The sequence below is a fragment of the Struthio camelus genome, chromosome 13 (genome assembly GCF_040807025.1).
Source record: "Struthio camelus isolate bStrCam1 chromosome 13, bStrCam1.hap1, whole genome shotgun sequence".
Classification (NCBI taxonomy): domain Eukaryota; kingdom Metazoa; phylum Chordata; class Aves; order Struthioniformes; family Struthionidae; genus Struthio; species Struthio camelus.
In genome coordinates, this window is record NC_090954.1 from 22,279,967 (window position 1) to 22,415,652 (window position 135,686).

A 135,686-nucleotide genomic window follows, 5' to 3' on the forward strand; every position below is an offset into this window, starting at 1 on the left:
GGGAGAAGTAGCCGCAGTTCTTGCAGGAAAGACATCTTGCTCTTTCCTATTTGAGGAGTCAGTTGCTAGCCTTTCGGGCATGGCCTACGTCACACTGTTACAGGGACATGCCAGTGGAATCACGAGGAATTTGGGAGCATTCCACCCAAGCAGCGCTGAGCCACTGCACGCCAGCTGATGCCTGCGCTCGCAGCAGCCCAGAGGCAGCCCCAAAACGCGTGACTTAAGCACGGTGACGTGCAAAGGACTCCAAGGTCTCTTCCACCAAGGGATTTAACCGCTTCACCGAGCTCTGCACTTTTCCTTTCATCCGTATGTCTGCACACACACATACACACACACACACACACACACAGCCCCTCTGTATATACAGAAACCAGCAGTACTTAATTAAACCGAAGTAGGACTAGAACGATAAGAAAACCAACAGACTCGTACAGACAAAGATTTCGTAACTCGAGAGGACCTCGAAGCAATATTACGCTCTGAGAGTGGTGGTTTTTTGGGTTGTTTTCTGTCTCTCTCCGGTCTGATTCCCCGACTCGGGACAAACACTAAGAGAGACATTAGTGCGATGGAGCGATGAAGAAGATTCCTCGTGCACAGGATGGAACTTATGCTCCGTCTGGAAAGGAGACTCGTCAAAGCCGTTTTGCGCTTCTATTTCAGGTAAGCCACATCATTGTTGGTAAAGCCCCGTGCTTGCTTAGTTGCAAGGAAAAGAGAGAAGCGGTAGGAAATCTCGCAAGACCAAACTACTCCTCTTTCTCATCTGCAGGGTCAGTTCTGTCACCTGACGGCAGGCCTGCGAATGCTTTCCACCTTTGCTCAGTTTCCCCTCTTTGCTCGCGCATGTGTCAGGGGCTTGTTCTGCAGTTTGTTTACCCAGGCAAAAGAGCAAATAACAGTTGATGGAGAATTCTGCCTCCTGAAGGTAACACGCAGGAGTGCCTGCTAACCTTACTGAACTGCTTACTCAACTTGCCCCTTGTCTGTATCTCTGCCTGGCTGGCAGAGGAAAGGGAAGTACCAAACAGAGTGGGTTCCTCGCCCACAGGCACGCCCTGGCGCTGACTCCTGCTCTGTCCACAAAGCCCTTGGGGTGGGCTTGGCTGAAATCTCTGCAGCTCGAGGTCTGCCCTAACAACGCTCTCACACTGTTCTGCTTGAGCACACGGCCTGTGTGCCTGTGGGAGCTTCCAAGCAAAAGTCCTGTTATCTAGCCAGCCCATCTAGCCAGTCCTGCCTGCACCTGTGGCCTTCCTCCTGCCCTTTGGGAAGGCCTGGTTCCAGCCCGGCGCTGGAATGCAGGATGGCACACCAAGAGGCGGGCCGAGTGTCCTCTAGTCCTCTAAGGTAAGGACAGCCCAGAAGTAGCTGCTCTTTGCCAGAAGCACTCTGCACCGCAGCGTCCGTCCTCTCTTAGCCCATAGCCAGCTGGAGAGAGGGCTGTCAGAGGTGCCAGTGGGCTTGCAGCTGCTCCCAGTGAGGCAAGTATTTCACTGATGTCATGCACAGCTGCTCTGCCACAACCCTGCCTCAGAAATTCACTCCCCGGGCACCTGGGAGTCAGTGAGGCCCCGAGTTGCGTGCTAGGCCCTTAATTCTCACTGTGGTCTCTCGGCAAGGCGGGAGGCTCATTTTCAGAGTGCGGGCCTCTGAACCTCGGAGTTACGAGACATTAGGAGAGATTCTGGTGTAGCTTCTCTGCTTCTTCTTCCTCTGCCGTGAAACCCTGTCTTCAGGTGGCTCTGAGCTTGTCTAGGGAGTCAAGTGTTTGCGGCAAAACAACCCTGACAGGTTCAGAAGCAAAAGCCCACTCCATAAACCTCACCTAGGAAGCCTTCTCGCAAAGAAAGCTTGAAGCTCAGGGCTAGCCAAAACTTTCCTACAACAACAACAACAACAACAACAGCCACGAAGCAATAAAGGAGTTGAAACAGACAGAAATGATGGAGGCCACAGGTTACGACTCTAGACTATGCCACTTGCAGTAGGCACATAATGAAGGTATTGAATAAGTAATAAATATTAAAGGAGGCGCCTCGCAAAGCTCCCAGCACAGACCATAGCCACAGTTCCCAATGTGATTCGGACAGTAACAAACAAGAGTGCATAGCATGACAACTGTGCGCCAAACATGCCAACTTAGACAAACGGGCCTTTGACACTGCAGCAAACTCTTTCACCGGCCCTGCGCCTACACAAACTGAGTTCTTCCATTTGCCTAAAACACATCTGCCAACAAGAAATGAAAGCGCTGAAGCAGCAACAGGGCCGTTTTGGAGCCCGGACTAACCAAAGTAACCGGACTGACCAGACGTACTACCCTGTTACTACCCAGAATATCCCCAAACCCCAAAGACATACGTTCATCTCCATTTTTAATCGGGCAGCATTAAAACGCTCAAAATGAACGAAGCGCATCTCATGTGTTCCCCCCCCCTCCCCTCCCCAATAGCCCCTCACACGAGCCCCAGCCCCCCCCCCCACCCCGAGTCTCATCTCAAACCTTTCACAGCTGCCGTGGTTGCCTTTGGTTGCCTCATACTTTGTAAATAAATGTCACTCGAGCACCAGCTGGGCATGCATCAGGATCACAGCACCGACCTGTGCAGACATTCCTCTGCCCAACTTGCTAGTAGGAAGAAGCGTGAAGGTTCTAAAGCAGGTAACCGACGGTAAAGCTAAGGTAAAAAGCTGGGTCATCCACGTCTCTGCTTAAAGACAGCCTCATCCTTCTAAAGCACAGGCCCTTAAGAAGCCGGAAGAGCTACTACTAACGGAAGTTTCCATCTCTTCCCCAAAACCAACATTCACAGGAACAGCTGAATTATACCTTCACCTAATTAGCCCCTACTTACAGCTACAGGAACAAATAACGTTGACTGAGACAACCGGGCACTCAAGGCAACACGCAAGATACTATACTAACATTACTGAACGGATACCGCGTGATAGCACAACTGTTTGCTTGATGTAGTAAGCAAGAGAGAAGGGCAATGCAGCAAGCCACACACCCTGCGTCCTTCAGCAGATGCTCTCGTCTCTAAACCTTCACAGCGTGTTCGATCCTCCTTTACGGACGCGTGCCATTTCCCAGACACGCGGCCCTTCTCCTAGCCTAAGCTTGGCAACTCTTCCCCCAGCAAAAAATAGTCGTGAACGCAGAGGCACGCTCACGTTCCCACATTCCACAACCACTCGCAAAACACCGCAGAACAAACCAACCAACCCGAAACAAACCAGAAACAAAATGCGCATGTGCTTCCCCTCGGCAAGACGCACTGAACAGCAACGTGCCGGTACCCTGAGCTACGCCTCCACTTGCAAAGCCACCGCCCGCCCTCCTCCCCGTACAGGCAGGAAAGGCCAGGGCTAGAGAAGCCTAGAGCAGGCAGGCAGTGAAGCTTTTCGTAGAGAGCGAAAGTCTCGTCAGAGGCACTCACCGGGAGGGCGTCTCCGCTGTCGCTGTCGCTGCCGCTGCCGGCGCCGGCGCCGGCGGGCTCTTCGGGCAGCAGCGGCGCGCGTTTGTCGGGCGGCGGCGGGGCCGGCAGGGTGTTGGAGCCGCTGGCGCCCGGGCAGCGGCGCTGGCTCTTGCGCGAGTCGGCGGTGAGCGAGAGCTCGTGCGAGTAGGAGTGGAGGAAGGCGCGGACGCCGTCGATGCCCACGAAGGGCGAGGCCGGGGCGGCGCGCGAGGCCCCGCTGCCCGCGGCCAGCAGCCGCGAGCGGCGCCAGCGGCACAGGCGCAGCGCCAGCAGCGCCAGCAGGAAGGCGAGGAAGAGGCACGCCACGGCCGCCACGGCCAGCACCAGCCAGCGCGTCAGGCTGCCGGCCGGCTCGCCCGGCGCCGCCGCGCCGCTCAGCTCCGACAGCAGCTCCGCCACGCTCTCGGCCAGCACCACGTGCAGCGTGGCCGTGGCCGACAGCGCCGGCTGCCCGTGGTCCTTCACCACCACCACCAGCCGCTGCCGCGGCGCGTCGCGCGCCACCGGCAGCCGCGCCGTGCGCACCTCGCCGCTGTGCAGCCCCACGCGGAAGAGCCCCGGCTCCGTCGCCTTGGCCAGCTCGTACGACAGCCACGCGTTCTGCCCCGAGTCCGCGTCCACCGCCACCACCTTGGCCACCAGCGTCCCGGGCTCCGCCGACCGCGGCGCCAGCTCCACGCCCGACCAGCCCGCGCCCGCGCCCGCGCCCGCCGCCGCCGCCGCCGCCGGGTACAGCACCTGCGGCGCGTTGTCGTTCTCGTCCACGATGAAGAGCCGCACCGACACGTTGCTGCTCAGCGCCGGCGCGCCCCCGTCCTCCGCCCGCACCCACAGCCCCACCTCGCGCACCTCCTCGTAGTCGAAGGAGCGCAGCGCGTACAGCGCGCCCGTCTCCGCGTGCACCGACACGTAGGACGAGAGCGGCGCGCCCCGCACCTGCCCCTCGCACAGCCGGTACCGCACGCGCCCGTTCTGCCCCCAGTCCGCGTCCGCCGCCCGCACCCTCAGCACCAGCGCGCCCTTGCCGTTGTTCTCGGGCAGCCAGGCGCTGTAGCGCGCCTCGCCGAACACCGGCGCGTTGTCGTTCACGTCCAGCACCCGCAGCGGCAGCACCGCGCTGCTCCACAGCGCCGGCGACCCGCCGTCCGTCGCCCGCACCGTCACGTTGTACTCCGACACCTCCTCCCGGTCCAGCTCCCGCGCCGTCACCACGCTGTAGTAGCTGCCCAGCGAGCTCCGCAGCCGGAACGGCAGCCCCGCGCCCAGCGACAGCCTCACCTCCCCGTTCGCCCCCGAGTCCCGGTCCTGCACGTGCAGCAGGGCCACCACCGTCCCCACCGCAGAGTCCTCGGACACCGCGCTCCGCGACGACGTGACTGTCAGTTCGGGCGCGTTGTCGTTCACGTCCGTCACCGCGATCACGACCTTCGCCCTATCGGAAAGGCCCCCGCCGTCCCGCGCTTGCACCCCCAGCTCATGTGAGGAACTTTCCTCGTAGTCCAATTCATGGCTGAGAGATATTTCTCCGGCCTCAGGGTCCAGCTGGAACATCTGCGCTGCCACGTCGGAAATCTTCTGAAAAATATATTTCACCTCTCCGTTCAGGCCGTCGTCGGCATCGGTGGCTCTGACGGTGACCAGGGCGGAGCCCACGGGCACGTCCTCCCGCACGCGCACCGTGTACACCGCCTGGCTGAACACCGGCGCGTTGTCGTTCGCGTCCAGCACCACCACGCGGATCCGCGCCGTGCCCGTCCGCGCCGGCTCCCCGCCGTCCATCGCCCTCAGCACCAGCTCGTGAAACGCGCCTTCCTCCCGGTCCAGCGCCTTCGCCAGCACCAGCTCGGGCTGTTTCCCCCCATCCAGTCCCGTCTGCACGGCCAGACCGAAGTGCTCGTCGCCGCTCAGCTCGTAGCGCTGCAGGGCATTCCTCCCGCTGTCCGGGTCCTGAGCCTCAGCCAGGGGAAACCGCGACCCCGGGGCTGTGGTCTCGCTCACTTTCAGCTCCGTTTCTGCCTCTCGGAAGCTGGGCGCGTTGTCGTTAACGTCTCTGATTTCCACCTCGATCGCATAAACCTTCATTTCGCCCGCCGCGATCACCTCACAGCGCAGCACGCACTCATCCGCGGCTTCGCAGACCTGCTCTCTGTCTATCCTTTCCGCCGTCACCAAATGGCCGGTCCTGTCATGCAGAGCGAAATACTGCCGCCTACCTTTGTCGACGATGCGGGCGCCGCGGGCGCGCAGCGCCGCCGGCTCCAGCCCCAGGTCCTTGGCCACGTCGCCCACGAAAGAGCCCTTCTGCATCTCCTCGGGCACCGAGTAGCGGAGCTGCCCCCACGCCAGCTCCCACGCCGCCACCAAGGCGCACCACAGCAGCGCTCGCCCTCGCCCTCGCCCTCGCCCTCGCTCTCGCCGGCCCCAGCGCCTCTCTCCAGCCGACATCTCAAAGCTCGTGAAGACTGGCCCGCCGGCCCGGTGCCGGACGAAAGACGGGCCCGCGGGCCACCGCTCTCGCCGTACTCCTCCTGGCTGAACCTTCTCTCCCAGCAGCAGAACCGGCCGCCTTCCCCGCCGGCCTCTTTCCTGCGCTGTCCTTGCAGTGCGGCGGCGGCTCCTCTCGCTCAGGCTCGCTTCTGTTCTCGCGGTCCCTGGCTGCCGACCGACTCATCGTGAGCAAACAGCGACACTTGCAGCCTCCGACAATCACTGCAGCGCTCCAGCGCTGCCACGGGGAAACCCTGCCCACCTTTCCGCTCCCCCTGATCTGCACACGCCAGTCGCGGCTGTCAGTATGCCCAATAGCATTGCGTAGGGACACAAGACCACAGCTTCGCGATTCAGGGATGTGTGCGCCCCATCGTATGCCGCAGGCTAATATTAGATTCCCGCCAACTGCTAGGAACCTTCCAAGACTCGAGCAACGGTGGAGAAAGGGCATGGTAGGCTGTGATGTGAAAGGTTTGTAGGAGCAACAGGAACGTGGGCAAGACGAGCTGGAATAACGGTGCAGTGTGGCCGCTTCGGGGCCGGGGCCGGGGCGGGGGAGAGGGGGGCGGGAAACACAAGCCTTGCTTTCTGCAGCCGTCGTCTATGCTGCAGTACGCGGTGCCCTGTTGCAACGGGCGAATCACGTTACGAAAGGCCAGAAGAAAACCCTTTCCAGAAGGGTGGAGGCAGAAAACAGATGGGGTGTGGCGACGCACCTCGGCTTATGGAGCTGAGCCTTGGCCTTTTGCTGCCATTCTCACTCATTCCTCCGGACAGTTCTGCCTGCCACGTCGCTTACGTTAGGGCACACGAACACAGCAAAAGGCTGCCGGACTTGAGCAGGTGGCAGCCGCAGTAAAACCTGTACGCCTTTAACGTCGGACACCTTTCTAAATAGCACACGTATGCACCGCTGCACGTAACGTCCTACAGCGGCCATCCTAGTCCCAGCTCTCCTCGGAGCCCGCAGCCTCACACGGCTCCGTCGCTCCAGCACGTCGCGAAGCAAAAGCGGGGCTCTGCAGCCGCACCTCACTGGCTTCCAGGCGCCTTGGCATGCCCAGAGCCCCTGCTGCTGTAGCGGCCAACAGCCCACCACCGTGACTGAACTGAGGCGTTTCGCAGACACTCTCCCCGGGCGTCAAGAAAAATGCTCGGCGCCACCTCGCCCGCTCCCCCGCCCCCGAAAGAACCCTCACACCTGTGAAAGCCTTGCGGTCCTCTACAGAGGCCGGAACGAAGGAAATATGTGCCCAAAGCTGCTTCCGCAACCCACCTTTAGTTCATCGCAGGAATGGCATTCGGGTGCTTTTATTATTTTTATTACTCGGTTTGGAAAAGAAAGGTTTACAGACCCCCCACTCGGTAACTGCGATTCCATGCAATGCCACGGTTTCAGGATATGTGCTGCCCGACAGCCTTCATTCAAATAATGCCTTCATAGATCGGCAGGGACTACAACTCTTAGTTCAAAGCATGGGTGGAACACTGTTAAGAGACAGTCAGCATACCGAAAGGGAATTCGGGGGCAGCGGGGCAGGGGCGGAAGCGAATGCAAACGCTCTAACGGGGACTACGGCAGTTCGAAGCGACTCGCGCAATTTCTTTGCATCCATCCGCTTAGATTTAATATGGCTGCACGATTTTAGTTTCTTTCCTTACAACGACTGGGGCAAGGACGTAACAGGACGTTCTTCAACTAACTCGGCTACACAAGAACGGAAATACGGTATCAACTGATCGACGAAGTCCAATCAACTTGTTTTCTTTTTTTTGTTGTGGTTCTTTTTTTCTTTTCTTTTTTTTAAGGTGGTGGCAGCCAACCGCGGTAGTGGCTCAGCATCCGAGGGAAATTGGTGAGGCTACCTGCGACGGCAAGTTTCCTCTGGGGGAATCATTGCCGCGTCTCTTACCCCGGATCCCTCCCTACCCAGGGGCAACCAAGTGAGGGTATCCCACGCCGCTTTAGGAGGGAAGCGTCAAGCCATTGATTATGCTCACTTAGCGCTAGTCAAAGGGAAGCCTGCTGAACTGTCCCGCAGGCAGCGTCCCGGCGCTCTGCGGCCGCGGTTCCTCGGCGGCGGTGAGGCCGCTGGGGAAATCCTCTTCCCCGGCAGCGCCCCGCTCCGTGCCGCAGCGCTGCGGCGGCAGGCTGGGGAGGACCGGCTTCAGGAACTTGAACTCGCTGTTGCCCGAGCCCGTTGTGAGGCTGATCTCGTAGCAGTAGGCGTGGGGCAGAGTCGCCGTCCCGGCGGCGTCGGCCAGGCTGCTCTGGAAGTTGCCGGGGCCGTAAAGCACGGTGCCCTCTTTCGGCGCCGTTCTCTTGCGCACCTTGCAAGCGACGAAGGCTGTGGCGGACGCGAGGAAGAGGAGCGAGACGAGGGCCAGGGAGACGATTAGATACACCGTCAGGGAGCCGCCCTCGTCCTCCGGGGCCAGGCCGCTGCGCGGCATGTGCGCGTCCGAGAAGCCGTCGAGCAGGAGCGCGCCCAGCGCCGCCGTGGCCGACAGCGGCGGCCGCCCGTTGTCGCGCACCAGGACGAGCAGCTTCTGCTTCACGGCGTCCCTCTCCGTCACCGGCCTCCTCAGCCGCACCTCCCCGGTTTGCGCCCCCACGGCGAACAGCCCGGGGTCCGTTGCCTTGAGCAGGTGGTAGGAGAGCCACGAATTCTGCCCCGAGTCGGCGTCGACGGCGACCACTTTGGTGACGAGGTAGCCCGCCTCGGCCGACGTGGGCACCAGCTCGCTGGACGGCGGCGAGCTGTCCTGCGCGGGGTGCAAGACCACGGGCGCGTTGTCGTTTTCGTCCACCACCAGGATGCGGACGGTGACGTTGGCGCTGAGGGGCGGCGAGCCCGAGTCGGCGGCGCTCACCACCACCTCCAGCTGCCTCACCTGCTCGTAGTCCAGCGGCCGCAGCACAAACACGTTCCCGTTCTCGGAGTTCACGGAGACGTAGGAGCGCGGGGCCCGCTCCGCGGGCTGGGCCGGCGCCAGGGAATAGGTCACCTTCGAGTTGGGCCCCACGTCCTCGTCCGCGGCGCGGACGGCCCCGACGAGCGCGGCCGGGTCGTTGTTCTCGCGCACGTACATGGTGTACGACGTCTGGTTGAACACGGGCGCGTTGTCATTGACGTCGGAGACGTCCACCGTGAAGGTCTGCGTGGTCGTGAGAGCCGGGGACCCCGCGTCGGCCGCCGTGACGGCGAGGATGTACTGCGCCGTCTGCTCCCGGTCCAGGGTGCTCGCTGTCACCAGCTCGTAGTAATTCTTATAGGCAGGCCTCAGGGAGAAAGGGGACACAGAGTCTTCCAGGGAACAGACCACCTTCCCGTTGTCCCCGGCGTCCCGGTCCTTAACGACAAAGAGGCCCACCACCGTCCCGGGCGACGCGCTCTCGGCGAGCGGGCTGCGGAAGGAACTCACCACCAGCTCCGGCGCGTTGTCGTTCACATCCACCACCTCCACCACCACCTTGCAGAGCGCCGAGAGACCCCCGCCGTCTGTGGCGCGCACGCTCAGCTCGTGTTTCTCCGCCGCTTCGAAATCCAGAGGCCGGGTGACACGAATGTCACCAGTCACGGCGTCGATCTTGAACGCCGGGCGCCTGTGCCCCACCGCCTGACTGAACGAGTACCGTATCTCCCCGTTAACTCCCACATCCGCGTCAGTCGCGACCACGCGCAGAACCACGGAGTCCTCCGGGGCGTCTTCCAAAACCTGGCCTCTGTACCGTTCCTGCGTGAAGACAGGGGCGTTGTCATTTACGTCCAGGACAACGATGCGGATCTGGGCCGTCCCGCTCCGCGGCGGAGAGCCCCCGTCCGTGGCAATGAGGCTGAAACCAATCTCCGCTTGCTCCTCTCTGTCCAGCGGCTTGGCCAAGACTAATTCGACGGAACTGTCGCCTTCACTCTGACTCCGGAAAGAGACGCTGAAATACTCGTTCTCGGGAGCGATGCTGTAAGCCTGCAGGCTGTTGCTGCCAACATCCAGGTCCCGAGCCCCCTCCAGCGGGAAGCGGGACCCCGGCTCGCTCGTCTCCGGGATCTTTAAAGTCACTTGTTCCTCCGGGAAAACTGGCGAATGGTCATTGATATCCTCTACGGCCACTTCGATCCGAAAGAACTGCAGGGGGTTTCCCAGCAGTAACTCAAAGGAGAGCGTGCACGTGATGGACTGGCCGCAGATCTCTTCCCGATCTATCCTCTCCCTGACGGCCAGGCGGCCGGTCCTGCGGTCTAATCGAAAATGCTGCCGGCCGTCCTCCGAAACAAGCCGGGCCTCGCGAGCCCAGAGCTGCGCCAGGTCCAGCCCCGCGTCCTTCGCGACATTAGCGACCAGGGAGCCGCTCTCCCTCTCCTCGGCGACCGAGTAGCGAAGCGGCTCGGAGCGAACATGCGGCACGGAGAGAACAACACAGAGACAAAGCACTTGCCTTGCAGACGCCATGTCGGGCCCGGCAGACACCCTGCGTCTCGCGGATCGCCTGCCCGGTCCTCCGGGGAGCTTCCCGCGCGGAACCGCCGCAGCCTTGCGGCCGGGCGCCCCTGCTCGCCGAGTCCGCTACGCGGCCCGGATGGCTGCCGAGCTGGCCCGCCAGCGCCTGGCACGGAGCACCGCTCGCCGCCCCGCTCGCCGCCGCCGCCGCCGCAGCGCCGCCGCCGCCCCGCTCGCCGCCGCCGCCCCGCTCGCCGCCGCCGCCGCAGCGCCGCCGCCGCCGCCGCCGCGCCGCCTTGGCCAACAGCACCACCCTGCGGCCCGCGGCGGGAACTGCTCCCGCCCGGCCGCGCCGCCGCGCTCGCCTCCGCCGCGCCGCCGGGCGAGCCCGGCCGCGGCCGGCACGAGCCGCTCGCCAGGGCCGCCGCTGCGAAGCCGGGGCAGAGCGGCCGCGTCGGCGGCCCGGCCGCGGCCGTCCCGAGCGGAAAGCCGAAGGGGACACACAGTGCCTTTGCAGAGTCCCTGTGCCTGCGCCCGCTACACGGCAAGGCCTTCCCCGCACGCAGGTCTCGAGCTCCTCCTCCGCCTCTCTTGTTCACTGGGCCTTATTCACGCCCGCAGCCCCCGCTGTAGTCGCCCACGCACGCCGGAACGCCAGCTCCCGAGTACTCTGCGGCTAGTCAGCGGTCCGCGCACGCCAACGCTGGCAACTGTCGTCTTCTCTCGATCGACAGCGAGAGGAAATAAGAGGAAACACAAAAGCAAAAGGCAAAGGCAAAGGCAAAGAAAAAGAAAAAGAAAAAGAAACAGAAAAAGAAATAGAAAAAGAAAGAGAAAAAGAAAAAGAGAAAGAAATAGAAAAAGGAAAAGGAAAAGGAAAAGAAAAAGGAAAAGGAAAAGGAAAAGGAAAAGAAAAAGAAAAAGAAAAAGAAAAAGAAATAAAAGGAAAAGGAAAAGGAAAAGGAAAAGGAAAATAAAAAGAAAAAGGAAAAGGAAAAGAAAAAGAAAAAGAAAAAGAAAAAGAAAAAGAAAAAGAAAAAGAAAAAGAAAAAGAAAAAGAAAAAGAAAAAGAAAAAGAAAAAGAAAAAGAAAAAGAAAGAAAAAGAAAAGTCCTGCGGCAAAGCACGGGAACTACGCTGCTCTTCCAACCTGTCCGAGAGAACCATTGCCCCGGGGACGAGAGTTACAAGCCCCTCCCCGGGACTGTAAGCAAAGCGCATGAACATACAGATTACCGTACAGTTAGCTGTTTATCCCAAATGCCCCCACCACGCCTGCTAACTCCACTACGTCTTTTGCCGCTCTGGACCGCAGAGAGATGACTCGGGATGTGCTGCTCTGTGCAAACGTGGCTGCCTGAGGCAGTCCCTCGCATTTCCACCCGAAACACTTGTCAAGGGCTCTTCCCCTGGTGGGACTAATCAGGCTTTCCCTCGGTCCCAGGAAGGCTTACTCGTAGACGCGCCTCCCATGGCGTCATGGTATTCCAAGAAGTATCCGGCGGGGAGCGGTGGGGGAGGGAGGAGAAAGGAAGGGGTGATGGGGCGAGGGGACGAGGAGGTGCGGGGAACTAAACATACGGAGGGGCTGTTCTCACCTGATTAAGTTCCCCTTCACAAGCCGGCTGGGAGTGGGACAGGAGTTCCTCGTCCCTGTGTTTGCCCGCCTCAGCGCAGCTCTGCGGAAGAGGCGGCCTCGGGAGGACGGCTCGCAGGAACGCGCTGCAACGCGCTCTTCCCCGAGCCGGTGCTCAAGCACACTTCATAGCCGTAAGCCGCCGACAGAGTGCCCGCGCCGGCCACGTCCGCAAAACTACTGCAGACATCGCCAGTGGCGTAACCGTGCGCAGAGGCAGGTGAACGCCTTCCTCGTAGTCGACCCTTGCAGAGCTTCGCCCCCGAAAAGGCGACGGCGGCGAAGAGGAAGAGAGAGGAGACGGAGCACAAGGAAGCGACGAGGTAGGGGGCTAGCAGGTTCTCCTCGTCGCCGTCGCCGTCGCCGTCGCCGTCGCCGTCGCCGTCGCCGTCGCCCTCCGGTTTGCCCGCAGGAGCGTGGGAAAGCTGCAGGAAGGCGTCGGAAAAGCCCTCCAGCAGGGCGAGGCTGAGGGTGACGGTGGAGGAGCGCGGCGGCTGGCCGCTGTCCCTCACGAGCACGACGAGTCCCTGCCTGGCCGCGTCCCGCTCCGCCACGGCCCGCGCCGTGCGCACCTCGCCGCTGTGCAGCCCCACGCGGAAGAGCCCCGGCTCCGTCGCCTTGGCCAGCTCGTACGACAGCCACGCGTTCTGCCCCGAGTCCGCTGTCGGCGCTTTCCTCCAGCGCCGGCGCCTCCTCGTTCACGTCCGACACCGCCAGCGCCAGCGCGGTGCGGCTGCAGAGCGCCGGGCTGCCCCCGTCGCGGGCCATCACCGTCACGCTGTGCTCGGACGCCCGCTCCCGGTCCAGCGCGCTCGCCGTCACCACCTTGTCGGAGCTGCCCGGCGACGCCACCATCGCGAACGGCGCCTCGCCCTCCAGCTCGCACCACACCTTCCCGTTCTCGCCGGAGTCCGCGTCGTGCACCTTCACGAGCGCGACGACCGTGCCGGGCGGGGAGTCGCAGAGCGCAGCCGCTCCGGCGCCGCCCGGCAGCCCAGCGGCAGCAGCCGAGCGCACAGCAGCACGGCCCTGGCTCCTGCCGAGCCGCTTTGTCCGTGCCGGCTTTCCACTCTCCCCAGCCCGCGCTGCGCTCCGTCCTCCTGCCCCTTCCCTTCCTTCCCTGCCCGTCCGGCACACGCCGGCACCCGCCGGCACCCCAGCTCGCGGCAGCGACCCCAGCGCGGCCGCTTCGGCCGCTGCTGCTCTCCGCCAATCTCCCCCGTGCTCTGCTTTCTCTCCGCAGAGAGCCGCGGACCCCGCCTGCGCTGGCTGCTCGCAAACTCTCCTCTAGCACGGTGAGAACCGCGGGGCAGACGAGAAGCGTCTTCCCGACCGCTCGCCGCCTCTCCCGGAGGCTCCGGCGGCTGCGGCTGCGGCTGCGGCTGCGGCAGCGGCTGCGGCGCTGCTCCGCCTCGGGCAAGAGCGGCACCCGCAGTGCCCGTGCCGCAGCAGGTCTGCGCTTGGATTTCTCCTAAGGCACACCAGATGCTGTAAAGCCTCGTGATTAGCTGCAAGGAAAAGGGAGAAGTAGCCGCAGTTCTTGCAGGAAAGACATCTTGCTCTTTCCTATTTGAGGAGTCAGTTGCTAGCCTTTCGGGCATGGCCTACGTCACACTGTTACAGGGACATGCCAGTGGAATCACGAGGAATTTGGGAGCATTCCACCCAAGCAGCGCTGAGCCACTGCACGCCAGCTGATGCCTGCGCTCGCAGCAGCCCAGAGGCAGCCCCAAAACGCGTGACTTAAGCACGGTGACGTGCAAAGGACTCCAAGGTCTCTTCCACCAAGGGATTTAACCGCTTCACCGAGCTCTGCACTTTTCCTTTCATCCGTATGTCTGCACACACACATACACACACACACACACACACACAGCCCCTCTGTATATACAGAAACCAGCAGTACTTAATTAAACCGAAGTAGGACTAGAACGATAAGAAAACCAACAGACTCGTACAGACAAAGATTTCGTAACTCGAGAGGACCTCGAAGCAATATTACGCTCTGAGAGTGGTGGTTTTTTGGGTTGTTTTCTGTCTCTCTCCGGTCTGATTCCCCGACTCGGGACAAACACTAAGAGAGACATTAGTGCGATGGAGCGATGAAGAAGATTCCTCGTGCACAGGATGGAACTTATGCTCCGTCTGGAAAGGAGACTCGTCAAAGCCGTTTTGCGCTTCTATTTCAGGTAAGCCACATCATTGTTGGTAAAGCCCCGTGCTTGCTTAGTTGCAAGGAAAAGAGAGAAGCGGTAGGAAATCTCGCAAGACCAAACTACTCCTCTTTCTCATCTGCAGGGTCAGTTCTGTCACCTGACGGCAGGCCTGCGAATGCTTTCCACCTTTGCTCAGTTTCCCCTCTTTGCTCGCGCATGTGTCAGGGGCTTGTTCTGCAGTTTGTTTACCCAGGCAAAAGAGCAAATAACAGTTGATGGAGAATTCTGCCTCCTGAAGGTAACACGCAGGAGTGCCTGCTAACCTTACTGAACTGCTTACTCAACTTGCCCCTTGTCTGTATCTCTGCCTGGCTGGCAGAGGAAAGGGAAGTACCAAACAGAGTGGGTTCCTCGCCCACAGGCACGCCCTGGCGCTGACTCCTGCTCTGTCCACAAAGCCCTTGGGGTGGGCTTGGCTGAAATCTCTGCAGCTCGAGGTCTACCCTAACAACGCTCTCACACTGTTCTGCTTGAGCACACGGCCTGTGTGCCTGTGGGAGCTTCCAAGCAAAAGTCCTGTTATCTAGCCAGCCCATCTAGCCAGTCCTGCCTGCACCTGTGGCCTTCCTCCTGCCCTTTGGGAAGGCCTGGTTCCAGCCCGGCGCTGGAATGCAGGATGGCACACCAAGAGGCGGGCCGAGTGTCCTCTAGTCCTCTAAGGTAAGGACAGCCCAGAAGTAGCTGCTCTTTGCCAGAAGCACTCTGCACCGCAGCGTCCGTCCTCTCTTAGCCCATAGCCAGCTGGAGAGAGGGCTGTCAGAGGTGCCAGTGGGCTTGCAGCTGCTCCCAGTGAGGCAAGTATTTCACTGATGTCATGCACAGCTGCTCTGCCACAACCCTGCCTCAGAAATTCACTCCCCGGGCACCTGGGAGTCAGTGAGGCCCCGAGTTGCGTGCTAGGCCCTTAATTCTCACTGTGGTCTCTCGGCAAGGCGGGAGGCTCATTTTCAGAGTGTGGGCCTCTGAACCTCGGAGTTACGAGACATTAGGAGAGATTCTGGTGTAGCTTCTCTGCTTCTTCTTCCTCTGCCGTGAAACCCCGTCTTCAGGTGCCTCTGAGCTTGTCTAGGGAGTCAAGTGTTTGCGGCAAAACAACCCTGACAGGTTCAGAAGCAAAAGCCCACTCCATAAACCTCACCTAGGAAGCCTTCTCGCAAAGAAAGCTTGAAGCTCAGGGCTAGCCAAAACTTTCCTACAACAACAACAACAACAACAACAGCCACGAAGCAATAAAGGAGTTGAAACAGACAGAAATGATGGAGGCCACAGGTTACGACTCTAGACTATGCCACTTGCAGTAGGCACATAATGAAGGTATTGAATAAGTAATAAATATTAAAGGAGGCGCCTCGCAAAGCTCCCAGCACAGACCATAGCCACAGTTCCCAATGTGATTCGGACAGTAACAAACAAGAGTGCATAGCATGACAACTGTGCGCCAAACATGCCAACTTAGACAAACGGGCCTTTGACACTGCAGCAAACTCTTTCACCGGCCCTGCGCCTACACAAACTGAGTTCTTCCATTTGCCTAAAACGCATCTGCCAACAAGAAATGAAAGCGCTGAAGCAGCAACAGGGCCGTTTTGGAGCCCGGACTAACCAAAGTAACCGGACTGACCAGACGTACTACCCTGTTACTACCCAGAATATCCCCAAACCCCAAAGACATACGTTCATCTCCATTTTTAATCGGGCAGCATTAAAACGCTCAAAATGAACGAAGCGCATCTCATGTGTTCTCCCCCCCTCCCCTCCCCAATAGCCCCTCACACGAGCCCCAGCCCCCCCCCCACCCCGAGTCTCATCTCAAACCTTTCACAACTGCCGTGGTTGCCTTTGGTTGCCTCATACTTTGTAAATAAATGTCACTCGAGCACCAGCTGGGCATGCATCAGGATCACAGCACCGACCTGTGCAGACATTCCTCTGCCCAACTTGCTAGTAGGAAGAAGCGTGAAGGTTCTAAAGCAGGTAACCGACGGTAAAGCTAAGGTAAAAAGCTGGGTCATCCACGTCTCTGCTTAAAGACAGCCTCATCCTTCTAAAGCACAGGCCCTTAAGAAGCCGGAAGAGCTACTACTAACGGAAGTTTCCATCTCTTCCCCAAAACCAACATTCACAGGAACAGCTGAATTATACCTTCACCTAATTAGCCCCTACTTACAGCTACAGGAACAAATAACGTTGACTGAGACAACCGGGCACTCAAGGCAACACGCAAGATACTATACTAACATTACCGAACGGATACCGCGTGATAGCACAACTGTTTGCTTGATGTAGTAAGCAAGAGAGAAGGGCAATGCAGCAAGCCACACACCCTGCGTCCTTCAGCAGATGCTCTCGTCTCTAAACCTTCACAGCGTGTTCGATCCTCCTTTACGGACGCGTGCCATTTCCCAGACACGCGGCCCTTCTCCTAGCCTAAGCTTGGCAACTCTTCCCCCAGCAAAAAATAGTCGTGAACGCAGAGGCACGCTCACGTTCCCACATTCCACAACCACTCGCAAAACACCGCAGAACAAACCAGCCAACCCGAAACAAACCAGAAACAAAATGCGCATGTGCTTCCCCTCGGCAAGACGCACTGAACAGCAACGTGCCGGTACCCTGAGCTACGCCTCCACTTGCAAAGCCACCGCCCGCCCTCCTCCCCGTACAGGCAGGAAAGGCCGGGGCTAGAGAAGCCTAGAGCAGGCAGGCAGTGAAGCTTTTCGTAGAGAGCGAAAGTCTCGTCAGAGGCACTCACCGGGAGGGCGTCTCCGCTGTCGCTGTCGCTGCCGCTGCCGCTGCCGCTGCCGCTGTCTCTGCCGGCGCCGGCGGGCTCTTCGGGCAGCAGCGGCGCGCGTTTGTCGGGCGGCGGCGGGGCCGGCAGGGTGTTGGAGCCGCTGGCGCCCGGGCAGCGGCGCTGGCTCTTGCGCGAGTCGGCGGTGAGCGAGAGCTCGTGCGAGTAGGAGTGGAGGAAGGCGCGGACGCCGTCGATGCCCACGAAGGGCGAGGCCGGGGCGGCGCGCGAGGCCCCGCTGCCCGCGGCCAGCAGCCGCGAGCGGCGCCAGCGGCGCAGGCGCAGCGCCAGCAGCGCCAGCAGGAAGGCGAGGAAGAGGCACGCCACGGCCGCCACGGCCAGCACCAGCCAGCGCGTCAGGCTGCCGGCCGGCTCGCCCGGCGCCGCCGCGCCGCTCAGCTCCGACAGCAGCTCCGCCACGCTCTCGGCCAGCACCACGTGCAGCGTGGCCGTGGCCGACAGCGCCGGCTGCCCGTGGTCCTTCACCACCACCACCAGCCGCTGCCGCGGCGCGTCGCGCGCCACCGGCAGCCGCGCCGTGCGCACCTCGCCGCTGTGCAGCCCCACGCGGAAGAGCCCCGGCTCCGTCGCCTTGGCCAGCTCGTACGACAGCCACGCGTTCTGCCCCGAGTCCGCGTCCACCGCCACCACCTTGGCCACCAGCGTCCCGGGCTCCGCCGACCGCGGCGCCAGCTCCACGCCCGACCAGCCCGCGCCCGCGCCCGCGCCCGCGCCCGCCGCCGCCGCCGGGTACAGCACCTGCGGCGCGTTGTCGTTCTCGTCCACGATGAAGAGCCGCACCGACACGTTGCTGCTCAGCGCCGGCGCGCCCCCGTCCTCCGCCCGCACCCACAGCCCCACCTCGCGCACCTCCTCGTAGTCGAAGGAGCGCAGCGCGTACAGCGCGCCCGTCTCCGCGTGCACCGACACGTAGGACGAGAGCGGCGCGCCCCGCACCTGCCCCTCGCACAGCCGGTACCGCACGCGCCCGTTCTGCCCCCAGTCCGCGTCCGCCGCCCGCACCCTCAGCACCAGCGCGCCCTTGCCGTTGTTCTCGGGCAGCCAGGCGCTGTAGCGCGCCTCGCCGAACACCGGCGCGTTGTCGTTCACGTCCAGCACCCGCAGCGGCAGCACCGCGCTGCTCCACAGCGCCGGCGACCCGCCGTCCGTCGCCCGCACCGTCACGTTGTACTCCGACACCTCCTCCCGGTCCAGCTCCCGCGCCGTCACCACGCTGTAGTAGTCCTCAAAGGACTTCTCCAGCCGGAACGGCAGCGTGCCTGGGAGCGACAGCCGCACCTCCCCATTGGCCTCTGAATCTTCGTCCTTCACATTTAGCAAAGCGATAACAGTTCCCGGGGGGCTGTCCTCGGGCACCGAGCTCACGACGGACGTCACCACGATTTCAGGCGTGTTGTCATTGACGTCGATGACGCTCACCAGGACTTTCGCCCTGGCCGAGAGGTCCCCGCCGTCCTTCGCCTGCACCTCCAGCTCGTACAAAGCCGCTTCCTCGTAGTCCAGCTGCCCCGCCACCGACACGTCCCCGGTGCGGGCGTCCACCTGGAAGACGCGCGACGCTCCGCCGGGCGTCCTGCGCAACGAGTAGCTCAGCTCTGCATTGCTGCCCTCGTCCGCATCCGTGGCGTTCACGGTGAGCAGCCGCGACCCCACGGGCACGTCCTCCCGCACGCGCACCGTGTACACCGCCTGGCTGAACACCGGCGCGTTGTCGTTCGCGTCCAGCACCACCACGCGGATCCGCGCCGTGCCCGTCCGCGCCGGCTGCCCGCCGTCCTCCGCCCTCAGCACCAGCTCGTGAAACGCGCCTTCCTCCCGGTCCAGCGCCTTCGCCAGCACCAGCTCGGGCTGTTTCTCCCCATCCGGTCCCGTCTGCACGGCCAGACCGAAGTGCTCGTCGCCGCTCAGCTCGTAGCGCTGCAGGGCATTCAGCCCTGCGTCCGCGTCTTGCGCTTCTTCCAGCGAGTACCGCGTTCCCACAGCCGTTAGCTCACTGATTCGGAACTGCAGTTTATCTTGCTGGAACTTGGGAGCATTGTCATTCAGGTCGGTGATTTCTATCTGTAGTTTGAAAACCCTCATAGAGAATTCTACCAAGATTTCTAAATTTATCAGGCACTTGTCCTCCAGCCGGCCGCAAACTTGCTCTCTGTCTATCCTTTCCGCCGTCACTAAATGGCCGGTCCTGTCATGCAGAGCGAAATACTGCCGCCTACCTTTGTCGACGATGCGGGCGCCGCGGGCGCGCAGCGCCGCCGGCTCCAGCCCCAGGTCCTTGGCCACGTCGCCCACGAAAGAGCCCTTCTGCATCTCCTCGGGCACCGAGTAGCGGAGCTGCCCCCACGCCAGCTCCCACGCCGCCACCAAGGCGCACCACAGCAGCGCTCGCCCTCGCCCTCGCTCTCGCCGGCCCCAGCGCCTCCCTGGATCCGCACGCATCGCCGCCGCCGCCCCGCCGGCACCGAAATCCCGCCGGCTCCTCCGCGCCGCTCTCGCTCCGGCACGGCCCGCCGGCCCGCTCTCGCCCACCCCTCCGCCTCGCCGCTGCACGCCTCCGCACCGCCGGGCCGCTCGCAGCCCGCCCGCACGCCCAGCCGGCCGGCCAGCCAGCCCGGCGCCGCAGCGGGCGGGGCTCGCTCCAGCGCTCCGCTCCCTCCTCTTCTCCTCTCCTCCTTGGTGAGCAGCGGCGCCCGCAGCCTCCGCCGAGAACTGCAGCCACAAGTCTCACCCCAGCCTCCCGCTCCTCCCGTTCCCCACGCCTATCCCGTACTGTCGGGGGCCGGCGGAAAAGTCAGGCTTCAGGATACACATTTGGCCTGTGGAGAATATTTGCTGCCTTCCTTGCTCTCAAGCTGTTGTCTTCTCTGGACCGCATGACATTAACCTTTCTTTTCCTGAAGGTCACCATGCAAGAAAGGAGGCTGACTTGTGGGTGTGGAACTCCTACCGCACGGCAAAAATCAATTGCTTCCGGCGATTTATGTAAAGCGCAACTACATGTATATGACATACCTCTATAACTGTATGCATATAACATGTGCTTTACGACCTTTAGATATTGAATACGCATTGCCACTAGTCCAAGAGCAGAATCTGCACGACGAATCGCAGGCCTATTTCTTACAGCGCTGCTTACGTTATTTCCCCTCAGTTTTCCAGCGACGAATGGTCACCTGACACCGAATCGACTGTGAAACGACAGCTTCGTTTCGTAACTCGGTAGTACTACTTTTTCGATGATGCCGCCAACGCTATATACCAAGGCATCTGTGCAGACCACCTCCACTCCTCCCACCTCCTCAGCAACCCCCAGCAGCCACCCCTCTCTGGAGCACAGCACACAGAGCAAAACGAATTACGCGATCTTTCATCAACCGACAGACCGTAATAGTCGGGTGCGTCAGTACCCATGTCCGTCCGCATGGGAACTAATATCGGTATTACACATTTCCACCACGCCTTTCAACTGAGCAGTCTACACTGATCAGTGGAACTCTAACGGTGTTCTTGGACACCAGAACCACGAACCTCTGAAAACATTTACAGCTGTTAACCTACGGGAAATATAACGCTACTGCGTCCCTCCAGTTCATTCAGAAAAGGGGCCATTCCTTTCAAAAGCAGCAGCAACAACAACAAAAAAGCAAAGCCGTACAACAGACAAAACGTTACAAGTGGTGTACTTAGACTTAGAGGAACACGCAGGCTTACAGACCTGCATTGCACGGGCGTCACACGAGTGCTCTCTCCCGGCAGAGGCTTCGATGGTCGAGACAAGCGTTTCAGGGGACATCTCCACCTACGCTAACCTTTTGTCGTTCATTGCCTTAGCCTTTGTAATTGATCGTTCCTTTCATGAGCAGTCTTTCTCCCTTATCTCCAAACACTCCACACACACCTCTCCGCCTTTCACTTCTGTTTTCAGCACACAGCAGAGGCTGCTGTGAATCACATTTCGGCTCTCCCCTGAAGCGCGCTCCAGTCAGCGCAGCCACCGCAATGAGCGAGAGCCGCTCGCGGGGAAACTACGCGGGGCCAGCGCCGCACGTCGCCTCACCGAAGGTACTGGGGGCGACGGGGGGTAGGGTACGGGCGAATCCATCGGGGTAGGACAGAAAACGGACAGATGCCGACTGAAAGCAAGTCAGTTCAAGAGGTTACGCTCAAACAGTAAACACACACACAGTGAACCAGCTGCTAGAGGGTCGCTTAGAAGGAATAACAAACAAATTGAACATGCACATAGAAGGAAGCTTCTGTGCGAAAAGTGGTTAATAATGTGTGCTGCTCACGAAACTAATCACGAGACAGTGAGAAACAGTCTTCCCGCAGTTAAAACGAGAAGGCAGGAAAAACCATTAAATTAGAGAAACTAACAGCACCTTTAATTGAAAATGACGTTAAAAGTGAGTGAGCGGCGGGGAGGGGAGGAGATAGCCGTGCGCCTTGCAAATTACGAGGCAAATAAAAACCTGCATGAAAGAAACAGATGTGTCCTAAGTGAGCTGAACGGAACGCTGGGTAAACTCCAAAGAAGGGGCTCCATTAGTGCAGGCTGGGCATACCTTTCCAGCAAGCAAATAATCCAGCAAGCTGGATTATTTGTTTCCAAAAGTCAGCCTTGCAATTCATGATTTAAGTGATCTGCTAAAGCCTTTTCTTCCCATAAAAAGGAAGAAGAAGCATACTTGAGGAAGTCTCGACCGAAACGGAACCTCTCCTCACGTAAAGCAGGAAGCTGATTTGAGTGTTCTGAAGAAGAGATGGAGCCAACGGATGACAAACACTGGTGGAGGGCTGCTGAGCAGTTTTCTAAGAAAAATGTAGGACGAGAAGAAGGAAATCGAAATGCTTCTGAGTGGACTCGTAGTATCATCAGAAACTGAGGGAGACGTTCCACTATGCCTAACTATGATAACTCTTAACGAGACAATGTCGGGGTTTCTGGTCTTCTGTGGCTAGGACAGAAGTAATGCACTCCACCTCTATCGCTGTTAATAAGTACACGTTGCTAAACGTTGCTTTTCCGAGTATGTAACGTTCTTGTATCATATCTGCATGTCGGAGAAGGAGAAGACACAACCCCTTTCCTAGCAGCAGACTTCCGTGTTTGAAGGTACCAGAGAGAGAAAAACAAGAAATCCAAAGCGATCCAACCCAAAGATGTCTCCGTCTCCAAACAACAGAAAATCTATTCCTCTTGGTAAAGATGGAAATACCATCTGCCCTAATAGGAAGCCACAATTAACAATTCACTCGCATACACGTGACGGCCTGCCGACTAGCCAGAATCCTGGCTTCTCACCCTTGATAGATATGTGTACACACACATCACACGGGCAGACACGTTTAAAGACACCTGCCTATTTCTCCTCTTTCTGTTCTTGCGTAGAACTTCCAAAAAACAATAAGACTCCAGGAGGGAGAATTTTCAGTACCCCTGCAAGCTACTCCAGTATTAGCCAGCCAAAACGCAATAGCACACATATTGCTCGCTTAGCCACTGCCTTTCAGCAAAAAAAAAAAAAAAAGAAAAAGAAAAAGAAAAAACGTTCTGGTCTCATAGATTAGACAGACTCAGACATGGTCAAAGTACCGTTACGTTTGCCACAACACCACACCATCCCTAGCAATTCAATTTATGACCTCGGCTCTACATCAACGCCCCCCTTCACCTTCGCCTGCATATTAAAGACACAGTGACGACCAGGAAAAGAGACGGAGCCCTAGCACCACCGATGGAAAAGGCCATAAAGAACGCAGAGAAATCATGGCCCTACAGAAGAACCGGCTCCCCTGACTCCAACCCTTCTGCAGCACCAACAACTGGGACGGTAGGCGGCGACGCCCGTGTCTTTCTTTAGGGGGGAAGTTAGGCCCTGGCCGCGCCCGGAGGCTCTCTTTTGTCGACCCATTCACAGGCACACGCTCACATTTCACCTGGAGATACAGCACCGAAACAACGTACAACATTTGTTTCGTGTTCAACACTATCAAGCAAGTCGTCTCCCTGGGGAAAAGGAGATCGAGGAAAACAAAAACCCTTCAACACAAAACCCTTCGATCACATTTCCCCCCTACCCAAGTGCAGAATCAGTACACTTCATTGTACACAACGAGGAGCCACATTCGCTGTTACTCACGTATGCGATTGTCTACGGAACAAACGTGACGGCCGGAACCTTTCAACTGAGCCTGAACGTGTAATTCCTGATGACCCCAGGGGCACCTTGGTTCACTTCCTGCTTTTAAGCGAAGTGGGGAAAATACTGTCTCCTCCTTTCATGACAAAGGGATCATCCTGTCCCACTACAACGCACACATGTGGAAAGCAAACCACAAAAATAATTGCGTCAAGTTAACAACGACCGAGACGTTGGCGACGGCTTACAGACCTACAGTGCATCGGGGTGCGACGGCGGGTCTCGCGCCGCTCTCCCACTAAAATCCTACCACGACTTGGAGAAGGGAAAAGCACTGTTGCGTGAAGGACGAGGGCCAACAAAGCTCATGAAATGCAAGACGGTCAGGACCGAGTATGCAAACACCACTGCCATTCAGTGTGAGAAGAGACATTCATGCTACTAACGCCTACGACAGCCTAGAAAAAAGAAGGCGTTACACTAGTGCTTCCTCCATTCTTTCATTCACTCCAGCGGGCGCCACTCCGTCCTATTTCATATTCAAATAAAACCCCAGGGAAGCACCGCAGGTGGCTAAGGATGAGCAAAACTGTAAAAGCACGAATATAGGTCGTAAGAAGACAAGGCAGGGGGCGAGAGGAGGACCGGGTGGTCGGCTTACAGACCTGCACGGCGTCGGCGTCCGACGGCGGCTCTGCCGGGCCTCGGCTGCTGCTCGGCGTCGGCGTCCCGGGCGCGTCCCCGCTGAGAAGATCCGCGGCGGCCAGGCCGGGCAGCGGGGCCGGCAGCCAAGCGCACTCGGCCACGGCGCGGCCCGGGGCCACGCACAGGTTGTACGAGTAGGGCAAGGTGCCCTCGCAGAAGTCGGCCGGGAAGGCCGGGCCGGCCCCGGAGAAGCGCTCGGCGCCCAGGCAGCGCAGGACGGCGGGCGGCCCGGCGCGGCGCACCCGCGCCACCACGGCCAGCGCCACGCTCAGCACCAGCAAGGCGCAGAGCAGCGCCAGCGCCAGCACCAGGGAGAACTGCAAATCCGCCGGCGACTCGCCGCCCGCCGCCCGCTCGCTCAGCGCCGGCAGCGCCTCCTGCAAGCTCTCGGCCAGCACCACGTGCAGCGTGGCCGTGGCCGACAGCGCCGGCTGCCCGTGGTCCTTCACCACCACCACCAGCCGCTGCCGCGGCGCGTCCCGCTCCGACACGGCCCGCGCCGTGCGCACCTCGCCGCTGTGCAGCCCCAGCCGGAACAGCGCCGGCTCCGTCGCCTGCACCAGCTCGTACGACAGCCACGCGTTGCGCCCCGAGTCCGCGTCCACCGCCACCACCTTGGCCGCCAGCCACCCGGCCTCGGCCGACCGCGGCACCACCTCGAACGGGCCCGCGCCGGCGCTCGCCGCCGCCGGCCACAGCACCTGCGGCGCGTTGTCGTTGCGGTCCAGCACGAAGACGCGCACCGTCGCCGTCGAGCTCCGCGCCGGCGCCCCGCCGTCCTGCGCCCTCACCTCCACGGCGAACTCGCGGCACTGCTCGTAGTCGAAGGAGCGCTGCGCGTACACCGCGCCGCTCCGCGCCTCCACCGACACGTACGCCGCCGCCGCCGCCGCCTCGCCCGCGCTGCCGCCCACCAGCCAGTAGCTCACGCGCCCGTTGGCGCCCGCGTCCGCGTCCCGCGCGCGCACGCGCAGCACCGCCGCGCCCGCCGCGTTGTTCTCCGGCACGTAGGCGCTGTAGGCGCCTTCCTCGAACACCGGCGCGTTGTCGTTCACGTCCGACACCGCCAGCGCCAGCGCGGTGCGGCTGCAGAGCGCCGGGCTGCCCCGGTCCTTGGCAGTGATTGTGATATTGTAGTCAGAATTTTTTTCTCTGTCCAGGCTATTATCAGTTACTAATTTGTAGGAATTTTTCGAAGCTGATTCCAGTCTGAAAGGCAAATCGTCGTCTATGTAACAGCTTACATCTCCGTTATCTCCGGAGTCCCTGTCGCGAACATTGATCACCGCTACAACTGTGCCTGGAGCCGAGTCTTCAGGTATCGGGTTCAAGATAGGCAGGAGGGAAAGTGTTGGAGCGTTGTCGTTCATGTCTAGAATGTCTATGTGGACCTTGGCGTGGCCACTCAGCCCGCCTCCGTCTTTGGCTTCAATGGTCGCCTCGTAGTATTTGGCCTCTTCGAAATCTAAGGGACCGGTAAGCTTGACCTCACCTGTTCTGGGATCCAGCCCGAAAAGTTGGCGAGCTCTGTTTCCGATGTCACTGAAAGAGTAGGTAATTTCCGCATTTGTACCTTCGTCACTGTCAGTGGCTTCCACCTGAAAAATTAAGGAGTCCTCAGGCAAGTTTTCCTCCAGTCGGACCTTGTACATTTCCTTGGTGAATACCGGGGTATTGTCGTTGGCGTCAGTCACATTAATCATAATGTGTACAGTCCCGGATCTGACTGGATGCCCACCATCCACCGCCATCAGTATCAAATGGTGATTTTCCTGTTTTTCTCGATCTAGCTGTTTCTCCAGTAGCAATTCCGCGTGTTTCTTGCCATCGGGATTCTCCTTCACTACTAGGGAAAATAGAGGATTGGGTGTAAGCTGGTAGTTTTGCAAAGAGTTAGCACCAACGTCAGGGTCTCTGCCACTTCCCAGCGGGAACCTCGCTCCTGGAGGCGTGGATTCCGTTATTTCTAGGTCAACAAATTCTCTGCCGAACTGTGGCGCGTTGTCGTTGATATCATGAATAGTAACGCTCACATGAAATATATTGAACGGGTTTTCCACCACCGCCTCGAAACTGAGGACACAGGGCGACACGTCCCCGCAGATATCCTCCCGGTCTATCCTCTCGTTCACACACAGGCTTCCATTATCGTCCGCGATAGCGAAGTATTGCTTTTCGTCATTCGAAACAATGCGCAGCTTGCGCGCCGGCAGGTCGGCCGGGCTCAGCCCCAGGTCCCGCGCCAGCGGCCCCACCAGGGAGCCGCTGCCCGTTTCCTCGGGAATCGCGTAGCGCAGCCGCTCCGGCGCCGCCCGGCAGCACAGCGGCAGCAGCACGGCCAACAGCGCGACGTGCCTGGCTGCTGCCCGCCGCTCCGCTGCCACTCTGACATCCATTCTTCGCTTTGCTGAGCGGTGTTCTGCAGACAATATGAAAATAGGCTCCTCGATCAGCTGAAATAATCCACAAGGGAAATAAATAAATGTAATGACAGTTACCGGGCAGCGGACGGGCTGGAGCAGGGCCGGGGCGTTCCTGTTTTTCTCTCTGTCTCCCGTTACGGGGCGGCGCTGCGGGGATACCCAGCGCCAGGGAGGCGCTGGTAAGAAGGACTGCTCCTCCGCGTTGGCCAACAGTGACACCCTGAGTCTAAGAACGGCAGCGTCCAAGGTAAAGTGAACGACTCGAAGCTCCAGTTAAACACATACTTAGGAAACACTCGAATCCGGATTGTATATTACGGATATGCAAGTATATGCATGTATATGCAGATATGCAGGAGCGCAAAATAGAAAAATTGTATCTGTGGAACGTGTGCAGCTAGGTAAACTTATGTCTGATTTCCCTCCACCTGGAAGACTTCTGCAGGACAAACCTTCTGTTACTGCTTGAAGAAAAGCAGGAACCCTAGTCTCTGTATGCACATTGCCCTGAGAGATCTCTCGGGAGAGTGTGCTGCAGTGTATCTGAACCCACCACCTCCTCTTCACTACCATGGGAAAAAAAAAAATAAGCGCGATGAGTCCAACCGCTGAAGCACTGCATGGAAAAACCGGTTTGAGTTTCGATAATTGGGAAATCCTGAGCTAACAAGTAGATTACAGATTTCTTTACCAGTTCGACAGAAGGCAAGTGGTCACTGATGCTCGAGTAGAGCTGGGAATATCAACGCCTGAGAAAAGTAGAGTGGTCACAAGAGAGCTGCCAAATCCCATCTCTTTTGACGTTTCTTGCATCAAAACTCAGCGTCATCCTATCAGTGCCATACAACCTAACAGTATCTCTCCTTTGATCTGTGTCTCTTTGACAAACTACACTGTCATCTCCTAACTTAGCCAGGTGCTACTGCAGCAGGAGCCATATCTTAAGAACCTTTCCAGGAAAAGGTCGCCGGCGGTGATTGTTGCATGAGGAAGCCACAGGAAAAAAATAGACCCTATCCTCAGGGAGAGTCGTTATATCTCGCCTTTGCATTAAAAATGCGTCTTTCCAGTGAAGAAGGAAAGGTCTGATGGAGGGCTGTATTGCCACAGCCCCTTCATGCAGAGGACATGAAGGGATAAGAAAAACCTTCCACAGCACCTAATTGGTGACCGAGCTCCCGCATATATACCAGCGTTGTGTCTTTGTAGATATTGATCAGGCCACCTCCCAACTCAATAGGGTGTCGCTAGAAATCAGGGGAAGATAATTCCTTTTCCCCCAAATGTGCACCTTGGCACAATTCAGGGTAACAAATGAACAGTTCGTCCCAAGGAGAACGTAGTGTGGATTTGAACTATTTCAGGAGGAGACAAGAGGGTAGCAGGCACGTAAGCATATGTATAGGTGGTCCAGGGAGCGTGGAGAAGGCATGGATATGTATGTAGGGATTGGAGGACTTTCTGCTGAAACATGCCGGGATGATTTCACAACCTCCTATGACAGACTATGGGCAGAGCTGCCAAACACAACCCGGTCACCAATTTGCAACAGGAAGTGATCCCTCCTAATTCATGGGTCCTCTCTTCCTCTTTGTACTGTCATCCACAATACAGTCATCTCCTAAAATCATGCAGGTGCGAACCAGCCTACATCAAAGATGGAAACATTTTCTTCCCACCCTCATGCCGCATATGATTTTATGTCTGAGAGGCAGCAGTGGGAAGGGATAAGGGATACTAAGGTTCATTCACCTGAAGCATAAGGTTATGTCAAAGCTCAAATGCCCACCACACGCAAAAGGACATATACAAACTCATGGTATTCTGGAAAGGACCTGGATCTGCATGAGAAATCTTTGTACACATTCACCTGAAATCCTACTATATGATTTTCTCTCAACAACCCCGTTTTGAACTCAAAAACAGTGGGATTTATGTCTCAATAGTTTATTTTGCTTAATTTTAAGTTGCAACAGTGTATTGCTGGGCTAAATGACAGGAAAACAAATAATAGAGCAACACAAACTTACTAAATAACTGTATTTTTGAAGTCCTAAGAAGCCTGTTCAATCTAGGCCAAAATATCAGTAAGACAGGAAATAAAGTAGGCCATTTTGAGGATAGCCTATGTCAAAGAGGTATCTTCAAATGCCAGACTGGCATGTTTTGCAGGTAAAAATAATATAATATTCTATGGAAATCAAGGGGTAAGATATCTGATTTTCTCTTGTTCCCCACACTCAAAAATCAGAGACATGATGAATAGACTGTGGTGAATCATACTCTATTTTAAAATATTTTGCCATTCATATTCAGGTCAATATACTCTGCAGATCAATGTCATACTTACACAAAGAAAAGACAAGTAGGATTATATCCAACCCAAAGGTCCAGTCACTAATGCAATGATTTCATAGCTTAAGAAGACTTTTCAAAGCAGTATTACACCTTGTCAGGTATTTTGAGGTCTTGTTTCCTGACTTGGGACACATACTTAGAAGGAAATGAGTGTTTAATAAGTTACCATATGCAGAGGAGTAAGGAAATCTGAGAAGGAGGTCAGTGAGTTTTTGTTTAAGGTGCAAGTATCATCTGTACCTAGACTATGGCTTCTCTGATACTCATAAGAAGAGGCAAATACAACATGATACTTTCTGTAAACTTATAAGCAGAAATAAGTAGTTTTGCACGTCCATTTCATGGTAATATCCATCAATTTTATGCTTGCTTAGTCGCAAGGAAAAGAGAAAAGTGATAGAAAATCTTGGAAGACCAAATTATTTCTCTTTTGAATTTTTGTACTATTATTTTGTGATGGGCTTGCAAATGTTTTCCACTGTGTCTGTGGTTTTTTTCATCTGTGTGTCCAAAGTTTATTCTGCCTTTCATTAAAAAAGAGTGCAAATAATACTGACTGAGAAAAAAATGGAATCTAAAGCAAACACACAGGACTCCACACTAATCTAACAGAACTGCTTATCAAACTTGCTGCTTCTCTGCCTCTGTACGTGGTTGGCAGAGAAAAAGGAAATACAAAACAAAGTGGGTTCTTCACTGTGACTCCAGTGAAGAAGTGTTCACTACTGTAATTTACAGCTGTTTTGCCACAGTTCTGCCTTAAAATTCAGGCGCAGAGCACCTGAAAGTCAGTGAGGTCTCAGGTTGCAAGCTAGGCCCTACATTCTTGCTTTGGCCCTTACAGAGGGGTATAGCTCTTCTCATTTTCAGTTGCCCAGCCAACTTCACTGCTGACTCACCTACCTTCCTTTTCCTAATCCAGCCTCTCACCCTCATTGCATTGCCTGTGCACGCTTTCACTGCCCCATAGCTGTCTGACTATTGGCCCTACATATGCCACAAGCAAGAGTTTAATCCACAGACATATTAAGCAAATATATATATTACAAAGCCATCCTTTCATAGCTTTAAACACTGCAGGTAGGTATGCAGACTGCTACTCCTCTAATGCATTTCTAACCTGTTATCAGGCACACTGAGGCCTAGCTTTAGGTCATACCAACAAATATGACTAGCATTTGAAACATTCAGCAATTAAGGAAGCCTACTATAATAATTTAGATTACAGCACTCACAGCAGGTTTTTATAACCCCATTTCTTTGGCGAAATTTATTTGGGCAGAAGGAACTGAGATTGCATGATACCACAGCTGCTTGCTTTATGTAATAAGAGAGAAGAGGAATGCAGCAAATCACAAACCTTGACTTCTTCAGCAGAGGCTGAGATAGAGATCCCTCAACTCTCGTCTCAAAACCTTCATAGCCTCTTTGGCTGTTTCTAACCCTCCACATTTTCAAATGCATATCATCCGAACACCAGCTGCACACACCATTTCTCCCGGTGATGCACCAGGATCGCAGTGTGAATATATATACACAAGGGAGGTACATCCGTATGCTGACCACACTATAATGACGAAACAAGCACGTCTTAGAGCATATAAACGATGTAAGGCTGAAGTAAGAGACGTGCAGTTTTACAGCAAACACTGGGTCGTGCGACTATTTCCTTAAAAACGCTGTTTAAGATCCTCCTTTACGGACGCGTGCCATTTCCCAGACACGCGGCCCTTCTCCTAGCCTAAGCTTGGCACCTCTTCCCCCAGCAAAAAATAGTCGTGAACGCAGAGGCACGCTCACGTTCCCACATTCCACAACCACTCGCAAAACACCGCAGAACAAACCAACCAACCCGAAACAAACCAGAAACAAAATGCGCATGTGCTTCCCCTCGGCAAGACGCACTGAACAGCAACGTGCCGGTACCCTGAGCTACGCCTCCACTTGCAAAGCCACCGCCCGCCCTCCTCCCTGTACAGGCAGGAAAGGCCGGGGCTAGAGAAGCCTAGAGCAGGCAGGCAGTGAAGCTTTTCGTAGAGAGCGAAAGTCTCGTCAGAGGCACTCACCGGGAGGGCGTCTCCGCTGTCGCTGTCGCTGTCGCTGCCGCTGCCGCTGTCGCTGCCGGCGCCGGCGGGCTCTTCGGGCAGCAGCGGCGCGCGTTTGTCGGGCGGCGGCGGGGCCGGCAGGGTGTTGGAGCCGCTGGCGCCCGGGCAGCGGCGCTGGCTCTTGCGCGAGTCGGCGGTGAGCGAGAGCTCGTGCGAGTAGGAGTGGAGGAAGGCGCGGACGCCGTCGATGCCCACGAAGGGCGAGGCCGGGGCGGCGCGCGAGGCCCCGCTGCCCGCGGCCAGCAGCCGCGAGCGGCGCCAGCGGCGCAGGCGCAGCGCCAGCAGCGCCAGCAGGAAGGCGAGGAAGAGGCACGCCACGGCCGCCACGGCCAGCACCAGCCAGCGCGTCAGGCTGCCGGCCGGCTCGCCCGGCGCCGCCGCGCCGCTCAGCTCCGACAGCAGCTCCGTCACGCTCTCGGCCAGCACCACGTGCAGCGTGGCCGTGGCCGACAGCGCCGGCTGCCCGTGGTCCTTCACCACCACCACCAGCCGCTGCCGCGGCGCGTCGCGCGCCACCGGCAGCCGCGCCGTGCGCACCTCGCCGCTGTGCAGCCCCACGCGGAAGAGCCCCGGCTCCGTCGCCTTGGCCAGCTCGTACGACAGCCACGCGTTCTGCCCCGAGTCCGCGTCCACCGCCACCACCTTGGCCACCAGCGTCCCGGGCTCCGCCGACCGCGGCGCCAGCTCCACGCCCGACCAGCCCGCGCCCGCGCCCGCGCCCGCGCCCGCGCCCGCGCCCGCCGCCGCCGCCGGGTACAGCACCTGCGGCGCGTTGTCGTTCTCGTCCACGATGAAGAGCCGCACCGACACGTTGCTGCTCAGCGCCGGCGCGCCCCCGTCCTCCGCCCGCACCCACAGCCCCACCTCGCGCACCTCCTCGTAGTCGAAGGAGCGCAGCGCGTACAGCGCGCCCGTCTCCGCGTGCACCGACACGTAGGACGAGAGCGGCGCGCCCCGCACCTGCCCCTCGCACAGCCGGTACCGCACGCGCCCGTTCTGCCCCCAGTCCGCGTCCGCCGCCCGCACCCTCAGCACCAGCGCGCCCTTGCCGTTGTTCTCGGGCAGCCAGGCGCTGTAGCGCGCCTCGCCGAACACCGGCGCGTTGTCGTTCACGTCCAGCACCCGCAGCGGCAGCACCGCGCTGCTCCACAGCGCCGGCGACCCGCCGTCCGTCGCCCGCACCGTCACGTTGTACTCCGACACCTCCTCCCGGTCCAGCTCCCCGTCGGTTACCAGGCTATAGTAATTGTCAAAAGTCCTCTCCAGGCGGAACGGCAGGCTTTCGGCGATGCTGCACCTCACCTCCCCGTTCGCCCCCGAGTCCCGGTCCTGCACGTTGACAATAGCAACGACTGTCCCCAGCGGCGAATCTTCCGCGACCGGGCTGAACACCGACGTAATGACAATCTCTGGGACGTGGTTGTTCACGTCAGCAACGGTGATGAGAACCTTGCTGTGGGACGAGAGTCCACCTCCGTCTCGGGCTTGCACGTCCAGCTCATAAAAGGCCCTTCTCTCGAAATCCAGCCTTTCTGTGACGGTAATTTCCCCACTCTCCGGGTCCAGTTGAAAAGTCCTGTCCACTTTCTCCGGGACTTTATGGAACGAGTACCTGACTTGGGCGTTTGGCCCCTCGTCCCTGTCAGTCGCTGTCACCCGCAGCACCCGACTTCCCACGGCCACATCTTCTCTCACGGTCACCTCATACACGGACTGAGTAAAGGCCGGCGCGTTGTCGTTTCCATCTAACACGACGACGCGGATTGCTGTCGAGCCCGATTTCACCGGACTCCCGCCGTCACTTGCTGTCAGGAGCAAGTTATGAACTGCCTGCTCTTCCCGATCCAAAGGGTTCGCTAGTATCAGTACCGGATATTTCACACCATCAGCTCCGGTCCTTACCTCCAGGGTGAAATAGCTGCTCTGGCTACACTCGTAATTTTGCAGTGAGTTCACCCCGATGTCGGGGTCTTCAGCTTTCTCTAAAGGGAAACGCGTGCCTGGCGCTGTATGCTCTATGATTTCTAAGACGCTGTTTCTTGCCGGGAAAACGGGCGAGTTATCGTTAATGTCCTGGATTTCTACCTCCCCTCTGTAGAGCTTCACTGGACTCTTCACAAGAATCTCCACATTCAGGACACATTTAGCAACGCCAGAGCAGATGTCCTCTCTGTCTACACGCTCGTTGACAGCTAAATGGCCGTTTTCCAAGTTCAAAGCGAAATACTGCCGCTTACCTTCGGAAACAACGCGGGCGCCGCGGGCGCGCAGCGCCGCCGGCTCCAGCCCCAGGTCCTTGGCCACGTCGCCCACGAAAGAGCCCTTCTGCATCTCCTCGGGCACCGAGTAGCGGAGCTGCCCCCACGCCAGCTCCCACGCCGCCACCAAGGCGCACCACAGCAGCGCTCGCCCTCGCCCTCGCCCTCGCTCTCGCCGGCCCCAGCGCCTCTCTCCAGCCGACATCTCAAAGCTCGTGAAGACTGGCCCGCCGGCCCGGTGCCGGACGAAAGACGGGCCCGCGGGCCACCGCTCTCGCCGTACTCCTCCTGGCTGAACCTTCTCTCCCAGCAGCAGAACCGGCCGCCTTCCCCGCCGGCCTCTTTCCTGCGCTGTCCTTGCAGTGCGGCGGCGGCTCCTCTCGCTCAGGCTCGCTTCTGTTCTCGCGGTCCCTGGCTGCCGACCGGCTCGTCGTGAGCAAACAGCGACACTTGCAGCCTCCGACAATCACTGCAGCGCTCCAGCGCTGCCACGGGGAAACCCTGCCCACCTTTCCGCTCCCCCGATCTGCACACGCCAGTCGCGGCTGTCAGTATGCCCAATAGCATTGCGTAGGGACACAAGACCACAGCTTCGCGATTCAGGGATGTGTGCGCCCCATCGTATGCCGCAGGCTAATATTAGATTCCCGCCAACTGCTAGGAACCTTCCAAGACTCGAGCAACGGTGGAGAAAGGGCATGGTAGGCTGTGATGTGAAAAGTTTGTAGGAGCAACAGGAACGTGGGCAAGACGAGCTGGAATAACGGTGCAGTGTGGCCGCTTCGGGGCCGGGGCCGGGGCGGGGGAGAGGGGGGCGGGAAACACAAGCCTTGCTTTCTGCAGCCGTCGTCTATGCTGCAGTACGCGGTGCCCTGTTGCAACGGGCGAATCACGTTACGAAAGGCCAGAAGAAAACCCTTTCCAGAAGGGTGGAGGCAGAAAACAGATGGGGTGTGGCGACGCACCTCGGCTTATGGAGCTGAGCCTTGGCCTTTTGCTGCCATTCTCACTCATTCCTCCGGACAGTTCTGCCTGCCACGTCGCTTACGTTAGGGCACACGAACACAGCAAAAGGCTGCCGGACTTGAGCAGGTGGCAGCCGCAGTAAAACCTGTACGCCTTTAACGTCGGACACCTTTCTAAATAGCACACGTATGCACCGCTGCACGTAACGTCCTACAGCGGCCATCCTAGTCCCAGCTCTCCTCGGAGCCCGCAGCCTCACACGGCTCCGTCGCTCCAGCACGTCGCGAAGCAAAAGCGGGGCTCTGCAGCCGCACCTCACTGGCTTCCAGGCGCCTTGGCATGCCCAGAGCCCCTGCTGCTGTAGCGGCCAACAGCCCACCACCGTGACTGAACTGAGGCGTTTCGCAGACACTCTCCCCAGGCGTCAAGAAAAATGCTCGGCGCCACCTCGCCCGCTCCCCCGCCCCCGAAAGAACCCTCACACCTGTGAAAGCCTTGCGGTCCTCTACAGAGGCCGGAACGAAGGAAATATGTGCCCAAAGCTGCTTCCGCAACCCACCTTTAGTTCATCGCAGGAATGGCATTCGGGTGCTTTTATTATTTTTATTACTCGGTTTGGAAAAGAAAGGTTTACAGACCCCCCACTCGGTAACTGCGATTCCATGCAATGCCACGGTTTCAGGATATGTGCTGCCCGACAGCCTTCATTCAAATAATGCCTTCATAGATCGGCAGGGACTACAACTCTTAGTTCAAAGCATGGGTGGAACACTGTTAAGAGACAGTCAGCATACCGAAAGGGAATTCGGGGGCAGCGGGGCAGGGGCGGAAGCGAATGCAAACGCTCTAACGGGGGCTACGGCAGTTCGAAGCGACTCGCGCAATTTCTTTGCATCCATCCGCTTAGATTTAATACGGCTGCACGATTTTAGTTTCTTTCCTTACAACGACTGGGGCAAGGACGTAACAGGACGTTCTTCAACTAACTCGGCTACACAAGAACGGAAATACGGTATCAACTGATCGACGAAGTCCAATCAACTTGTTTTCTTTTTTTTGTTGTGGTTCTTTTTTTCTTTTCTTTTTTTTAAGGTGGTGGCAGCCAACCGCGGTAGTGGCTCAGCATCCGAGGGAAATTGGTGAGGCTACCTGCGACGGCAAGTTTCCTCTGGGGGAATCATTGCCGCGTCTCTTACCCCGGATCCCTCCCTACCCAGGGGCAACCAAGTGAGGGTATCCCACGCCGCTTTAGGAGGGAAGCGTCAAGCCATTGATTATGCTCACTTAGCGCTAGTCAAAGGGAAGCCTGCTGAACTGTCCCGCAGGCAGCGTCCCGGCGCTCTGCGGCCGCGGTTCCTCGGCGGCGGTGAGGCCGCTGGGGAAATCCTCTTCCCCGGCAGCGCCCCGCTCCGTGCCGCAGCGCTGCGGCGGCAGGCTGGGGAGGACCGGCTTCAGGAACTTGAACTCGCTGTTGCCCGAGCCCGTTGTGAGGCTGATCTCGTAGCAGTAGGCGTGGGGCAGAGTCGCCGTCCCGGCGGCGTCGGCCAGGCTGCTCTGGAAGTTGCCGGGGCCGTAAAGCACGGTGCCCTCTTTCGGCGCCGTTCTCTTGCGCACCTTGCAAGCGACGAAGGCTGTGGCGGACGCGAGGAAGAGGAGCGAGACGAGGGCCAGGGAGACGATTAGATACACCGTCAGGGAGCCGCCCTCGTCCTCCGGGGCCAGGCCGCTGCGCGGCATGTGCGCGTCCGAGAAGCCGTCGAGCAGGAGCGCGCCCAGCGCCGCCGTGGCGGACAGCGGCGGCCGCCCGTTGTCGCGCACCAGGACGAGCAGCTTCTGCTTCACGGCGTCCCTCTCCGTCACCGGCCTCCTCAGCCGCACCTCCCCGGTTTGCGCCCCCACGGCGAACAGCCCGGGGTCCGTTGCCTTGAGCAGGTGGTAGGAGAGCCACGAATTCTGCCCCGAGTCGGCGTCGACGGCGACCACTTTGGTGACGAGGTAGCCCGCCTCGGCCGACGTGGACACCAGCTCGCTGGACGGCGGCGAGCTGTCCTGCGCGGGGTGCAAGACCACGGGCGCGTTGTCGTTTTCGTCCACCACCAGGATGCGGACGGTGACGTTGGCGCTGAGGGGCGGCGAGCCCGAGTCGGCGGCGCTCACCACCACCTCCAGCTGCCTCACCTGCTCGTAGTCCAGCGGCCGCAGCACAAACACGTTCCCGTTCTCGGAGTTCACGGAGACGTAGGAGCGCGGGGCCCGCTCCGCGGGCTGGGCCGGCGCCAGGGAATAGGTCACCTTCGAGTTGGGCCCCACGTCCTCGTCCGCGGCGCGGACGGCCCCGACGAGCGCGGCCGGGTCGTTGTTCTCGCGCACGTACATGGTGTACGACGTCTGGTTGAACACGGGCGCGTTGTCATTGACGTCGGAGACGTCCACCGTGAAGGTCTGCGTGGTCGTGAGAGCCGGGGACCCCGCGTCGGCCGCCGTGACGGCGAGGATGTACTGCGCCGTCTGCTCCCGGTCCAGGGTGCTCGCTGTCACCAGCTCGTAGTAATTCTTATAGGCAGGCCTCAGGGAGAAAGGGGACACAGAGTCTTCCAGGGAACAGACCACCTTCCCGTTGTCCCCGGCGTCCCGGTCCTTAACGACAAAGAGGCCCACCACCGTCCCGGGCGACGCGCTCTCGGCGAGCGGGCTGCGGAAGGAACTCACCACCAGCTCCGGCGCGTTGTCGTTCACATCCACCACCTCCACCACCACCTTGCAGAGCGCCGAGAGACCGCCGCCGTCTGTGGCGCGCACGCTCAGCTCTTGTTTCTCCGCCGCTTCGAAATCCAGAGGCCGGGTGACACGAATTTCACCAGTCACGGCGTCGATCTTGAACGCCGGGCGCCTGTGCCCCACCGCCTGACTGAACGAGTACCGTATCTCCCCGTTAACTCCCACATCCGCGTCAGTCGCGACCACGCGCAGAACCACGGAGTCCTCCGGGGCGTCTTCCAAAACCTGGCCATTGTACAGCTCCTGCGTGAAGACAGGGGCGTTGTCATTTACGTCCAGGACAACGATGCGGATCTGGGCCGTCCCGCTCCGCGGCGGAGAGCCCCCGTCCGTGGCAATGAGGCTGAAACCAATCTCCGCTTGCTCCTCTCTGTCCAGCGGCTTGGCCAAGACTAATTCGACGGAATTGCCGCGCCTACTCTGACTCCGGAAAGAGACGCTGAAATACTCGTTCTCGGGAGCGATGCTGTAAGCCTGCAGGCTGTTGCTGCCAACATCCAGGTCCCGAGCCCCCTCCAGCGGGAAGCGGGACCCCGGCTCGCTCATTTCCACGATCTTTAAAGTCACTTGTTCCTCCGGGAAAACTGGCGAATGGTCATTGATATCCTCTACGGCCACTTCGATCCGAAAGAACTGCAGGGGGTTTCCCAGCAGTAACTCAAAGGAGAGCGTGCACGTGATGGACTGGCCGCAGATCTCTTCCCGATCTATCCTCTCCCTGACGGCCAGGCGGCCGGTCCTGCGGTCTAACCGAAAATGCTGCCGGCCGTCCTCCGAAACAAGCCGGGCCTCGCGAGCCCAGAGCTGCGCCAGGTCCAGCCCCACGTCCTTCGCGACATTAGCGACCAGGGAGCCGCTCTCCCTCTCCTCGGCGACCGAGTAGCGAAGCGGCTCGGAGCGAACATGCGGCACGGAGAGAACAACACAGAGACAAAGCACTTGCCTTGCAGACGCCATGTCGGGCCCGGCAGACACCCTGCGTCTCGCGGATCGCCTGCCCGGTCCTCCGGGGAGCTTCCCGCGCGGAACCGCCGCAGCCTTGCGGCCGGGCGCCCCTGCTCGCCGAGTCCGCTACGCGGCCCGGATGGCTGCCGAGCTGGCCCGCCAGCGCCTGGCACGGAGCACCGCTCGCCGCCCCGCTCGCCGCCGCCGCCGCCGCAGCGCCGCCGCCGCCCCGCTCGCCGCCGCCGCCCCGCTCGCCGCCGCCGCCGCAGCGCCGCCGCGCCACCGCCGCGCCGCCTTGGCCAACAGCACCACCCTGCGGCCCGCGGCGGGAACTGCTCCCGCCCGGCCGCGCCGCCGCGCTCGCCTCCGCCGCGCCGCCGGGCGAGCCCGGCCGCGGCCGGCACGAGCCGCTCGCCAGGGCCGCCGCTGCGAAGCCGGGGCAGAGCGGCCGCGTCGGCGGCCCGGCCGCGGCCGTCCCGAGCGGAAAGCCGAAGGGGACACACAGTGCCTTTGCAGAGTCCCTGTGCCTGCGCCCGCTACACGGCAAGGCCTTCCCCGCACGCAGGTCTCGAGCTCCTCCTCCGCCTCTCTTGTTCACTGGGCCTTATTCACGCCCGCAGCCCCCGCTGTAGTCGCCCACGCACGCCGGAACGCCAGCTCCCGAGTACTCTGCGGCTAGTCAGCGGTCCGCGCACGCCAACGCTGGCAACTGTCGTCTTCTCTCGATCGACAGCGAGAGGAAATAAAAGAGGAAACACAAAAGCAAAAGGCAAAGGCAAAGGCAAAGAAATAGAAAAAGAAACAGAAACAGAAAAAGAAACAGAAAAAGAAACAGAAAAAGAAAAAGAAAAAGAAAAAGAAAAAGAAAAAGAAAAAGAAAAAGAAAAAGAAAAAGAAAAAGAAAAAGAAAAAGAAAAAGAAAAAGAAAAAGAAAAAGAAAGAAAAAGAAAAAGAAAGAAAAAGAAAAGTTCTGCGGCAAAGCACGGGAACTACGCTGCTCTTCCAACCTGTCCGAGAGAACCATTGCCCCGGGGACGAGAGTTACAAGCCCCTCCCCGGGACTGTAAGCAAAGCGCATGAACATACAGATTACCGTACAGTTAGCTGTTTATCCCAAATGCCCCCACCACGCCTGCTAACTCCACTACGTCTTTTACCGCTCTGGACCGCAGAGAGATGACTCGGGATGTGCTGCTCTGTGCAAACGTGGCTGCCTGAGGCAGTCCCTCGCATTTCCACCCGAAACACTTGGCAAGGGCTCTTCCCCTGGTGGGACTAATCAGGCTTTCCCTCGGTCCCAGGAAGGCTTACTCGTAGACGCGCCTCCCATGGCGTCATGGTATTCCAAGAAGTATCCGGCGGGGAGCGGTGGGGGAGGGAGGAGAAAGGAAGGGGTGATGGGGCGAGGGGACGAGGAGGTGCGGGGAACTAAACATACGGAGGGGCTGTTCTCACCTGATTAAGTTCCCCTTCACAAGCCGGCTGGGAGTGGGACAGGAGTTCCTCGTCCCTGTGCTTGCCCGCCTCAGCGCAGCTCTGCGGAAGAGGCGGCCTCGGGAGGACGGCTCGCAGGAACGCGCTGCAACGCGCTCTTCCCCGAGCCGGTGCTCAAGCACACTTCATAGCCGTAAGCCGCCGACAGAGTGCCCGCGCCGGCCACGTCCGCAAAACTACTGCAGACATCGCCAGCGGCGTAACCGTGCGCAGAGGCAGGTGAACGCCTTCCTCGTAGTCGACCCTTGCAGAGCTTCGCCCCCGAAAAGGCGACGGCGGCGAAGAGGAAGAGAGAGGAGACGGAGCACAAGGAAGCGACGAGGTAGGGGGCTAGCAGGTTCTCCTCGTCGCTGACGCCGTCGCCGTCGCCGTCGCCCTCCGGTTTGCCCGCAGGAGCGTGGGAAAGCTGCAGGAAGGCGTCGGAAAAGCCCTCCAGCAGGGCGAGGCTGAGGGTGATGGTGGAGGAGCGCGGCGGCTGGCCGCTGTCCCTCACGAGCACGACGAGTCCCTGCCTGGCCGCGTCCCGCTCCGCCACGGCCCGCGCCGTGCGCACCTCGCCGCTGTGCAGCCCCACGCGGAAGAGCCCCGGCTCCGTCGCCTTGGCCAGCTCGTACGACAGCCACGCGTTCTGCCCCGAGTCCGCTGTCGGCGCTTTCCTCCAGCGCCGGCGCCTCCTCGTTCACGTCCGACACCGCCAGCGCCAGCGCGGTGCGGCTGCAGAGCGCCGGGCTGCCCCCGTCGCGGGCCATCACCGTCACGCTGTGCTCGGACGCCCGCTCCCGGTCCAGCGCGCTCGCCGTCACCACCTTGTCGGAGCTGCCCGGCGACGCCACCATCGCGAACGGCGCCTCGCCCTCCAGCTCGCACCACACCTTCCCGTTCTCGCCGGAGTCCGCGTCGTGCACCTTCACGAGCGCGACGACCGTGCCGGGCGGGGAGTCGCAGAGCGCAGCCGCTCCGGCGCCGCCCGGCAGCCCAGCGGCAGCAGCCGAGCGCACAGCAGCACGGCCCTGGCTCCTGCCGAGCCGCTTTGTCCGTGCCGGCTTTCCACTCTCCCCAGCCCGCGCTGCGCTCCGTCCTCCTGCCCCTTCCCTTCCTTCCCTGCCCGTCCGGCACACGCCGGCACCCGCCGGCACCCCAGCTCGCGGCAGCGACCCCAGCGCGGCCGCTTCGGCCGCTGCTGCTCTCCGCCAATCTCCCCCGTGCTCTGCTTTCTCTCCGCAGAGAGCCGCGGACCCCGCCTGCGCTGGCTGCTCGCAAACTCTCCTCTAGCACAGTGAGAACCGCGGGGCAGACGAGAAGCGTCTTCCCGACCGCTCGCCGCCTCTCCCGGAGGCTCCGGCGGCTGCGGCTGCGGCTGCGGCTGCGGCTGCGGCTGCGGCTGCGGCGCTGCTCCGCCTCGGGCAAGAGCGGCACCCGCAGTGCCCGTGCCGCAGCAGGTCTGCGCTTGGATTTCTCCTAAGGCACACCAGATGCTGTAAAGCCTCGTGATTAGCTGCAAGGAAAAGGGAGAAGTAGCCGCAGTTCTTGCAGGAAAGACATCTTGCTCTTTCCTATTTGAGGAGTCAGTTGCTAGCCTTTCGGGCATGGCCTACGTCACACTGTTACAGGGACATGCCAGTGGAATCACGAGGAATTTGGGAGCATTCCACCCAAGCAGCGCTGAGCCACTGCACGCCAGCTGATGCCTGCGCTCGCAGCAGCCCAGAGGCAGCCCCAAAACGCGTGACTTAAGCACGGTGACGTGCAAAGGACTCCAAGGTCTCTTCCACCAAGGGATTTAACCGCTTCACCGAGCTCTGCACTTTTCCTTTCATCCGTATGTCTGCACACACACATACACACACACACACACACACAGCCCCTCTGTATATACAGAAACCAGCAGTACTTAATTAAACCGAAGTAGGACTAGAACGATAAGAAAACCAACAGACTCGTACAGACAAAGATTTCGTAACTCGAGAGGACCTCGAAGCAATATTACGCTCTGAGAGTGGTGGTTTTTTGGGTTGTTTTCTGTCTCTCTCCGGTCTGATTCCCCGACTCGGGACAAACACTAAGAGAGACATTAGTGCGATGGAGCGATGAAGAAGATTCCTCGTGCACAGGATGGAACTTATGCTCCGTCTGGAAAGGAGACTCGTCAAAGCCGTTTTGCGCTTCTATTTCAGGTAAGCCACATCATTGTTGGTAAAGCCCCGTGCTTGCTTAGTTGCAAGGAAAAGAGAGAAGCGGTAGGAAATCTCGCAAGACCAAACTACTCCTCTTTCTCATCTGCAGGGTCAGTTCTGTCACCTGACGGCAGGCCTGCGAATGCTTTCCACCTTTGCTCAGTTTCCCCTCTTTGCTCGCGCATGTGTCAGGGGCTTGTTCTGCAGTTTGTTTACCCAGGCAAAAGAGCAAATAACAGTTGATGGAGAATTCTGCCTCCTGAAGGTAACACGCAGGAGTGCCTGCTAACCTTACTGAACTGCTTACTCAACTTGCCCCTTGTCTGTATCTCTGCCTGGCTGGCAGAGGAAAGGGAAGTACCAAACAGAGTGGGTTCCTCACCCACAGGCACGCCCTGGCGCTGACTCCTGCTCTGTCCACAAAGCCCTTGGGGTGGGCTTGGCTGAAATCTCTGCAGCTCGAGGTCTGCCCTAACAACGCTCTCACACTGTTCTGCTTGAGCACACGGCCTGTGTGCCTGTGGGAGCTTCCAAGCAAAAGTCCTGTTATCTAGCCAGCCCATCTAGCCAGTCCTGCCTGCACCTGTGGCCTTCCTCCTGCCCTTTGGGAAGGCCTGGTTCCAGCCCGGCGCTGGAATGCAGGATGGCACACCAAGAGGCGGGCCGAGTGTCCTCTAGTCCTCTAAGGTAAGGACAGCCCAGAAGTAGCTGCTCTTTGCCAGAAGCACTCTGCACCGCAGCGTCCGTCCTCTCTTAGCCCATAGCCAGCTGGAGAGAGGGCTGTCAGAGGTGCCAGTGGGCTTGCAGCTGCTCCCAGTGAGGCAAGTATTTCACTGATGTCATGCACAGCTGCTCTGCCACAACCCTGCCTCAGAAATTCACTCCCCGGGCACCTGGGAGTCAGTGAGGCCCCGAGTTGCGTGCTAGGCCCTTAATTCTCACTGTGGTCTCTCGGCAAGGCGGGAGGCTCATTTTCAGAGTGCGGGCCTCTGAACCTTGGAGTTACGAGACATTAGGAGAGATTCTGGTGTAGCTTCTCTGCTTCTTCTTCCTCTGCCGTGAAACCCCGTCTTCAGGTGCCTCTGAGCTTGTCTAGGGAGTCAAGTGTTTGCGGCAAAACAACCCTGACAGGTTCAGAAGCAAAAGCCCACTCCATAAACCTCACCTAGGAAGCCTTCTCGCAAAGAAAGCTTGAAGCTCAGGGCTAGCCAAAACTTTCCTACAACAACAACAACAACAACAACAGCCACGAAGCAATAAAGGAGTTGAAACAGACAGAAATGATGGAGGCCACAGGTTACGACTCTAGACTATGCCACTTGCAGTAGGCACATAATGAAGGTATTGAATAAGTAATAAATATTAAAGGAGGCGCCTCGCAAAGCTCCCAGCACAGACCATAGCCACAGTTCCCAATGTGATTCGGACAGTAACAAACAAGAGTGCATAGCATGACAACTGTGCGCCAAACATGCCAACTTAGACAAACGGGCCTTTGACACTGCAGCAAACTCTTTCACCGGCCCTGCGCCTACACAAACGGAGTTCTTCCATTTGCCTAAAACGCATCTGCCAACAAGAAATGAAAGCGCTGAAGCAGCAACAGGGCCGTTTTGGAGCCCGGACTAACCAAAGTAACCGGACTGACCAGACGTACTACCCTGTTACTACCCAGAATATCCCCAAACCCCAAAGACATACGTTCATCTCCATTTTTAATCGGGCAGCATTAAAACGCTCAAAATGAACGAAGCGCATCTCATGTGTTCCCCCCCCCTCCCCTCCCCAATAGCCCCTCACACGAGCCCCAGCCCCCCCCCCCCCGAGTCTCATCTCAAACCTTTCACAGCTGCCGTGGTTGCCTTTGGTTGCCTCATACTTTGTAAATAAATGTCACTCGAGCACCAGCTGGGCATGCATCAGGATCACAGCACCGACCTGTGCAGACATTCCTCTGCCCAACTTGCTAGTAGGAAGAAGCGTGAAGGTTCTAAAGCAGGTAAACGATGGTAAAGCTAAGGTAAAAAGCTGGGTCATCCACGTCTCTGCTTAAAGACAGCCTCATCCTTCTAAAGCACAGGCCCTTAAGAAGCCGGAAGAGCTACTACTAACGGAAGTTTCCATCTCTTCCCCAAAACCAACATTCACAGGAACAGCTGAATTATACCTTCACCTAATTAGCCCCTACTTACAGCTACAGGAACAAATAACGTTGACTGAGACAACCGGGCACTCAAGGCAACACGCAAGATACTATACTAACATTACTGAACGGATACCGCGTGATAGCACAACTGTTTGCTTGATGTAGTAAGCAAGAGAGAAGGGCAATGCAGCAAGCCACACACCCTGCGTCCTTCAGCAGATGCTCTCGTCTCTAAACCTTCACAGCGTGTTCGATCCTCCTTTACGGACGCGTGCCATTTCCCAGACACGCGGCCCTTCTCCTAGCCTAAGCTTGGCAACTCTTCCCCCAGCAAAAAATAGTCGTGAACGCAGAGGCACGCTCACGTTCCCACATTCCACAACCACTCGCAAAACACCGCAGAACAAACCAACCAACCCGAAACAAACCAGAAACAAAATGCGCATGTGCTTCCCCTCGGCAAGACGCACTGAACAGCAACGTGCCGGTACCCTGAGCTACGCCTCCACTTGCAAAGCCACCGCCCGCCCTCCTCCCTGTACAGGCAGGAAAGGCCGGGGCTAGAGAAGCCTAGAGCAGGCAGGCAGTGAAGCTTTTCGTAGAGAGCGAAAGTCTCGTCAGAGGCACTCACCGGGAGGGCGTCTCCGCTGTCGCTGTCGCTGTCGCTGTCGCTGCCGCTGCCGCTGTCGCTGTCGCTGCCGGCGCCGGCGCCGGCGGGCTCTTCGGGCAGCAGCGGCGCGCGTTTGTCGGGCGGCGGCGGGGCCGGCAGGGTGTTGGAGCCGCTGGCGCCCGGGCAGCGGCGCTGGCTCTTGCGCGAGTCGGCGGTGAGCGAGAGCTCGTGCGAGTAGGAGTGGAGGAAGGCGCGGACGCCGTCGATGCCCACGAAGGGCGAGGCCGGGGCGGCGCGCGAGGCCCCGCTGCCCGCGGCCAGCAGCCGCGAGCGGCGCCAGCGGCGCAGGCGCAGCGCCAGCAGCGCCAGCAGGAAGGCGAGGAAGAGGCACGCCACGGCCGCCACGGCCAGCACCAGCCAGCGCGTCAGGCTGCCGGCCGGCTCGCCCGGCGCCGCCGCGCCGCTCAGCTCCGACAGCAGCTCCGCCACGCTCTCGGCCAGCACCACGTGCAGCGTGGCCGTGGCCGACAGCGCCGGCTGCCCGTGGTCCTTCACCACCACCACCAGCCGCTGCCGCGGCGCGTCGCGCGCCACCGGCAGCCGCGCCGTGCGCACCTCGCCGCTGTGCAGCCCCACGCGGAAGAGCCCCGGCTCCGTCGCCTTGGCCAGCTCGTACGACAGCCACGCGTTCTGCCCCGAGTCCGCGTCCACCGCCACCACCTTGGCCACCAGCGTCCCGGGCTCCGCCGACCGCGGCGCCAGCTCCACGCCCGACCAGCCCGCGCCCGCGCCCGCGCCCGCGCCCGCCGCCGCCGCCGCCGCCGGGTACAGCACCTGCGGCGCGTTGTCGTTCTCGTCCACGATGAAGAGCCGCACCGACACGTTGCTGCTCAGCGCCGGCGCGCCCCCGTCCTCCGCCCGCACCCACAGCCCCACCTCGCGCACCTCCTCGTAGTCGAAGGAGCGCAGCGCGTACAGCGCGCCCGTCTCCGCGTGCACCGACACGTAGGACGAGAGCGGCGCGCCCCGCACCTGCCCCTCGCACAGCCGGTACCGCACGCGCCCGTTCTGCCCCCAGTCCGCGTCCGCCGCCCGCACCCTCAGCACCAGCGCGCCCTTGCCGTTGTTCTCGGGCAGCCAGGCGCTGTAGCGCGCCTCGCCGAACACCGGCGCGTTGTCGTTCACGTCCAGCACCCGCAGCGGCAGCACCGCGCTGCTCCACAGCGCCGGCGACCCGCCGTCCGTCGCCCGCACCGTCACGTTGTACTCCGACACCTCCTCCCGGTCCAGCTCCCGCGCCGTCACCACGCTGTAGTAGCTGCCCAGCGAGCTCCGCAGCCGGAACGGCAGCCCCGCGCCCAGCGACAGCCTCACCTCCCCGTTCGCCCCCGAGTCCCGGTCCTGCACGTGCAGCAGGGCCACCACCGTCCCCACCGCAGAGTCCTCGGACACCGCGCTCAGCAGCGACCGCACGGCGATCTCGGGCGCGTTGTCGTTCACGTCCGTCACCGCGATCACGACCTTCGCCCTATCGGAAAGGCCCCCGCCGTCCGTCGCCTGCACCCCCAGCTCGTACGAGTCGCCTTCCTCGAAGTCCAGGTTCCTCACCAGGGTGATCCCTCCCGTCTCATGGTCCAGCTGAAACATCTGCGATGCCTTCTCTGTGACTTTCTTCAGTGAGTATTTCACCTCTCCGTTCAGGCCGTCGTCGGCATCGGTGGCTCTGACGGTGACCAGGGCGGAGCCCACGGGCACGTCCTCCCGCACGCGCACCGTGTACACCGCCTGGCTGAACACCGGCGCGTTGTCGTTCGCGTCCAGCACCACCACGCGGATCCGCGCCGTGCCCGTCCGCGCCGGCTCCCCGCCGTCCTCCGCCCTCAGCACCAGCTCGTGAAACGCGCCTTCCTCCCGGTCCAGCGCCTTCGCCAGCACCAGCTCGGGCTGTTTCCCCCCATCCGGTCCCGTCTGCACGGCCAGACCGAAGTGCTCGTCGCCGCTCAGCTCGTAGCGCTGCAGGGCATTCCTCCCGCTGTCCGGGTCCTGAGCCTCAGCCAGGGGAAACCGCGACCCCGGGGCTGTGGTCTCGCTCACTTTCAGCTCCGTTTCTGCCTCTCGGAAGCTGGGCGCGTTGTCGTTAACGTCTCTGATTTCCACCTCGATCGCATAAACCTTCATTTCGCCCGCCGCGATCACCTCACAGCGCAGCACGCATTTCTCCACCAGCCGGCACACCTGCTCTCTGTCTATCCTTTCCGCCGTCACTAAATGGCCGGTCTTGTCATGCAGAGCGAAATACTGCCGCCTACCTTCGGAAACAACGCGGGCGCCGCGGGCGCGCAGCGCCGCCGGCTCCAGCCCCAGGTCCTTGGCCACGTCGCCCACGAAAGAGCCCTTCTGCATCTCCTCGGGCACCGAGTAGCGGAGCTGCCCCCACGCCAGCTCCCACGCCGCCACCAAGGCGCACCACAGCAGCGCTCGCCCTCGCCCTCGCCCTCGCTCTCGCCGGCCCCAGCGCCTCTCTCCAGCCGACATCTCAAAGCTCGTGAAGACTGGCCCGCCGGCCCGGTGCCGGACGAAAGACGGGCCCGCGGGCCACCGCTCTCGCCGTACTCCTCCTGGCTGAACCTTCTCTCCCAGCAGCAGAACCGGCCGCCTTCCCCGCCGGCCTCTTTCCTGCGCTGTCCTTGCAGTGCGGCGGCGGCTCCTCTCGCTCAGGCTCGCTTCTGTTCTCGCGGTCCCTGGCTGCCGACCGGCTCGTCGTGAGCAAACAGCGACACTTGCAGCCTCCGACAATCACTGCAGCGCTCCAGCGCTGCCACGGGGAAACCCTGCCCACCTTTCCGCTCCCCCGATCTGCACACGCCAGTCGCGGCTGTCAGTATGCCCAATAGCATTGCGTAGGGACACAAGACCACAGCTTCGCGATTCAGGGATGTGTGCGCCCCATCGTATGCCGCAGGCTAATATTAGATTCCCGCCAACTGCTAGGAACCTTCCAAGACTCGAGCAACGGTGGAGAAAGGGCATGGTAGGCTGTGATGTGAAAGGTTTGTAGGAGCAACAGGAACGTGGGCAAGACGAGCTGGAATAACGGTGCAGTGTGGCCGCTTCGGGGCCGGGGCCGGGGCGGGGGAGAGGGGGGCGGGAAACACAAGCCTTGCTTTCTGCAGCCGTCGTCTATGCTGCAGTACGCGGTGCCCTGTTGCAACGGGCGAATCACGTTACGAAAGGCCAGAAGAAAACCCTTTCCAGAAGGGTGGAGGCAGAAAACAGATGGGGTGTGGCGACGCACCTCGGCTTATGGAGCTGAGCCTTGGCCTTTTGCTGCCATTCTCACTCATTCCTCCGGACAGTTCTGCCTGCCACGTCGCTTACGTTAGGGCACACGAACACAGCAAAAGGCTGCCGGACTTGAGCAGGTGGCAGCCGCAGTAAAACCTGTACGCCTTTAACGTCGGACACCTTTCTAAATAGCACACGTATGCACCGCTGCACGTAACGTCCTACAGCGGCCATCCTAGTCCCAGCTCTCCTCGGAGCCCGCAGCCTCACACGGCTCCGTCGCTCCAGCACGTCGCGAAGCAAAAGCGGGGCTCTGCAGCCGCACCTCACTGGCTTCCAGGCGCCTTGGCATGCCCAGAGCCCCTGCTGCTGTAGCGGCCAACAGCCCACCACCGTGACTGAACTGAGGCGTTTCGCAGACACTCTCCCCAGGCGTCAAGAAAAATGCTCGGCGCCACCTCGCCCGCTCCCCCGCCCCCGAAAGAACCCTCACACCTGTGAAAGCCTTGCGGTCCTCTACAGAGGCCGGAACGAAGGAAATATGTGCCCAAAGCTGCTTCCGCAACCCACCTTTAGTTCATCGCAGGAATGGCATTCGGGTGCTTTTATTATTTTTATTACTCGGTTTGGAAAAGAAAGGTTTACAGACCCCCCACTCGGTAACTGCGATTCCATGCAATGCCACGGTTTCAGGATATGTGCTGCCCGACAGCCTTCATTCAAATAATGCCTTCATAGATCGGCAGGGACTACAACTCTTAGTTCAAAGCATGGGTGGAACACTGTTAAGAGACAGTCAGCATACCGAAAGGGAATTCGGGGGCAGCGGGGCAGGGGCGGAAGCGAATGCAAACGCTCTAACGGGGGCTACGGCAGTTCGAAGCGACTCGCGCAATTTCTTTGCATCCATCCGCTTAGATTTAATATGGCTGCACGATTTTAGTTTCTTTCCTTACAACGACTGGGACAAGGACGTAACAGGACGTTCTTCAACTAACTCGGCTACACAAGAACGGAAATACGGTATCAACTGATCGACGAAGTCCAATCAATTTGTTTTCTTTTTTTTGTTGTGGTTCTTTTTTTCTTTTCTTTTTTTTTAAGGTGGTGGCAGCCAACCGCGGTAGTGGCTCAGCATCCGAGGGAAATTGGTGAGGCTACCTGCGACGGCAAGTTTCCTCTGGGGGAATCATTGCCGCGTCTCTTACCCCGGATCCCTCCCTACCCAGGGGCAACCAAGTGAGGGTATCCCACGCCGCTTTAGGAGGGAAGCGTCAAGCCATTGATTATGCTCACTTAGCGCTAGTCAAAGGGAAGCCTGCTGAACTGTCCCGCAGGCAGCGTCCCGGCGCTCTGCGGCCGCGGTTCCTCGGCGGCGGTGAGGCCGCTGGGGAAATCCTCTTCCCCGGCAGCGCCCCGCTCCGTGCCGCAGCGCTGCGGCGGCAGGCTGGGGAGGACCGGCTTCAGGAACTTGAACTCGCTGTTGCCCGAGCCCGTTGTGAGGCTGATCTCGTAGCAGTAGGCGTGGGGCAGAGTCGCCGTCCCGGCGGCGTCGGCCAGGCTGCTCTGGAAGTTGCCGGGGCCGTAAAGCACGGTGCCCTCTTTCGGCGCCGTTCTCTTGCGCACCTTGCAAGCGACGAAGGCTGTGGCGGACGCGAGGAAGAGGAGCGAGACGAGGGCCAGGGAGACGATTAGATACACCGTCAGGGAGCCGCCCTCGTCCTCCGGGGCCAGGCCGCTGCGCGGCATGTGCGCGTCCGAGAAGCCGTCGAGCAGGAGCGCGCCCAGCGCCGCCGTGGCGGACAGCGGCGGCCGCCCGTTGTCGCGCACCAGGACGAGCAGCTTCTGCTTCACGGCGTCCCTCTCCGTCACCGGCCTCCTCAGCCGCACCTCCCCGGTTTGCGCCCCCACGGCGAACAGCCCGGGGTCCGTTGCCTTGAGCAGGTGGTAGGAGAGCCACGAATTCTGCCCCGAGTCGGCGTCGACGGCGACCACTTTGGTGACGAGGTAGCCCGCCTCGGCCGACGTGGGCACCAGCTCGCTGGACGGCGGCGAGCTGTCCTGCGCGGGGTGCAAGACCACGGGCGCGTTGTCGTTTTCGTCCACCACCAGGATGCGGACGGTGACGTTGGCGCTGAGGGGCGGCGAGCCCGAGTCGGCGGCGCTCACCACCACCTCCAGCTGCCTCACCTGCTCGTAGTCCAGCGGCCGCAGCACAAACACGTTCCCGTTCTCGGAGTTCACGGAGACGTAGGAGCGCGGGGCCCGCTCCGCGGGCTGGGCCGGCGCCAGGGAATAGGTCACCTTCGAGTTGGGCCCCACGTCCTCGTCCGCGGCGCGGACGGCCCCGACGAGCGCGGCCGGGTCGTTGTTCTCGCGCACGTACATGGTGTACGACGTCTGGTTGAACACGGGCGCGTTGTCATTGACGTCGGAGACGTCCACCGTGAAGGTCTGCGTGGTCGTGAGAGCCGGGGACCCCGCGTCGGCCGCCGTGACGGCGAGGATGTACTGCGCCGTCTGCTCCCGGTCCAGGGTGCTCGCTGTCACCAGCTCGTAGTAATTCTTATAGGCAGGCCTCAGGGAGAAAGGGGACACAGAGTCTTCCAGGGAACAGACCACCTTCCCGTTGTCCCCGGCGTCCCGGTCCTTAACGACAAAGAGGCCCACCACCGTCCCGGGCGACGCGCTCTCGGCGAGCGGGCTGCGGAAGGAACTCACCACCAGCTCCGGCGCGTTGTCGTTCACATCCACCACCTCCACCACCACCTTGCAGAGCGCCGAGAGACCGCCGCCGTCTGTGGCGCGCACGCTCAGCTCGTGTTTCTCCGCCGCTTCGAAATCCAGAGGCCGGGTGACACGAATGTCACCAGTCACGGCGTCGATCTTGAACGCCGGGCGCCTGTGCCCCACCGCCTGACTGAACGAGTACCGTATCTCCCCGTTAACTCCCACATCCGCGTCAGTCGCGACCACGCGCAGAACCACGGAGTCCTCCGGGGCGTCTTCCAAAACCTGGCCATTGTACAGCTCCTGCGTGAAGACAGGGGCGTTGTCATTTACGTCCAGGACAACGATGCGGATCTGGGCCGACCCGCTCCGCGGCGGAGAGCCCCCGTCCGTGGCAATGAGGCTGAAACCAATCTCCGCTTGCTCCTCTCTGTCCAGCGGCTTGGCCAAGACTAATTCGACGGAATTGCCGCGCCTACTCTGACTCCGGAAAGAGACGCTGAAATACTCGTTCTCGGGAGCGATGCTGTAAGCCTGCAGGCTGTTGCTGCCAACATCCAGGTCCCGAGCCCCCTCCAGCGGGAAGCGGGACCCCGGCTCGCTCATTTCCACGATCTTTAAAGTCACTTGTTCCTCCGGGAAAACTGGCGAATGGTCATTGATATCCTCTACGGCCACTTCGATCCGAAAGAACTGCAGGGGGTTTCCCAGCAGTAACTCAAAGGAGAGCGTGCACGTGATGGACTGGCCGCAGATCTCTTCCCGATCTATCCTCTCCCTGACGGCCAGGCGGCCGGTCCTGCGGTCTAACCGAAAATGCTGCCGGCCGTCCTCCGAAACAAGCCGGGCCTCGCGAGCCCAGAGCTGCGCCAGGTCCAGCCCCACGTCCTTCGCGACATTAGCGACCAGGGAGCCGCTCTCCCTCTCCTCGGCGACCGAGTAGCGAAGCGGCTCGGAGCGAACATGCGGCACGGAGAGAACAACACAGAGACAAAGCACTTGCCTTGCAGACGCCATGTCGGGCCCGGCAGACACCCTGCGTCTCGCGGATCGCCTGCCCGGTCCTCCGGGGAGCTTCCCGCGCGGAACCGCCGCAGCCTTGCGGCCGGGCGCCCCTGCTCGCCGAGTCCGCTACGCGGCCCGGATGGCTGCCGAGCTGGCCCGCCAGCGCCTGGCACGGAGCACCGCTCGCCGCCCCGCTCGCCGCCGCCGCCGCCCCGCTCGCCGCCGCCGCCCCGCTCGCCGCCGCCGCCGCAGCGCCGCCGCGCCGCCGCCGCGCCGCCTTGGCCAACAGCACCACCCTGCGGCCCGCGGCGGGAACTGCTCCCGCCCGGCCGCGCCGCCGCGCTCGCCTCCGCCGCGCCGCCGGGCGAGCCCGGCCGCGGCCGGCACGAGCCGCTCGCCAGGGCCGCCGCTGCGAAGCCGGGGCAGAGCGGCCGCGTCGGCGGCCCGGCCGCGGCCGTCCCGAGCGGAAAGCCGAAGGGGACACACAGTGCCTTTGCAGAGTCCCTGTGCCTGCGCCCGCTACACGGCAAGGCCTTCCCCGCACGCAGGTCTCGAGCTCCTCCTCCGCCTCTCTTGTTCACTGGGCCTTATTCACGCCCGCAGCCCCCGCTGTAGTCGCCCACGCACGCCGGAACGCCAGCTCCCGAGTACTCTGCGGCTAGTCAGCGGTCCGCGCACGCCAACGCTGGCAACTGTCGTCTTCTCTCGATCGACAGCGAGAGGAAATAAAAGAGGAAACACAAAAGCAAAAGGCAAAGGCAAAGGCAAAGAAATAGAAAAAGAAACAGAAACAGAAAAAGAAACAGAAAAAGAAACAGAAAAAGAAAAAGAAAAAGAAAAAGAAAAAGAAAAAGAAAAAGAAAAAGAAAAAGAAAAAGAAAAAGAAAAAGAAAAAGAAAAAGAAAAAGAAAAAGAAAAAGAAAAAGAAAAAGAAAAAGAAAAAGAAAGAAAAAGAAAAGTCCTACGGCAAAGCACGGGAACTACGCTGCTCTTCCAACCTGTCCGAGAGAACCATTGCCCCGGGGACGAGAGTTACAAGCCTCTCCCCGGGACTGTAAGCAAAGCGCATGAACATACAGATTACCGTACAGTTAGCTGTTTATCCCAAATGCCCCCACCACGCCTGCTAACTCCACTACGTCTTTTACCGCTCTGGACCGCAGAGAGATGACTCGGGATGTGCTGCTCTGTGCAAACGTGGCTGCCTGAGGCAGTCCCTCGCATTTCCACCCGAAACACTTAGCAAGGGCTCTTCCCCTGGTGGGACTAATCAGGCTTTCCCTCGGTCCCAGGAAGGCTTACTCGTAGACGCGCCTCCCATGGCGTCATGGTATTCCAAGAAGTATCCGGCGGGGAGCGGTGGGGGAGGGAGGAGAAAGGAAGGGGTGATGGGGCGAGGGGACGAGGAGGTGCGGGGAACTAAACATACGGAGGGGCTGTTCTCACCTGATTAAGTTCCCCTTCACAAGCCGGCTGGGAGTGGGACAGGAGTTCCTCGTCCCTGGGCTTGCCCGCCTCAGCGCAGCTCTGCGGAAGAGGCGGCCTCGGGAGGACGGCTCGCAGGAACGCGCTGCAACGCGCTCTTCCCCGAGCCGGTGCTCAAGCACACTTCATAGCCGTAAGCCGCCGACAGAGTGCCCGCGCCGGCCACGTCCGCAAAACTACTGCAGACATCGCCAGCGGCGTAACCGTGCGCAGAGGCAGGTGAACGCCTTCCTCGTAGTCGACCCTTGCAGAGCTTCGCCCCCGAAAAGGCGACGGCGGCGAAGAGGAAGAGAGAGGAGACGGAGCACAAGGAAGCGACGAGGTAGGGGGCTAGCAGGTTCTCCTCGTCGCCGTCGCCGTCGCCGTCGCCGTCGCCCTCCGGTTTGCCCGCAGGAGCGTGAGAAAGCTGCAGGAAGGCGTCGGAAAAGCCCTCCAGCAGGGCGAGGCTGAGGGTGACGGTGGAGGAGCGCGGCGGCTGGCCGCTGTCCCTCACGAGCACGACGAGTCTCTGCCTGGCCGCGTCCCGCTCCGCCACGGCCCGCGCCGTGCGCACCTCGCCGCTGTGCAGCCCCACGCGGAAGAGCCCCGGCTCCGTCGCCTTGGCCAGCTCGTACGACAGCCACGCGTTCTGCCCCGAGTCCGCTGTCGGCGCTTTCCTCCAGCGCCGGCGCCTCCTCGTTCACGTCCGATACCGCCAGCGCCAGCGCGGTGCGGCTGCAGAGCGCCGGGCTGCCCCCGTCGCGGGCCATCACCGTCACGCTGTGCTCGGACGCCCGCTCCCGGTCCAGCGCGCTCGCCGTCACCACCTTGTCGGAGCTGCCCGGCGACGCCACCATCGCGAACGGCGCCTCGCCCTCCAGCTCGCACCACACCTTCCCGTTCTCGCCGGAGTCCGCGTCGTGCACCTTCACGAGCGCGACGACCGTGCCGGGCGGGGAGTCGCAGAGCGCAGCCGCTCCGGCGCCGCCCGGCAGCCCAGCGGCAGCAGCCGAGCGCACAGCAGCACGGCCCTGGCTCCTGCCGAGCCGCTTTGTCCGTGCCGGCTTTCCACTCTCCCCAGCCCGCGCTGCGCTCCGTCCTCCTGCCCCTTCCCTTCCTTCCCTGCCCGTCCGGCACACGCCGGCACCCGCCGGCACCCCAGCTCGCGGCAGCGACCCCAGCGCGGCCGCTTCGGCCGCTGCTGCTCTCCGCCAATCTCCCCCGTGCTCTGCTTTCTCTCCGCAGAGAGCCGCGGACCCCGCCTGCGCTGGCTGCTCGCAGACTCTCCTCTAGCACGGTGAGAACCGCGGGGCAGACGAGAAGCGTCTTCCCGACCGCTCGCCGCCTCTCCCGGAGGCTCCGGCGGCTGCGGCTGCGGCTGCGGCTGCGGCTGCGGCTGCGGCTGCGGCGCTGCTCCGCCTCGGGCAAGAGCGGCACCCGCAGTGCCCGTGCCGCAGCAGGTCTGCGCTTGGATTTCTCCTAAGGCACACCAGATGCTGTAAAGCCTCGTGATTAGCTGCAAGGAAAAGGGAGAAGTAGCCGCAGTTCTTGCAGGAAAGACATCTTGCTCTTTCCTATTTGAGGAGTCAGTTGCTAGCCTTTCGGGCATGGCCTACGTCACACTGTTACAGGGACATGCCAGTGGAATCACGAGGAATTTGGGAGCATTCCACCCAAGCAGCGCTGAGCCACTGCACGCCAGCTGATGCCTGCGCTCGCAGCAGCCCAGAGGCAGCCCCAAAACGCGTGACTTAAGCACGGTGACGTGCAAAGGACTCCAAGGTCTCTTCCACCAAGGGATTTAACCGCTTCACCGAGCTCTGCACTTTTCCTTTCATCCGTATGTCTGCACACACACATACACACACACACACACACAGCCCCTCTGTATATACAGAAACCAGCAGTACTTAATTAAACCGAAGTAGGACTAGAACGATAAGAAAACCAACAGACTCGTACAGACAAAGATTTCGTAACTCGAGAGGACCTCGAAGCAATATTACGCTCTGAGAGTGGTGGTTTTTTGGGTTGTTTTCTGTCTCTCTCCGGTCTGATTCCCCGACTCGGGACAAACACTAAGAGAGACATTAGTGCGATGGAGCGATGAAGAAGATTCCTCGTGCACAGGATGGAACTTATGCTCCGTCTGGAAAGGAGACTCGTCAAAGCCGTTTTGCGCTTCTATTTCAGGTAAGCCACATCATTGTTGGTAAAGCCCCGTGCTTGCTTAGTTGCAAGGAAAAGAGAGAAGCGGTAGGAAATCTCGCAAGACCAAACTACTCCTCTTTCTCATCTGCAGGGTCAGTTCTGTCACCTGACGGCAGGCCTGCGAATGCTTTCCACCTTTGCTCAGTTTCCCCTCTTTGCTCGCGCATGTGTCAGGGGCTTGTTCTGCAGTTTGTTTACCCAGGCAAAAGAGCAAATAACAGTTGATGGAGAATTCTGCCTCCTGAAGGTAACACGCAGGAGTGCCTGCTAACCTTACTGAACTGCTTACTCAACTTGCCCCTTGTCTGTATCTCTGCCTGGCTGGCAGAGGAAAGGGAAGTACCAAACAGAGTGGGTTCCTCGCCCACAGGCACGCCCTGGCGCTGACTCCTGCTCTGTCCACAAAGCCCTTGGGGTGGGCTTGGCTGAAATCTCTGCAGCTCGAGGTCTGCCCTAACAACGCTCTCACACTGTTCTGCTTGAGCACACGGCCTGTGTGCCTGTGGGAGCTTCCAAGCAAAAGTCCTGTTATCTAGCCAGCCCATCTAGCCAGTCCTGCCTGCACCTGTGGCCTTCCTCCTGCCCTTTGGGAAGGCCTGGTTCCAGCCCGGCGCTGGAATGCAGGATGGCACACCAAGAGGCGGGCCGAGTGTCCTCTAGTCCTCTAAGAGGTAAGGACAGCCCAGAAGTAGCTGCTCTTTGCCAGAAGCACTCTGCACCGCAGCGTCCGTCCTCTCTTAGCCCATAGCCAGCTGGAGAGAGGGCTGTCAGAGGTGCCAGGGGGCTTGCAGCTGCTCCCAGTGAGGCAAGTATTTCACTGATGTCATGCACAGCTGCTCTGCCACAACCCTGCCTCAGAAATTCACTCCCCGGGCACCTGGGAGTCAGTGAGGCCCCGAGTTGCGTGCTAGGCCCTTAATTCTCACTGTGGTCTCTCGGCAAGGCGGGAGGCTCATTTTCAGAGTGCGGGCCTCTGAACCTCGGAGTTACGAGACATTAGGAGAGATTCTGGTGTAGCTTCTCTGCTTCTTCTTCCTCTGCCGTGAAACCCCGTCTTCAGGTGCCTCTGAGCTTGTCTAGGGAGTCAAGTGTTTGCGGCAAAACAACCCTGACAGGTTCAGAAGCAAAAGCCCACTCCATAAACCTCACCTAGGAAGCCTTCTCGCAAAGAAAGCTTGAAGCTCAGGGCTAGCCAAAACTTTCCTACAACAACAACAACAACAACAACAGCCACGAAGCAATAAAGGAGTTGAAACAGACAGAAATGATGGAGGCCACAGGTTACGACTCTAGACTATGCCACTTGCAGTAGGCACATAATGAAGGTATTGAATAAGTAATAAATATTAAAGGAGGCGCCTCGCAAAGCTCCCAGCACAGACCATAGCCACAGTTCCCAATGTGATTCGGACAGTAACAAACAAGAGTGCATAGCATGACAACTGTGCGCCAAACATGCCAACTTAGACAAACGGGCCTTTGACACTGCAGCAAACTCTTTCACCGGCCCTGCGCCTACACAAACGGAGTTCTTCCATTTGCCTAAAACGCATCTGCCAACAAGAAATGAAAGCGCTGAAGCAGCAACAGGGCCGTTTTGGAGCCCGGACTAACCAAAGTAACCGGACTGACCAGACGTACTACCCTGTTACTACCCAGAATATCCCCAAACCCCAAAGACATACGTTCATCTCCATTTTTAATCGGGCAGCATTAAAACGCTCAAAATGAACGAAGCGCATCTCATGTGTTCTCCCCCCCTCCCCTCCCCAATAGCCCCTCACACGAGCCCCAGCCCCCCCCCCACCCCGAGTCTCATCTCAAACCTTTCACAGCTGCCGTGGTTGCCTTTGGTTGCCTCATACTTTGTAAATAAATGTCACTCGAGCACCAGCTGGGCATGCATCAGGATCACAGCACCGACCTGTGCAGACATTCCTCTGCCCAACTTGCTAGTAGGAAGAAGCGTGAAGGTTCTAAAGCAGGTAAACGATGGTAAAGCTAGGGTAAAAAGCTGGGTCATCCACGTCTCTGCTTAAAGACAGCCTCATCCTTCTAAAGCACAGGCCCTTAAGAAGCCGGAAGAGCTACTACTAACGGAAGTTTCCATCTCTTCCCCAAAACCAACATTCACAGGAACAGCTGAATTATACCTTCACCTAATTAGCCCCTACTTACAGCTACAGGAACAAATAACGTTGACTGAGACAACCGGGCACTCAAGGCAACACGCAAGATACTATACTAACATTACCGAACGGATACCGCGTGATAGCACAACTGTTTGCTTGATGTAGTAAGCAAGAGAGAAGGGCAATGCAGCAAGCCACACACCCTGCGTCCTTCAGCAGATGCTCTCGTCTCTAAACCTTCACAGCGTGTTCGATCCTCCTTTACGGACGCGTGCCATTTCCCAGACACGCGGCCCTTCTCCTAGCCTAAGCTTGGCACCTCTTCCCCCAGCAAAAAATAGTCGTGAACGCAGAGGCACGCTCACGTTCCCACATTCCACAACCACTCGCAAAACACCGCAGAACAAACCAACCAACCCGAAACAAACCAGAAACAAAATGCGCATGTGCTTCCCCTCGGCAAGACGCACTGAACAGCAACGTGCCGGTACCCTGAGCTACGCCTCCACTTGCAAAGCCACCGCCCGCCCTCCTCCCCGTACAGGCAGGAAAGGCCGGGGCTAGAGAAGCCTAGAGCAGGCAGGCAGTGAAGCTTTTCGTAGAGAGCGAAAGTCTCGTCAGAGGCACTCACCGGGAGGGCGTCTCCGCTGTCGCTGCCGCTGTCGCTGCCGCTGTCGCTGCCGCTGCCGGCGCCGGCGCCGGCGGGCTCTTCGGGCAGCAGCGGCGCGCGTTTGTCGGGCGGCGGCGGGGCCGGCAGGGTGTTGGAGCCGCTGGCGCCCGGGCAGCGGCGCTGGCTCTTGCGCGAGTCGGCGGTGAGCGAGAGCTCGTGCGAGTAGGAGTGGAGGAAGGCGCGGACGCCGTCGATGCCCACGAAGGGCGAGGCCGGGGCGGCGCGCGAGGCCCCGCTGCCCGCGGCCAGCAGCCGCGAGCGGCGCCAGCGGCGCAGGCGCAGCGCCAGCAGCGCCAGCAGGAAGGCGAGGAAGAGGCACGCCACGGCCGCCACGGCCAGCACCAGCCAGCGCGTCAGGCTGCCGGCCGGCTCGCCCGGCGCCGCCGCGCCGCTCAGCTCCGACAGCAGCTCCGCCACGCTCTCGGCCAGCACCACGTGCAGCGTGGCCGTGGCCGACAGCGCCGGCTGCCCGTGGTCCTTCACCACCACCACCAGCCGCTGCCGCGGCGCGTCGCGCGCCACCGGCAGCCGCGCCGTGCGCACCTCGCCGCTGTGCAGCCCCACGCGGAAGAGCCCCGGCTCCGTCGCCTTGGCCAGCTCGTACGACAGCCACGCGTTCTGCCCCGAGTCCGCGTCCACCGCCACCACCTTGGCCACCAGCGTCCCGGGCTCCGCCGACCGCGGCGCCAGCTCCACGCCCGACCAGCCCGCGCCCGCGCCCGCGCCCGCGCCCGCCGCCGCCGCCGCCGCCGGGTACAGCACCTGCGGCGCGTTGTCGTTCTCGTCCACGATGAAGAGCCGCACCGACACGTTGCTGCTCAGCGCCGGCGCGCCCCCGTCCTCCGCCCGCACCCACAGCCCCACCTCGCGCACCTCCTCGTAGTCGAAGGAGCGCAGCGCGTACAGCGCGCCCGTCTCCGCGTGCACCGACACGTAGGACGAGAGCGGCGCGCCCCGCACCTGCCCCTCGCACAGCCGGTACCGCACGCGCCCGTTCTGCCCCCAGTCCGCGTCCGCCGCCCGCACCCTCAGCACCAGCGCGCCCTTGCCGTTGTTCTCGGGCAGCCAGGCGCTGTAGCGCGCCTCGCCGAACACCGGCGCGTTGTCGTTCACGTCCAGCACCCGCAGCGGCAGCACCGCGCTGCTCCACAGCGCCGGCGACCCGCCGTCCGTCGCCCGCACCGTCACGTTGTACTCCGACACCTCCTCCCGGTCCAGCTCCCGCGCCGTCACCACGCTGTAGTAGCTGCCCAGCGAGCTCCGCAGCCGGAACGGCAGCCCCGCGCCCAGCGACAGCCTCACCTCCCCGTTCGCCCCCGAGTCCCGGTCCTGCACGTGCAGCAGGGCCACCATCGTCCCCACCGCAGAGTCCTCGGACACCGCGCTCCGCGACGACGTGACTGTCAGTTCGGGCGCGTTGTCGTTCACGTCCGTCACCGCGATCACGACCTTCGCCCTATCGGAAAGGCCCCCGCCGTCCGTCGCCTGCACCCCCAGCTCGTACGAGTCGCCTTCCTCGAAGTCCAGGCTCCTCACCAGGGTGATCCCTCCCGTCTCATGGTCCAGCTGGAACATCTGCGATGCCTTCTCTGTGACTTTCTTCAGTGAGTATTTCACCTCTCCGTTCAGGCCGTCGTCGGCATCGGTGGCTCTGACGGTGACCAGGGCGGAGCCCACGGGCACGTCCTCCCGCACGCGCACCGTGTACACCGCCTGGCTGAACACCGGCGCGTTGTCGTTCGCGTCCAGCACCACCACGCGGATCCGCGCCGTGCCCGTCCGCGCCGGCTCCCCGCCGTCCTCAGCCCTCAGCACCAGCTCGTGAAACGCGCCTTCCTCCCGGTCCAGCGCCTTCGCCAGCACCAGCTCGGGCTGTTTCTCCCCATTCGGTCCCGTCTGCACGGCCAGACCGAAGTGCTCGTCGCCGCTCAGCTCGTAGCGCTGCAGGGCATTCCTCCCGCTGTCCGGGTCCTGAGCCTCAGCCAGGGGAAACCGCGACCCCGGGGCTGTGGTCTCGCTCACTTTCAGCTCCGTTTCTGCCTCTCGGAAGCTGGGCGCGTTGTCGTTAACGTCTCTGATTTCCACCTCGATCGCATAAACCTTCATTTCGCCCGCCGCGATCACCTCACAGCGCAGCACGCATTTCTCCACCAGCCGGCACACCTGCTCTCTGTCTATCCTTTCCGCCGTCACCAAATGGCCGGTCCTGTCATGCAGAGCGAAATACTGCCGCCTACCTTTGTCGACGATGCGGGCGCCGCGGGCGCGCAGCGCCGCCGGCTCCAGCCCCAGGTCCTTGGCCACGTCGCCCACGAAAGAGCCCTTCTGCATCTCCTCGGGCACCGAGTAGCGGAGCTGCCCCCACGCCAGCTCCCACGCCGCCACCAAGGCGCACCACAGCAGCGCTCGCCCTCGCCCTCGCCCTCGCTCTCGCCGGCCCCAGCGCCTCTCTCCAGCCGACATCTCAAAGCTCGTGAAGACTGGCCCGCCGGCCCGGTGCCCGACGAAAGACGGGCCCGCGGGCCACCGCTCTCGCCGTACTCCTCCTGGCTGAACCTTCTCTCCCAGCAGCAGAACCGGCCGCCTTCCCCGCCGGCCTCTTTCCTGCGCTGTCCTTGCAGTGCGGCGGCGGCTCCTCTCGCTCAGGCTCGCTTCTGTTCTCGCGGTCCCTGGCTGCCGACCGGCTCATCGTGAGCAAACAGCGACACTTGCAGCCTCCGACAATCACTGCAGCGCTCCAGCGCTGCCACGGAGAAACCCTGCCCACCTTTCCGCTCCCCCTGATCTGCACACGCCAGTCGCGGCTGTCAGTATGCCCAATAGCATTGCGTAGGGACACAAGACCACAGCTTCGCGATTCAGGGATGTGTGCGCCCCATCGTATGCCGCAGGCTAATATTAGATTCCCGCCAACTGCTAGGAACCTTCCAAGACTCGAGCAACGGTGGAGAAAGGGCATGGTAGGCTGTGATGTGAAAGGTTTGTAGGAGCAACAGGAACGTGGGCAAGACGAGCTGGAATAACGGTGCAGTGTGGCCGCTTCGGGGCCGGGGCCGGGGCGGGGGAGAGGAGGGCGGGAAACACAAGCCTTGCTTTCTGCAGCCGTCGTCTATGCTGCAGTACGCGGTGCCCTGTTGCAACGGGCGAATCACGTTACGAAAGGCCAGAAGAAAACCCTTTCCAGAAGGGTGGAGGCAGAAAACAGATGGGGTGTGGCGACGCACCTCGGCTTATGGAGCTGAGCCTTGGCCTTTTGCTGCCATTCTCACTCATTCCTCCGGACAGTTCTGCCTGCCACGTCGCTTACGTTAGGGCACACGAACACAGCAAAAGGCTGCCGGACTTGAGCAGGTGGCAGCCGCAGTAAAACCTGTACGCCTTTAACGTCGGACACCTTTCTAAATAGCACACGTATGCACCGCTGCACGTAACGTCCTACAGCGGCCATCCTAGTCCCAGCTCTCCTCGGAGCCCGCAGCCTCACACGGCTCCGTCGCTCCAGCACGTCGCGAAGCAAAAGCGGGGCTCTGCAGCCGCACCTCACTGGCTTCCAGGCGCCTTGGCATGCCCAGAGCCCCTGCTGCTGTAGCGGCCAACAGCCCACCACCGTGACTGAACTGAGGCGTTTCGCAGACACTCTCCCCGGGCGTCAAGAAAAATGCTCGGCGCCACCTCGCCCGCTCCCCCGCCCCCGAAAGAACCCTCACACCTGTGAAAGCCTTGCGGTCCTCTACAGAGGCCGGAACGAAGGAAATATGTGCCCAAAGCTGCTTCCGCAACCCACCTTTAGTTCATCGCAGGAATGGCATTCGGGTGCTTTTATTATTTTTATTACTCGGTTTGGAAAAGAAAGGTTTACAGACCCCCCACTCGGTAACTGCGATTCCATGCAATGCCACGGTTTCAGGATATGTGCTGCCCGACAGCCTTCATTCCAATAATGCCTTCATAGATCGGCAGGGACTACAACTCTTAGTTCAAAGCATGGGTGGAACACTGTTAAGGGACAGTCAGCATACCGAAAGGGAATTCGGGGGCAGCGGGGCAGGGGCGGAAGCGAATGCAAACGCTCTAACGGGGACTACGGCAGTTCGAAGCGACTCGCGCAATTTCTTTGCATCCATCCGCTTAGATTTAATACGGCTGCACGATTTTAGTTTCTTTCCTTACAACGACTGGGACAAGGACGTAACAGGACGTTCTTCAACTAACTCGGCTACACAAGAACGGAAATACGGTATCAACTGATCGACGAAGTCCAATCAACTTGTTTTCTTTTTTTTGTTGTGGTTCTTTTTTTCTTTTCTTTTTTTTAAGGTGGTGGCAGCCAACCGCGGTAGTGGCTCAGCATCCGAGGGAAATTGGTGAGGCTACCTGCGACGGCAAGTTTCCTCTGGGGGAATCATTGCCGCGTCTCTTACCCCGGATCCCTCCCTACCCAGGGGCAACCAAGTGAGGGTATCCCACGCCGCTTTAGGAGGGAAGCGTCAAGCCATTGATTATGCTCACTTAGCGCTAGTCAAAGGGAAGCCTGCTGAACTGTCCCGCAGGCAGCGTCCCGGCGCTCTGCGGCCGCGGTTCCTCGGCGGCGGTGAGGCCGCTGGGGAAATCCTCTTCCCCGGCAGCGCCCCGCTCCGTGCCGCAGCGCTGCGGCGGCAGGCTGGGGAGGACCGGCTTCAGGAACTTGAACTCGCTGTTGCCCGAGCCCGTTGTGAGGCTGATCTCGTAGCAGTAGGCGTGGGGCAGAGTCGCCGTCCCGGCGGCGTCGGCCAGGCTGCTCTGGAAGTTGCCGGGGCCGTAAAGCACGGTGCCCTCTTTCGGCGCCGTTCTCTTGCGCACCTTGCAAGCGACGAAGGCTGTGGCGGACGCGAGGAAGAGGAGCGAGACGAGGGCCAGGGAGACGATTAGATACACCGTCAGGGAGCCGCCCTCGTCCTCCGGGGCCAGGCCGCTGCGCGGCATGTGCGCGTCCGAGAAGCCGTCGAGCAGGAGCGCGCCCAGCGCCGCCGTGGCGGACAGCGGCGGCCGCCCGTTGTCGCGCACCAGGACGAGCAGCTTCTGCTTCACGGCGTCCCTCTCCGCCACCGGCCTCCTCAGCCGCACCTCCCCGGTTTGCGCCCCCACGGCGAACAGCCCGGGGTCCGTTGCCTTGAGCAGGTGGTAGGAGAGCCACGAATTCTGCCCCGAGTCGGCGTCGACGGCGACCACTTTGGTGACGAGGTAGCCCGCCTCGGCCGACGTGGGCACCAGCTCGCTGGACGGCGGCGAGCTGTCCTGCGCGGGGTGCAAGACCACGGGCGCGTTGTCGTTTTCGTCCACCACCAGGATGCGGACGGTGACGTTGGCGCTGAGGGGCGGCGAGCCCGAGTCGGCGGCGCTCACCACCACCTCCAGCTGCCTCACCTGCTCGTAGTCCAGCGGCCGCAGCACAAACACGTTCCCGTTCTCGGAGTTCACGGAGACGTAGGAGCGCGGGGCCCGCTCCGCGGGCTGGGCCGGCGCCAGGGAATAGGTCACCTTCGAGTTGGGCCCCACGTCCTCGTCCGCGGCGCGGACGGCCCCGACGAGCGCGGCCGGGTCGTTGTTCTCGCGCACGTACATGGTGTACGACGTCTGGTTGAACACGGGCGCGTTGTCATTGACGTCGGAGACGTCCACCGTGAAGGTCTGCGTGGTCGTGAGAGCCGGGGACCCCGCGTCGGCCGCCGTGACGGCGAGGATGTACTGCGCCGTCTGCTCCCGGTCCAGGGTGCTCGCTGTCACCAGCTCGTAGTAATTCTTATAGGCAGGCCTCAGGGAGAAAGGGGACACAGAGTCTTCCAGGGAACAGACCACCTTCCCGTTGTCCCCGGCGTCCCGGTCCTTAACGACAAAGAGGCCCACCACCGTCCCGGGCGACGCGCTCTCGGCGAGCGGGCTGCGGAAGGAACTCACCACCAGCTCCGGCGCGTTGTCGTTCACATCCACCACCTCCACCACCACCTTGCAGAGCGCCGAGAGACCCCCGCCGTCTGTGGCGCGCACGCTCAGCTCGTGTTTCTCCGCCGCTTCGAAATCCAGAGGCCGGGTGACACGAATGTCACCAGTCACGGCGTCGATCTTGAACGCCGGGCGCCTGTGCCCCACCGCCTGACTGAACGAGTACCGTATCTCCCCGTTAACTCCCACATCCGCGTCAGTCGCGACCACGCGCAGAACCACGGAGTCCTCCGGGGCGTCTTCCAAAACCTGGCCTCTGTACCGTTCCTGCGTGAAGACAGGGGCGTTGTCATTTACGTCCAGGACAACGATGCGGATCTGGGCCGTCCCGCTCCGCGGCGGAGAGCCCCCGTCCGTGGCAATGAGGCTGAAACCAATCTCCGCTTGCTCCTCTCTGTCCAGCGGCTTGGCCAAGACTAATTCGACGGAACTGTCGCCTTCACTCTGACTCCGGAAAGAGACGCTGAAATACTCGTTCTCGGGAGCGATGCTGTAAGCCTGCAGGCTGTTGCTGCCAACATCCAGGTCCCGAGCCCCCTCCAGCGGGAAGCGGGACCCCGGCTCGCTCATTTCCACGATCTTTAAAGTCACTTGTTCCTCCGGGAAAACTGGCGAATGGTCATTGATATCCTCTACGGCCACTTCGATCCGAAAGAACTGCAGGGGGTTTCCCAGCAGTAACTCAAAGGAGAGCGTGCACGTGATGGACTGGCCGCAGATCTCTTCCCGATCTATCCTCTCCCTGACGGCCAGGCGGCCGGTCCTGCGGTCTAACCGAAAATGCTGCCGGCCGTCCTCCGAAACAAGCCGGGCCTCGCGAGCCCAGAGCTGCGCCAGGTCCAGCCCCACGTCCTTCGCGACATTAGCGACCAGGGAGCCGCTCTCCCTCTCCTCGGCGACCGAGTAGCGAAGCGGCTCGGAGCGAACATGCGGCACGGAGAGAACAACACAGAGACAAAGCACTTGCCTTGCAGACGCCATGTCGGGCCCGGCAGACACCCTGCGTCTCGCGGATCGCCTGCCCGGTCCTCCGGGGAGCTTCCCGCGCGGAACCGCCGCAGCCTTGCGGCCGGGCGCCCCTGCTCGCCGAGTCCGCTACGCGGCCCGGATGGCTGCCGAGCTGGCCCGCCAGCGCCTGGCACGGAGCACCGCTCGCCGCCCCGCTCGCCGCCGCCGCCGCCGCAGCGCCGCCGCCGCCCCGCTCGCCGCCGCCGCCGCCGCAGCGCCGCCGCCGCCGCCGTCGCGCCGCCTTGGCCAACAGCACCACCCTGCGGCCCGCGGCGGGAACTGCTCCCGCCCGGCCGCGCCGCCGCGCTCGCCTCCGCCGCGCCGCCGGGCGAGCCCGGCCGCGGCCGGCAAGAGCCGCTCGCCAGGGCCGCCGCTGCGAAGCCGGGGCAGAGCGGCCGCGTCGGCGGCCCGGCCGCTGCCGTCCCGAGCGGAAAGCCAAAGGGGACACACAGTGCCTTTGCAGAGTCCCTGTGCCTGCGCCCGCTACACGGCAAGGCCTTCCCCGCACGCAGGTCTCGAGCTCCTCCTCCGCCTCTCTTGTTCACTGGGCCTTATTCACGCCCGCAGCCCCCGCTGTAGTCGCCCACGCACGCCGGAACGCCAGCTCCCGAGTACTCTGCGGCTAGTCAGCGGTCCGCGCACGCCAACGCTGGCAACTGTCGTCTTCTCTCGATCGACAGCGAGAGGAAATAAAAGAGGAAACACAAAAGCAAAAGGCAAAGGCAAAGAAATAGAAAAAGGAAAAGAAAAAGGAAAAGGAAAAGGAAAAGGAAAAGGAAAAGGAAAAGAAAAAGGAAAAGAAAAAGAAAAAGAAAAAGAAAAAGAAAAAGAAAAAGAAAAAGAAAAAGAAAAAGAAAAAGAAAAAGAAAAAGAAAAAGAAAAAGAAAAAGAAAAAAAGAAAAAGAAAAAGAAAGAAAAAGAAAAAGAAAGAAAAAGAAAAGTCCTGTGGCAAAGCACGGGAACTACGCTGCTCTTCCAACCTGTCCGAGAGAACCATTGCCCCGGGGACGAGAGTTACAAGCCCCTCCCCGGGACTGTAAGCAAAGCGCATGAACATACAGATTACCGTACAGTTAGCTGTTTATCCCAAATGCCCCCACCACGCCTGCTAACTCCACTACGTCTTTTACCGCTCTGGACCGCAGAGAGATGACTCGGGATGTGCTGCTCTGTGCAAACGTGGCTGCCTGAGGCAGTCCCTCGCATTTCCACCCGAAACACTTGGCAAGGGCTCTTCCCCTGGTGGGACTAATCAGGCTTTCCCTCGGTCCCAGGAAGGCTTACTCGTAGACGCGCCTCCCATGGCGTCATGGTATTCCAAGAAGTATCCGGCGGGGAGCGGTGGGGGAGGGAGGAGAAAGGAAGGGGTGATGGGGCGAGGGGACGAGGAGGTGCGGGGAACTAAACATACGGAGGGGCTGTTCTCACCTGATTAAGTTCCCCTTCACAAGCCGGCTGGGAGTGGGACAGGAGTTCCTCGTCCCTGTGCTTGCCCGCCTCAGCGCAGCTCTGCGGAAGAGGCGGCCTCGGGAGGACGGCTCGCAGGAACGCGCTGCAACGCGCTCTTCCCCGAGCCGGTGCTCAAGCACACTTCATAGCCGTAAGCCGCCGACAGAGTGCCCGCGCCGGCCACGTCCGCAAAACTACTGCAGACATCGCCAGCGGCGTAACCGTGCGCAGAGGCAGGTGAACGCCTTCCTCGTAGTCGACCCTTGCAGAGCTTCGCCCCCGAAAAGGCGACGGCGGCGAAGAGGAAGAGAGAGGAGACGGAGCACAAGGAAGCGACGAGGTAGGGGGCTAGCAGGTTCTCCTCGTCGCCGTCGCCGTCGCCGTCGCCGTCGCCCTCCGGTTTGCCCGCAGGAGCGTGGGAAAGCTGCAGGAAGGCGTCGGAAAAGCCCTCCAGCAGGGCGAGGCTGAGGGTGACGGTGGAGGAGCGCGGCGGCTGGCCGCTGTCCCTCACGAGCACGACGAGTCCCTGCCTGGCCGCGTCCCGCTCCGCCACGGCCCGCGCCGTGCGCACCTCGCCGCTGTGCAGCCCCACGCGGAAGAGCCCCGGCTCCGTCGCCTTGGCCAGCTCGTACGACAGCCACGCGTTCTGCCCCGAGTCCGCTGTCGGCGCTTTCCTCCAGCGCCGGCGCCTCCTCGTTCACGTCCGACACCGCCAGCGCCAGCGCGGTGCGGCTGCAGAGCGCCGGGCTGCCCCCGTCGCGGGCCATCACCGTCACGCTGTGCTCGGACGCCCGCTCCCGGTCCAGCGCGCTCGCCGTCACCACCTTGTCGGAGCTGCCCGGCGACGCCACCATCGCGAACGGCGCCTCGCCCTCCAGCTCGCACCACACCTTCCCGTTCTCGCCGGAGTCCGCGTCGTGCACCTTCACGAGCGCGACGACCGTGCCGGGCGGGGAGTCGCAGAGCGCAGCCGCTCCGGCGCCGCCCGGCAGCCCAGCGGCAGCAGCCGAGCGCACAGCAGCACGGCCCTGGCTCCTGCCGAGCCGCTTTGTCCGTGCCGGCTTTCCACTCTCCCCAGCCCGCGCTGCGCTCCGTCCTCCTGCCCCTTCCCTTCCTTCCCTGCCCGTCCGGCACACGCCGGCACCCGCCGGCACCCCAGCTCGCGGCAGCGACCCCAGCGCGGCCGCTTCGGCCGCTGCTGCTCTCCGCCAATCTCCCCCGTGCTCTGCTTTCTCTCCGCAGAGAGCCGCGGACCCCGCCTGCGCTGGCTGCTCGCAGACTCTCCTCTAGCACGGTGAGAACCGCGGGGCAGACGAGAAGCGTCTTCCCGACCGCTCGCCGCCTCTCCCGGAGGCTCCGGCGGCTGCGGCTGCGGCTGCGGCAGCGGCTGCGGCGCTGCTCCGCCTCGGGCAAGAGCGGCACCCGCAGTGCCCGTGCCGCAGCAGGTCTGCGCTTGGATTTCTCCTAAGGCACACCAGATGCTGTAAAGCCTCGTGATTAGCTGCAAGGAAAAGGGAGAAGTAGCCGCAGTTCTTGCAGGAAAGACATCTTGCTCTTTCCTATTTGAGGAGTCAGTTGCTAGCCTTTCGGGCATGGCCTACGTCACACTGTTACAGGGACATGCCAGTGGAATCACGAGGAATTTGGGAGCATTCCACCCAAGCAGCGCTGAGCCACTGCACGCCAGCTGATGCCTGCGCTCGCAGCAGCCCAGAGGCAGCCCCAAAACGCGTGACTTAAGCACGGTGACGTGCAAAGGACTCCAAGGTCTCTTCCACCAAGGGATTTAACCGCTTCACCGAGCTCTGCACTTTTCCTTTCATCCGTATGTCTGCACACACACATACACACACACACACACACACAGCCCCTCTGTATATACAGAAACCAGCAGTACTTAATTAAACCGAAGTAGGACTAGAACGATAAGAAAACCAACAGACTCGTACAGACAAAGATTTCGTAACTCGAGAGGACCTCGAAGCAATATTACGCTCTGAGAGTGGTGGTTTTTTGGGTTGTTTTCTGTCTCTCTCCGGTCTGATTCCCCGACTCGGGACAAACACTAAGAGAGACATTAGTGCGATGGAGCGATGAAGAAGATTCCTCGTGCACAGGATGGAACTTATGCTCCGTCTGGAAAGGAGACTCGTCAAAGCCGTTTTGCGCTTCTATTTCAGGTAAGCCACATCATTGTTGGTAAAGCCCCGTGCTTGCTTAGTTGCAAGGAAAAGAGAGAAGCGGTAGGAAATCTCGCAAGACCAAACTACTCCTCTTTCTCATCTGCAGGGTCAGTTCTGTCACCTGACGGCAGGCCTGCGAATGCTTTCCACCTTTGCTCAGTTTCCCCTCTTTGCTCGCGCATGTGTCAGGGGCTTGTTCTGCAGTTTGTTTACCCAGGCAAAAGAGCAAATAACAGTTGATGGAGAATTCTGCCTCCTGAAGGTAACACGCAGGAGTGCCTGCTAACCTTACTGAACTGCTTACTCAACTTGCCCCTTGTCTGTATCTCTGCCTGGCTGGCAGAGGAAAGGGAAGTACCAAACAGAGTGGGTTCCTCGCCCACAGGCACGCCCTGGCGCTGACTCCTGCTCTGTCCACAAAGCCCTTGGGGTGGGCTTGGCTGAAATCTCTGCAGCTCGAGGTCTACCCTAACAACGCTCTCACACTGTTCTGCTTGAGCACACGGCCTGTGTGCCTGTGGGAGCTTCCAAGCAAAAGTCCTGTTATCTAGCCAGCCCATCTAGCCAGTCCTGCCTGCACCTGTGGCCTTCCTCCTGCCCTTTGGGAAGGCCTGGTTCCAGCCCGGCGCTGGAATGCAGGATGGCACACCAAGAGGCGGGCCGAGTGTCCTCTAGTCCTCTAAGGTAAGGACAGCCCAGAAGTAGCTGCTCTTTGCCAGAAGCACTCTGCACCGCAGCGTCCGTCCTCTCTTAGCCCATAGCCAGCTGGAGAGAGGGCTGTCAGAGGTGCCAGGGGGCTTGCAGCTGCTCCCAGTGAGGCAAGTATTTCACTGATGTCATGCACAGCTGCTCTGCCACAACCCTGCCTCAGAAATTCACTCCCCGGGCACCTGGGAGTCAGTGAGGCCCCGAGTTGCGTGCTAGGCCCTTAATTCTCACTGTGGTCTCTCGGCAAGGCGGGAGGCTCATTTTCAGAGTGCGGGCCTCTGAACCTCGGAGTTACGAGACATTAGGAGAGATTCTGGTGTAGCTTCTCTGCTTCTTCTTCCTCTGCCGTGAAACCCCGTCTTCAGGTGCCTCTGAGCTTGTCTAGGGAGTCAAGTGTTTGCGGCAAAACAACCCTGACAGGTTCAGAAGCAAAAGCCCACTCCATAAACCTCACCTAGGAAGCCTTCTCGCAAAGAAAGCTTGAAGCTCAGGGCTAGCCAAAACTTTCCTACAACAACAACAACAACAACAACAGCCACGAAGCAATAAAGGAGTTGAAACAGACAGAAATGATGGAGGCCACAGGTTACGACTCTAGACTATGCCACTTGCAGTAGGCACATAATGAAGGTATTGAATAAGTAATAAATATTAAAGGAGGCGCCTCGCAAAGCTCCCAGCACAGACCATAGCCACAGTTCCCAATGTGATTCGGACAGTAACAAACAAGAGTGCATAGCATGACAACTGTGCGCCAAACATGCCAACTTAGACAAACGGGCCTTTGACACTGCAGCAAACTCTTTCACCGGCCCTGCGCCTACACAAACGGAGTTCTTCCATTTGCCTAAAACGCATCTGCCAACAAGAAATGAAAGCGCTGAAGCAGCAACAGGGCCGTTTTGGAGCCCGGACTAACCAAAGTAACCGGACTGACCAGACGTACTACCCTGTTACTACCCAGAATATCCCCAAACCCCAAAGACATACGTTCATCTCCATTTTTAATCGGGCAGCATTAAAACGCTCAAAATGAACGAAGCGCATCTCATGTGTTCCCCCCCCCTCCCCTCCCCAATAGCCCCTCACACGAGCCCCAGCCCCCCCCCCCCGAGTCTCATCTCAAACCTTTCACAGCTGCCGTGGTTGCCTTTGGTTGCCTCATACTTTGTAAATAAATGTCACTCGAGCACCAGCTGGGCATGCATCAGGATCACAGCACCGACCTGTGCAGACATTCCTCTGCCCAACTTGCTAGTAGGAAGAAGCGTGAAGGTTCTAAAGCAGGTAAACGATGGTAAAGCTAAGGTAAAAAGCTGGGTCATCCACGTCTCTGCTTAAAGACAGCCTCATCCTTCTAAAGCACAGGCCCTTAAGAAGCCGGAAGAGCTACTACTAACGGAAGTTTCCATCTCTTCCCCAAAACCAACATTCACAGGAACAGCTGAATTATACCTTCACCTAATTAGCCCCTACTTACAGCTACAGGAACAAATAACGTTGACTGAGACAACCGGGCACTCAAGGCAACACGCAAGATACTATACTAACATTACCGAACGGATACCGCGTGATAGCACAACTGTTTGCTTGATGTAGTAAGCAAGAGAGAAGGGCAATGCAGCAAGCCACACACCCTGCGTCCTTCAGCAGATGCTCTCGTCTCTAAACCTTCACAGCGTGTTCGATCCTCCTTTACGGACGCGTGCCATTTCCCAGACACGCGGCCCTTCTCCTAGCCTAAGCTTGGCACCTCTTCCCCCAGCAAAAAATAGTCGTGAACGCAGAGGCACGCTCACGTTCCCACATTCCACAACCACTCGCAAAACACCGCAGAACAAACCAACCAACCCGAAACAAACCAGAAACAAAATGCGCATGTGCTTCCCCTCGGCAAGACGCACTGAACAGCAACGTGCCGGTACCCTGAGCTACGCCTCCACTTGCAAAGCCACCGCCCGCCCTCCTCCCTGTACAGGCAGGAAAGGCCGGGGCTAGAGAAGCCTAGAGCAGGCAGGCAGTGAAGCTTTTCGTAGAGAGCGAAAGTCTCGTCAGAGGCACTCACCGGGAGGGCGTCTCCGCTGTCGCTGCCGCTGTCGCTGCCGCTGTCGCTGCCGCTGTCGCTGCCGCTGCCGGCGCCGGCGCCGGCGGGCTCTTCGGGCAGCAGCGGCGCGCGTTTGTCGGGCGGCGGCGGGGCCGGCAGGGTGTTGGAGCCGCTGGCGCCCGGGCAGCGGCGCTGGCTCTTGCGCGAGTCGGCGGTGAGCGAGAGCTCGTGCGAGTAGGAGTGGAGGAAGGCGCGGACGCCGTCGATGCCCACGAAGGGCGAGGCCGGGGCGGCGCGCGAGGCCCCGCTGCCCGCGGCCAGCAGCCGCGAGCGGCGCCAGCGGCGCAGGCGCAGCGCCAGCAGCGCCAGCAGGAAGGCGAGGAAGAGGCACGCCACGGCCGCCACGGCCAGCACCAGCCAGCGCGTCAGGCTGCCGGCCGGCTCGCCCGGCGCCGCCGCGCCGCTCAGCTCCGACAGCAGCTCCGCCACGCTCTCGGCCAGCACCACGTGCAGCGTGGCCGTGGCCGACAGCGCCGGCTGCCCGTGGTCCTTCACCACCACCACCAGCCGCTGCCGCGGCGCGTCGCGCGCCACCGGCAGCCGCGCCGTGCGCACCTCGCCGCTGTGCAGCCCCACGCGGAACAGCCCCGGCTCCGTCGCCTTGGCCAGCTCGTACGACAGCCACGCGTTCTGCCCCGAGTCCGCGTCCACCGCCACCACCTTGGCCACCAGCGTCCCGGGCTCCGCCGACCGCGGCGCCAGCTCCACGCCCGACCAGCCCGCGCCCGCGCCCGCGCCCGCGCCCGCGCCCGCCGCCGCCGCCGCCGCCGGGTACAGCACCTGCGGCGCGTTGTCGTTCTCGTCCACGATGAAGAGCCGCACCGACACGTTGCTGCTCAGCGCCGGCGCGCCCCCGTCCTCCGCCCGCACCCACAGCCCCACCTCGCGCACCTCCTCGTAGTCGAAGGAGCGCAGCGCGTACAGCGCGCCCGTCTCCGCGTGCACCGACACGTAGGACGAGAGCGGCGCGCCCCGCACCTGCCCCTCGCACAGCCGGTACCGCACGCGCCCGTTCTGCCCCCAGTCCGCGTCCGCCGCCCGCACCCTCAGCACCAGCGCGCCCTTGCCGTTGTTCTCGGGCAGCCAGGCGCTGTAGCGCGCCTCGCCGAACACCGGCGCGTTGTCGTTCACGTCCAGCACCCGCAGCGGCAGCACCGCGCTGCTCCACAGCGCCGGCGACCCGCCGTCCGTCGCCCGCACCGTCACGTTGTACTCCGACACCTCCTCCCGGTCCAGCTCCCCGTCGGTTACCAGGCTATAGTAATTGTCAAAAGTCCTCTCCAGGCGGAACGGCAGGCTTTCGGCGATGCTGCACCTCACCTCCCCGTTCGCCCCCGAGTCCCGGTCCTGCACGTTGACAATAGCAACGACTGTCCCCAGCGGCGAATCTTCCGCGACCGGGCTGAACACCGACGTAATGACAATCTCTGGGACGTGGTTGTTCACGTCAGCGACGGTGATGAGAACCTTGCTGTGGGACGAGAGTCCACCTCCGTCTCGGGCTTGCACGTCCAGCTCATAAAAGGCCCTTCTCTCGAAATCCAGCCTTTCTGTGACGGTAATTTCCCCACTCTCCGGGTCCAGTTGAAAAATCCTGTCCACTTTCTCCGGGACTTTATGGAACGAGTACCTGACTTGGGCGTTTGGCCCCTCGTCCCTGTCAGTCGCTGTCACCCGCAGCACCCGACTTCCCACGGCCACATCTTCTCTCACGGTCACCTCATACACGGACTGAGTAAAGGCCGGCGCGTTGTCGTTTCCATCTAACACGACGACGCGGATTGCTGTCGAGCCCGATTTCACCGGACTCCCGCCGTCACTTGCTGTCAGGAGCAAGTTATGAACTGCCTGCTCTTCCCGATCCAAAGGGTTCGCTAGTATCAGTACCGGATATTTCACACCATCAGCTCCGGTCCTTACCTCCAGGGTGAAATAGCTGCTCTGGCTACACTCGTAATTTTGCAGTGAGTTCACCCCGATGTCGGGGTCTTCAGCTTTCTCTAAAGGGAAACGCGTGCCTGGCGCTGTATGCTCTATGATTTCTAAGACGCTGTTTCTTGCCGGGAAAACGGGCGAGTTATCGTTAATGTCCTGGATTTCTACCTCCCCTCTGTAGAGCTTCACTGGACTCTTCACAAGAATCTCCACATTCAGGACACATTTAGCAACGCCAGAGCAGATGTCCTCTCTGTCTACACGCTCGTTGACAGCTAAATGGCCGTTTTCCAAGTTCAAAGCGAAATACTGCCGCCTACCTTTGTCGACGATGCGGGCGCCGCGGGCGCGCAGCGCCGCCGGCTCCAGCCCCAGGTCCTTGGCCACGTCGCCCACGAAAGAGCCCTTCTGCATCTCCTCGGGCACCGAGTAGCGGAGCTGCCCCCACGCCAGCTCCCACGCCGCCACCAAGGCGCACCACAGCAGCGCTCGCCCTCGCCCTCGCCCTCGCTCTCGCCGGCCCCAGCGCCTCTCTCCAGCCGACATCTCAAAGCTCGTGAAGACTGGCCCGCCGGCCCGGTGCCCGACGAAAGACGGGCCCGCGGGCCACCGCTCTCGCCGTACTCCTCCTGGCTGAACCTTCTCTCCCAGCAGCAGAACCGGCCGCCTTCCCCGCCGGCCTCTTTCCTGCGCTGTCCTTGCAGTGCGGCGGCGGCTCCTCTCGCTCAGGCTCGCTTCTGTTCTCGCGGTCCCTGGCTGCCGACCGGCTCATCGTGAGCAAACAGCGACACTTGCAGCCTCCGACAATCACTGCAGCGCTCCAGCGCTGCCACGGGGAAACCCTGCCCACCTTTCCGCGCCCCCTGATCTGCACACGCCAGTCGCGGCTGTCAGTATGCCCAATAGCATTGCGTAGGGACACAAGACCACAGCTTCGCGATTCAGGGGTGTGTGCGCCCCATCGTATGCCGCAGGCTAATATTAGATTCCCGCCAACTGCTAGGAACCTTCCAAGACTCGAGCAACGGTGGAGAAAGGGCATGGTAGGCTGTGATGTGAAAGGTTTGTAGGAGCAACAGGAACGTGGGCAAGACGAGCTGGAATAACGGTGCAGTGTGGCCGCTTCGGGGCCGGGGCCGGGGCGGGGGAGAGGGGGGCGGGAAACACAAGCCTTGCTTTCTGCAGCCGTCGTCTATGCTGCAGTACGCGGTGCCCTGTTGCAACGGGCGAATCACGTTACGAAAGGCCAGAAGAAAACCCTTTCCAGAAGGGTGGAGGCAGAAAACAGATGGGGTGTGGCGACGCACCTCGGCTTATGGAGCTGAGCCTTGGCCTTTTGCTGCCATTCTCACTCATTCCTCCGGACAGTTCTGCCTGCCACGTCGCTTACGTTAGGGCACACGAACACAGCAAAAGGCTGCCGGACTTCAGCAGGTGGCAGCCGCAGTAAAACCTGTACGCCTTTAACGTCGGACACCTTTCTAAATAGCACACGTATGCACCGCTGCACGTAACGTCCTACAGCGGCCATCCTAGTCCCAGCTCTCCTCGGAGCCCGCAGCCTCACACGGCTCCGTCGCTCCAGCACGTCGCGAAGCAAAAGCGGGGCTCTGCAGCCGCACCTCACTGGCTTCCAGGCGCCTTGGCATGCCCAGAGCCCCTGCTGCTGTAGCGGCCAACAGCCCACCACCGTGACTGAACTGAGGCGTTTCGCAGACACTCTCCCCAGGCGTCAAGAAAAATGCTCGGCGCCACCTCGCCCGCTCCCCCGCCCCCGAAAGAACCCTCACACCTGTGAAAGCCTTGCGGTCCTCTACAGAGGCCGGAACGAAGGAAATATGTGCCCAAAGCTGCTTCCGCAACCCACCTTTAGTTCATCGCAGGAATGGCATTCGGGTGCTTTTATTATTTTTATTACTCGGTTTGGAAAAGAAAGGTTTACAGTCCCCCCACTCGGTAACTGCGATTCCATGCAATGCCACGGTTTCAGGATATGTGCTGCCCGACAGCCTTCATTCCAATAATGCCTTCATAGATCGGCAGGGACTACAACTCTTAGTTCAAAGCATGGGTGGAACACTGTTAAGAGACAGTCAGCATACCGAAAGGGAATTCGGGGGCAGCGGGGCAGGGGCGGAAGCGAATGCAAACGCTCTAACGGGGACTACGGCAGTTCGAAGCGACTCGCGCAATTTCTTTGCACCCATCCGCTTAGATTTAATACGGCTGCACGATTTTAGTTTCTTTCCTTACAACGACTGGGGCAAGGACGTAACAGGACGTTCTTCAACTAACTCGGCTACACAAGAACGGAAATACGGTATCAACTGATCGACGAAGTCCAATCAATTTGTTTTCTTTTTTTTGTTGTGGTTCTTTTTTTCTTTTCTTTTCTTTTTTTAAGGTGGTGGCAGCCAACCGCGGTAGTGGCTCAGCATCCGAGGGAAATTGGTGAGGCTACCTGCGACGGCAAGTTTCCTCTGGGGGAATCATTGCCGCGTCTCTTACCCCGGATCCCTCCCTACCCAGGGGCAACCAAGTGAGGGTATCCCACGCCGCTTTAGGAGGGAAGCGTCAAGCCATTGATTATGCTCACTTAGCGCTAGTCAAAGGGAAGCCTGCTGAACTGTCCCGCAGGCAGCGTCCCGGCGCTCTGCGGCCGCGGTTCCTCGGCGGCGGTGAGGCCGCTGGGGAAATCCTCTTCCCCGGCAGCGCCCCGCTCCGTGCCGCAGCGCTGCGGCGGCAGGCTGGGGAGGACCGGCTTCAGGAACTTGAACTCGCTGTTGCCCGAGCCCGTTGTGAGGCTGATCTCGTAGCAGTAGGCGTGGGGCAGAGTCGCCGTCCCGGCGGCGTCGGCCAGGCTGCTCTGGAAGTTGCCGGGGCCGTAAAGCACGGTGCCCTCTTTCGGCGCCGTTCTCTTGCGCACCTTGCAAGCGACGAAGGCTGTGGCGGACGCGAGGAAGAGGAGCGAGACGAGGGCCAGGGAGACGATTAGATACACCGTCAGGGAGCCGCCCTCGTCCTCCGGGGCCAGGCCGCTGCGCGGCATGTGCGCGTCCGAGAAGCCGTCGAGCAGGAGCGCGCCCAGCGCCGCCGTGGCCGACAGCGGCGGCCGCCCGTTGTCGCGCACCAGGACGAGCAGCTTCTGCTTCACGGCGTCCCTCTCCGTCACCGGCCTCCTCAGCCGCACCTCCCCGGTTTGCGCCCCCACGGCGAACAGCCCGGGGTCCGTTGCCTTGAGCAGGTGGTAGGAGAGCCACGAATTCTGCCCCGAGTCGGCGTCGACGGCGACCACTTTGGTGACGAGGTAGCCCGCCTCGGCCGACGTGGGCACCAGCTCGCTGGACGGCGGCGAGCTGTCCTGCGCGGGGTGCAAGACCACGGGCGCGTTGTCGTTTTCGTCCACCACCAGGATGCGGACGGTGACGTTGGCGCTGAGGGGCGGCGAGCCCGAGTCGGCGGCGCTCACCACCACCTCCAGCTGCCTCACCTGCTCGTAGTCCAGCGGCCGCAGCACAAACACGTTCCCGTTCTCGGAGTTCACGGAGACGTAGGAGCGCGGGGCCCGCTCCGCGGGCTGGGCCGGCGCCAGGGAATAGGTCACCTTCGAGTTGGGCCCCACGTCCTCGTCCGCGGCGCGGACGGCCCCGACGAGCGCGGCCGGGTCGTTGTTCTCGCGCACGTACATGGTGTACGACGTCTGGTTGAACACGGGCGCGTTGTCATTGACGTCGGAGACGTCCACCGTGAAGGTCTGCGTGGTCGTGAGAGCCGGGGACCCCGCGTCGGCCGCCGTGACGGCGAGGATGTACTGCGCCGTCTGCTCCCGGTCCAGGGTGCTCGCTGTCACCAGCTCGTAGTAATTCTTATAGGCAGGCCTCAGGGAGAAAGGGGACACAGAGTCTTCCAGGGAACAGACCACCTTCCCGTTGTCCCCGGCGTCCCGGTCCTTAACGACAAAGAGGCCCACCACCGTCCCGGGCGACGCGCTCTCGGCGAGCGGGCTGCGGAAGGAACTCACCACCAGCTCCGGCGCGTTGTCGTTCACATCCACCACCTCCACCACCACCTTGCAGAGCGCCGAGAGACCCCCGCCGTCTGTGGCGCGCACGCTCAGCTCGTGTTTCTCCGCCGCTTCGAAATCCAGAGGCCGGGTGACACGAATGTCACCAGTCACGGCGTCGATCTTGAACGCCGGGCGCCTGTGCCCCACCGCCTGACTGAACGAGTACCGTATCTCCCCGTTAACTCCCACATCCGCGTCAGTCGCGACCACGCGCAGAACCACGGAGTCCTCCGGGGCGTCTTCCAAAACCTGGCCTCTGTACCGTTCCTGCGTGAAGACAGGGGCGTTGTCATTTACGTCCAGGACAACGATGCGGATCTGGGCCGTCCCGCTCCGCGGCGGAGAGCCCCCGTCCGTGGCAATGAGGCTGAAACCAATCTCCGCTTGCTCCTCTCTGTCCAGCGGCTTGGCCAAGACTAATTCGACGGAACTGTCGCCTTCACTCTGACTCCGGAAAGAGACGCTGAAATACTCGTTCTCGGGAGCGATGCTGTAAGCCTGCAGGCTGTTGCTGCCAACATCCAGGTCCCGAGCCCCCTCCAGCGGGAAGCGGGACCCCGGCTCGCTCGTCTCCAGGATCTTTAAAGTCACTTGTTCCTCCGGGAAAACTGGCGAATGGTCATTGATATCCTCTACGGCCACTTCGATCCGAAAGAACTGCAGGGGGTTTCCCAGCAGTAACTCAAAGGAGAGCGTGCACGTGATGGACTGGCCGCAGATCTCTTCCCGATCTATCCTCTCCCTGACGGCCAGGCGGCCGGTCCTGCGGTCTAACCGAAAATGCTGCCGGCCGTCCTCCGAAACAAGCCGGGCCTCGCGAGCCCAGAGCTGCGCCAGGTCCAGCCCCGCGTCCTTCGCGACATTAGCGACCAGGGAGCCGCTCTCCCTCTCCTCGGCGACCGAGTAGCGAAGCGGCTCGGAGCGAACATGCGGCACGGAGAGAACAACACAGAGACAAAGCACTTGCCTTGCAGACGCCATGTCGGGCCCGGCAGACACCCTGCGTCTCGCGGATCGCCTGCCCGGTCCTCCGGGGAGCTTCCCGCGCGGAACCGCCGCAGCCTTGCGGCCGGGCGCCCCTGCTCGCCGAGTCCGCTACGCGGCCCGGATGGCTGCCGAGCTGGCCCGCCAGCGCCTGGCACGGAGCACCGCTCGCCGCCCCGCTCGCCGCCGCCGCCGCCGCAGCGCCGCCGCCGCCGCCGCAGCGCCGCCGCCGCCGCCGCCGCGCCGCCTTGGCCAACAGCACCACCCTGCGGCCCGCGGCGGGAACTGCTCCCGCCCGGCCGCGCCGCCGCGCTCGCCTCCGCCGCGCCGCCGGGCGAGCCCGGCCGCGGCCGTCCCGAGCGGAAAGCCAAAGGGGACACACAGTGCCTTTGCAGAGTCCCTGTGCCTGCGCCCGCTACACGGCAAGGCCTTCCCCGCACGCAGGTCTCGAGCTCCTCCTCCGCCTCTCTTGTTCACTGGGCCTTATTCACGCCCGCAGCCCCCGCTGTAGTCGCCCACGCACGCCGGAACGCCAGCTCCCGAGTACTCTGCGGCTAGTCAGCGGTCCGCGCACGCCAACGCTGGCAACTGTCGTCTTCTCTCGAACGACAGCGAGAGGAAATAAACACAAAAGCAAAAGGCAAAGGCAAAGAAATAGAAAAAGGAAAAGGAAAAGGAAAAGGAAAAGGAAAAGGAAAAGGAAAAGGAAAAGGAAAAGAAAAAGAAAAAGAAAAAGAAAAAGAAAAAGAAAAAGAAAAAGAAAAAGAAAGAGAAAAAGAAAAAGAAAAAGAAAAAGAAAAAGAAAAAGAAAAAGAAAGAGAAAAAGAAAGAGAAAAAGAAAGAGAAAAAGAAAGAGAAAAAGAAAGAGAAAAAGAAAAAGAAAAAGAAAAAGAGAAAAAGAAAGAAAAAGAAAAAGAAAAAGAAAAAGAAAAAGAAAAAGAAAAAGAAAAAGAAAAAGAAAAAGAAAAAGAAAAAGAAAAAGAAAAAGAAAAAGAAAAAGAAAAAGAAAAAGGAAAAGAAAAAGAAAAAGAAAGAGAAAAAGAAAAAGAAAAAGAGAAAAAGAAAGAAAAAGAAAAGTCCTGCGGCAAAGCACAGGAACTACGCTGCTCTTCCAACCTGTCCGAGAGAACCATTGCCCCGGGGACGAGAGTTACAAGCCCCTCCCCGGGACTGTAAGCAAAGCGCATGAACATACAGATTACCGTACAGTTAGCTGTTTCTCCCAAATGCCCCCACCACGCCTGCTAACTCCACTACGTCTTTTGCCGCTCTGGACCGCAGAGAGATGACTCGGGATGTGCTGCTCTGTGCAAACGTGGCTGCCTGAGGCAGTCCCTCGCATTTCCACCCGAAACACTTGGCAAGGGCTCTTCCCCTGGTGGGACTAATCAGGCTTTCCCTCGGTCCCAGGAAGGCTTACTCGTAGACGCGCCTCCCATGGCGTCATGGTATTCCAAGAAGTATCCGGCGGGGAGCGGTGGGGGAGGGAGGAGAAAGGAAGGGGTGATGGGGCGAGGGGACGAGGAGGTGCGGGGAACTAAACATACGGAGGGGCTGTTCTCACCTGATTAAGTTCCCCTTCACAAGCCGGCTGGGAGTGGGACAGGAGTTCCTCGTCCCTGTGCTTGCCCGCCTCAGCGCAGCTCTGCGGAAGAGGCGGCCTCGGGAGGACGGCTCGCAGGAACGCGCTGCAACGCGCTCTTCCCCGAGCCGGTGCTCAAGCACACTTCATAGCCGTAAGCCGCCGACAGAGTGCCCGCGCCGGCCACGTCCGCAAAACTACTGCAGACATCGCCAGCGGCGTAACCGTGCGCAGAGGCAGGTGAACGCCTTCCTCGTAGTCGACCCTTGCAGAGCTTCGCCCCCGAAAAGGCGACGGCGGCGAAGAGGAAGAGAGAGGAGACGGAGCACAAGGAAGCGACGAGGTAGGGGGCTAGCAGGTTCTCCTCGTCGCTGACGCCGTCGCCGTCGCCGTCGCCCTCCGGTTTGCCCGCAGGAGCGTGGGAAAGCTGCAGGAAGGCGTCGGAAAAGCCCTCCAGCAGGGCGAGGCTGAGGGTGACGGTGGAGGAGCGCGGCGGCTGGCCGCTGTCCCTCACGAGCACGACGAGTCCCTGCCTGGCCGCGTCCCGCTTCGCCACGGCCCGCGCCGTGCGCACCTCGCCGCTGTGCAGCCCCACGCGGAAGAGCCCCGGCTCCGTCGCCTTGGCCAGCTCGTACGACAGCCACGCGTTCTGCCCCGAGTCCGCTGTCGGCGCTTTCCTCCAGCGCCGGCGCCTCCTCGTTCACGTCCGACACCGCCAGCGCCAGCGCGGTGCGGCTGCAGAGCGCCGGGCTGCCCCCGTCGCGGGCCATCACCGTCACGCTGTGCTCGGACGCCCGCTCCCGGTCCAGCGCGCTCGCCGTCACCACCTTGTCGGAGCTGCCCGGCGACGCCACCATCGCGAACGGCGCCTCGCCCTCCAGCTCGCACCACACCTTCCCGTTCTCGCCGGAGTCCGCGTCGTGCACCTTCACGAGCGCGACGACCGTGCCGGGCGGGGAGTCGCAGAGCGCAGCCGCTCCGGCGCCGCCCGGCAGCCCAGCGGCAGCAGCCGAGCGCACAGCAGCACGGCCCTGGCTCCTGCCGAGCCGCTTTGTCCGTGCCGGCTTTCCACTCTCCCCAGCCCGCGCTGCGCTCCGTCCTCCTGCCCCTTCCCTTCCTTCCCTGCCCGTCCGGCACACGCCGGCACCCGCCGGCACCCCAGCTCGCGGCAGCGACCCCAGCGCGGCCGCTTCGGCCGCTGCTGCTCTCCGCCAATCTCCCCCGTGCTCTGCTTTCTCTCCGCAGAGAGCCGCGGACCCCGCCTGCGCTGGCTGCTCGCAGACTCTCCTCTAGCACGGTGAGAACCGCGGGGCAGACGAGAAGCGTCTTCCCGACCGCTCGCCGCCTCTCCCGGAGGCTCCGGCGGCTGCGGCTGCGGCTGCGGCTGCGGCTGCGGCGCTGCTCCGCCTCGGGCAAGAGCGGCACCCGCAGTGCCCGTGCCGCAGCAGGTCTGCGCTTGGATTTCTCCTAAGGCACACCAGATGCTGTAAAGCCTCGTGATTAGCTGCAAGGAAAAGGGAGAAGTAGCCGCAGTTCTTGCAGGAAAGACATCTTGCTCTTTCCTATTTGAGGAGTCAGTTGCTAGCCTTTCGGGCATGGCCTACGTCACACTGTTACAGGGACATGCCAGTGGAATCACGAGGAATTTGGGAGCATTCCACCCAAGCAGCGCTGAGCCACTGCACGCCAGCTGATGCCTGCGCTCGCAGCAGCCCAGAGGCAGCCCCAAAACGCGTGACTTAAGCACGGTGACGTGCAAAGGACTCCAAGGTCTCTTCCACCAAGGGATTTAACCGCTTCACCGAGCTCTGCACTTTTCCTTTCATCCGTATGTCTGCACACACACATACACACACACACACACACACACACAGCCCCTCTGTATATATAGAAACCAGCAGTACTTAATTAAACCGAAGTAGGACTAGAACGATAAGAAAACCAACAGACTCGTACAGACAAAGATTTCGTAACTCGAGAGGACCTCGAAGCAATATTACGCTCTGAGAGTGGTGGTTTTTTGGGTTGTTTTCTGTCTCTCTCCGGTCTGACTCCCCGACTCGGGACAAACGCTAAGAGAGACATTAGTGCGATGGAGCGATGAAGAAGATTCCTCGTGCACAGGATGGAACTTATGCTCCGTCTGGAAAGGAGACTCGTCAAAGCAGTTTTGCGCTTCTATTTCAGGTAAGCCACATCATTGTTGGTAAAGCCCCGTGCTTGCTTAGTTGCAAGGAAAAGAGAGAAGCGGTAGGAAATCTCGCAAGACCAAACTACTCCTCTTTCTCATTTGCAGGGTCAGTTCTGTCACCTGACGGCAGGCCTGCGAATGCTTTCCACCTTTGCTCAGTTTCCCCTCTTTGCTCGCGCATGTGTCAGGGGCTTGTTCTGCAGTTTGTTTACCCAGGCAAAAGAGCAAATAACAGTTGATGGAGAATTCTGCCTCCTGAAGGTAACACGCAGGAGTGCCTGCTAACCTTACTGAACTGCTTACTCAACTTGCTCCTTGTCTGTATCTCTGCCTGGCTGGCAGAGGAAAGGGAAGTACCAAACAGAGTGGGTTCCTCGCCCACAGGCACGCCCTGGCGCTGACTCCTGCTCTGTCCACAAAGCCCTTGGGGTGGGCTTGGCTGAAATCTCTGCAGCTCGAGGTCTGCCCTAACAACGCTCTCACACTGTTCTGCTTGAGCACACGGCCTGTGTGCCTGTGGGAGCTTCCAAGCAAAAGTCCTGTTATCTAGCCAGCCCATCTAGCCAGTCCTGCCTGCACCTGTGGCCTTCCTCCTGCCCTTTGGGAAGGCCTGGTTCCAGCCCGGCGCTGGAATGCAGGATGGCACACCAAGAGGCGGGCCGAGTGTCTGTAGTCCTCTAAGAGGTAAGGACAGCCCAGAAGTAGCTGCTCTTTGCCAGAAGCACTCTGCACCGCAGCGTCCGTCCTCTCTTAGCCCATAGCCAGCTGGAGAGAGGGCTGTCAGAGGTGCCAGGGGGCTTGCAGCTGCTCCCAGTGAGGCAAGTATTTCACTGATGTCATGCACAGCTGCTCTGCCACAACCCTGCCTCAGAAATTCACTCCCCGGGCACCTGGGAGTCAGTGAGGCCCCGAGTTGCGTGCTAGGCCCTTAATTCTCACTGTGGTCTCTCGGCAAGGCGGGAGGCTCATTTTCAGAGTGCGGGCCTCTGAACCTCGGAGTTACGAGACATTAGGAGAGATTCTGGTGTAGCTTCTCTGCTTCTTCTTCCTCTGCCGTGAAACCCCGTCTTCAGGTGCCTCTGAGCTTGTCTAGGGAGTCAAGTGTTTGCGGCAAAACAACCCTGACAGGTTCAGAAGCAAAAGCCCACTCCATAAACCTCACCTAGGAAGCCTTCTCGCAAAGAAAGCTTGAAGCTCAGGGCTAGCCAAAACTTTCCTACAACAACAACAACAACAACAGCCACGAAGCAATAAAGGAGTTGAAACAGACAGAAATGATGGAGGCCACAGGTTACGACTCTAGACTATGCCACTTGCAGTAGGTACATAATGAAGGTATTGAATAAGTAATAAATATTAAAGGAGGCGCCTCGCAAAGCTCCCAGCACAGACCATAGCCACAGTTCCCAATGTGATTCGGACAGTAACAAACAAGAGTGCATAGCATGACAACTGTGCGCCAAACATGCCAACTTAGACAAACGGGCCTTTGACACTGCAGCAAACTCTTTCACCGGCCCTGCGCCTACACAAACTGAGTTCTTCCATTTGCCTAAAACGCATCTGCCAACAAGAAATGAAAGCGCTGAAGCAGCAACAGGGCCGTTTTGGAGCCCGGACTAACCAAAGTAACCGGACTGACCAGACGTACTACCCTGTTACTACCCAGAATATCCCCAAACCCCAAAGACATACGTTCATCTCCATTTTTAATCGGGCAGCATTAAAACGCTCAAAATGAACGAAGCGCATCTCATGTGTTCCCCCCCCTCCCCTCCCCAATAGCCCCTCACACGAGCCCCAGCCCCCCCCCCCCCGAGTCTCATCTCAAACCTTTCACAGCTGCCGTGGTTGCCTTTGGTTGCCTCATACTTTGTAAATAAATGTCACTCGAGCACCAGCTGGGCATGCATCAGGATCACAGCACCGACCTGTGCAGACATTCCTCTGCCCAACTTGCTAGTAGGAAGAAGCGTGAAGGTTCTAAAGCAGGTAAACGATGGTAAAGCTAGGGTAAAAAGCTGGGTCATCCACGTCTCTGCTTAAAGACAGCCTCATCCTTCTAAAGCACAGGCCCTTAAGAAGCCGGAAGAGCTACTACTAACGGAAGTTTCCATCTCTTCCCCAAAACCAACATTCACAGGAACAGCTGAATTATACCTTCACCTAATTAGCCCCTACTTACAGCTACAGGAACAAATAACGTTGACTGAGACAACCGGGCACTCAAGGCAACACGCAAGATACTATACTAACATTACCGAACGGATACCGCGTGATAGCACAACTGTTTGCTTGATGTAGTAAGCAAGAGAGAAGGGCAATGCAGCAAGCCACACACCCTGCGTCCTTCAGCAGATGCTCTCGTCTCTAAACCTTCACAGCGTGTTCGATCCTCCTTTACGGACGCGTGCCATTTCCCAGACACGCGGCCCTTCTCCTAGCCTAAGCTTGGCAACTCTTCCCCCAGCAAAAAATAGTCGTGAACGCAGAGGCACGCTCACGTTCCCACATTCCACAACCACTCGCAAAACACCGCAGAACAAACCAACCAACCCGAAACAAACCAGAAACAAAATGCGCATGTGCTTCCCCTCGGCAAGACGCACTGAACAGCAACGTGCCGGTACCCTGAGCTACGCCTCCACTTGCAAAGCCACCGCCCGCCCTCCTCCCCGTACAGGCAGGAAAGGCCGGGGCTAGAGAAGCCTAGAGCAGGCAGGCAATGAAGCTTTTCGTAGAGAGCGAAAGTCTCGTCAGAGGCACTCACCGGGAGGGCGTCTCCGCTGTCGCTGTCGCTGCCGCTGCCGCTGTCGCTGCCGCTGCCGGCGCCGGCGCCGGCGGGCTCTTCGGGCAGCAGCGGCGCGCGTTTGTCGGGCGGCGGCGGGGCCGGCAGGGTGTTGGAGCCGCTGGCGCCCGGGCAGCGGCGCTGGCTCTTGCGCGAGTCGGCGGTGAGCGAGAGCTCGTGCGAGTAGGAGTGGAGGAAGGCGCGGACGCCGTCGATGCCCACGAAGGGCGAGGCCGGGGCGGCGCGCGAGGCCCCGCTGCCCGCGGCCAGCAGCCGCGAGCGGCGCCAGCGGCGCAGGCGCAGCGCCAGCAGCGCCAGCAGGAAGGCGAGGAAGAGGCACGCCACGGCCGCCACGGCCAGCACCAGCCAGCGCGTCAGGCTGCCGGCCGGCTCGCCCGGCGCCGCCGCGCCGCTCAGCTCCGACAGCAGCTCCGCCACGCTCTCGGCCAGCACCACGTGCAGCGTGGCCGTGGCCGACAGCGCCGGCTGCCCGTGGTCCTTCACCACCACCACCAGCCGCTGCCGCGGCGCGTCGCGCGCCACCGGCAGCCGCGCCGTGCGCACCTCGCCGCTGTGCAGCCCCACGCGGAAGAGCCCCGGCTCCGTCGCCTTGGCCAGCTCGTACGACAGCCACGCGTTCTGCCCCGAGTCCGCGTCCACCGCCACCACCTTGGCCACCAGCGTCCCGGGCTCCGCCGACCGCGGCGCCAGCTCCACGCCCGACCAGCCCGCGCCCGCGCCCGCGCCCGCCGCCGCCGCCGCCGCCGGGTACAGCACCTGCGGCGCGTTGTCGTTCTCGTCCACGATGAAGAGCCGCACCGACACGTTGCTGCTCAGCGCCGGCGCGCCCCCGTCCTCCGCCCGCACCCACAGCCCCACCTCGCGCACCTCCTCGTAGTCGAAGGAGCGCAGCGCGTACAGCGCGCCCGTCTCCGCGTGCACCGACACGTAGGACGAGAGCGGCGCGCCCCGCACCTGCCCCTCGCACAGCCGGTACCGCACGCGCCCGTTCTGCCCCCAGTCCGCGTCCGCCGCCCGCACCCTCAGCACCAGCGCGCCCTTGCCGTTGTTCTCGGGCAGCCAGGCGCTGTAGCGCGCCTCGCCGAACACCGGCGCGTTGTCGTTCACGTCCAGCACCCGCAGCGGCAGCACCGCGCTGCTCCACAGCGCCGGCGACCCGCCGTCCGTCGCCCGCACCGTCACGTTGTACTCCGACACCTCCTCCCGGTCCAGCTCCCGCGCCGTCACCACGCTGTAGTAGCTGCCCAGCGAGCTCCGCAGCCGGAACGGCAGCCCCGCGCCCAGCGACAGCCTCACCTCCCCGTTCGCCCCCGAGTCCCGGTCCTGCACGTGCAGCAGGGCCACCACCGTCCCCACCGCAGAGTCCTCGGACACCGCGCTCCGCGACGACGTGACTGTCAGTTCGGGCGCGTTGTCGTTCACGTCCGTCACCGCGATCACGACCTTCGCCGTGTCGGAAAGGCCCCCGCCGTCCGTCGCCTGCACCCCCAGCTCATGTGAGGAACTTTCCTCGTAGTCCAATTCATGGCTGAGAGATATTTCTCCGGCCTCAGGGTCCAGCTGGAACATCTGCGCTGCCACGTCGGAAATCTTCTGAAAAATATATTTCACCTCTCCGTTCAGGCCGTCGTCGGCATCGGTGGCTCTGACGGTGACCAGGGCGGAGCCCACGGGCACGTCCTCCCGCACGCGCACCGTGTACACCGCCTGGCTGAACACCGGCGCGTTGTCGTTCGCGTCCAGCACCACCACGCGGATCCGCGCCGTGCCCGTCCGCGCCGGCTCCCCGCCGTCCTCCGCCCTCAGCACCAGCTCGTGAAACGCGCCTTCCTCCCGGTCCAGCGCCTTCGCCAGCACCAGCTCGGGCCGTTTCCCCCCATCCGGTCCCGTCTGCACGGCCAGACCGAAGTGCTCGTCGCCGCTCAGCTCGTAGCGCTGCAGGGCATTCCTCCCGCTGTCCGGGTCCTGAGCCTCAGCCAGGGGAAACCGCGACCCCGGGGCTGTGGTCTCGCTCACTTTCAGCTCCGTTTCTGCCTCTCGGAAGCTGGGCGCGTTGTCGTTAACGTCTCTGATTTCCACCTCGATCGCATAAACCTTCATTTCGCCCGCCGCGATCACCTCACAGCGCAGCACGCATTTCTCCACCAGCCGGCACACCTGCTCTCTGTCTATCCTTTCCGCCGTCACCAAATGGCCGGTCCTGTCATGCAGAGCGAAATACTGCCGCCTACCTTGGGAAACAACGCGGGCGCCGCGGGCGCGCAGCGCCGCCGGCTCCAGCCCCAGGTCCTTGGCCACGTCGCCCACGAAAGAGCCCTTCTGCATCTCCTCGGGCACCGAGTAGCGGAGCTGCCCCCACGCCAGCTCCCACGCCGCCACCAAGGCGCACCACAGCAGCGCTCGCCCTCGCCCTCGCCCTCGCTCTCGCCGGCCCCAGCGCATCTCTCCAGCCGACATCTCAAAGCTCGTGAAGACTGGCCCGCCGGCCCGGTGCCCGACGAAAGACGGGCCCGCGGGCCACCGCTCTCGCCGTACTCCTCCTGGCTGAACCTTCTCTCCCAGCAGCAGAACCGGCCGCCTTCCCCGCCGGCCTCTTTCCTGCGCTGTCCTTGCAGTGCGGCGGCGGCTCCTCTCGCTCAGGCTCGCTTCTGTTCTCGCGGTCCCTGGCTGCCGACCGGCTCGTCGTGAGCAAACAGCGACACTTGCAGCCTCCGACAATCACTGCAGCGCTCCAGCGCTGCCACGGGGAAACCATGCCCACCTTTCCGCTCCCCCTGATCTGCACACGCCAGTCGCGGCTGTCAGTATGCCCAATAGCATTGCGTAGGGACACAAGACCACAGCTTCGCGATTCAGGGATGTGTGCGCCCCATCGTATGCCGCAGGCTAATATTAGATTCCCGCCAACTGCTAGGAACCTTCCAAGACTCGAGCAACGGTGGAGAAAGGGCATGGTAGGCTGTGATGTGAAAGGTTTGTAGGAGCAACAGGAACGTGGGCAAGACGAGCTGGAATAACGGTGCAGTGTGGCCGCTTCGGGGCCGGGGCCGGGGCGGGGGAGAGGGGGGCGGGAAACACAAGCCTTGCTTTCTGCAGCCGTCGTCTATGCTGCAGTACGCGGTGCCCTGTTGCAACGGGCGAATCACGTTACGAAAGGCCAGAAGAAAACCCTTTCCAGAAGGGTGGAGGCAGAAAACAGATGGGGTGTGGCGACGCACCTCGGCTTATGGAGCTGAGCCTTGGCCTTTTGCTGCCATTCTCACTCATTCCTCCGGACAGTTCTGCCTGCCACGTCGCTTACGTTAGGGCACACGAACACAGCAAAAGGCTGCCGGACTTGAGCAGGTGGCAGCCGCAGTAAAACCTGTACGCCTTTAACGTCGGACACCTTTCTAAATAGCACACGTATGCACCGCTGCACGTAACGTCCTACAGCGGCCATCCTAGTCCCAGCTCTCCTCGGAGCCCGCAGCCTCACACGGCTCCGTCGCTCCAGCACGTCGCGAAGCAAAAGCGGGGCTCTGCAGCCGCACCTCACTGGCTTCCAGGCGCCTTGGCATGCCCAGAGCCCCTGCTGCTGTAGCGGCCAACAGCCCACCACCGTGACTGAACTGAGGCGTTTCGCAGACACTCTCCCCAGGCGTCAAGAAAAATGCTCGGCGCCACCTCGCCCGCTCCCCCGCCCCCGAAAGAACCCTCACACCTGTGAAAGCCTTGCGGTCCTCTACAGAGGCCGGAACGAAGGAAATATGTGCCCAAAGCTGCTTCCGCAACCCACCTTTAGTTCATCGCAGGAATGGCATTCGGGTGCTTTTATTATTTTTATTACTCGGTTTGGAAAAGAAAGGTTTACAGACCCCCCACTCGGTAACTGCGATTCCATGCAATGCCACGGTTTCAGGATATGTGCTGCCCGACAGCCTTCATTCCAATAATGCCTTCATAGATCGGCAGGGACTACAACTCTTAGTTCAAAGCATGGGTGGAACACTGTTAAGAGACAGTTAGCATACCGAAAGGGAATTCGGGGGCAGCGGGGCAGGGGCGGAAGCGAATGCAAACGCTCTAACGGGGGCTACGGCAGTTCGAAGCGACTCGCGCAATTTCTTTGCACCCATCCGCTTAGATTTAATACGGCTGCACGATTTTAGTTTCTTTCCTTACAACGACTGGGGCAAGGACGTAACAGGACGTTCTTCAACTAACTCGGCTACACAAGAACGGAAATACGGTATCAACTGATCGACGAAGTCCAATCAATTTGTTTTCTTTTTTTGTTGTGGTTCTTTTTTTCTTTTCTTTTCTTTTTTTAAGGTGGTGGCAGCCAACCGCGGTAGTGGCTCAGCATCCGAGGGAAATTGGTGAGGCTACCTGCGACGGCAAGTTTCCTCTGGGGGAATCATTGCCGCGTCTCTTACCCCGGATCCCTCCCTACCCAGGGGCAACCAAGTGAGGGTATCCCACGCCGCTTTAGGAGGGAAGCGTCAAGCCATTGATTATGCTCACTTAGCGCTAGTCAAAGGGAAGCCTGCTGAACTGTCCCGCAGGCAGCGTCCCGGCGCTCTGCGGCCGCGGTTCCTCGGCGGCGGTGAGGCCGCTGGGGAAATCCTCTTCCCCGGCAGCGCCCCGCTCCGTGCCGCAGCGCTGCGGCGGCAGGCTGGGGAGGACCGGCTTCAGGAACTTGAACTCGCTGTTGCCCGAGCCCGTTGTGAGGCTGATCTCGTAGCAGTAGGCGTGGGGCAGAGTCGCCGTCCCGGCGGCGTCGGCCAGGCTGCTCTGGAAGTTGCCGGGGCCGTAAAGCACGGTGCCCTCTTTCGGCGCCGTTCTCTTGCGCACCTTGCAAGCGACGAAGGCTGTGGCGGACGCGAGGAAGAGGAGCGAGACGAGGGCCAGGGAGACGACTAGATACACCGTCAGGGAGCCGCCCTCGTCCTCCGGGGCCAGGCCGCTGCGCGGCATGTGCGCGTCCGAGAAGCCGTCGAGCAGGAGCGCGCCCAGCGCCGCCGTGGCGGACAGCGGCGGCCGCCCGTTGTCGCGCACCAGGACGAGCAGCTTCTGCTTCACGGCGTCCCTCTCCGTCACCGGCCTCCTCAGCCGCACCTCCCCGGTTTGCGCCCCCACGGCGAACAGCCCGGGGTCCGTTGCCTTGAGCAGGTGGTAGGAGAGCCACGAATTCTGCCCCGAGTCGGCGTCGACGGCGACCACTTTGGTGACGAGGTAGCCCGCCTCGGCCGACGTGGACACCAGCTCGCTGGACGGCGGCGAGCTGTCCTGCGCGGGGTGCAAGACCACGGGCGCGTTGTCGTTTTCGTCCACCACCAGGATGCGGACGGTGACGTTGGCGCTGAGGGGCGGCGAGCCCGAGTCGGCGGCGCTCACCACCACCTCCAGCTGCCTCACCTGCTCGTAGTCCAGCGGCCGCAGCACAAACACGTTCCCGTTCTCGGAGTTCACGGAGACGTAGGAGCGCGGGGCCCGCTCCGCGGGCTGGGCCGGCGCCAGGGAATAGGTCACCTTCGAGTTGGGCCCCACGTCCTCGTCCGCGGCGCGGACGGCCCCGACGAGCGCGGCCGGGTCGTTGTTCTCGCGCACGTACATGGTGTACGACGTCTGGTTGAACACGGGCGCGTTGTCATTGACGTCGGAGACGTCCACCGTGAAGGTCTGCGTGGTCGTGAGAGCCGGGGACCCCGCGTCGGCCGCCGTGACGGCGAGGATGTACTGCGCCGTCTGCTCCCGGTCCAGGGTGCTCGCTGTCACCAGCTCGTAGTAATTCTTATAGGCAGGCCTCAGGGAGAAAGGGGACACAGAGTCTTCCAGGGAACAGACCACCTTCCCGTTGTCCCCGGCGTCCCGGTCCTTAACGACAAAGAGGCCCACCACCGTCCCGGGCGACGCGCTCTCGGCGAGCGGGCTGCGGAAGGAACTCACCACCAGCTCCGGCGCGTTGTCGTTCACATCCACCACCTCCACCACCACCTTGCAGAGCGCCGAGAGACCCCCGCCGTCTGTGGCGCGCACGCTCAGCTCGTGTTTCTCCGCCGCTTCGAAATCCAGAGGCCGGGTGACACGAATTTCACCAGTCACGGCGTCGATCTTGAACGCCGGGCGCCTGTGCCCCACCGCCTGACTGAACGAGTACCGTATCTCCCCGTTAACTCCCACATCCGCGTCAGTCGCGACCACGCGCAGAACCACGGAGTCCTCCGGGGCGTCTTCCAAAACCTGGCCATTGTACAGCTCCTGCGTGAAGACAGGGGCGTTGTCATTTGCGTCCAGGACAACGATGCGGATCTGGGCCGTCCCGCTCCGCGGCGGAGAGCCCCCGTCCGTGGCAATGAGGCTGAAACCAATCTCCGCTTGCTCCTCTCTGTCCAGCGGCTTGGCCAAGACTAATTCGACGGAATTGCCGCGCCTACTCTGACTCCGGAAAGAGACGCTGAAATACTCGTTCTCGGGAGCGATGCTGTAAGCCTGCAGGCTGTTGCTGCCAACATCCAGGTCCCGAGCCCCCTCCAGCGGGAAGCGGGACCCCGGATCGCTCGTCTCTGGGATCTTTAAAGTCACTTGTTCCTCCGGGAAAACTGGCGAATGGTCATTGATATCCTCTACGGCCACTTCGATCCGAAAGAACTGCAGGGGGTTTCCCAGCAGTAACTCAAAGGAGAGCGTGCAGGTGATGGACTGGCCGCAGATCTCTTCCCGATCTATCCTCTCCCTGACGGCCAGGCGGCCGGTCCTGCGGTCTAACCGAAAATGCTGCCGGCCGTCCTCCGAAACAAGCCGGGCCTCGCGAGCCCAGAGCTGCGCCAGGTCCAGCCCCGCGTCCTTCGCGACATTAGCGACCAGGGAGCCGCTCTCCCTCTCCTCGGCGACCGAGTAGCGAAGCGGCTCGGAGCGAACATGCGGCACGGAGAGAACAACACAGAGACAAAGCACTTGCCTTGCAGACGCCATGTCGGGCCCGGCAGACACCCTGCGTCTCGCGGATCGCCTGCCCGGTCCTCCGGGGAGCTTCCCGCGCGGAACCGCCGCAGCCTTGCGGCCGGGCGCCCCTGCTCGCCGAGTCCGCTACGCGGCCCGGATGGCTGCCGAGCTGGCCCGCCAGCGCCTGGCACGGAGCACCGCTCGCCGCCCCGCTCGCCGCCGCCGCCGCCGCAGCGCCGCCGCCGCCCCGCTCGCCGCCGCCGCCCCGCTCGCCGCCGCCGCCGCAGCGCCGCCGCCGCCCCGCTCGCCGCCGCCGCCGCGCCGCCTTGGCCAACAGCACCACCCTGCGGCCCGCGGCGGGAACTGCTCCCGCCCGGCCGCGCCGCCGCGCTCGCCTCCGCCGCGCCGCCGGGCGAGCCCGGCCGCGGCCGTCCCGAGCGGAAAGCCAAAGGGGACACACAGTGCCTTTGCAGAGTCCCTGTGCCTGCGCCCGCTACACGGCAAGGCCTTCCCCGCACGCAGGTCTCGAGCTCCTCCTCCGCCTCTCTTGTTCACTGGGCCTTATTCACGCCCGCAGCCCCCGCTGTAGTCGCCCACGCACGCCGGAACGCCAGCTCCCGAGTACTCTGCGGCTAGTCAGCGGTCCGCGCACGCCAACGCTGGCAACTGTCGTCTTCTCTCGATCGACAGCGAGAGGAAATAAAAGAGGAAACACAAAAGCAAAAGGCAAAGGCAAAGAAATAGAAAAAGGAAAAGGAAAAGGAAAAGGAAAAGGAAAAGGAAAAGAAGAAGAAAAAGAAAAAGAAAAAGAAAAAGAAAAAGAAACAGAAAAAGAAACAGAAAAAGAAACAGAAAAAGAAAAAGAAAAAGAAAAAGAAAAAGAAAAAGAAAAAGAAAAAGAAAAAGAAAAAGAAAAAGAAAAAGAAAAAGAAAAAGAAAAAGAAAAAGAAAAAGAAAAAGAAAAAGAAAGAAAAAGAAAAGTCCTGCGGCAAAGCACGGGAACTACGCTGCTCTTCCAACCTGTCCGAGAGAACCATTGCCCCGGGGACGAGAGTTACAAGCCTCTCCCCGGGACTGTAAGCAAAGCGCATGAACATACAGATTACCGTACAGTTAGCTGTTTCTCCCAAATGCCCCCACCACGCCTGCTAACTCCACTACGTCTTTTGCCGCTCTGGACCGCAGAGAGATGACTCGGGATGTGCTGCTCTGTGCAAACGTGGCTGCCTGAGGCAGTCCCTCGCATTTCCACCCGAAACACTTGTCAAGGGCTCTTCCCCTGGTGGGACTAATCAGGCTTTCCCTCGGTCCCAGGAAGGCTTACTCGTAGACGCGCCTCCCATGGCGTCATGGTATTCCAAGAAGTATCCGGCGGGGAGCGGTGGGGGAGGGAGGAGAAAGGAAGGGGTGATGGGGCGAGGGGACGAGGAGGTGCGGGGAACTAAACATACGGAGGGGCTGTTCTCACCTGATTAAGTTCCCCTTCACAAGCCGGCTGGGAGTGGGACAGGAGTTCCTCGTCCCTGTGCTTGCCCGCCTCAGCGCAGCTCTGCGGAAGAGGCGGCCTCGGGAGGACGGCTCGCAGGAACGCGCTGCAACGCGCTCTTCCCCGAGCCGGTGCTCAAGCACACTTCATAGCCGTAAGCCGCCGACAGAGTGCCCGCGCCGGCCACGTCCGCAAAACTACTGCAGACATCGCCAGCGGCGTAACCGTGCGCAGAGGCAGGTGAACGCCTTCCTCGTAGTCGACCCTTGCAGAGCTTCGCCCCCGAAAAGGCGACGGCGGCGAAGAGGAAGAGAGAGGAGACGGAGCACAAGGAAGCGACGAGGTAGGGGGCTAGCAGGTTCTCCTCGTCGCCGTCGCCGTCGCCGTCGCCGTCGCCGTCGCCCTCCGGTTTGCCCGCAGGAGCGTGGGAAAGCTGCAGGAAGGCGTCGGAAAAGCCCTCCAGCAGGGCGAGGCTGAGGGTGACGGTGGAGGAGCGCGGCGGCTGGCCGCTGTCCCTCACGAGCACGACGAGTCTCTGCCTGGCCGCGTCCCGCTCCGCCACGGCCCGCGCCGTGCGCACCTCGCCGCTGTGCAGCCCCACGCGGAAGAGCCCCGGCTCCGTCGCCTTGGCCAGCTCGTACGACAGCCACGCGTTCTGCCCCGAGTCCGCTGTCGGCGCTTTCCTCCAGCGCCGGCGCCTCCTCGTTCACGTCCGACACCGCCAGCGCCAGCGCGGTGCGGCTGCAGAGCGCCGGGCTGCCCCCGTCGCGGGCCATCACCGTCACGCTGTGCTCGGACGCCCGCTCCCGGTCCAGCGCGCTCGCCGTCACCACCTTGTCGGAGCTGCCCGGCGACGCCACCATCGCGAACGGCGCCTCGCCCTCCAGCTCGCACCACACCTTCCCGTTCTCGCCGGAGTCCGCGTCGTGCACCTTCACGAGCGCGACGACCGTGCCGGGCGGGGAGTCGCAGAGCGCAGCCGCTCCGGCGCCGCCCGGCAGCCCAGCGGCAGCAGCCGAGCGCACAGCAGCACGGCCCTGGCTCCTGCCGAGCCGCTTTGTCCGTGCCGGCTTTCCACTCTCCCCAGCCCGCGCTGCGCTCCGTCCTCCTGCCCCTTCCCTTCCTTCCCTGCCCGTCCGGCACACGCCGGCACCCGCCGGCACCCCAGCTCGCGGCAGCGACCCCAGCGCGGCCGCTTCGGCCGCTGCTGCTCTCCGCCAATCTCCCCCGTGCTCTGCTTTCTCTCCGCAGAGAGCCGCGGACCCCGCCTGCGCTGGCTGCTCGCAGACTCTCCTCTAGCACGGTGAGAACCGCGGGGCAGACGAGAAGCGTCTTCCCGACCGCTCGCCGCCTCTCCCGGAGGCTCCGGCGGCTGCGGCTGCGGCTGCGGCTGCGGCTGCGGCTGCGGCTGCGGCGCTGCTCCGCCTCGGGCAAGAGCGGCACCCGCAGTGCCCGTGCCGCAGCAGGTCTGCGCTTGGATTTCTCCTAAGGCACACCAGATGCTGTAAAGCCTCGTGATTAGCTGCAAGGAAAAGGGAGAAGTAGCCGCAGTTCTTGCAGGAAAGACATTTTGCTCTTTCCTATTTGAGGAGTCAGTTGCTAGCCTTTCGGGCATGGCCTACGTCACACTGTTACAGGGACATGCCAGTGGAATCACGAGGAATTTGGGAGCATTCCACCCAAGCAGCGCTGAGCCACTGCACGCCAGCTGATGCCTGCGCTCGCAGCAGCCCAGAGGCAGCCCCAAAACGCGTGACTTAAGCACGGTGACGTGCAAAGGACTCCAAGGTCTCTTCCACCAAGGGATTTAACCGCTTCACCGAGCTCTGCACTTTTCCTTTCATCCGTATGTCTGCACACACACATACACACACACACACACAGCCCCTCTGTATATATAGAAACCAGCAGTACTTAATTAAACCGAAGTAGGACTAGAACGATAAGAAAACCAACAGACTCGTACAGACAAAGATTTCGTAACTCGAGAGGACCTCGAAGCAATATTACGCTCTGAGAGTGGTGGTTTTTTGGGTTGTTTTCTGTCTCTCTCCGGTCTGATTCCCCGACTCGGGACAAACACTAAGAGAGACATTAGTGCGATGGAGCGATGAAGAAGATTCCTCGTGCACAGGATGGAACTTATGCTCCGTCTGGAAAGGAGACTCGTCAAAGCCGTTTTGCGCTTCTATTTCAGGTAAGCCACATCATTGTTGGTAAAGCCCCGTGCTTGCTTAGTTGCAAGGAAAAGAGAGAAGCGGTAGGAAATCTCGCAAGACCAAACTACTCCTCTTTCTCATCTGCAGGGTCAGTTCTGTCACCTGACGGCAGGCCTGCGAATGCTTTCCACCTTTGCTCAGTTTCCCCTCTTTGCTCGCGCATGTGTCAGGGGCTTGTTCTGCAGTTTGTTTACCCAGGCAAAAGAGCAAATAACAGTTGATGGAGAATTCTGCCTCCTGAAGGTAACACGCAGGAGTGCCTGCTAACCTTACTGAACTGCTTACTCAACTTGCTCCTTGTCTGTATCTCTGCCTGGCTGGCAGAGGAAAGGGAAGTACCAAACAGAGTGGGTTCCTCGCCCACAGGCACGCCCTGGCGCTGACTCCTGCTCTGTCCACAAAGCCCTTGGGGTGGGCTTGGCTGAAATCTCTGCAGCTCGAGGTCTGCCCTAACAACGCTCTCACACTGTTCTGCTTGAGCACACGGCCTGTGTGCCTGTGGGAGCTTCCAAGCAAAAGTCCTGTTATCTAGCCAGCCCATCTAGCCAGTCCTGCCTGCACCTGTGGCCTTCCTCCTGCCCTTTGGGAAGGCCTGGTTCCAGCCCGGCGCTGGAATGCAGGATGGCACACCAAGAGGCGGGCCGAGTGTCTGTAGTCCTCTAAGAGGTAAGGACAGCCCAGAAGTAGCTGCTCTTTGCCAGAAGCACTCTGCACCGCAGCGTCCGTCCTCTCTTAGCCCATAGCCAGCTGGAGAGAGGGCTGTCAGAGGTGCCAGTGGGCTTGCAGCTGCTCCCAGTGAGGCAAGTATTTCACTGATGTCATGCACAGCTGCTCTGCCACAACCCTGCCTCAGAAATTCACTCCCCGGGCACCTGGGAGTCAGTGAGGCCCCGAGTTGCGTGCTAGGCCCTTAATTCTCACTGTGGTCTCTCGGCAAGGCGGGAGGCTCATTTTCAGAGTGCGGGCCTCTGAACCTCGGAGTTACGAGACATTAGGAGAGATTCTGGTGTAGCTTCTCTGCTTCTTCTTCCTCTGCCGTGAAACCCCGTCTTCAGGTGCCTCTGAGCTTGTCTAGGGAGTCAAGTGTTTGCGGCAAAACAACCCTGACAGGTTCAGAAGCAAAAGCCCACTCCATAAACCTCACCTAGGAAGCCTTCTCGCAAAGAAAGCTTGAAGCTCAGGGCTAGCCAAAACTTTCCTACAACAACAACAACAACAACAACAGCCACGAAGCAATAAAGGAGTTGAAACAGACAGAAATGATGGAGGCCACAGGTTACGACTCTAGACTATGCCACTTGCAGTAGGTACATAATGAAGGTATTGAATAAGTAATAAATATTAAAGGAGGCGCCTCGCAAAGCTCCCAGCACAGACCATAGCCACAGTTCCCAATGTGATTCGGACAGTAACAAACAAGAGTGCATAGCATGACAACTGTGCGCCAAACATGCCAACTTAGACAAACGGGCCTTTGACACTGCAGCAAACTCTTTCACCGGCCCTGCGCCTACACAAACTGAGTTCTTCCATTTGCCTAAAACGCATCTGCCAACAAGAAATGAAAGCGCTGAAGCAGCAACAGGGCCGTTTTGGAGCCCGGACTAACCAAAGTAACCGGACTGACCAGACGTACTACCCTGTTACTACCCAGAATATCCCCAAACCCCAAAGACATACGTTCATCTCCATTTTTAATCGGGCAGCATTAAAACGCTCAAAATGAACGAAGCGCATCTCATGTGTTCCCCCCCCCTCCCCTCCCCAATAGCCCCTCACACGAGCCCCAGCCCCCCCCCCACCCCGAGTCTCATCTCAAACCTTTCACAGCTGCCGTGGTTGCCTTTGGTTGCCTCATACTTTGTAAATAAATGTCACTCGAGCACCAGCTGGGCATGCATCAGGATCACAGCACCGACCTGTGCAGACATTCCTCTGCCCAACTTGCTAGTAGGAAGAAGCGTGAAGGTTCTAAAGCAGGTAAACGATGGTAAAGCTAAGGTAAAAAGCTGGGTCATCCACGTCTCTGCTTAAAGACAGCCTCATCCTTCTAAAGCACAGGCCCTTAAGAAGCCGGAAGAGCTACTACTAACGGAAGTTTCCATCTCTTCCCCAAAACCAACATTCACAGGAACAGCTGAATTATACCTTCACCTAATTAGCCCCTACTTACAGCTACAGGAACAAATAACGTTGACTGAGACAACCGGGCACTCAAGGCAACACGCAAGATACTATACTAACATTACTGAACGGATACCGCGTGATAGCACAACTGTTTGCTTGATGTAGTAAGCAAGAGAGAAGGGCAATGCAGCAAGCCACACACCCTGCGTCCTTCAGCAGATGCTCTCGTCTCTAAACCTTCACAGCGTGTTCGATCCTCCTTTACGGACGCGTGCCATTTCCCAGACACGCGGCCCTTCTCCTAGCCTAAGCTTGGCAACTCTTCCCCCAGCAAAAAATAGTCGTGAACGCAGAGGCACGCTCACGTTCCCACATTCCACAACCACTCGCAAAACACCGCAGAACAAACCAACCAACCCGAAACAAACCAGAAACAAAATGCGCATGTGCTTCCCCTCGGCAAGACGCACTGAACAGCAACGTGCCGGTACCCTGAGCTACGCCTCCACTTGCAAAGCCACCGCCCGCCCTCCTCCCCGTACAGGCAGGAAAGGCCGGGGCTAGAGAAGCCTAGAGCAGGCAGGCAATGAAGCTTTTCGTAGAGAGCGAAAGTCTCGTCAGAGGCACTCACCGGGAGGGCGTCTCCGCTGTCGCTGTCGCTGCCGCTGCCGCTGTCGCTGCCGCTGCCGGCGCCGGCGCCGGCGGGCTCTTCGGGCAGCAGCGGCGCGCGTTTGTCGGGCGGCGGCGGGGCCGGCAGGGTGTTGGAGCCGCTGGCGCCCGGGCAGCGGCGCTGGCTCTTGCGCGAGTCGGCGGTGAGCGAGAGCTCGTGCGAGTAGGAGTGGAGGAAGGCGCGGACGCCGTCGATGCCCACGAAGGGCGAGGCCGGGGCGGCGCGCGAGGCCCCGCTGCCCGCGGCCAGCAGCCGCGAGCGGCGCCAGCGGCGCAGGCGCAGCGCCAGCAGCGCCAGCAGGAAGGCGAGGAAGAGGCACGCCACGGCCGCCACGGCCAGCACCAGCCAGCGCGTCAGGCTGCCGGCCGGCTCGCCCGGCGCCGCCGCGCCGCTCAGCTCCGACAGCAGCTCCGTCACGCTCTCGGCCAGCACCACGTGCAGCGTGGCCGTGGCCGACAGCGCCGGCTGCCCGTGGTCCTTCACCACCACCACCAGCCGCTGCCGCGGCGCGTCGCGCGCCACCGGCAGCCGCGCCGTGCGCACCTCGCCGCTGTGCAGCCCCACGCGGAAGAGCCCCGGCTCCGTCGCCTTGGCCAGCTCGTACGACAGCCACGCGTTCTGCCCCGAGTCCGCGTCCACCGCCACCACCTTGGCCACCAGCGTCCCGGGCTCCGCCGACCGCGGCGCCAGCTCCACGCCCGACCAGCCCGCGCCCGCGCCCGCGCCCGCGCCCGCGCCCGCCGCCGCCGCCGGGTACAGCACCTGCGGCGCGTTGTCGTTCTCGTCCACGATGAAGAGCCGCACCGACACGTTGCTGCTCAGCGCCGGCGCGCCCCCGTCCTCCGCCCGCACCCACAGCCCCACCTCGCGCACCTCCTCGTAGTCGAAGGAGCGCAGCGCGTACAGCGCGCCCGTCTCCGCGTGCACCGACACGTAGGACGAGAGCGGCGCGCCCCGCACCTGCCCCTCGCACAGCCGGTACCGCACGCGCCCGTTCTGCCCCCAGTCCGCGTCCGCCGCCCGCACCCTCAGCACCAGCGCGCCCTTGCCGTTGTTCTCGGGCAGCCAGGCGCTGTAGCGCGCCTCGCCGAACACCGGCGCGTTGTCGTTCACGTCCAGCACCCGCAGCGGCAGCACCGCGCTGCTCCACAGCGCCGGCGACCCGCCGTCCGTCGCCCGCACCGTCACGTTGTACTCCGACACCTCCTCCCGGTCCAGCTCCCCGTCGGTTACCAGGCTATAGTAATTGTCAAAAGTCCTCTCCAGGCGGAACGGCAGGCTTTCGGCGATGCTGCACCTCACCTCCCCGTTCGCCCCCGAGTCCCGGTCCTGCACGTTGACAATAGCAACGACTGTCCCCAGCGGCGAATCTTCCGCGACCGGGCTGAACACCGACGTAATGACAATCTCTGGGACGTGGTTGTTCACGTCAGCAACGGTGATGAGAACCTTGCTGTGGGACGAGAGTCCACCTCCGTCTCGGGCTTGCACGTCCAGCTCATAAAAGGCCCTTCTCTCGAAATCCAGCCTTTCTGTGACGGTAATTTCCCCACTCTCCGGGTCCAGTTGAAAAGTCCTGTCCACTTTCTCCGGGACTTTATGGAACGAGTACCTGACTTGGGCGTTTGGCCCCTCGTCCCTGTCAGTCGCTGTCACCCGCAGCACCCGACTTCCCACGGCCACATCTTCTCTCACGGTCACCTCATACACGGACTGAGTAAAGGCCGGCGCGTTGTCGTTTCCATCTAACACGACGACGCGGATTGCTGTCGAGCCCGATTTCACCGGACTCCCGCCGTCACTTGCTGTCAGGAGCAAGTTATGAACTGCCTGCTCTTCCCGATCCAAAGGGTTCGCTAGTATCAGTACCGGATATTTCACACCATCAGCTCCGGTCCTTACCTCCAGGGTGAAATAGCTGCTCTGGCTACACTCGTAATTTTGCAGTGAGTTCACCCCGATGTCGGGGTCTTCAGCTTTCTCTAAAGGGAAACGCGTGCCTGGCGCTGTATGCTCTATGATTTCTAAGACGCTGTTTCTTGCCGGGAAAACGGGCGAGTTATCGTTAATGTCCTGGATTTCTACCTCCCCTCTGTAGAGCTTCACTGGACTCTTCACAAGAATCTCCACATTCAGGACACATTTAGCAACGCCAGAGCAGATGTCCTCTCTGTCTACACGCTCGTTGACAGCTAAATGGCCGTTTTCCAAGTTCAAAGCGAAATACTGCCGCTTACCTTCGGAAACAACGCGGGCGCCGCGGGCGCGCAGCGCCGCCGGCTCCAGCCCCAGGTCCTTGGCCACGTCGCCCACGAAAGAGCCCTTCTGCATCTCCTCGGGCACCGAGTAGCGGAGCTGCCCCCACGCCAGCTCCCACGCCGCCACCAAGGCGCACCACAGCAGCGCTCGCCCTCGCCCTCGCCCTCGCTCTCGCCGGCCCCAGCGCCTCTCTCCAGCCGACATCTCAAAGCTCGTGAAGACTGGCCCGCCGGCCCGGTGCCCGACGAAAGACGGGCCCGCGGGCCACCGCTCTCGCCGTACTCCTCCTGGCTGAACCTTCTCTCCCAGCAGCAGAACCGGCCGCCTTCCCCGCCGGCCTCTTTCCTGCGCTGTCCTTGCAGTGCGGCGGCGGCTCCTCTCGCTCAGGCTCGCTTCTGTTCTCGCGGTCCCTGGCTGCCGACCGGCTCGTCGTGAGCAAACAGCGACACTTGCAGCCTCCGACAATCACTGCAGCGCTCCAGCGCTGCCACGGGGAAACCCTGCCCACCTTTCCGCTCCCCCGATCTGCACACGCCAGTCGCGGCTGTCAGTATGCCCAATAGCATTGCGTAGGGACACAAGACCACAGCTTCGCGATTCAGGGATGTGTGCGCCCCATCGTATGCCGCAGGCTAATATTAGATTCCCGCCAACTGCTAGGAACCTTCCAAGACTCGAGCAACGGTGGAGAAAGGGCATGGTAGGCTGTGATGTGAAAGGTTTGTAGGAGCAACAGGAACGTGGGCAAGACGAGCTGGAATAACGGTGCAGTGTGGCCGCTTCGGGGCCGGGGCCGGGGCGGGGGAGAGGGGGGCGGGAAACACAAGCCTTGCTTTCTGCAGCCGTCGTCTATGCTGCAGTACGCGGTGCCCTGTTGCAACGGGCGAATCACGTTACGAAAGGCCAGAAGAAAACCCTTTCCAGAAGGGTGGAGGCAGAAAACAGATGGGGTGTGGCGACGCACCTCGGCTTATGGAGCTGAGCCTTGGCCTTTTGCTGCCATTCTCACTCATTCCTCCGGACAGTTCTGCCTGCCACGTCGCTTACGTTAGGGCACACGAACACAGCAAAAGGCTGCCGGACTTGAGCAGGTGGCAGCCGCAGTAAAACCTGTACGCCTTTAACGTCGGACACCTTTCTAAATAGCACACGTATGCACCGCTGCACGTAACGTCCTACAGCGGCCATCCTAGTCCCAGCTCTCCTCGGAGCCCGCAGCCTCACACGGCTCCGTCGCTCCAGCACGTCGCGAAGCAAAAGCGGGGCTCTGCAGCCGCACCTCACTGGCTTCCAGGCGCCTTGGCATGCCCAGAGCCCCTGCTGCTGTAGCGGCCAACAGCCCACCACCGTGACTGAACTGAGGCGTTTCGCAGACACTCTCCCCAGGCGTCAAGAAAAATGCTCGGCGCCACCTCGCCCGCTCCCCCGCCCCCGAAAGAACCCTCACACCTGTGAAAGCCTTGCGGTCCTCTACAGAGGCCGGAACGAAGGAAATATGTGCCCAAAGCTGCTTCCGCAACCCACCTTTAGTTCATCGCAGGAATGGCATTCGGGTGCTTTTATTATTTTTATTACTCGGTTTGGAAAAGAAAGGTTTACAGACCCCCCACTCGGTAACTGCGATTCCATGCAATGCCACGGTTTCAGGATATGTGCTGCCCGACAGCCTTCATTCCAATAATGCCTTCATAGATCGGCAGGGACTACAACTCTTAGTTCAAAGCATGGGTGGAACACTGTTAAGAGACAGTCAGCATACCGAAAGGGAATTCGGGGGCAGCGGGGCAGGGGCGGAAGCGAATGCAAACGCTCTAACGGGGACTACGGCAGTTCGAAGCGACTCGCGCAATTTCTTTGCACCCATCCGCTTAGATTTAATACGGCTGCACGATTTTAGTTTCTTTCCTTACAACGACTGGGGCAAGGACGTAACAGGACGTTCTTCAACTAACTCGGCTACACAAGAACGGAAATACGGTATCAACTGATCGACGAAGTCCAATCAATTTGTTTTCTTTTTTTGTTGTGGTTCTTTTTTTCTTTTCTTTTCTTTTTTTAAGGTGGTGGCAGCCAACCGCGGTAGTGGCTCAGCATCCGAGGGAAATTGGTGAGGCTACCTGCGACGGCAAGTTTCCTCTGGGGGAATCATTGCCGCGTCTCTTACCCCGGATCCCTCCCTACCCAGGGGCAACCAAGTGAGGGTATCCCACGCCGCTTTAGGAGGGAAGCGTCAAGCCATTGATTATGCTCACTTAGCGCTAGTCAAAGGGAAGCCTGCTGAACTGTCCCGCAGGCAGCGTCCCGGCGCTCTGCGGCCGCGGTTCCTCGGCGGCGGTGAGGCCGCTGGGGAAATCCTCTTCCCCGGCAGCGCCCCGCTCCGTGCCGCAGCGCTGCGGCGGCAGGCTGGGGAGGACCGGCTTCAGGAACTTGAACTCGCTGTTGCCCGAGCCCGTTGTGAGGCTGATCTCGTAGCAGTAGGCGTGGGGCAGAGTCGCCGTCCCGGCGGCGTCGGCCAGGCTGCTCTGGAAGTTGCCGGGGCCGTAAAGCACGGTGCCCTCTTTCGGCGCCGTTCTCTTGCGCACCTTGCAAGCGACGAAGGCTGTGGCGGACGCGAGGAAGAGGAGCGAGACGAGGGCCAGGGAGACGATTAGATACACCGTCAGGGAGCCGCCCTCGTCCTCCGGGGCCAGGCCGCTGCGCGGCATGTGCGCGTCCGAGAAGCCGTCGAGCAGGAGCGCGCCCAGCGCCGCCGTGGCGGACAGCGGCGGCCGCCCGTTGTCGCGCACCAGGACGAGCAGCTTCTGCTTCACGGCGTCCGTCTCCGCCACCGGCCTCCTCAGCCGCACCTCCCCGGTTTGCGCCCCCACGGCGAACAGCCCGGGGTCCGTTGCCTTGAGCAGGTGGTAGGAGAGCCACGAATTCTGCCCCGAGTCGGCGTCGACGGCGACCACTTTGGTGACGAGGTAGCCCGCCTCGGCCGACGTGGGCACCAGCTCGCTGGACGGCGGCGAGCTGTCCTGCGCGGGGTGCAAGACCACGGGCGCGTTGTCGTTTTCGTCCACCACCAGGATGCGGACGGTGACGTTGGCGCTGAGGGGCGGCGAGCCCGAGTCGGCGGCGCTCACCACCACCTCCAGCTGCCTCACCTGCTCGTAGTCCAGCGGCCGCAGCACAAACACGTTCCCGTTCTCGGAGTTCACGGAGACGTAGGAGCGCGGGGCCCGCTCCGCGGGCTGGGCCGGCGCCAGGGAATAGGTCACCTTCGAGTTGGGCCCCACGTCCTCGTCCGCGGCGCGGACGGCCCCGACGAGCGCGGCCGGGTCGTTGTTCTCGCGCACGTACATGGTGTACGACGTCTGGTTGAACACGGGCGCGTTGTCATTGACGTCGGAGACGTCCACCGTGAAGGTCTGCGTGGTCGTGAGAGCCGGGGACCCCGCGTCGGCCGCCGTGACGGCGAGGATGTACTGCGCCGTCTGCTCCCGGTCCAGGGTGCTCGCTGTCACCAGCTCGTAGTAATTCTTATAGGCAGGCCTCAGGGAGAAAGGGGACACAGAGTCTTCCAGGGAACAGACCACCTTCCCGTTGTCCCCGGCGTCCCGGTCCTTAACGACAAAGAGGCCCACCACCGTCCCGGGCGACGCGCTCTCGGCGAGCGGGCTGCGGAAGGAACTCACCACCAGCTCCGGCGCGTTGTCGTTCACATCCACCACCTCCACCACCACCTTGCAGAGCGCCGAGAGACCCCCGCCGTCTGTGGCGCGCACGCTCAGCTCGTGTTTCTCCGCCGCTTCGAAATCCAGAGGCCGGGTGACACGAATGTCACCAGTCACGGCGTCGATCTTGAACGCCGGGCGCCTGTGCCCCACCGCCTGACTGAACGAGTACCGTATCTCCCCGTTAACTCCCACATCCGCGTCAGTCGCGACCACGCGCAGAACCACGGAGTCCTCCGGGGCGTCTTCCAAAACCTGGCCATTGTACAGCTCCTGCGTGAAGACAGGGGCGTTGTCATTTACGTCCAGGACAACGATGCGGATCTGGGCCGTCCCGCTCCGCGGCGGAGAGCCCCCGTCCGTGGCAATGAGGCTGAAACCAATCTCCGCTTGCTCCTCTCTGTCCAGCGGCTTGGCCAAGACTAATTCGACGGAATTGCCGCGCCTATTCTGACTCCGGAAAGAGACGCTGAAATACTCGTTCTCGGGAGCGATGCTGTAAGCCTGCAGGCTGTTGCTGCCAACATCCAGGTCCCGAGCCCCCTCCAGCGGGAAGCGGGACCCCGGCTCGCTCGTCTCCAGGATCTTTAAAGTCACTTGTTCCTCCGGGAAAACTGGCGAATGGTCATTGATATCCTCTACGGCCACTTCGATCCGAAAGAACTGCAGGGGGTTTCCCAGCAGTAACTCAAAGGAGAGCGTGCAGGTGATGGACTGGCCGCAGATCTCTTCCCGATCTATCCTCTCCCTGACGGCCAGGCGGCCGGTCCTGCGGTCTAACCGAAAATGCTGCCGGCCGTCCTCCGAAACAAGCCGGGCCTCGCGAGCCCAGAGCTGCGCCAGGTCCAGCCCCACGTCCTTCGCGACATTAGCGACCAGGGAGCCGCTCTCCCTCTCCTCGGCGACCGAGTAGCGAAGCGGCTCGGAGCGAACATGCGGCACGGAGAGAACAACACAGAGACAAAGCACTTGCCTTGCAGACGCCATGTCGGGCCCGGCAGACACCCTGCGTCTCGCGGATCGCCTGCCCGGTCCTCCGGGGAGCTTCCCGCGCGGAACCGCCGCAGCCTTGCGGCCGGGCGCCCCTGCTCGCCGAGTCCGCTACGCGGCCCGGATGGCTGCCGAGCTGGCCCGCCAGCGCCTGGCACGGAGCACCGCTCGCCGCCCCGCTCGCCGCCGCCGCCGCCGCAGCGCCGCCGCCGCCCCGCTCGCCGCCGCCGCCGCCGCCGCGCCGCCTTGGCCAACAGCACCACCCTGCGGCCCGCGGCGGGAACTGCTCCCGCCCGGCCGCGCCGCCGCGCTCGCCTCCGCCGCGCCGCCGGGCGAGCCCGGCCGCGGCCGTCCCGAGCGGAAAGCCAAAGGGGACACACAGTGCCTTTGCAGAGTCCCTGTGCCTGCGCCCGCTACACGGCAAGGCCTTCCCCGCACGCAGGTCTCGAGCTCCTCCTCCGCCTCTCTTGTTCACTGGGCCTTATTCACGCCCGCAGCCCCCGCTGTAGTCGCCCACGCACGCCGGAACGCCAGCTCCCGAGTACTCTGCGGCTAGTCAGCGGTCCGCGCACGCCAACGCTGGCAACTGTCGTCTTCTCTCGAACGACAGCGAGAGGAAATAAAAGAGGAAACACAAAAGCAAAAGGCAAAGGCAAAGGCAAAGAAACAGAAAGAGAAAAAGAAACAGAAAAAGAAACAGAAAAAGAAAAAGAAAAAGAAAAAGAAAAAGAAAAAGAAAAAGAAAAAGAAAAAGAAAAAGAAAAAGAAAAAGAAAAAGAAAGAGAAAAAGAAAGAGAAAAAGAAAAAGAAAAAGAAAGAGAAAAAGAAAAAGAGAAAAAGAAAGAAAAAGAAAAGTCCTGCGGCAAAGCACGGGAACTACGCTGCTCTTCCAACCTGTCCGAGAGAACCATTGCCCCGGGGACGAGAGTTACAAGCCATTCCCCGGGACTGTAAGCAAAGCGCATGAACATACAGATTACCGTACAGTTAGCTGTTTCTCCCAAATGCCCCCACCACGCCTGCTAACTCCACTACGTCTTTTGCCGCTCTGGACCGCAGAGAGATGACTCGGGATGTGCTGCTCTGTGCAAACGTGGCTGCCTGAGGCAGTCCCTCGCATTTCCACCCGAAACACTTGTCAAGGGCTCTTCCCCTGGTGGGACTAATCAGGCTTTCCCTCGGTCCCAGGAAGGCTTACTCGTAGACGCGCCTCCCATGGCGTCATGGTATTCCAAGAAGTATCCGGCGGGGAGCGGTGGGGGAGGGAGGAGAAAGGAAGGGGTGATGGGGCGAGGGGACGAGGAGGTGCGGGGAACTAAACATACGGAGGGGCTGTTCTCACCTGATTAAGTTCCCCTTCACAAGCCGGCTGGGAGTGGGACAGGAGTTCCTCGTCCCTGGGCTTGCCCGCCTCAGCGCAGCTCTGCGGAAGAGGCGGCCTCGGGAGGACGGCTCGCAGGAACTGCAACGCGCTCTTCCCCGAGCCGGTGCTCAAGCACACTTCATAGCCGTAAGCCGCCGACAGAGTGCCCGCGCCGGCCACGTCCGCAAAACTACTGCAGACATCGCCAGCGGCGTAACCGTGCGCAGAGGCAGGTGAACGCCTTCCTCGTAGTCGACCCTTGCAGAGCTTCGCCCCCGAAAAGGCGACGGCGGCGAAGAGGAAGAGAGAGGAGACGGAGCACAAGGAAGCGACGAGGTAGGGGGCTAGCAGGTTCTCCTCGTCGCCGTCGCCGTCGCCGTCGCCGTCGCCGTCGCCCTCCGGTTTGCCCGCAGGAGCGTGGGAAAGCTGCAGGAAGGCGTCGGAAAAGCCCTCCAGCAGGGCGAGGCTGAGGGTGACGGTGGAGGAGCGCGGCGGCTGGCCGCTGTCCCTCACGAGCACGACGAGTCTCTGCCTGGCCGCGTCCCGCTCCGCCACGGCCCGCGCCGTGCGCACCTCGCCGCTGTGCAGCCCCACGCGGAAGAGCCCCGGCTCCGTCGCCTTGGCCAGCTCGTACGACAGCCACGCGTTCTGCCCCGAGTCCGCGTCCACCGCCACCACCTTGGCCACCAGGTACCCCGCCCGCGCCCAGCGCGGCACCAGCTCGCCCGCCGCCGCGCTGCTGTTGGGCAGCGGGTGCAGCACGACGGGCGCGTTGTCGTTCTCGTCCCGCACCTCCACGCGCACCACCGCCTCGGCGCTGAGCGGCGGCGAGCCGCCATCGACGGCGCGCACGACCACCTGCAAGGCGCGCACCTCCTCGTAGTCCAGCGGGCGCAGCGCCCGCACAGCCCCGCTGTCCGCGTCCACCGACACGAAGGAGGCCACAGTTGCGGCGCCAGGCTCGGGCGGCACCAGTGCGTAGCTCACGCGGGCGTTCTTCCCCACATCCGCGTCCATCGCGCTCACGAGGCCCAGGCTCGTCCCCGCGGGCTCGTTCTCGCGCAGCACCATTGTGTAGGAGGCGTGGGTGAAGATGGGCGCGTTGTCGTTCACGTCCGAGAGCCGCACGAGTAGTGTCTGCGCCGCGGAAAGCGCCGGGACCCCCGCGTCACGGGCCCGCACCGTAACATTGTACTCCGCGTGGTGCTCCCGGTCCAGCGCCTCCGCCGTCACTAGTGCGTACGAGTCTGCCAGCGCCAGCGCCACGATGCTGAAAGGTAGGTCGCCCAGCAGCTCGCAGCTCGTCCTGCCGTTGTCCCCCGAGTCCCGGTCCCGCACGCTGTACAGGGCCACCACGGTCTGCGGTGGGGCTGCTTCCGAGAGGGGGCTGGTGAGGGAGGTGATGGTCACCTCGGGGGCATTGTCGTTCACGTCAACGACCTCCACCAGAACTTTGCAGTGCGCGGACAGGCCGCCTCCATCCGTGGCCTGGACATCTATCTCGTAGGTCTTTGTTTCTTCGTAGTCCACTGGGTTTTTGAGTCGAATCTGCCCTGTCTCTGGATTTATTTTAAAAGTCTGGTGATTCTCCTCTGAATTTGGAACGATGGAGTACGCTATTTCCCCGTTCTTTCCTGCGTCTAAATCGCTAGCAGACACCCCCACCACTAAGGTGTCCTCAGCGCTATTTTCAGGCACTCGGACTTTATATAGACTCCTGGTGAATACCGGGATGTTGTCGTTTATATCCAAAACTTGCACGCGGATCAAGGATGTACCAGAACGCGGTGGAGACCCGCCATCCACAGCCGTGAAGCTGAAGGTGACTTCTGCCCGCTCCTCCCTGTCCAGAGCTCGGTGCAGCACCAGCTCGGCGTAGCGCCTGCCGTCACTCCGCCGCAGGGTGGAGATACGGAAATAGTCGTTCGAACTGATGTGGTAGTGCTGGAGACTGTTATTCCCCACATCTGGATCCTGAGCACTTTCCAGCAAAAATCGAGCTCCCGGCATTGCACTTTCCGGGATCTTTAAAATCATCTCCCTATTTAAGAACATGGGAGCATGATCGTTTATATCGCTGACGCTTACCTCGGCTCGGAAGGACTGCAGTGGGCTTTCTAGCAACACCTCGAACCTCACCAGGCAAGGCTCGCTCTGCCCGCACAGCGCCTCTCGATCCATCTTTTCTTGCACAAACAAATCTCCAGTGTGCTGGTTCAGTTGTAAATATTGCTGTTCTCCTTCAGGTACGAGCCGGGCTCGTCGAGCCGATAATTCCTCAGCCGTGAGTCCCAAATCCTTTGCTATATTCGCCACAAAGAAGTCTCTCTCCGCCTCTTCAGGCACAGAGTACCGGATGGTTTCTGCACTCACCCCCGACACACAGAGGAGCAGGATCACAGGCACCGTTCGCCCTGAGAGTGGTTCCTCACTTTTTCTCAGCCCCATTTTCGCCTCCGGAAGCGCTCTCCTCCCCCTGTGAGCTAAGTAGGAGCTATGGATGCGTCTCCGTCGATCTGGCAGGCAGGGATCTGAGCCTGGCGCCCCCCGAGCACAGCAGCCCCAGGAAGGTGCAGCCCCGCGAACCGCCTCGCCAGGCCGAGCTGCGCGGCGGCGGCAGTGGCCGGGAGCTGCGCGGCGCCTCCGCGCCTTCGCGGTCAGCAGCGGCACCACGCGGCCGACGTGCCAAAGGACGGGGATATTTTCCCAGTGCAAAGCCGACAAAACAGACCGCTCGATTCCTCTCTTCAAAGTTCAGAGCGTACAGATTTAACTGCCTACACACATCTCTTAAAAGTCTGGACACTGACTGATTAATATTATAACTTTTAACTCCAAGAGCATCACTTAGGCTATTCAATGAATTTCATCGGGATGAAATAGATCCCCTCCCCAAATAGCCCCCGACCTTTTCCTCTTCTGTTTTTTCCTTTTTTTACTCACACAATAGCTTTTGCGAATCTAAACTTCTGAGTTTAGAAGCAGATTTCTGCCATCCGCAGTAGTGTCAACAGCCGGAAATATTGCAGATGTCCGTGATCCTTGGATGGTGGAATGGAAACGCTGGCGATATCAGAGGTGATGGAAGGGAAGCGGCTGGGAGGCTGTATCAGACAGGTGCTTTCCTTCCTCTTGAAATCATCAGAGACGAGGGCAGTCACCTGGGTAGCCAGCACTAGATCCTGAGTCGTCCCTGAAGGCCATTTAACTAAAAAACTGTGTATTGTTATAGCTGCCCAGCATCCAAAGAGAGCTGGTCCATGAACCATGGCTACATCGTTCCTGATAGTGATTCTGGGGAGGATTTCTGGCATGGATCGAGACCGTTATGCCGATTTACGACTCCTGAGGCTGGGAGCAGTTGTGAAAGGGGCTTCAGAGCGGCATCTCTTGCATCCTGGGTCTCAGGAGAGAACTCGCCTAGCTCAGACAAAGCCTCTGCTTCCTGCTGTGGCTCCTGAGCACAGCCTTCCCCCAGGGTGTTCTGATTTTCCCTGCATAAAATCCACTCCAAAATGCTCCGTTTTGTTCCTGCAATACTGCTCTTGGGGTATTTCCTCGGCAATGGCTGTGACAGGTGACCTCCGAGGCACTTTAGAGAAGGTCGTTAGAGCTCCTTAACTCCTAGCACAGCTCTTTCCTCCCGTATCTAACAGCCGCGGAGCGCCCTCCTGCTGAGCTGAGAACTAGTCGTTAGATATCACTGCACTAACATCATACTCGTGGACTGGAAGCTTCGCTGCAGTGAACAGCAACAAACACAGACTGACACAGAACACTCACCCGAGGGAGATCCAGCAAGTAGGTTTTATTGTTTTTTCGTCATCAGATATTTGACTCTTAAAAACGTGTGAGCAACAGGAAGTATCACGACTTTATATTTCAGTGCCGAGTAATGAAAGCAAAAGAACACAGAAAGCTTCTGGACTCACTGGATTTTACAGTGCCTTATCTTTATTATAAAAGTTTTAACCTATTTTACTGTAAAACCACTAATACTACTTCTAATTCTCTACCACCTTGCACTCAGCTATCCTGAAATGCTCTATAACTGCTCATTTCTATTTTAAATTATGAAAGAAACATCCACTTTTTACAGTACAGCGAATCTATAAACTCTTGCTCTAATAGGCAAAGTGTGCTAAAGTCAGCCAATTCTAATGTGATCAGCTTCTGCTTGTTATTAAAGAGGTCCCTTGCACACGTAACTTCATGTTGTTTAATAAGTATTTGGCGTGGCATTGAGCAGACTGCAGAAAATTAAGATATTATTACAGAACTCTCTTCATAAGGAAAAAAATACAGAAAAGATGATGAAGGAGAAATTACTCTTGAAGATCTGCTTCTGGTTTTCGTATTTCCCATAATGTTCAGAAACAGTAGCACTCTCACAGTCATGCATCAAGACTCGGTGTAATTAACATGCAACACAGTCCTTCTCCATCCATATTACAGCTGCAAAATACCTATGTGAACAAGGTACTACATAAGAGGAGAGTGTTCTTGCTCTCTCGCAGAGACGACTTGTGCCTTTTTGGCTTTTTTTTTTTTTTTTTTGTGCGTGCATATTTTATCTCTTCGTTTTCATTTCTCCATGAGGCCGTTAAACAATGAGGACAGACATGCTTGTCTTCATCTACTGATGGGTGAGCCAAGGGTTTTGATCAGGAATGTCATTTACTCCTATCACCTTGTTAGCAGCGCAACCTGCTTCCGCAGGCCTACGACCTGTGTCTTCAGAGAACGGAGCTCTGCTCTGCAAAGAACAGAATGGAGGGCTGTCAATTGGAGGCTGAGAGTAAGTAGATGTCAGCGAGAAGTGCCCAGGTTTCTGGACCTGCGTTATATCATTGGTACTCTTCTCTACCCAGAGACAAAGGAGGAGGGGGACAGGGGAGCCTCTTTGACCCAAAGGGGGCAAAGCTAAAGCCTAAAGACATCCTCCTCGTTGTGGATATCCCAAGGGCACCACTGAAAACCATTTATGAGTCTGAAGGGGGGACTATATAATGGGAAGATCCTAAAATAAAATAACTTTCATACAAAAAGAAAATGTGTTTTAATGTTGATATCTCGAGGTGGGTCCTCATTTCCCCCCGAAGTCATTGTGACTACAGTTATGTGAGAACCTGAAGTAATGCAGGTGGAAGATTTCCCTGACTCAATGATAATTAAACAGGGAGATGCTGTGGGGTGACCATGAGAAGGCATATGGAGGGGTCTTCATCATCATAGCTGTTTATTGTGTGGACCCTCATGAAATGCTGAGGTAGCTGGATCCCTGGAAACTCTAAAATCTGAGCTAAAAGGGGACATGGTCTCAATGCTAGAATAAGGAGAGACGGAGAAGTCACAGGAGCTGTTTTAACTACCATCTTTAGTCTGTCTTCCCATGCTCTTCAAACAGCCAAGAGGTTAAAGGGAACCTCAGACATGACCCATTTTAGGCTCCTACTTTACATCGCATCTGGAAGACCTTAACTCCCTTCAGCTGCGTAAATGCCACAAACACTGGGCTATGCAGCCCAGAGGGAGAAGGAGTGTCGCAAGCAAGAGAGATCTCATCTGATGTCCATTAACTTCCTCCGTGCCCTTTCAAAGCCCTTTGCTCCCTTGCAGGAGCTATATCTTAGGCCCACTAACAGCTGTTGGCTGATCAGTATTAGCTATGCAGCAGCCATCCATTGGGTTGGATGTGGGGTACTTCATTGCGGATGATGTGGCTATCCTACCGGTAGGAAACCAAATTGTGATAGATTGGCCCGAGGAAATTAATATCCCGTACCAATACCTTCCTCCTTAGAGCAGAACAAAACTGAAATTCTTTTTTACGTAACACAATGGAATTTAATGACCAATGTTATTTAATTTATTCAGGACTTATGCAACATACAAATACTTGAGGACACTATAAGGTAAATGTTGGCTTAAACTGTTTAAACATACTCCCTAAAGTATAAATCTGCATTTTAGTGAACCGTCAGAAAATCCCACTATGAAATCATTTTCAGTATTTACTAGGAGTAAAACAGGTATTTTTCTTAGAGCCACTGAAATCAGCTGCAGGATCCGACCTTTCCTTTCAGGTGGTGGATATTTTTACAGACTGCTTTCTTGCCCCTGCAAGTAGAAGGATGTTTTGGAGATAAAAGAGTGAAGTGTTCACTGTAAAGGATTCGGGCTCCCTGCAGCGGCACGTTACAACCTCCGTTACTATTTTAGTACTCCTGTACACAACACCAGAATCTCCCTCATCTCAGCCCTTACCTTCACAGCACATGCCAAAGCTGGGCGGGGCTGTGTTACTCCTCAACTTCTCTCAGCATTGCTCCCTTCTCTCCCTGGTTCTTCCTCAGTTTCCTCTTCCTCGGCGGCTTGTGGATGCTTTTGGGCTGCATCTCCCCTGTATCTTGCTTCCTGTCCACTGCTTGCCATCATTTCACTTACCCCAACCTCCACTGGAGCACAGGGAAATCCACGGCATTTGTGGGGAGGATATAAGGGCCAGCAGTGGCGAATGGCAGCCCTTGGACCGAAGAAGAGGATGTGTACGGTTGAATGCATGGAATTGAAAGGCATTCACCTAGTAGATTCAAGCTACAGCTTGTAGGTAGAGGAATCAGATAATCAGATACCTCTTTTTTGCTCTTCTGTCTCTCGGACTTCTTTTAATCCGCAAAGAAGTCTCAAGTATACTAGCTGCAGCTTGTTCAAACTTTCCTCAGGAACACCCATCAGATAAAGCAGAGATAAGCTTAGATACCTGACTATTCTTCAGATTATACCGAGACCACAGAGAAGTCTCTAAATGGCAGATGTGTCCAGCAAATTGCTTGGCAGCTCCAATTTGTTTTTCCTTAACTAGCCATTAACTTTTCTTGCTGGATCTGACAGATCAAAGAGACGAGAATAGCAGTTTGCAGTCTCCTTAAGAGGACAACAGGGAGAGGAGAGAGTACGAGAGTGTACTCACCTGAACCAAATGGAAATGGGAAGGAACAGCAATAACAGAAAACTCATAGAAGTGAACAATCTTTGTCCAATGCAATGGCACTCCCGATAAACGCCACAGAAAGCATGTATTTCCCCTAAGGACTCTCCTTTTTGCACTTCAAGGGTATTGCGATGCTGATGGTAGCTGCCCTGCTACCGTCAGAGAGAAGGAAAGATTGCAGGACCCTAGGCAGTGAAACTGCCCTGTGCCCGATGATGAGGGAACTTCGTAGCAGCACTATGGAGAGGGTTGCTGGTGCTTTTCATGAGCACTCGAGTGAGTCAAGAGGGACAGGAAGGATGCGTTGCAAAGCCCAGATTTCCATATCTGTTTGGCCAATATTGTTAATACAAATGACAAAAATACAAAGGATATTAATGGCAGGAGTCCGCCCCATGGCCTTCAGCAACTTGCAGGACGCCCTAGCTTTTTGCCCCACGTCGCTTCCACCACTAGAAGCCTGGTGACTGGACACTTGCCAGTGCTTAGAACTGCCCCAACTCCTAATAGCTGTTCAGGTGACACTGTCAATGATAAGGCAGCCTGTCGTACCACTGTCCCTGCAGTCCCTCTTGTTTGCTCTGGACAGGGCCACCACCATCCCAGGGAGGCCGTCTCTTTGGGAGCGGTGTCATTCCTGCCCTGCATCACTGCGGGCTCTTTGCAGTGCGTGGACAGATACCCCACCCCCGCTTCGTCCGTTTGTGGCTCATATATCCATCCCGCGGATCCTTGTCTTCTCATGATCCAGCTACCCACCATTCAAGTGACACTAGAGACTATCTAACGTGAATAATCAGAGGATCTTCCGGACACCTGCCCGAAGGAGATCTATAGTTCTGCAATGGCGCCGTAATCCAAGTCACTTGTTTCCACTTTAGTGACAAAGATCCCTGGGAAGCTGTTTTCCATTTACATCCTGCTTTATACTCCGACAGAGTGGAAGCAGAAAACTGCAGTTAGTCAGCACTTGGAGTGCAGCTGGGCTGTGCCGGATCCTCGCGGGAGGCCCCCAACAGCGCCTGCGAGATCATCTCCGCCCTGTCCTCCCTCTCCAGTGGTTCCTGCAGCACCAGCTCCACCAGTTCGCTAATCCCCACTGTCCCGCACCTACACTCAGTGGTGACACCCCCTCCTCCCTTCACGTTGCTCCATCCACCCTCCTCCCTGCCGCCCCGTCCCACGTAGGTCCCTCACCTGTGCAGCCCAGTCGCCTTCTTCCCCGAGGTCGGCCACGACTTGTGAACACACCGAGCTCCGCTGGTCTCCTGGACCGGGGGGCATCCCGGCGGGGAAACAAGGGAAGAGGGGCCTGAGGAACCGGAACTCGCTGTTGACGGTCCCGGCAGTGAGGCAGACGTCGTACACGTAGCTGCGGGGCAGGGAGCCGGAGCTACCTTCCCCGGCAATCTTCGGGAAAACGGGCCCGGTCTCCGCCTTCCTCCCCCTGGCTCGCCGCACCTTCATAACCACGATGGCCGTCACGGTGGCCAGGAACAGTGCCGACACGGAGGCTAAGCAGATGATGAGGTACAGCGTCAGTGGAGCGTCGGCATCAGCGGCGGGCTCCTCCTCGCTGACCCGCAGGAAGGCGTCGGAAAAGCCCTCCAGCAGGGCGAGGCTGAGGGTGACGGTGGAGGAGCGCGGCGGCTGGCCGCTGTCCCTCACGAGCACGACGAGTCTCTGCCTGGCCGCGTCCCGCTCCGCCACGGCCCGCGCCGTGCGCACCTCGCCGCTGTGCAGCCCCACGCGGAAGAGCCCCGGCTCCGTCGCCTTGGCCAGCTCGTACGACAGCCACGCGTTCTGCCCCGAGTCCGCGTCCACCGCCACCACCTTGGCCACCAGGTACCCCGCCCGCGCCCAGCGCGGCACCAGCTCGCCCGCCGCCGCGCTGCTGTTGGGCAGCGGGTGCAGCACGACGGGCGCGTTGTCGTTCTCGTCCCGCACCTCCACGCGCACCACCGCCTCGGCGCTGAGCGGCGGCGAGCCGCCATCGACGGCGCGCACGACCACCTGCAAGGCGCGCACCTCCTCGTAGTCCAGCGGGTGGAGGATATAAAGTTCCCCGTTCTCGGAGTTGACCGACACCTCGGGCTTCTCTTTCCCCTGCTCCCTCACTAGTGCGTAGCTCACGCGGGCGTTTTTCCCAGCGTCGGCGTCCGTCACATTCACGCTGCCGATTCGGAGCATGGGGCTATTGTTCTCCTTCACCGACATTGTGTAAACCGCCTGCGTGAACTCCGGGGGGTTATCGTTCACATCGGATATCTTCACGAGGATACTTTCCTGAGAACTCAGCCGCGGGGTGCCCCAGTCTATGGCTGTGATGGTGATGTTGTATTCAGCCGTCTTCTCCCTATCCAGCGCAGCGTCCGTTCGCAGCTCGTAGTAATTATCGAAAGTGGGTGTGAGACTGAAGGGCAAGTCCCCTTCGATCGCACACTCCGTCCTCCCATTGTCCCCGGAGTCTCGGTCCCGCACTCTGAACAGGGCCACCACGGTCTGCGGCGGGGCGTCCTCGGGAATGGAGGCGGTGAGGGAGGTGAGCGCTATCTCCGGGACGTTGTCGTTCACGTCCAGGACCTCCACGTGCACTTTGCAATGCGCAGACAGCCCCCCACCGTCGGTGCCCCTCACCACCATCTCGTGGCTTTTCGTTTCCTCGAAATCCAGGTTGCCTGATATCCATATCTCGCCGGTGGCGGCGTTCAGCTGGAAGAGCTGACGGGACCGCTCCGACGTCTGGGTGAAGGCATACCGCACTTTGCCGTTGGACCCTTCATCGGGATCCTCGGCCACGACTCTGACCACCAGCTGCTCCGGCGGGCTGTTCTCGGCCAGGCGTACCTCGTAGACCTCCCGACCGAAGACAGGGTTGTTGTCATTGGCATCCAACACCACGATCCGGACCTGAGCCGTGCCTGACCTGGCTGGCGAGCCCCCATCGATGGCGGTAAGGAGCAAATTCACCTCCGTCTCGTCTTCCCGGTCCAGCTGCCGCTGTAGTACAAGCTCTGCGTATTTTCCCCCATCCTTCCCAGTCCCGAGATCCAGAGAGAAATGCGAGTTGGGCCCGAGGCTGTAGTTCTGCAGGCCGTTACTCCCCACATCAGTGTCCCTAGCACTTTCCAAAGGGAAACGTGACCCTGGAGATGCCGTTTCCAGAATCTCTAAAACCACCTCCTTTTCCGGGAACACGGGGGAGTTGTCATTTACGTCCAGAATCTGCACCTCCCCTCGGATCAGTTGCAAAGGATTTTCAAAGAATATCTTAAAGAAGAGTGTGCAGATATCGCTCTGCGGACAGATCTCTTCTCTATCTAGCGTTTCTTTTACTGTCAGGACTCCCGTGTTCTGATTCAGTTGGAAATATTGCTCGTTCCCCTCGGGCACAACGCGGGCCTTGCGAGCAGCGAGCTGGCTAAGAGAAACCCCCAGGTCCTTTGCAACATTGGCAACAAAGGAGTCCCTCTCCATTTCCTCTGCCAGAGTATAGCGGAGAGTTTCAGACCCGGTTTGACACACGCATACACAGAGAATAAGCAAGCTGACTTGCCTTTTGATGCCTCTGCCCGCCATCACTTTACAGGAAAACCATCCTTTCGGGGCATCCTCCGTGGCTCCCGGCATTTTTATACAGCATCCAAGCAGAGCGGTGTTTGCCAGGAATCCTGTGGCGAGATGCTGTCTCTGAACCCCCCTTTCCTTCGCTCTGCGTCCCGCCGTCCTTCACGAGCAGCTCAATCAGCTTTTTGTCTCCCTGTGTTTGCTTGCTGCTGACTGAAAAACTGGTGTGGCCAGAGAAACCTTCCGGTCCGTAGCCAACAGCCCCACCCAGCGTCGCAAGGGGGGATATTTCCTCTGCTGCTATTTTGAGTTTGCTGCTTAAATCTGTACCCTTCGTGCCAAACCGAAGCCTAGAGGTGCAATGTAAATACTCGCCTTGTTTGGAAGCAGAATTACTTCTTGCATACAGCGATTTGCTCTAGGCTTCCTGTCTCATAATCGTGAGCTCTTCATAAATAGCTTTTTTCCCGGCTTTGTGTTGTGTAGGATTTACAAGATCTATCACTTCCACAGCATGTGTTACTGCATTTTCCGTTTCTGCTCCTCTAGTGAACCACCATAGACCAGTTAGCAAGTGGGGCGGGCCAAAGGAGCTCTGCAATTGAATAGAAGAGCTGGTACCAGGGAATTTATAGGGAAAAGTCCTGGAAACAAATGCTTATGACAGGAGCTCCCCATCACACTAGAATCATAATGCTGATCCAAAACACATCATCCTAATTAAGTTTTCCTCATATTGTGTATCACACCTCACTCAAAGGATGGGATGCATGACTCTTACACTTTTCCGTTTAGTGTCTCCCGGGCACTGAGACCTGAAAAGTATCTCTGTGAGCGGACAAAAATACCCTCCTCTGCTGCCTCCTGATCTGTCCGATTCTTCCACCCGTTCTGAGGAGTGTAATTGTACGGCACTGAGCTCGTACGCTCTTGGAAAATGTCTCCATTCCTAGTCAAAAATGGATATGTTGTAACCTGCTTTCATATTTTGAAGAGGTACAGTCCATTTTGCTCTGATATTCACCACGCGGGCTTAGAAATACCTTAAAGGACTCAGAGATCAGACTTGGAATCAGATATCTGTGTAAGGATGCTTAACGACTGTGCAAGGAATAAACGACTGTGACAAGACAATAAACAGGAGAGGCCATAAATTAAACACCCAGATACACAAACCCTAATGAGAAGGAGCTAACGGAGACAATGATAAAGACCAGAGCTCTTAAGATACTGATCGATGGGCCGTTAAAGGAACCACTCAAATGTAACCTCGAAGAGCTTCAACTGGAAACTTTGTTAATGACACGAAGGGAAAACCAAAACCAAAACCAAAAGAAGTGGATTATCAGGACGGGTCTCATAGGAAAGAGCAAACTTATTATGGGATGTTTGAGGGGACTAGGTTAGTCTGAAAAGTTTATTATAGGATTATCAGGGGAAGATCACATTCGGGGAATAGGAGGGGTCAAGGGCTATGGGGGAGGAACAAACGAGAAAATGGGAGGGAGGGGGTAAAAGGATCGCGTCTGAGCAAGTGCTGGATGTGCTTGACTCAAGATCCGGGTCGGAAACTGGATAAAGACCCTAGGGTCTTACTGCCAGTCCTGAGGAGCGGGTTACCTCCCGAGGGCTCCCCTGCATCCAGCACCGAGTTCCGGCTGCCTCCCCCGTGCAAATGCACGCCTAATATACAGGGGATATACACAGCTGCTTCTGAAGTCAGTCTTCCTCTTACAGAATAAAACATATGGAGGAGGAAACAAAATAAGACTAGCACTATATATTTTTGGTTCAGCAATTTTAATACAATTTTTAATAATTATGGAACCACACTATTGTAAATAGAAGAAGTATCCTTCTGTTTTTGACACCTTTCCTTTAATTTTCTAGATATTGTTCTTCTTACAGTTGGCTAAAAAGGCAGACCCTGTCAAACTATATTTACCAGGGGAAGTCTGAGAAACTCAAATTCTCTGATGCCTTTGTAAATTTTTAGAGAAACTTCATGACTGTATCGGTAGGAGAAAGAATAACAGTCAAGGTTGACTTTAGGATTATGCAGAATATTAGATACTAGACAACTTTGCACAATGAGACCTTTTTGTGATTTCTTCCTTATATCCTTTTGACTTCAAAGTGTGATAGGATCTAAAGACTAAATTACAGCAAAGGCCAGGTCAATTCTTCCTCTCTTCTTTTCTTCCTTTCTTCCTGTCTTCCTTTCTTCCTGTCTTCCTTTCCTCCTTTCTTCCATCTCCTTTCTGACTAAAGATATCTAAGTGGGGATGTGTTCAGCTCTCGAGTTTCTTTCATCAAAAGCAACACGACAAAAGTTTGATGTAAAAGCAGTCCGAAGCCCGGTACATCAGTAGCTTCACTGAGAATGCGACTCCTGTCCTCATTCATGCACTACAAAGATAACTGTAGCACCTGGAATCTATTTGCTTTTCACCCTCACCAGTGCTTCTGCTCTGCTTTTGGCGTCTTAGAGAGAGGAAGGTGCCTTTGCTTGACTGTAACCTGATCTCTTGGTATCAATTTGGGGGTGGCTCGCATCTTGCCACTGCAGCCCTGGTAATGTGTCATACGCGGCAGGGAACAGACAGTCTAATAAGAGTCTCTGATTGTAGTAACCAGGTAATGCTCTCCCCTCATTTCGGACGGGAAATGCTGTCCTTCAGCAGACACAGTGTAGAAGGGTGTAATAGGAACAGTGACCCTAACAACGGCGCTCTTGGCAATAACAATAGCTTGGCACGTTAGACAGTGCTGCTCTTAGACTGAAGCTCATTCTTTCCGATTTTAGAGCGAAATGAAGTGAGTCACTTCCTGTGCATCATTGGATAACTAATGCTAATATTTTCCATTGGGTTGCAAAAGTAAAATTGACATGTCCTAGAGGAAAACCAAGAAGTACCTGTACTGATAGGCCAAGGCACATTGTCTTTTAGAATAACCTAGAAACTACAGTCAAAATACGATGTATAATCCATTTTAATGTTTCCAGAGAATTCGCTTATCTCCTTGAGGACCTCCTCGATTTTTTGATTGAGTTGATTTATTTATTCTAAGAAAGAAGTCTTAAATGACTGAAGACCCCTTCTTCTCCTTACTCAGAGATTTACATCTTGACACTAAAAAAGTGCTACAGCAACATATTCTGCTCAGTTTCTGTTATGTCTCCGTAGCTCAGAATATGGTGATACTAAAAAAAAGATTTTGCAGGACTTTCTGCTCCTATTTCTACAGCCTGAGCAATTCCGGTTTCCAAAATCCCCTTCTTGCTCTTTCGGTTAGGAAATCAGACCTACTCAGTGAAATCTCAGCAGCGGCAATCCGAATTCCTTTCACAGACTCCCCCGGAAGGACAAAAGCGCCTTCCAACCCCTGGAGCGATTAGTTCCATTGTTAAAACGCCGCTTTTGATCGTCCTCTTCCGCCACACGCTGCAGATGACTTAGGAGGTGCAATCGCCTTCATAGCTAAAGCACAGGTGCTTTCCCGCGTCATTGTGGATTTCCATGCCCAAGAAGAAAGAGGGAACAACGTTACCGCTCGTTGCTTTCACAATCAGGTCCCGGGACGGGTGTCTTCTCTCGCCTCCAACACTCAGACAGCACTTGAATTCCCAGGACCCCGGCTGAACTGCTGTCTTGAGCGCTTAGCTGGATGCAAACGTGAGGAAAGCTGGCAGAATTGTTCTTCATCTTCTGCGTTTCCATTTTCGCTGTAAATACAGCTGGTACGTGTCCCATTTATGATCCAGTTATGGAGAGACAAGTCAGCCTCCTCCTCCTCTCCCCCCACCCCCACACCCATTCTGTCCAGCTAATCCAGATCACTCTGTCACGTGTAAACGTTTGTTTCTCCCGGTATTAACTCGGTGCTTACCAACCAACGGGCTCTGCCCGAGCCACCCCAGGGATTCGGTGAAATCCTCCCAGATATCCCAGGACCAGAGTGTTGCGTCAGCAGGCTGGGAACAGAACCTGGACGAATTTCTTCCTACTCCACACCCCCGATTGTGCATTGTGGTCTTGCATTTCCAGACAGTTCTCGATGCGGCAATTCTCAGCAAATCCCTTGGAAGGACTTTGAACTAGGGCATGTTCCGGTCCAACCCGGTTATTTCAGCTGGGCTCTCAGCTAATACCAGTCATACAGCATTTGACTGGTTCTCACTGGTCCCTCCCTGCGTGTGAATTCCCTGCCCAGCAGCAGCAGTAAACACACAGCGCTGGCCAACAGCGGCACTGAGCGTCCAGAATAGGAACTACACATGCGCATCTACCCCCCAGATCTTTCAGCTCGGATTTCTTCAGTTATATTTTGGCTATTTCCAGAGCAAATTATGAAATACATTTCCCAGCTGAAGTATTTATACTATAAACGCAATTTCTTACCACTGACTGAGATTTTATCTTGCATTAAAAATAGAGGCCAATGTGAAAGATCTAGAAGTCGTCCTATATAAACCTTCTGTTAAATATGCCTAATGAGGACATTGGCAAACTTAGCAACGTTGTGCAGAACATCTTCCAGAAGTGACAGAGCTATTCTAGACGTTATATAGCTCTGACTGATTACACCAGGCTTAGGGATTTGGATATTTTCTTTTTTTTATAAGGACATCTCTAACTCTTGTATGTTCTCTCCTAATGTAACCTGAATTTAAGAACCAGTTCAGTATTAATATCAGCACATTTCCTCTTACATCACTGTAATTCCGCTCTACTAATACCCATTCACGAGGTTCCATGCTCTAAAATCTCCCCTGCATACCTTACGACCTTGGAATATAAAGGGAAATCTCATTTTACATGCTCTAAGGTTGTATATCTTCTCAATGACATTCTGGTAGATGCTGTCTCCAGTCACTGAAGATTACACTTGCCAAAAGACACCTGGAAGACGTCTAAACAGTCCTTTTCGCTCCTACATCTTTTGGAGGTAAGAAACAATAGCTGCCTTCTCTCTAGCTATGACAATCTCAGTATTTCCCACATGAAAACAAGCCCTTCTCAGCTTCAACACCTAGTTTCAAAAGGCATTCATACTAGTAAACTAAGCAATCTTCCTAAACTTCGTACTTAGTAGGATCCATTTTTTTCCACCTTCAGCTTCATTTCCAGTTCAAACATGCTGTAGGGAGTTTTCTTAGAACAGTGCATCCTTGTATCCTGATGCCTCAAATGGCCCACAATTAATATTTTAATTTCTAATTCTCTGTCAACGTATTTTGTGGGGAAAAGGCCATATATTGAGCTTTTCCTGTTTTTGTGTGTTCAGTTTCTGTATGACTCCCTTTTGAATTTCCTGCAGTAATTGTTCCAGTTGACTAGGAGGAAACACATATTGACATATCACATGAAGAACCTATGAGCAGCACAAGGCTGTTAAGTAATTGAAGTCCACTGTATCAACAGTCTTCTCTTTCCATATGTTTTTCATGAAGCAACAGACAGAGGAAAATAAGATGATTTTTTTAAGAGACATTTGGATAGGTCTGAAGAAGAGAATTCAAAGACAGAAAGGCCACACTGACACCACTGGAAAAAGGGTAAGAAATTTCCAGCTTTTGGACAAGTATTTCTGCAATTTGCTGTCTGAAGAAGGTGAGTTGGAGTGAATGAAGGAAAGTAGTCAAGTGATATAGTAAGGAAAGGAGAGAAAGACAGACATTATGCTCTTCTGGGCATGGAAATAAGACTTTTTTTTTTTTTGGTAGTGAATGGGCCAGTAAAGGAAATGAAGGATTTGGGAAGAGGTTGAGTTGGGAAAGGCTAATTTTGAAGTGCTGGGTGAGGAGAGAAATGAGGCTTGGACTAAGAAGCAGATTTGCAAGTGAAAGAGAGAACGGGAGAGCAGGAGGAAGGAGCAGTCGTTAGAGGAGGGAAAGATCCTATCCAAGAGTGGCCGAGAGAAGATAGGCATCAGCCTGTTGATTTGATAGGGCTGATTAAGGAGGGTGAAGACATAGGAATACGTCTAGGATCTATCATCAAGGCAATCTATGAGGAGCTTGTCAATGTAGAGCCTGTAAATAAAGAATGAAAATGGGCACCATCAAAGGAAAAATGCGGTCCAATCAGCCAGAGTAAAAATGATATGGGGACTTATGGAGAAAAGCAGGAAGGGCAGTAGATGCAGTTTTAAGTGAAAACATGGGCATAGGTCAGAAAGGAGCTGAAATGTATGGAAAGAAGGAAGAAACAGAACAACTAGACAGAAGAGGAAGAAGGAGAAAGACAGGCTGAGACACAGTCCTTCTGGTTTGTGTCTGTCCTTTGCAGGTTCTTAGTATTGGGCTCAGGACCTAGGATTCCTTCTTTTACATCTTTCTCCCTCAGAGACTCTCTCCCCACTTGGGGAGCAGGAAATTTAGAAAATTTAGCAGCAAACCAAGGGGATCCCAGTCAGCCTGACAGGATAAAGCACAGCTGTGCTCTACCTTTTCAGTCTCCTGATGCCAGGCTAGGCCCATCTTCAAGCCAGTTTCCCAGATCCTGTAACCCTTGGATTTAATTCTCAGTAAGCATGAAAACATTGAGAAAGTGGGAACACCTGGTGCCTAAGTGGGAGGTCAATGGAGAGATGGTTCAAATACAATGTCATGCATAGCTTGGTCACTTCCCAGAAGGAAAACGGCTTCTGAACTGAAGTTCCCTGGGAAGACAGAGAGATCAAGGGTGCCAGCAGCTGTCACATTTGTTCAAGCCACAGGTGAACACACAGATGGGTCAGCATTAAGGGATTATCCCCACTTTTCTTTGTCTAATGCCTCTGAAGATACAACGACCAATCCAGCAGTTCACAAGCACGAAGCGGCTAGCACTGTTCCAACTAAATCATAAGGATAGTCTGACCCCAACACAAGAGGAATCTGGCCTATAGTCTACAGAAGCAGCAGAGAGTTCCCACGTTGGGAAGATGCTGGGAAAACAAAGGCTTTTCATGCCTTTTAGCTTTTCATCTGCTTCTCTGCCCTCAGTTGCAGCTCTCAGCATCTTTTTGACAGCTTCCAAAATGGACCTCAGAAGAAGACACAGAAAGACAACCTGACTGAGTTCCCCACTCCATGTCAGCATCTCCAGCCTTCTTGCCTCTGCACACTCCTTTCTATTGCTCCTAAATCTGACTGTGAAGGATAAGAGCAGTACATGTCTTCTAATAGGACTTTGTACATTACAATCACATTTAAAAGATGTAATTATGTGTTTCTCCTCTCACCTTGAAAGCAAGAGCATGCATGCTGGCTTCCAAGGTGTCTTTTGTGCTTCCTCCAGCATTACCTGCTGGAAAATATCACCTGTCTGCAAGAAATCCTTTAAATCCACCATTTCCAGCATCAGAAACATGGAGGGGGTAGTCTCAGGTTATAGTTTCAGCAACAACTACAGACCAGTACTTGCCTGCATCACAGGATGACCCTTGTGTCTCAGACACAATTAAACCATTTCCAATAACGCAGGATAATCAGTCGACTTCCTGTCACATCTTTGACACAAAGTAGCAAGGTTTAGGCTCTGATTATCCTGAAATATCCTGGTATCTTCAGCGTTTGTTTAATACCTGCTATATCTTCGTGAAGGTGAGCTGTACAAAGCCGTCTTTATTTTGGAGGATATTTTGACATGCTCTGCATTGCTAACCAATGGTACATGTGGATACTCAGCGAAGGAAAGGAGCCTTCCAGGACAGGAAACATCTGTGGAGAGAAGTCCAGAAAGGCTTTCTTCACCTTTTAGTCTACAAACACTTACCCCAATATCACTTTTACTCATGGAGTGGACAAAAAATGGCAATGAGAAACTGAATATCAACTTAATGATAGATGCATGCACACAGTTATTAGTGAAAAATCATAAAGCAAACAGATGTGACAATAATTTATTTAACAGGTACTGGTAAAAGTGTGTCACGGCTAATTCATTTTATGCAAATCTTATACCTGGGCAGGTGCAGTGTTCTTCTCATATTAAGATTCTTCCATCTGAATATTTTTCTCTTTTTGTATTAAAAGTACTGGACCACAGCAACGATGGGGAGGACTTGCTAATGGAAAGCAGCTGGTAGTCCATGACTACTGTCATAATTTAAAATAATATCTGACCAAGAGCAGCCGAAAAGGTGATGAGACCTGGGCACAGCTAATCCTAGGGCTCAAAGAAAATGGAGCAAGTAGGACCCTCGCCCTCCCCTGGGCTGGCTGGACCCGAGCGGCTCAGCCCAGGGAGGAGCGGACCAGAGGTAGCGGGGGTTGGATTTGGTGGCCCCGTCCCTGGTTCGGCTCGGCTCGGCTCGGCTAGACTGGCGGGGAGTATTCCGCTGCAAATCCGGCTCCGCGCCGGTGGAGGGCGGCCGTCACCGGGGAAAAAAAAACCAAGCTGCGAATTTGCAAGTCACGGAAAGGAGCGGTAGAAAACGGCTTGCAGACAACCAGGCTCTGGCCGGTTTCGGCTAGGGCAGGCGGCAGAGTACCCGAGGGGAGGTAGGTCCCTTTATTTTTCATCTGCAAGGCAAGATACGGGTGGCCCTTCTCCCACTGAGCCAGGGGTTGCTATTGGCGTCCTCGTCCGCAGGAGCTGGCTCCCGTTGTGCCGCTCAGCGCCCGGGGAAAATGAGCGCACACTCAGATCTAGGGAAACAAGCGGAGACTGAGCGAGTTTTAGGCTCAGAGCAGGAAGCTGGAGAGAAATGGGAATTAAAAGGTCACTAGTGATGCACCGGGACTTTGAGAGGGCACTCAGCACTGTGGACCGAGCTGTATTTGGGAGGGGATGTGGGTCTTGGAGCAGTCACTGGAATCATTTTACCCTGTGGAAGACCTGACGCTGGCTTCCTGCCCACCCCCCCGCCCCAGGCCAAAAAGTGAAACTAATGTAGTATTGAGCAGTGTACTCGTTCCCCCCAGCACTGGGATTGCAGGACAACTGGGGACACGATCTCCCAGCAGTCAGCTTAAAGCCTGGGAATCAGAGCTTGTCACAGGAGAGGCCAGGGCTGAAAAATCTCTTGCTTCCTTCCCTGTTAAGATAGTGTATCTGATGCAGTGAAGATTTATATCATTTTAAATGTGCCTTAAGAAATGTGTGAACATTCATTACCACATGTTTGTCTTATATTCTAGCCTTTACAGAAAACAGAGAAAAGGAATACAGACAAGTTTAAAGCAAAACAGTTCTCAGCTGGGAATACATATGTATTCCTAGGCACACACCTCAATTTAAAATGAAATTCACAGATACATCCATGCCTGATTCATCAATTTAAAGAAAATACACCTTAAGAAATTTAAATCAAGTTTTTTAAATGAGATCAGTGATAAGGAGAGGTTCAATATCAAGATGTTTCAGACAAAGCACAGTGAGTTAGGCTGGTTTTAAGAAGCAAGCATGTCTTGCATCACTGAAAATATAAGATTTACGTCCTTAAGGCACACGCAAAACAATCTTTGTTCCTTTTTTTCTTCTTCCCATTAAAAACGTTTTGTACCAAATAATCAAATAAAACAAGCCTGCACTTTACAGTACGATTTCAGTTCTGCTCAGAATCAGTTTGTTGTTTAACTTTGTTCAGGCTGTACAGTTTAATTCTCTAGTTTAGCAAATATAAGAACTATTAAGCAAGGATATGAAACATAAATGTGCAGTGTGTTGTGTACTATGTCAGAGGAGAGGAAAATGAATGTGCATACTCTAGATCAGACGGGTACGTAATACTTCTACTGTTGAAGAGAATTAAATCTATAGAAAATGTGTGCCTTGTTCAACCTTACCAATAATCCTTTATGTAGTCAGGACTAGCTTTAAAGGCCCTAAAGAGGAAAGGCTGCTTAAAATATGTCTTAACTGGAAATAAAGAACCCATTTCTAAAAGCGCAATCCCAAAAGCCCTACTCAGCACCTACTAAACTTGGAGATACTTACACTGCTGAAAAGCTTTAACTTTTTAACTTGAGAGAACGTTGTATGATCCACTTGGTTTTCTCTAATATTCTCATATTTTTAAGATGCCAGAGTTAAACTCTTTCCTCTGCCTAACAAGGTTCAAACTCACCCCTCGACTGTCTGGAGAGGTATTAGGTTATAGGAACTGTAGCATGCGGCTGGAGAGGTTCTTAACCTTCCTGTCAAAACAGGCATTATATTCCTTAGCAGACAGCAGTTCACAACTAAATCTTTACTTCCTCATTTAATCACTTCCATCTACCTTATTTTATTGCTTGATGTATTAATCAAGGTAGCAAAGGAAATAAATTATCCAGAAATGCCAGTGCAGCAGTCATGGGTGGCTCTGGGAGAGGTTTCAGAATTAATATAGGCTGTCTGCATGAATAAGAAACATGTCCCTTGACTTAAACTTTTCAGTCTCAACCTCAAGTCTAAATCCGTATACCTGAATAGGGTTTTTATACTTGAATAGGGTTTTTTTTCATACAAAACCCTAGCTCTATGCCCTGTTCACAATCATCTGCCATTCTGAGAGTAAAATCAGGGTTTCACATACCCTCACAGGAATAGATATATGTTTACTACATTGATGCTCAGTAGATGGAGTATGAGTTACTTTTACTAACGGCAAATGCTAAATGCTAAACAAATAGATTCCTAGTCATCCAGTCTTCATTTATCAATGTTTCCCACTAAACACATGTAGCAAGAAGACAGCAGAAAAAGTAGTTGGCAAAATCTTTAAGTTGAACAGGACAGACCTGTGCTGTGATTCCTGTTATGTACACAACCTTCACTTATTTGTGCACATACCTAAAAAGCAAAAAATTAGCCATATCAGAATAGGTGCTGAACTACAAAAATAAGAGTTCTGGTGTCACTAGGATGCAGTAAAAATTTTCTTTAGGATAGTGTTGCCTAAAGATGAGTGACAAAAACAAACAAACAAACAAACAAATATGTAATAGCCATTTAATTTATATAGCATCCAGACTTGCCTACTGATGTCCCTTTGAGAATCTGAGCTTCTTAGTTCATTCGCTCTCCTTCTTACTTCGTTGAAAGTTCGTACATGAGCAAAGACCCCATCACAAAAGTCAATATCCATAAATAAGGTCCTTAAATATCCCTAAATGGAAGATCCATCATGTAATGCATCCTTTTGCAATGTATTCTAGACATTATCTAGAAGATATGTACATGTCTTCTGTCCATATATTTTTTTTTTGGTCTAACTTCCGAGTTGACTAAATCTTTAAAGAGAGATTTTCTTTGTACTTAGAAGTGGATTAAGAGATATAGTGAAATGTTGTCCAGCAAAGAGAAGTCAGCAATAAATGCCAGACAGACAACAAGCAGAGTGTCCTCAAGAGAAATAGTAAATATAAGAGAAATAATAAATATAAAGGAGACTGCCAGAACTGTGTTATCTTAGCTGAATCAATTAAAAACCTAAAGCATCCCTGGGAATAAACTACTGTGAGCTGACTGCAAATGGTGAAGCCAGAAAACCTTATTCGCCACATTAAAAAAAACTTCCAAGCTCATATAACTACCAAGTCACTAGAATATTTAGAATAAAATGATTTGATGTGAAAGATCAAATAAATGTCTTTAAAAAGCCCATAAAAAAAGAACCGCTTTGATGAAAGCTCTTCATGCATCATTTGAAATTTCACATCAAATTGCAAAAAATAAGAAACCCCTTCCTACTGGAGAGATGTTTGCACTTACCTCTGAAATAACAATGTGTGAGATTATACCGATCAATCAGATCAATCTTGGAAAGTCATTCTTCTGACAGATAATAAAATAGTGCAAGACACAGGACATTTCAGAGGTCTGTAGATACTGATTTCTTGGCCTGTGGAAACAAGAAGTGAAAGATAAGTTTGAAGCTCTCTGGATCAATAAACATTGTAAACTTCCCTATTATTGTTTATACATGCTATAATCAGGACAATAGATCCATTCAGAAAATTTTTCTTATGTACTTTTGCAGGAAAACAGGAAATGGCATTTTTTACAAGGTAGTAATCTAAATTCTTCAGACTTTTTAGCTTCTCAGGACTTGTTTTGTCTGGTTTTTGTTTCTAGGTACTTTTGTTTGGATGAACGGAGAAGAAGTTATTACAGAAGACAGGCAAACCTTTGAAAGAAAATTAAGGGAAACCACCATACATTTCCACTGCCTTAAAGGCAGTTATCTCTTTTCCAGAAAAAAAAAAAAGAGAGAAATTCACTTTTTGGTTTTTTTTTTGTTTTTAGTGGTGTGCTGAACAAAGCCTCTAAAAGTATTCCTCTATAAGGATGTATGATCCCACTGTGATCCTGCTGTTTTTTTCACAACAGTTGCACTGCCTTTGAGGTGAAAAACATTTACTGACACATTTAACCAAATTACATGAGAGACTAAGGCTTGACTCCTAACCTTTTAATTAATTAGCTGAACATTACTGAAGGCACTAATTTGGCAAATTTGTGGACATTCAATGAATGTGGCCACCTGATCCATTGTTTCCAAAACTACTGTAGAAGTACATGGTAGTTTTAACTTGATATTTCAGTGGTTTCTCCAAAAATGATCAAAATTATTTGGAGAGCTATGTATGAAAGTAATAATATAGCCATATTGGCAAAGATTATAGGCTTCCCAGTAAAAGAATCTATTTGTGATCCCTTCACTTGTTGCTACATGAAATACTTATCTATAATTTTTAAATATTTATTTGGTGGCTGTGTTAATGCTGAGGACCTTCCTGCCCTTGCCTCTACTCCTCTTCTCCTGCCAGTGGAGAAGTTCTGGCTAGTCTGTCATGGATCGCCCATAGTCCAAATTCAGAAACCAAGAAACAAATTTACTATTGCTCTGCTCCTTCCCACCTCCCAGTGCCAGGAGGTCCACCATTACAAGTAGTACATGATTGCAGCATCCGAACCAGATTTCTAAAAGGGATTCCCATATACAAAGCATGTCAGGAGGCTAGGCTGGCATGGCTCTTGCCACCCTGCCTAGAGGGTCTTATGTCAGTAGCCATTCCAGCTGGTGCTGCCAGGCACAGGTCATTGAAAAGGCAGGAGGGGATGGCTAGTGGAAGCTGTGAAGTCCGGTCACCTTTGAAATGGTGCCTTCAGCATGCCAGCTTGGGCACTCCAAGTCAGTGATCTGGATACTGAAGGCACTGATAGGGGCACATTTACAGGACAGAGTGAGCACACTAAGTGACATTCAGGTGCTTAAATATAGTCGCCTAGTGCTATCTAAGATGCCGTACGGCATGTATCATCACAGTATGTATGTATAAATAAATAAATAAATAAATAAATAAATAAATAAAAATAAAAATATATATATATATATATAGTGCATACGATTGAGATGCCTGGCCTTGTTCATCAGAGTCAGGACATTGGCCTCCCATAGGTCCTGTGTTGTCTTCCAGTGCTTTGTGGATATGCCAATAACTGCTGCACGTGGCACGAGCTGCCAGTTAGCAGGCAACGGAATCTGACCTGTTGTATCTAAACCAGAATTAATGGGCCAGGGCAAATGGCAAAAGTGTAGCAAAACAAAAGTCACAAGCAAGTGAAAGTAAGGGCTGTCAACCAGCTGGACATTGAAGTCACATACAAACAAACAAACAAAACATTTCCTACTCCTATTTTTACTACTTTATTCTAGATACTGCTCTCATTGTGTGGCAACAGCTTAAAATCTCATCACATGACTAATGAGGAGAGTGCAGCTTAATGGAAAATAGGTTATGTCAAAGAGATTTGATATCATTCTCTGACAAGATTACAAATATGAATGATAACAGAGCCTGTACTGTTGATATAATATAATCAGACTTTTGCAAGACTTTTGGCTTTATGCCTCTAACATTCAGATTAAAAAAATAAAGAAAACAGCAGCATGGAAAATCAGAATGGCACATATTGAATGGAATTAAATCTGCCTGATAATCTCACTGCAATTAGTGAAGATGTATCAAATAATTGCACTGTGACAACTAAAAGGGATCCTGTACATAAAGCATGTCAGGAGGCTGGGCTGGCCTATACAGATTCTTTTCTTGCACCTTTCCTATATAATCTTTTTTAAAATGATATGGGGATATAATGACACTGTAAACATACATTTGTTCATTGTTTAGATGTATAAATATTGGGATGGCGAAAAAGAAGAAAGAGAGCCAATGATCAGTTCATTGATTTGTGGATTGCTTGGTGTGGTAGACACAATCAAACAAGACACTTTTTAATACAATAAAACACAATATCACGCCTATAGAAGCAAAGAATCATATGAAGAAACAGGAGACTGTACTCCGTAAAGCATTAGCTCTCAACAGATAGAAAATTTCTCTAGGTAATGTCTTGAATGCCACAGTGAAGGCTGGTATGATGCATGGATTATTACAGAGGAAGGTTGAATATATCATTTCCTTGAGACAAGCCATCGGAATGCTGACTCCATATGTGCACTTCAAAAACATTAAGTTCAGAGAGGAACGGTGAGACTGGCACTTGGATGTAGAGAATAGGACACAGCACCAAAAAATTCCATGTCCAGCTTATCAAAGGGAAAGGTTATAGGTGGTTTGATTAGACTCTAATGAAAAGATATCTATTAGAGGGCTGTTTAATCTAGCAAGCACCTCTAACATGTTCTCGTTACCATCTGGAAGTTTAAAGAAAATGGCACAATTTATAATAGCAAGAGGACAGAGCAAAGACACATGGCATTGCCTCTCATTTGACATCTTCAAGTCAGTAGTAGAGGTCTTTCTAAACATAGGTTGCAATTCTGTCACAAGTGGTCTTGCTGCAGGAGTCAGTGGATAAGAATATGTGATATACGCCATGCCCTGAGCAGATTAAATGATCACAGATTTCCTCCTGCATCTGTGAGAATTATTCATTCGTATCTAACTGGCTCCTGGTTATATGTCATGTTTTCTATATTTTACCTCCCTGTATTTGCTTCCCAGATACCAAGTAACTATTAGCTTTCAAAATAGTCTAGTTTTTTTGTTTTTTGTTTTTTGTTTTAATTAACATTCAAGCCCCCTTGGAATTGCATTCAAAAAAGAAATATAATGGACCAAATTCAGTTTCTAGTCTCCTTTGTGCCGCTAGCAGAGTTAAACAGAGCTAGAGAGCTTTGCAAAAGTTACTGAAATGGTGAAGAGAAAACAAAGATCGTACTTTAGACCTTTGGAAACAAACACTCCTTCTGCTTGAGACATGTGTGAGCCTCAGATGTTGCTTTCTGTGACTCCATGTCCCACAGAATTCTTTCAAATGACAGGATCACCTCTAGAAAAGCTGCTGTGTTGTCCCACAGGGACCACATACATATATGTTAGTAGGGTTTTTCCTGTCTTTTGCTATTTTGGAAACTTCACTTTTCAATTCCAATTATCTTCTGAAAAGTAGATATTCTTCTGATCGCCTATCTATATTTCAATATAGATAATATGATAATTATTCTCCTCTGAAACCTGTAGAGCCAACCCTGCTCTATCTATTCTGTCTCAGACATACCAACAGAATGGTTAATTGAGATACACCTGCGCTGTCAGACGCTGACTTTAGTAACAGCTCTTCCCAGCTAGTTCCTTTACATACTGAAATAATGGGCCTTCAGAAGATAAATCAATGATGTAATATGTTATATAGTGTCTTTCTCATTCAAACTCAGTCTGACTCTGATCAGAAATGGTGTTTTCTGGCAGTAGAAATCATACTTCTTTTTGCTTGTATTAGGAACATGTTTGATCTGTGTTCAGTTAGACAGTAGACATTGGATTCTTAAATCCTGCAATTACACCACTGTTTTTTAAGCAAAATGTGAGTTGAACTTGCCTTCACTGGGATAGGACAGCCTTTGACATGTCCTTTGTCACTATACCCCCTGCCACATTGAGCACCTGGCCCACATTTTCCTTAGCTTTCATTTTGCTATTAAAGCCTTCTTGTTGCCCTTTATATTCCTCAGTGGTTCCCACTCCAGCTCAGCTTTGGCTACCCTATCTCTACCCCTGCACACGCAAGCCTGGTCTCTACACACCTTCTGAGTAGCCCATCTGCACTTACACATTCTGCATATGTCCTTTTTGCATTTGAGCTCTGTCAGAATTCCCTCCTCATCCATGCTGGCTTCTGCCATGCTTGCTTGACTTCTTGCACATTGGAATGGCCTGTTCTTGTGCTATGAGGAGGTTGTCCTTGAAGATCAATGGGCTGTCCTGAGTCTTTTGCTTTCCACAGCGGTTTCCAATGAGATCCTGCCAAGATGATTCCTGAAGCAGTTGCAATCTGCTTTCCTGAAGCCAATTGCTATAATTCTGCTATTTGTTTTACTCCCAAGTTGCAATTTGTTGCTGATGCCCCTATAATATCATGTGCGCTTGTTAAGAAGGATTTGGTTCTATCATCTTTGTAACTGCCCTTGAAGTGGCTTGCTATAGAGCATAAACAGGTTCCATCAGTTTAACCAAGTTATTTTCTTTCAGCTCAAGCAATAAAAGCTTGTGGTCTTGATGCTAGCTATCTGGTTTCCTGGTTTGCTGGTGGACTATGATGGGTTTCTTACAGCAGTGGTATAGTCTGGACATGATAAAATTGGGGATCAGTATGGGGAAATCCTCTGTGGGAAAGAACTTGCCCCAGATTTTTGCACTAAGCACAGATACAGTGGCAGCTTGTATTGGCTTAAAGTGTCCATGCAGCGGGAGCATCAGCCTGTACCTACAAGAGATGTTTGTAATACATCCCTGTTAAATCCCTGGGCCTGCCTCTTCTTCCCTTACCATCTTAGTATTCAATGTGCTTCGTTTGTTAGGTAGAGGTGGACAGATGTGCTCAAATACCCAGCCCCCTCAAATACCCTTTCCCCTTCCCCGCTTAGCTTTATAGTGTTTCTTACAGCCAATGTGTGCTGTGCTCTGCAGTGAGGGTGAGCAGAGCTATGCTAGGCTGACCTCTGGAGCTAGCTTGCCTGGGGATGTTTTCTGCTCTGCTTCTTGTCTGCTGACTCACCTGAAACTATTACTGGTTCCAAACTGTTCCTGTGTTTCTTGGAAGCTTCTTCTACAAAGTCACAAACAATCCTAACATTCACTATGACACATCAGAACGGCTTTTCACTAGTGTGCTTTTTCATTTCTGAGGAATGACAGCTTTTCTTACCAGTAAATCTCCAATCCTGGTAACCAACCCCTCTGTCCATCATGCCACACAACAGGCTTAGGTCATCTCTGATTGCAATCTTTCTTGCAGCATCATCCAAGCAGAACCGGTAGAGGAACGTCTTCAGTCTAGGTAAAGAGCCAGAGTATGCTACCCAGAGGAAAATTCTTTTCTCAAATGAATGTTCTGGGTATTCCTTTACATGTCCAGTGAAGTTAGGAAGCATGAGGCACCTGTTCAGTACATGGAAGATTCTGGTCTTTTACATATATAACAGACTTGAAAGTGCTTCCCATTTGCTGGGACAGATAACCAGATGCCCTGTACATAACTTCATGGTGCAATATATTCAGCTGCTACAAGGGAAATCTAGCAGAGGAGTTATGTGGTGGTGCTCTGATTTGGTCAGGTGAGGCCAGAAGAAGAGGAGACCAGGAGCCTTTTCACTTCCCCTCCCTACCATCAATCTAGGTGCACTCTGTGGCACAGAGTGCCTCTGGGTGCTGTGTAACAGAAAGCTAGTTTCATATTTCTGCTCTTTTAAATTTCATTTGCTTTTAATTTCTCAGTACTCCTTGATTCATACCCTGCAGCTCCTTGATCAACTCATATCTCTTGCCTTGAACAAGGCATCATTTGTTTCTGGGGAACAGTCACAGATTTTATATCATGTCCCTTCTATAGATAAAACCACAGCTCAAAATTCTGTGGGCTTTAGCTTCATAAAAACGCAGGAACCTTTACCACCTGCCAGTCCTTGTATCCCATTCTCCTACTTGTCACAAGTCCCAGTTCCCAGACACTTTACAAAGTGCAAAAAAACTCATAATGATACTCTCTGAATAAGTGAAGTTTCCTTCCTGGTTTCAGAAGCTAGTTCTCCATTTTTTCTTTTTAAACAGTCATCCTAGTTGCCAGTGGAACTAAAGGAGTGTACCTGCTTCATTGGTAGCACAAATACCTACCCCTCATTCTCGGTTTCCATAAGCTAATAATAACAATAATAGTATGCTATAGAACTAAAGAGAGTATAAAACTTGGGTGAAGCTTCAACCACCGCAGCTATTTTTGAACTATATTATGTGAGTTTTTTTTCCAGTTCTCATAGTCTTCAATTTGCTTGAATGAATGTTGCAGGGAAGTTTCTTTCATTGTTCTTTTTCCTCTAATATGAATTTCTTTCAGCCACAAAACTGTGGAATACTGATTCTCTGTCATATGCTAGGGCTGCTCTTATTGTGGTGCCAAACTGTAGTGACAACTAGAAGCTCGACACTGATTTACAGTATGTACTACAGCCCTCACAGGACTTTCTTTGCACTTGACAACGTTATTAGTGAGGGTCTCTGCTTAACAGTGACCTAAATTCATTCAGGAGTGTAAAATCAGAGTTTCACATTTCATCATCTACTTCCACTCTCTTAAGAAGTCCGGGAATCCTTTCCAATTACATATGGATTAATTTAGAATGGAACAATTTAGAGAGACATGCAAATCATCCCCATATAAACAAACAGTGGATACAGAATATCTCAGTATC

General features: G+C 57.6%; 16 protein-coding genes and 1 pseudogene across 16 annotated transcripts; all 17 read right to left on the reverse strand.

Moving 5' to 3' along the window:
- Nucleotides 1-2,860: 2,860 nt before the first annotated feature.
- Nucleotides 2,861-6,130, reverse strand: LOC138069188 (protocadherin gamma-A12-like). Its single transcript, XM_068960116.1, has 2 exons — nucleotides 3,450-6,130; nucleotides 2,861-2,866 (listed from the first exon to the last, which is right to left on the reverse strand). The coding sequence occupies exons 1-2, from the start codon at nucleotides 5,931-5,933 to the stop codon at nucleotides 2,861-2,863; spliced, it is 2,490 nt and encodes an 829-aa protein (XP_068816217.1). The 5' UTR covers nucleotides 5,934-6,130.
- Nucleotides 6,131-7,897: 1,767 nt separating this feature from the next.
- LOC138069152 (protocadherin beta-4-like) lies at nucleotides 7,898-10,638 on the reverse strand. Its single transcript, XM_068959913.1, has one exon. The coding sequence runs from the start codon at nucleotides 10,428-10,430 to the stop codon at nucleotides 7,986-7,988; it is 2,445 nt and encodes an 814-aa protein (XP_068816014.1). The 5' UTR covers nucleotides 10,431-10,638; the 3' UTR covers nucleotides 7,898-7,985.
- Nucleotides 10,639-16,432: 5,794 nt separating this feature from the next.
- On the reverse strand, nucleotides 16,433-33,735 carry LOC138069189 (protocadherin gamma-A12-like). The gene is made up of 3 exons (XM_068960118.1): nucleotides 33,050-33,735; nucleotides 17,022-19,294; nucleotides 16,433-16,438 (listed from the first exon to the last, which is right to left on the reverse strand). Exons 1-3 carry the CDS (start codon nucleotides 33,273-33,275, stop codon nucleotides 16,433-16,435), a joined length of 2,505 nt encoding a protein of 834 aa, XP_068816219.1. The 5' UTR covers nucleotides 33,276-33,735.
- LOC138069125 (protocadherin gamma-B1 pseudogene) lies at nucleotides 21,755-29,240 on the reverse strand (annotated as a pseudogene).
- Nucleotides 33,736-35,238: 1,503 nt separating the features above from the next.
- Nucleotides 35,239-37,967, reverse strand: LOC138069158 (protocadherin beta-4-like). Its single transcript, XM_068959929.1, has one exon. The coding sequence runs from the start codon at nucleotides 37,769-37,771 to the stop codon at nucleotides 35,327-35,329; it is 2,445 nt and encodes an 814-aa protein (XP_068816030.1). The 5' UTR covers nucleotides 37,772-37,967; the 3' UTR covers nucleotides 35,239-35,326.
- Nucleotides 37,968-43,615: 5,648 nt separating this feature from the next.
- Nucleotides 43,616-47,285, reverse strand: LOC138069190 (protocadherin gamma-A12-like). Its single transcript, XM_068960119.1, has 2 exons — nucleotides 44,205-47,285; nucleotides 43,616-43,621 (listed from the first exon to the last, which is right to left on the reverse strand). Exons 1-2 carry the CDS (start codon nucleotides 46,716-46,718, stop codon nucleotides 43,616-43,618), a joined length of 2,520 nt encoding a protein of 839 aa, XP_068816220.1. The 5' UTR covers nucleotides 46,719-47,285.
- A 1,397-nt stretch (nucleotides 47,286-48,682) lies between these two features.
- Nucleotides 48,683-51,401, reverse strand: LOC138069153 (protocadherin beta-4-like). Its single transcript, XM_068959918.1, has one exon. It carries the CDS (start codon nucleotides 51,213-51,215, stop codon nucleotides 48,771-48,773), a length of 2,445 nt encoding a protein of 814 aa, XP_068816019.1. The 5' UTR covers nucleotides 51,216-51,401; the 3' UTR covers nucleotides 48,683-48,770.
- Nucleotides 51,402-57,052: 5,651 nt separating this feature from the next.
- On the reverse strand, nucleotides 57,053-60,711 carry LOC138069191 (protocadherin gamma-A12-like). Its single transcript, XM_068960120.1, has 2 exons — nucleotides 57,642-60,711; nucleotides 57,053-57,058 (listed from the first exon to the last, which is right to left on the reverse strand). The coding sequence occupies exons 1-2, from the start codon at nucleotides 60,141-60,143 to the stop codon at nucleotides 57,053-57,055; spliced, it is 2,508 nt and encodes an 835-aa protein (XP_068816221.1). The 5' UTR covers nucleotides 60,144-60,711.
- Nucleotides 60,712-62,107: 1,396 nt separating this feature from the next.
- LOC138069154 (protocadherin beta-4-like) lies at nucleotides 62,108-64,836 on the reverse strand. Its single transcript, XM_068959919.1, has one exon. It carries the CDS (start codon nucleotides 64,638-64,640, stop codon nucleotides 62,196-62,198), a length of 2,445 nt encoding a protein of 814 aa, XP_068816020.1. The 5' UTR covers nucleotides 64,641-64,836; the 3' UTR covers nucleotides 62,108-62,195.
- A 5,647-nt stretch (nucleotides 64,837-70,483) lies between these two features.
- LOC138069192 (protocadherin gamma-A10-like) lies at nucleotides 70,484-74,134 on the reverse strand. Its single transcript, XM_068960121.1, has 2 exons — nucleotides 71,073-74,134; nucleotides 70,484-70,489 (listed from the first exon to the last, which is right to left on the reverse strand). The coding sequence occupies exons 1-2, from the start codon at nucleotides 73,590-73,592 to the stop codon at nucleotides 70,484-70,486; spliced, it is 2,526 nt and encodes an 841-aa protein (XP_068816222.1). The 5' UTR covers nucleotides 73,593-74,134.
- Nucleotides 74,135-75,560: 1,426 nt separating this feature from the next.
- Nucleotides 75,561-78,289, reverse strand: LOC138069151 (protocadherin beta-4-like). The gene has a single exon (XM_068959911.1). It carries the CDS (start codon nucleotides 78,091-78,093, stop codon nucleotides 75,649-75,651), a length of 2,445 nt encoding a protein of 814 aa, XP_068816012.1. The 5' UTR covers nucleotides 78,094-78,289; the 3' UTR covers nucleotides 75,561-75,648.
- A 1,441-nt stretch (nucleotides 78,290-79,730) lies between these two features.
- On the reverse strand, nucleotides 79,731-87,357 carry LOC138069194 (protocadherin gamma-A12-like). The gene is made up of 3 exons (XM_068960138.1): nucleotides 84,640-87,357; nucleotides 80,383-80,967; nucleotides 79,731-80,327 (listed from the first exon to the last, which is right to left on the reverse strand). The coding sequence occupies exons 1-3, from the start codon at nucleotides 87,133-87,135 to the stop codon at nucleotides 79,731-79,733; spliced, it is 3,678 nt and encodes a 1,225-aa protein (XP_068816239.1). The 5' UTR covers nucleotides 87,136-87,357.
- Nucleotides 87,358-89,102: 1,745 nt separating this feature from the next.
- LOC138069157 (protocadherin beta-4-like) lies at nucleotides 89,103-91,837 on the reverse strand. Its single transcript, XM_068959928.1, has one exon. It carries the CDS (start codon nucleotides 91,633-91,635, stop codon nucleotides 89,191-89,193), a length of 2,445 nt encoding a protein of 814 aa, XP_068816029.1. The 5' UTR covers nucleotides 91,636-91,837; the 3' UTR covers nucleotides 89,103-89,190.
- Nucleotides 91,838-97,479: 5,642 nt separating this feature from the next.
- LOC138069195 (protocadherin gamma-A10-like) lies at nucleotides 97,480-101,137 on the reverse strand. Its single transcript, XM_068960139.1, has 2 exons — nucleotides 98,069-101,137; nucleotides 97,480-97,485 (listed from the first exon to the last, which is right to left on the reverse strand). The coding sequence occupies exons 1-2, from the start codon at nucleotides 100,568-100,570 to the stop codon at nucleotides 97,480-97,482; spliced, it is 2,508 nt and encodes an 835-aa protein (XP_068816240.1). The 5' UTR covers nucleotides 100,571-101,137.
- A 1,399-nt stretch (nucleotides 101,138-102,536) lies between these two features.
- LOC138069145 (protocadherin beta-4-like) lies at nucleotides 102,537-105,265 on the reverse strand. Its single transcript, XM_068959841.1, has one exon. It carries the CDS (start codon nucleotides 105,067-105,069, stop codon nucleotides 102,625-102,627), a length of 2,445 nt encoding a protein of 814 aa, XP_068815942.1. The 5' UTR covers nucleotides 105,070-105,265; the 3' UTR covers nucleotides 102,537-102,624.
- Nucleotides 105,266-106,033: 768 nt separating this feature from the next.
- Nucleotides 106,034-109,019, reverse strand: LOC104150485 (protocadherin beta-16-like). Its single transcript, XM_068959840.1, has one exon. It carries the CDS (start codon nucleotides 108,881-108,883, stop codon nucleotides 106,388-106,390), a length of 2,496 nt encoding a protein of 831 aa, XP_068815941.1. The 5' UTR covers nucleotides 108,884-109,019; the 3' UTR covers nucleotides 106,034-106,387.
- Nucleotides 109,020-110,218: 1,199 nt separating this feature from the next.
- LOC104150486 (protocadherin beta-15-like) lies at nucleotides 110,219-117,211 on the reverse strand. Its single transcript, XM_009684763.2, has 2 exons — nucleotides 114,627-117,211; nucleotides 110,219-111,191 (listed from the first exon to the last, which is right to left on the reverse strand). The coding sequence occupies exons 1-2, from the start codon at nucleotides 117,057-117,059 to the stop codon at nucleotides 111,072-111,074; spliced, it is 2,553 nt and encodes an 850-aa protein (XP_009683058.2). The 5' UTR covers nucleotides 117,060-117,211; the 3' UTR covers nucleotides 110,219-111,071.
- Nucleotides 117,212-135,686: the final 18,475 nt, after the last annotated feature.

Bases quoted from the DNA above. Each gene is read 5' to 3' on its own strand.
- LOC138069145 (XM_068959841.1), bottom strand. From the start codon at position 105,069: ATGGCGTCTGCAAGGCAAGTGCTTTGTCTCTGTGTTGTTCTCTCCGTG.
- LOC138069192 (XM_068960121.1), bottom strand. From the start codon at position 73,592: ATGTCGGCTGGAGAGAGGCGCTGGGGCCGGCGAGAGCGAGGGCGAGGG.
- LOC138069191 (XM_068960120.1), bottom strand. From the start codon at position 60,143: ATGTCGGCTGGAGAGAGGCGCTGGGGCCGGCGAGAGCGAGGGCGAGGG.
- LOC138069189 (XM_068960118.1), bottom strand. From the start codon at position 33,275: ATGTCGGCTGGAGAGAGGCGCTGGGGCCGGCGAGAGCGAGGGCGAGGG. The intron at 19,295-33,049 runs GTAAGCGGCAGT...TCGTCGACAAAG, and splicing joins CGCCCGCGTTGTTTCCGAAG to GTAGGCGGCAGTATTTCGCT.
- LOC138069195 (XM_068960139.1), bottom strand. From the start codon at position 100,570: ATGTCGGCTGGAGAGAGGCGCTGGGGCCGGCGAGAGCGAGGGCGAGGG.
- LOC138069158 (XM_068959929.1), bottom strand. From the start codon at position 37,771: ATGGCGTCTGCAAGGCAAGTGCTTTGTCTCTGTGTTGTTCTCTCCGTG.
- LOC138069190 (XM_068960119.1), bottom strand. From the start codon at position 46,718: ATGTCGGCTGGAGAGAGGCGCTGGGGCCGGCGAGAGCGAGGGCGAGGG.
- LOC104150485 (XM_068959840.1), bottom strand. From the start codon at position 108,883: ATGGGGCTGAGAAAAAGTGAGGAACCACTCTCAGGGCGAACGGTGCCT.
- LOC138069153 (XM_068959918.1), bottom strand. From the start codon at position 51,215: ATGGCGTCTGCAAGGCAAGTGCTTTGTCTCTGTGTTGTTCTCTCCGTG.
- LOC138069152 (XM_068959913.1), bottom strand. From the start codon at position 10,430: ATGGCGTCTGCAAGGCAAGTGCTTTGTCTCTGTGTTGTTCTCTCCGTG.
- LOC138069151 (XM_068959911.1), bottom strand. From the start codon at position 78,093: ATGGCGTCTGCAAGGCAAGTGCTTTGTCTCTGTGTTGTTCTCTCCGTG.
- LOC138069157 (XM_068959928.1), bottom strand. From the start codon at position 91,635: ATGGCGTCTGCAAGGCAAGTGCTTTGTCTCTGTGTTGTTCTCTCCGTG.
- LOC138069194 (XM_068960138.1), bottom strand. From the start codon at position 87,135: ATGTCGGCTGGAGAGATGCGCTGGGGCCGGCGAGAGCGAGGGCGAGGG. The intron at 80,968-84,639 runs GTGAGTGCCTCT...TCACCGTGCTAG, and splicing joins ACAGCGGAGACGCCCTCCCG to AGGAGAGTCTGCGAGCAGCC. The intron at 80,328-80,382 runs GTGAACGAGGAG...GACTCGGGGCAG, and splicing joins TGGCGCTGGCGGTGTCGGAC to AACGCGTGGCTGTCGTACGA.
- LOC104150486 (XM_009684763.2), bottom strand. From the start codon at position 117,059: ATGCCGGGAGCCACGGAGGATGCCCCGAAAGGATGGTTTTCCTGTAAA. The intron at 111,192-114,626 runs GTGAGGGACCTA...TGTTCTTTGCAG, and splicing joins AAGGCGACTGGGCTGCACAG to AGCAGAGCTCCGTTCTCTGA.
- LOC138069188 (XM_068960116.1), bottom strand. From the start codon at position 5,933: ATGTCGGCTGGAGAGAGGCGCTGGGGCCGGCGAGAGCGAGGGCGAGGG.
- LOC138069154 (XM_068959919.1), bottom strand. From the start codon at position 64,640: ATGGCGTCTGCAAGGCAAGTGCTTTGTCTCTGTGTTGTTCTCTCCGTG.